The sequence below is a fragment of the Panthera tigris genome, chromosome C2 (genome assembly GCF_018350195.1).
Source record: "Panthera tigris isolate Pti1 chromosome C2, P.tigris_Pti1_mat1.1, whole genome shotgun sequence".
NCBI lineage: Eukaryota > Metazoa > Chordata > Mammalia > Carnivora > Felidae > Panthera > Panthera tigris.
Window position 1 is genome coordinate 58,298,697 of NC_056668.1, and position 125,326 is coordinate 58,424,022.

At 38.1% G+C, this 125,326-nt stretch overlaps 1 protein-coding gene and 2 long non-coding RNA genes across 7 annotated transcripts; 1 reads left to right on the forward strand and 2 right to left on the reverse strand.

Moving 5' to 3' along the window:
- The first annotated feature begins 12,528 nt into the window (after positions 1 to 12,528).
- On the forward strand, positions 12,529 to 20,554 carry LOC122230575. Its single transcript, XR_006207565.1, has 3 exons — positions 12,529 to 13,235; positions 20,144 to 20,275; positions 20,517 to 20,554. It is a non-coding gene; the product is annotated as an uncharacterized LOC122230575 (long non-coding RNA).
- A 5,918-nt stretch (positions 20,555 to 26,472) lies between these two features.
- On the reverse strand, positions 26,473 to 40,942 carry LOC122230502. 2 transcript variants are annotated; one of them, XR_006207490.1, is made up of 5 exons: positions 40,867 to 40,942; positions 39,426 to 39,477; positions 39,000 to 39,127; positions 38,232 to 38,328; positions 26,473 to 26,667 (listed from the first exon to the last, which is right to left on the reverse strand). It is a non-coding gene; the product is annotated as an uncharacterized LOC122230502 (long non-coding RNA). The 2 variants fall into 2 exon arrangements; XR_006207491.1 differs by having other exon boundaries at positions 39,000 to 39,173.
- A 42,235-nt stretch (positions 40,943 to 83,177) lies between these two features.
- BTLA (B and T lymphocyte associated) lies at positions 83,178 to 122,104 on the reverse strand. Of its 4 annotated transcripts, XM_042956223.1 has the most exons (9): positions 121,995 to 122,104; positions 120,997 to 121,069; positions 118,670 to 118,952; positions 115,068 to 115,250; positions 97,652 to 97,975; positions 90,869 to 90,904; positions 89,549 to 89,689; positions 88,035 to 88,081; positions 83,178 to 84,416 (listed from the first exon to the last, which is right to left on the reverse strand). In XM_042956223.1, exons 4-9 carry the CDS (start codon positions 115,153 to 115,155, stop codon positions 84,141 to 84,143), a joined length of 912 nt encoding a protein of 303 aa, XP_042812157.1. In that variant the 5' UTR covers positions 115,156 to 115,250; positions 118,670 to 118,952; positions 120,997 to 121,069; positions 121,995 to 122,104; the 3' UTR covers positions 83,178 to 84,140. The 4 variants fall into 4 exon arrangements, with proteins under 4 accessions (XP_042812157.1, XP_007098669.1, XP_042812158.1 ...); XM_007098607.3 differs by lacking the exon at positions 118,670 to 118,952; XM_042956224.1 differs by lacking the exons at positions 118,670 to 118,952; positions 120,997 to 121,069; positions 121,995 to 122,104 and having other exon boundaries at positions 88,035 to 88,078; positions 115,068 to 115,381.
- Between the last annotated feature and the right edge of the window lie 3,222 nt (positions 122,105 to 125,326).

The window sequence follows — 125,326 nt, forward strand, 5'->3', positions numbered from 1 at the left end:
AAGATGAGAATTTGGGGGAGGATGTAAAAATGTATTAATCACCAACGAGGTAACATTTATAAATACAGGTTCAAAGAATACAAAATCCATACAGTAACTAAGGATCATAAAGCTTTGGTTAAAACAGCTTCCTTGAGGGGTGCCTGGGTGGCTCAGTCGGTTAAGCGTCCGACTTTGGCTTGGGTCATGATCTCACGGTTTGTGAGTTCGAGCCCCGCATCGGGCTCTGTGCTGACAGCTTGGAATCTGCTTCAGATTCTGCGTCTCCCTCTCTCTCTGCCCTTGCCCCGCTTGTGCTCTCTCATTAAAAAAAATTAAATCAGAAAACCCCTTATGAGTTAAAAACAACAACAGTTTCCTTGAACAGACTTTCTTCTTTGGCTATCCTTAGCTTACCAAGAAAGAGATTTAGCTTTTGAAAAGTAAACGTCCCTAAATTAATTCCTCACAACTGTAATATCTCTTGGGTTTGGGTTTTTATAGTTGCTCCCAAGATATTTCAGATTTGACCACAGCCTCCCCACCTCAGTTGCTCAGGCTAATGAACTTGCATGAGGTCACACAGAACTGTGATTCATTTCTAAGAAAGTCTGCTTTTGCACAGATGTCACATACATTTGAGACTCCTGTGGTCAAGAAGGAGCTAAAGCCATTGTTCTAGAGGTGAAAAATGAGGCCCCAAGCTTTTCAGTGACTTTCCTCAGGTAACATTGTAAATGTGAGATGGACTGAAACTCAACTGAGAAGGCCAGGCATCTTGCCCAGTGCCCTCTCTCCCCTCCTCTCACCCCGTGATTCAGCCCACACTCTATTTATAAGCATATTCTGTTTATTCTACCAAGATATTCAGAGTCCAACTCCTACCATCTGGCCCCAAACCACCACTGTCTCCTAGACTGTTGTTGCAGCTTTCTTGTTAGTCTCCTTGCTCTGCTCTCTCCCCTGTTCAGTCTATTCTCAGAACTGTTTGAAAATAGGGGTCAATACAAATCATGTCATTCTGCACAAAATGTCCAAATACTTCCGGTGTTATTTAGAGTAGAAGCCAAGGTCTTTACGTGGGCTATAAGGCTGTCCATGATTGGTCCCCCTGATAACTCCCTGAAATCATCTACCCCTCTTTCTCCTGATAATGCCCTGCCAGCTACACTAGCCTCCTTACTATTTCACCACTGTTCAGGCATGCTTCTGCCACAGGACTCTGGCACCTACTCTTTTTTTCTGCCTGGAATGTTCTTCTCAAGATTGCCACAATCTGAAGATTTCCCCAACAAATGCTCTTTATCTCGTTCTCCTTTTTATTTGTCTCCATTGCACACACCACCATCTAGCACACGCTGGGCTTTATTTATTTCATTTATTATCCGTCTTCTCCCATTACATGGTAAGCTTCATGATGGTGAGCGGAGATTTTTATCTGCTTGCTTGCTTGCTCTTTTCTAGCACCTAGTACAGACAGGTGGTCGACAAATAGTTTTTGGACAAATTAACTTTATGCTAATATATTTTGGGAGGGAGGAGTAGTTCAAACGACTTTGCACTGGAACATCCCTCCTGCCCTATGGGAAAGCAGGATTGGCCAAGACAGCAGGAAAAGGCCTTTTAGAAATTGGCGGTCATGAAGCCTGGGGACAAGCATAATGGATTTAGAGCCGATAGACGCAGTAGATCTGAACGGTGTCTGATCTGCCTCACTGACAAACCCTGGCATTCCCAAGAGGCTTTCACTAGTTGGCTAAGTGCTGTGGGCCTCTTAATCTTAAATGTCACCACAGAACCATCCTGCCCCACAACCTTTAAATGAATACGATTCTTGTTCTCAGTCTTGGCTACTTCCTGGGCTTTTTGTTGGCCGTGCTGAGCACTGGAGTCTCCTCAGCTGCCACTGCACAAAAGAGGTACCAACCAGGTTCACACTGCATAAGCACACAAACGGGACCAGGAGCAGCAGAAGGAGGTGGCGGTGGTGGAGGAGGGAAGGGGTGTTGGCTTTCTGACTACAGTTTTTCCATCTTGCTCCAGGGTATTAACAGCCAGAACCCTCCATCAGAGATGGCAAAGAGCCCACCTAAACGCTTACAGAGGATGCCCAGATTGACATCCCTGAATTGCCCCCCTAGACTTAATGTTCCTTCACCAGATCTGCTACTGTGTCGTGACAGAAGGACCTTGCCAGCACTTGCAAGGTTCCAGAGAACTCACATAGCTTAAAAGAGATCCTAGAATTGTATTCCCTCTTTCCATTTGTCCCCATGGGTTTCTGAGAAGCCAAGCCGGTTCCACAGCGACCTAGACATGGTAGGAACCGCCTGGGGAGAGAAGATGCTTCTCTCTGCTTCATAAAGCTAGCTTTAATTTACAAAGGCAGAACGTAGTCCCCAAGGGAACTCCATGCCTGTCAAGTTGTGTTTGAATATTTTTGACTTGGCCAGGTTCTAGCGCCAAAGTATCATCAGAAGCCACCAAGTTGTATAAAAAATAACAGCAACAGTTTGAGACCTAACATCTCAGGAGTTGATTGGCATATGCTTCCGGGTGAGTTGAAACTTCCTGCCGTATACAAAGGGACACAGCATCCTGTGAGTCTCTGTACAAAAGACTGAGTAGGAATCACAAAAAGTCAGTATTAGAAGTGATTTCAGAGATGGGGAAACTGAGGCCTGGAGATTTCAAGTGGCTCACTGAAACTTCTTAAGACTCATTCCTTTATCAGGAGAGAGGAAAGAAAGAGGGAGTAGAAATTCCCAACATAGCTCAGGCAAGACTCTTCTGCGGCCTGATAGAAGCTGGTTAGGGGCACTGACTCAGCCAAGAAAAAACATTTCCTAAGTTTAAATATAGCTTCAGGAGGTCAGGGCTTACTGGAACCCAAAATTTTCCTGAACTGCCTCTTTCTGCATGTGGTTCAAAGCTGTTCCTATCACTGGTTTTTGATGTACTTCCAACTTCTCTCACAGTGAGCAGGTAAACATCTGGCTTGATAGATATTACACACAGTTCTGATTTTACACTTAAATTCTGGAGAATTCTTTCCCTTGGCTGACACAGTCTGAATTGCTTTCAGCAAACATATTTTTTGCCTTGGATCTAGACAATGGTGGGAGGGTGGCACATTCTTGGGTAGGGAGAGGAAAGTTTATATATATCAGGTTAAAAACAAACAAAGAGGGGCGCCTGAGTGGCTCAGTCGGCTAAGCGACCGACTTCAGCTCAGGTCATGATCTCACAATTCATGAGTTCGAGCCCCGTGTTGGGCTCTGTGCTGACAACTCAGAGCCCAGAGCCTGCTTTGGATTCTGTGTCTCCCTCTCTCTCTGCCCCTCCCTCGCTCATTCTGTGTCTCTCTCTGTCTCTCCAAAATGAATAAACGTTAAAACAAAGAAAACCAAGAGTCACTTATGAAGTGAACACTTACAAGCCAGACTTGAATTTACATTCACTTTCATCAAATTTCAAAAGGTAAATGTTTCAGAGAGAACATTTCAACAGCGGTGAAAGATGAATAGAAAAAAAAAAATGATTTCACATTCAAGCGCTTGGCTTGGCATTTTGAAGAAAGGGATGGAGGTAATGATGTCATCGGACGAAGTTCGTGATAATAGGTTTTTAGAACAATTAAGTGTAGAATACGTTCTCTCTTTTTTAAGTTTATTTTGAGAAAGAGAGAGAAAGCGCGTGGGCACGAGTGGGGGAGGGGCAGAGAGAGAAAGAGGATCCCAAGGGGGCTCAGCACTGTCAGTGTAAAGCCTACCTCAAGGCTGGATCTCACAACCTTGAGATCATGACCTGAGCTAAAATCAAGAGCCGGACACTTAACTGACTCAGCCACCCAGGCGCTCCAAGTATAGATTACTTTCTGACCATACAATTATTAGGAAGTGGCATTGCATTTCTTTTTATTATTTTACATACTTCCTTCTGCTAGTTGCGTTTCTGGTGATCAGCACGTATCTCAAAGCGGGTAGCATTTATCAAGTACTGTTCCAGCTGCTCTGCTGCACTGGGTCCCCAGAGATAGTTACAGAGGGAGGCACCAATAAAATCCTTTTTCTGGAGGAATTTAACCCTTAATGACAGGAAAATGAACCTATCTGTGTGTATTGAAAGCAACTTGTGAAATATGAAGTAATGTCACGAAGGGGAAAAATAAAATTTAGAAATGTGCTTATTATAATTCAGTTTATATTTTGAACATGTGTAATGGTAGGATGTCTTGGATACGGACGAGGGGGAACGAGACTGGCCGCATGTTGGTCAGTGTTGAAACTGAGGTTCGCTACATTCTTCTCTCTAGTTTTGTGTATTGTTTGAAAATCTCTTAATCCAAACTTTAAAACAAAGAACTGAGCTCTAACTTTGCGATTAACTGGCTGCTTGAGGGTGGCCTTTCATATAAGGGAGCACATTCTCTCTTCTATGTTCACAATCTAGTCATCTCCTGCCTCCTTTTCATGCGTCTTCCAAATAAAATCTTTCCAGTCAATAACCTTGAATTCCATTACCCTAGGCCTTTATCAACGAAAATATAATCCTAATACAGTATTATTACAAAACTTTAAACACATATTTTATTTATCATCCTCAGATAGTCAAAGCTGTTACAGCCAGCTCGGAGCACACTTCCAAACTCAGTGCTGATGAACCAGATCCAGGAATCATGCCTTTCTACTTGCTCATGGGCTCATTTCACAGCGATCTTTAGGAGTAATTGACTAAGGACACATAGTTCTTTTACTGGGCATGTCTTCTCAGACCACATAAACTTAGGCCATTACAATATCACTTACAGCTTCTGCTGTTTTTGAACAAGGCTACAAGAAGCATTTTCAGGTATTTGTGAGAAACGAGGGCATTGTATGACCTAGTGTTTTGAGTAAAAGCCAGTACTAGAAAAACTGTTACTTTCCCCGAAGGAATTGACCTACTACCTCCTCTCGGATTCTAATTATCTAAATGACTGATTTCCCCTTTTTACCTTGACTATCGAGAAGGCAAAGTCCAATTAAGAAGTCACTTTCCAATTATGAAAATAATAAATATTACATGCCCATGATAGAAAAGTTGTAAAATACCCAAGGAGCAAAAACAAGGAAAAGAGAGACATAAAAAAATTAACCCATGATCCCGTCATCCAGAAAAGCCACTGTTAATGTTTTTTGTAAGAGACAAATATGAGACTCAGTTAATGGAATTAAATTTACCATTAGGGTTGATATGAGTGCTTACCTTTTACTTGGTTCTGATTTTCTCAATTTCCTACCTTTTAAGTATGTGCATGTTGAAACTGTTTCAAGTCATTTGGGGGAAGAAGAGGTGCCAACAAAAATTTATCCTTAAACTAATATGGTGGCAATATGAGGCAACTATTGTCAAGTTTGGGTCTCCTGATACAATACCTGCTTACTATGAGATTATGAGGATTATATCAAGTGAGTCACCGGTTACACATTGAAAATTTCAAAGTACTATAAAATAATGATAATAAAACGAGCTAACACTATTTGAGTTCTTTGCTATGTTTCCCGGCACAACAACCCTACAAAATGGTACTGTTTTAGCATTTCAGTCTTTGGAGTTATTAAATAGTTCACTTCACTCTTTTGTAGAGTAATGAGGTATAAACCTTAATCCCTATAACCTCAGAATGTTATCTTCTCTGAAAATAAGTCTGTGCAGATGTAATTTAAAATAATGACATTGAGATGAAATCATCCTGGATTTCCACAGGATGCCCTAAGTCCAATGAAAAGTGTCTTTATAAGACACACCCCAGAGGAAAAGTAATGTGACCATGGAAGAAAAGATTTGAGTGCTGTGACATCAAGCCAAGGAAGGCCTGGAGCCACCAAAAACTAGACAAGGCAAATGACCAATTGCCCATAGAGCCTTCAGAGGGGGTAAGCCATGTGGACAACCTTGATTTTGGACTTCTATCTTCCAGAACTGGTAAAGAATATGTTTCTGTTGTTTAAAGCCATAAAATTTGTGGTAATTTGTTACGATGGCCCTAGGAAGATAATACAGAGATCCAGAAAGCAGAACCAGAATAAGTTGAAAGTTTAAAACAAAACAAAAAAAAAGAACTTTCTAATTATTGGAATTGTTCGAGATTGTGAGAGGCTAAGTTATGAAATCATGGGCCTCTGGGAATTGGAGTAGTGGTTTCGAGGTTGAATGGCCAGGAGGAAAGGGTTTAAGACTCCTTTACACTTTTCTTCCCTCAGATTTACATATTTCTGATTACAGTTTTCTGGAATCACTTCTCAGAAATCCCCAGATTTTACTCACATCATTGTCCAAAATCCCTGGTTGGGTTAAAAATAATACAGTTAGATCCAAACAGGAAGGTTAGTTTCCAGGGCAGGAAGAAGCCAATGTCGACCATGCCTGGCAAATAGATTGGGAATACCTGGCAGAGCTTCATAACTGTGCAACCATGTCCCTGAAGTGGATTCATCTGATACTTTCCTCATTTGCAGAGGAACAGACTTTCCCATAGACTCTAGCACAAAATGATGAATGATGCCTGCGGGCAGATTAGATCTCACCCTCTTAGAGTGTGCCTCTCCTGGCATATGCTACAGTATACTTCCAGAATGCTCTTTAATTTGTCATTTCTTTGGTCAAGTCTACTGTCTCCTGGGTTTCCATTTGGAGGATTGCTAGTGGGGCTACAATTAGGTAGCCAACAACAAGATAATTCCACATAAACAAAATATTTCTCCCACAATTCCAAGACTGGGAAAAGTGGTAAAGTGCTGTTTATGTAATCCCAAACCCTGTAATTTGGAACAACCATTTGGAACAGAATGTAAGTCTTCACGGTATATTTTCTTTGTCTAAACAAATCCTGCTTCCCCTTCAAGACACAGTTTAAGTGCTCCGCTCCTCTTGAAGAATGTTCTCAGATTTCCCAGACTAAGATCCCATAGCACTTTTATAGATTTATATTTTAGTTTTTAGTATAGTAATTAATATTTTTTCTTCACTGTCCTGTGGAACAAAATTTACATCTTATTTTTCTTATCTCCAGTGGCCATCAGAACTAGGCACATAGAAGGTGCTCAGTAAATGTGAAATACATTATAGTTGCTTCACATTTGGGATCATGAAATGGACTTAAGTTGTTTCTCTTTGAAACAATAGGGGCAAAAAAGGAAATTATTAGAATGTATCACATGTGATAAGGCTAAATGCTCATGGGTCTGAATTCTGGGTCAGGACATTAGATGTATTTCTTCTTGTGTGTTAATTGAAAATGTGAAAAACTTGAATTAAAGTATGACTGAGTTATTAATACCCACACAACTCAGCAGATATTTTTTAGCATCTATTTTGGTAATTTTTTGGTTAAAAATCCAAGTGTGCCTGTCATTTTTTGACCAACACACCTATCCTTCTCCCTAGGAAATTTCAGATAACTTGTTGAGATCCTCCTGTAACCAGGTGATTATATGGACACGATCAACTTCTGGGGGCTAATGAAGACAGACAAACACATGGAGGCTGAGATCAATGAGACAAAAGTCACTCCTCTTTCTTAGTAGCAGAGCTGGGATACAAACCCAGGTGAGCAGGCTCCAAAGCCCAAGCTCATTTTTCTCTGTCTTGCTATGGAAATGACTCCCTGAAGAAGCAGAAGCTTTCCTGAGAGCTGCCAGTCAGAGCCTTGTGAGCAATGATGCTGAATATCCATTCTCAGGGATCAAGAGGAAGTCCTAAACATTTATGTACTCCTCACAGGACCTCACGCCCCACATTTCTCAAGAACACGATCTTTGTCACCACTACCTAACTTGTCTTTATCCCTGTTTATGGCAGTCACTACAAGAAGCCCAGGAAAGCGCTCATTCCTCCAGGCACTGTGGTCCCTTTCCTGACTCTGTCTCCCACCAACCCCTAAATCCTGAAATCCTTCACCTCTATTCCCTGGAATTCAGGGCCAGTCATCAGCAAACTCCCTTGTGTTCACAACTTTTTCTTTCTATCTTTTTTTTTACATTATTGCTTGGAGTATAATTTATATACAATATTATATTAGTTTCAGGTGCACAACATATTGATTGAACAATTCTATACATTACTCAGTGCTCACCATGGTTAAGTGTGGTTACCATATAATGTTATTACAATGTTAATGACTATATTCTTTATGGTGTACTTTTCATCTGTGACTTACCTATTTTATAACTGCAGGTTTATATCTCTTAATTCCCTTTATCTATTTGAACATTTTTTCTAAATGTTTCCGTTCATCTTTTGCGATAACTGAGCCCATGCTCCCCTGAGGACAGAGTCCTGCAGCCCCTGCAGGGGTTTGGTTGTACCTAGTTATGGCATGAGGAGGCACTTTTTTTGCCCCTTTATGACACTTCTAGGCCATTTTCCTTTCTGACTCCATGAAAAGCCCTTTCTTTGAATCTCAAATCTTCAAATAATTTACTATCCCCTCCTCTTTCTTACAGTCACCCAGCTTCCCAGGTCATCTTTATTTCTTGACGATGTTAGTCCTGACTAACTGCTACCATCTCCAAAACTACTTCTGTCATAATTTTTGGTGATATGTGCATAGATGGTGTTTCAATTCCTTTGCCTCTTCCCCTCCACTAGCCTAATCCTAGTCCTCACCCTACCTCACGCACTTACTTCTATGCCCATGTTCTAATTGTTGTTCTCACAGAAACTTCTACTCATTCATGATCTCATTTCACACTTTTCACTGCTGTAAGGCAACCTCCCTATTTTTCCTGTTTATTTCCTCAAGTACTCCAACTCCAGCTAACCTTTATCTGTGGTTTTCTTTAGTCTCTACCTGTTGTTCTGGACCAAAGGCAATTTTGACCCTCAACCCCAACCCTAGGAGACACATGGAAATGTTTGAAGACATGTATGGTTGTCACAGCTGGATGCTAAATGCTATTAACATTTACCAGATAGAAGCCAGGATTTCTGCCAAACATTCTACAATGCACAAGACAGCCCTCCGCAGCCAAACATTATCCAGTCCCCACTGTCAATACTGCCAAGGTTGAGAAACTCTGTGTAACGTGACCAGGATCCTCAATATATTGATTCTTCCATGGCTTATGGTTTGAATTGTTTCTTTGTAAAAAGGCCATATTGAAATCCTAACCTCCGGTTCCTCAGAATGTGAACTTGTTTGGAGATAAAGTCATTGCAGGTATAATTAGTTAAGAGGGGGTCATGCCGGAGCAGGATGGGCCTCTAATCTAATGACTGGTATTCTTATAAAGAGAATGCCATGTGTGGATAGATACAGAAACACAGGGAGAATTCCACGTGAGGATGGAATGATACACTTACAAGTCATAGAATGCCAAAGATGGCCAGGAAACCAGCAGAAATTAGGAAGAGTCAAGGAAGGATCCTTCCCTAAAGGCGTCAGAGACAGCATGACTCTGCTGACACCTTGATTTTGGACTTTGAGCCTTCAGAACTGTGATACAAATAAGCAGCCCAGTTTGTGATACTTTGTTATGGCAGTCCTAGGAGGCTAATACTTATGCTTTCACTGAACTGTACTCCATTAATATCCTCACTTGCTGCCTTGCCCAGTTGAAATAATGGTGATTGCTAAAGCAATGGAATATACGATCTTGCACAACTATATTTATTTCAATCAGGAAGTAAAGAGATTGAAATCTGGGTATATGTTCCAGTATTTATCTATCCAAATTGAGTAATAAAATGTTGCAGGCAGGTATGATAAAAAGTTTGGGTAAGGATGAAACTGGAAAGAAGTCGAGGACTTATATGATTCACTAAATTGATATACCAGTGGGTTCTCCATTGACATAGCAGAACTCTTGAAAAGGGCCTTACCCTGTACACCTGAGCTGACTCTTCTTGGGGTATGCTTTGTACTGGGTCACATAATCCAGGTTTTAATTCCTTGAGCAATGACCAAGAACCTCAAATCCACAGCATTGGTGTCAAATCTCTGGCCAAGAACTCCAAGTGTATAATCTCAGCTATTGTGCTGGGTCTGAAATAGTGATTTTCTTTTACTTTGTTGATTAAATGATTTTGCAAACCTGAGACTGTACCAAAAAAAAACCCCAACAATAATATACACAGATATAATGAAAAAATAGATATGGGTTTTTGGTATGAATTTATTTTTATGCAAATATAACAATTTTAAAGATAATTTTACTGCTTTGTATATTCGTTATATTAAAGACATTTGAGAGAAACTAACATAGTAAACAAATTATTTTAACTGAAATACTTGGGGTGTTTATCCATTTATACACATTTCCAGTCAATTTTCAATACTTAATGTAATCTTATTTACTAAATTTATGAGTTTGAGGTTTAAAATATTTTTAACTTATTTTTTTGAGGTATAATTGACACACCATGTTGTATTACGTTTCAAGTGTACAATATATTGATTTGGCAAGTCTGTGCATTACTTAGTGCTCGCGATAAGTGTAGTCACCATCTGTCAGTATTATATTACAATAGTATGGACTACATTCCCTATGCTGTACTTTGCCATCTCTGTGACTTATTTTATGACTGAAGTTCGTACCTCCTAATGTCCTCTAGCTCTTTCATCCATCCCCCAACCCGCTTTCCCTCTGGCAACCACCAGTTCACTCTCTGTGTTTAAGAGTCTGTTTGCTTTTTGTGGTTCATTTGCTTTGGTTTTTAGATTGTACGGATAAGTGACATCATATGGTATTTGTCTTTCTCTGACTTGTTTCACTTAACGTAATACCCTCTAGGCCTCCATGTTGTTGCAAATGGCAAAATCTCATTATTTTTTAGTGGCTGAGTAATATTCTATTCTATATAGAATATTATATATATTATATATATACCACAACTTGCTTGTCCATTCATCTATCGATGGAAACTTAGGTTGCTTCTATATCGTGGCTGTTGTAAATTAATGCTGCAATTAACATAAGGGTGCATATATCTTTTCAGATGAGCATTTTTGCCTTTTTTGGGTAAATGCCCAATAATTTTTGAAGAATCTCCAACCCACAATGGCTGTACAAGTTTACATTCCTACCAACAATGCACAAGATTTTCTTTTTCTCCACATCCTCTCAACACTTGTTGTTTCTTGTCCTTTTGACACTAGTCATTCCGATTGACGTCAGGTAATATCTCACCGTGGTTTTGTCTTCATTTCCCTGATTAGCCTTGCTGAGCACCTTCTTGCATGTCTGTTGGCCATCTGTCTGTCTTTGGAAAAATGTTTGTTCAGGTCTTCTGCCCATTTTTGAGTCAAATTTTTTTTTTTGGTGTTGAGTTGTTTATACATATGTGTGTATATATATTCACTAGGTTGCCTTTCTGTTGTTGATGGTTTCCTTTGCTATGCAAAAGTTTTTTTTTTTAATTTTGTGTAGTCCCAATAATTTAATTTGCTTTGTTTCTCTTGCCAACATATCGATAAATATGTTGCGAAGGCTGACATCCAAGAGATCACTGCCTATGTTTTCTTTTAGGGGTTTTATGGTTTCAGGTCTCACATGTAGGTGTTTAATCTATTTTGAATTTAGTTTTGTGTATGGTATAAGAAAGTAGTCCAGTTTTATTCTTTTGCATGTAACTGTCTAGTTTTCCCAACATCATTTGTTAAAAAGACGTCTTTTCCCCATTGTATATTCTTTCCTCCTTTGTCATGGATTAACTGAACATACAAGCATGGGTTTATTTCTGGGTTTTCTATTCTGTTCTATTGATCTATGTGTCTATTTTTATGCTAGTATCATACTGTTTTGATTACTACAGCTTTTTGTATATCTTGAAATCTGGGATTGTTGATAGCTCCAGCTTTGTTCTTCTTTCTCAAGATTACGTTGGTGAGTTTAGCTTTTTTTTTTTAATTTTTAAAAATTTATATCCAAATTAGTTACCATATAGTGCAACAATGATTTCAGGAGTAGATTCCTTAGTGCCTTTGGTGAGTTTAGCTTTTAAGAAGCTAAAATACTTAAGAGAATTATATGTAAATATGAAAGTTTTGTATTTAGCTTTATTAAAGTTGTGTATATGCTTATGGAGGTTTGTTTATGGGGTTTGTATGTCTGTTTTCTTAAGTGCTTGAGATTCTTGAGGAAATACATTATACGAAATATGACTGCAGCTGGAAAATTCACAAGAATGTAAGTAACCAGGTCTGTAAAATGTGTTTAAATATATAAGAACATTCAAATTATCGGATTTACACGTTCATTTATTGAATTATATACATTTAAAGTATAAGATAATTTTATATATAGTATCTAAAGGATTATGCAAATTTTGTTAAAGTATAAGCTAACCTAACAATAAGTACAAACTGCATTTAATTTCAAACTAAAAATTCTTAGTTTACTATATTTTTGCAATTGTGTTCAAAAGCTCAGAAAAAATAAGTTTTTCAATTTATAACTGTAGGCGATTGAATGTCAGTGATAACACAGGCTACTGTAAGCATTGTTTTCTGTACACAAAAGCCTCTATGAGATTTAAAAAAAAAAAAAAAAAAAAAAGCCCAACTGATGTCAGCCTGGGACGGATCTGAGAAATCTTTCTGATGAAAGTGACTCTGAGGCTGGAAATAAGGAATCTGAAAAAGTTAGCCAGGAGAGAGGAATAACAATGTGTAGGGGAACACAGAATTTCAGTCTTACTGGAAATAAAGGATCAAAGAGGAATCCCTAGGGAGGCAGATGTCACAACTCCTTATTTGGAAAACTATCCAAGGGGAAGCTAAAAACAGTTCTGCAAAGTGCCTCCCACTTCTAAAGCACCATCCACATACTTGGTATGGTAATAATGAATCTCACTGCCTATTCCAGAACTCTCTGCTGTGAAGAGGCCGTGGTGGGCAATGCCAATTGGAAAACAAGGCTGTGGTTTGTGCCGCCTTCAGCAGAACCTGGTGCCAGCTCTGTGGCTCTGGAAACAGAGCTCAATTGTATCTTCCACTCCTCTCTCTTTTTAACCTAATAAACTTTTCTGACAGGCAATGGCACCACTCAGGCCTCACTGCCCGGTAGCCATATGATCTCCATCTGCACTGAGGTCAGCACATAGGCATAAATGGAAGGAAGCAGAAAGCGTATCAGGAGGAAACACATGAATGGAATAAAATGTAAACCAGACTTCTGTCCTGCCGTTGGCCCTCCCAGGCTACCAGAGACTCTTCCTCCTGGCTGACCTCTTCTACAGAGCCTTCTCCTACATTCGCTGGGGATCAACCACAGGTAGCTGACTACTTCCGTGCATCTGTGCATTCCCAACTCAGGGCCTTCATTCACATTAGCTGTTTCCTCTACCGGAATATGAACCTTTTCTGTCTTGTCTACTCCTATACTTCCAGTGCCCAGAACAACATCTTCACATAATAGCCTCTCAGAGAACATGTGTGGGTGCCTGAATGGAGAATAGGAAGTACGAGAACACTCTTTCAATGGCCTCTTTAGCATTTTCTGTTTCTGTTCACCTTCAGAGCAGAAAGGGCACCTCTGGGCAGCACTAGATTTGCTCTCTGTTCTCCTTTTGGAGACTTTTGGAAAGGCAGCCTTTTGGAAAACTAACAGAGCAAAGTCTTAAGGGCACAGATGGACTGTGTGTACTCAGTCTTTTTTCATATCGGCTATTCTAAGTCCTGCTCAACCCCTGGGAATAAGAGACCAAATAAAGTGTAACCAAACCCAAGTACATCTGCACTATGTGTATGTAGCAAAGCCAATCACTGAGACGTCAGGTTTGCAGCAAGGAAAGAGTTTATTGGAGAGGCAGGCAAAACAAGGAGAGGAGATGGGAGGACAAGCCTCAAATCTGCCTCCCTGAAGGGGGACAGAACAAGTTTTTTTATAATCATAGGGGTTGAGAATACAAACATATTGATGAAGAGGGCAGGGAAACTTATGACTATTCGTGAGGAGAGATGGAGAATACACATTTAACAAACACGTAAAACATACATCCTGTGTTAACTTTGGGGTACAGACTTAGCATCAGAATGAGGCAAAATTCAGCCCCTGACATCAGGAGGTTGCTTTAGGATGTCCTGAGAGCCAGTATAAACTGGATGGAGTCTTAGGCTCATTACCTCAGGTAAGGAAAGCAGGGTCTTGCTTGTTCATAGGTTAGAACCATTATCAGTTGACCTTGAGTCCTGGTTTTTGCAGAGACAGCTAGTGGATTTGTTAGTGGGGTCTGAAAAAACATAATAGCTGATTAGGGAGAAACAGTTCTCTGAGTAACAAGCTTTAAACAAGCTTTCAATCTTACTAACCTTATGGGGCATGGTTTCAAAAAAAGTGCAAGGTGCAGGAGTTTTGGGTTGACACTGTCTCTTCTATTTACTTGCTCTGTGACCTCGAGCAATTCATCAATTTTCTCTGTACATCTGCATAAAATGAGTTAAGACAATACTTGGCTCATATGGTTGCAGTGAGGAACAAAGAAGATAATTTTTGCAAAGATTTAGTAAAGTTCCTTAAGAGGTTTTAACTGCATTGCTAACATATGTATATATTATATACGTATTGTAATGTAATAAATGTACTGTGGTTTTTTTATTATGTTATTATTAGTTATAAAATGAAGGAAAGTATCATTTGGTGGGTTTCAAGCTATTTTAGATAACTGAAGATTTCTTACAGGCACTTCAGGTTCTGCAAATGTTTAATTCTATTTTTTAATAAACTTTTTACTTTATAGTTGTTTTTTTTTTTTTAATAGACTTTAGTTTGGAGCACCTATGTGTCTCAGTCAATTAAGCATCTGACTCTTGATTTCCACTCAGGTCGTGATCTCACAATTCATGAGATTGAGCCCTGAGTCTGGCTCTGTGCTGACAATGCAGAGCCTGCTTGGTATTCTCTCTCTGTCTCTACCCCTCCCACACTCATTCAAGCATTATGTCTCTCTCCCTCTCTATCTCTGTCAAAATAAATAAATGGTCTTCTGACTTTGTTCTTCTCCTTCAATATTGTGTTGGCTATTTTGAGTCTTTCACCAATGAATATAAACTTTAGAATCCATTTGTTGATACCCACAAAGTAAATTGTTGAAATTTTGATTGGAATTGCATTGCATCTATAGATAGAGTCAAGAATAATTAACATCTTGACAATGAGTTTCCCTATCCATGGTCATGGGATATCTCCCCATTTAGTTCTTTTTTGATTTCTTTCATAAGAGTTTTATAGGTTTCCTCATATAGACCTTATATATATTCTGTTATATTTATACCTAAGAATTTTATTTTGGAGGGTAATAACATAAATCTTATTCTGCTTTGAATTGCAAATTTCACTTGTTCATTGCTGGTATATAAAAAAGTGATTGACTTTCATATATTAATCTTGAATACTGTAATCTTGTTATAATCACTTCTTTAGTCAAGTTTTCTTGGCAATTGTATCTGATTTTCTACATAATTATGTTATCTGTGAGCAAAGACAGTTTTATTTCTTCCTTCTCAATCTACATACCTTCTGTTTCCTTACTTGTCTTATTGCATTAGCTAGGACTTCTAGTACAATGTTGAAAAGGAGTGGTGAGAGGGGACATTCTTGCTGTTTTCCTGATCTTAGCAGAAAAATCCTAGCTTTTCACCATTAAGTATCATGTTAGGTAAAATCCATTTTTAAAAGTACTTTTTAAGCTGTTATAAATTTGAATAGAAAATAACAGTCAAGTAAGTTTGCATGCCTAATTTTAAATAAGTGCAGACAATCAAGGTTCCAAGTGGGCTTGGAAAAAAGCCCACTCCTGCATCCCTGATATTCTAATAATACTGTCATTGATTAGGAACACTTGAGGTCTGGAGTGGTTTTCACTTCCTTGGAAGACAATGCTGAACTTTCTCAGGAGTGCCCCTGGTGAAGATGCCAGTAGATTAATGGACTATAGCTGACTTGATCAAATTTTGATCAAACTACAGAAAACTTTGACATGGAAATTCAGACCCAGTTCACTAATAGATAGTTTAAACATTGAGAGAGGATCATCTCCTTAGTGCAGACCCTGTGCTTCTCAGTACTGAATTCAATGGCAGATATAAACCAGGTTAAAGTGGCTCCATAACATCTTCTGTAGAGTCAAGTTAGTGTCATGGGTTTTACATGGCATTCTTTAAAAAAATGTGTTTAATCATATGTTCAGACTTTTTACAAAATTTCGTTATGGATAGAAAAACAGACAAATGAACTGATTAGTAAAACCCTCCCGAATGCCAGCAGAATGGACTCCATAATGTTCCTAGACCTTCTGCATAGGAGGCCTCATTCTCCTTCAACTTCAGCTTCAGCTATAATCTTTCCCTAACTCTAGAGATTGGCAGGGGACAAAGCAATGAGTTGTTTTTTTTTTTAATTCATCTTATTTTTACTTATTTTCAACTAATTTATTAAGAAAGGATTTATAAGGGAACTTCTGTGTGGCTCAGTCGGTTAAGCATCTGACTTTGGCTCAGGTCATGTCTCATGGTTCGTGAGTTTGAGCCCCGTGTCGGGCTCTGTGCTGAAACTCAGAGCCTGGAGCCTGCCTCAGATTCTGTGTCTCCCTTTTCCTCTGCCCCTCTTCTGCTTGCACTCTTTTTTTCTCTCTCTCTCTCAAAAATAAAAAATGTTAAATTTTTTTAAATACAAAAAATTTAAAAAGGATTTATAAGGAATAAAAGATGATAAAATAAGCATGTAATGTGACCCCACAAATTTGAAGAAATAGATCATTGTCAATTACGAACATTGTTTAAACTCAAAGGCGGGCAAGCTTAATATTTATTTCTTTTTTTAAATTATTGGAGCTTTGTTTTTTCTTAATTGTCTTTGAAAGTAATAAAATTATATGTGGGAAGCAGATGCCTGCTTATTGTGCCATCAAGAGCTATGTTGACTGCCAAACAAGGAGACTTGTCAGACGACTTTGATTCATTTACTCATTCACTCAATAAACATTTATTGAGCTTCTATTATATGGCAGGTGCTTGTGTTTTACTTAGCATCCTGTGATGGTGTTCTTAATTTGAATTGAGATGATTCCCATAGCTCATGCTGTGTCCCATACTGTCAGTCTTGGGGTTCTTTCAATTCCACCTCTGGGCAACACTCTTGCATCTTCGTCCCTCTCCGAGGTAAATGGATCCCCCTTGTTCTTGCTTATACCTATTTACTCGTTATAATTGCTAACCATCTTCCCCGGATTTTCAGGGGCATGTCAGTGTTCAAACTTTTGACTCATAAAATATGCTAATTACAGTTATATGTAAATAACTTCCTTGTTCTTGGCTTTGTTGAGAATATAACATGCATATTTGTCACATAAGGGAAGGCACTCTATAAGTACCTGTTGAGTAAATTGATAAATATGTCTTCATTGGCTGAATTTATTAAAAGAAAAAATGTATCACACTCAGTTTTCAGCTAGATTGGTGTACCTTTTTTAAAAAGAATGTTTATTTATTCATTTTGATTGACAGAGGGGGGGCACAAGTGGGGGAGGGGCAGAGAGAGAAGGAGAGAGAGAATCCTAAGCAGGCTCCGTGCTGTTAGCACAGAGCCCGATGAGGGGTAGGATCTCATGAACCCAGAGACTATGACCTGAGCTGAAATCAAAAGTCAGATCTTAACTAACTGAGCCACCCAGCTACCCCTAGTTTGGAGTACTTTTAAGGAGAAAATAAGATCCTTATCACCTCAAGCTTGTACTTCTGCCCATCTTTTCCTCAAAAGTCTCTGTTACAACCTTTTATATTGCTGTGTTTGTGCTCATATGTACACTTTTCTGACTAGGGTGAATTGTCCCTCCACTTCACTTCTGCTCCGCTTATGTAAATCTTTCCCACCCTTCAAAAGTGATTCCTCCACAAAATTTATCCAAGTTCAGTCTCTATGCTTCCATTGACCAGTCACTAGACATCTAAAGACCTAGGGATAAAAAGAGAAAAATTCAGATGATTTTTTCTAAGCTTTTGATTCCTATTATTTCCTAACTTCTAAAAAAATAAGAGATGAGAGTACGTAGATTCCTTTTCTCCATATTTTTTTTCAATAATACAAGTACATATCATATCTTAAATATAACAAACTAAATTGTTTACATCAGCAAAGTGTTACATAATAGATTTTCATGTCCCCAGACAATGTAAGTTTAGATTTGTTCAAGTCACAAAAGGCAAAGAGCTTTGTATACTTTCCCTTAAAAAAAAAAAATCATTTCTAGCCTCACTCTCCTAAGTTATAGCTTTTGATGCACATTTGAAAATTAATCATGTACTGCCTCATGACATGATCTATATCATATTAATGTCTGTAGAGTTGTTTAATAGTTCATTAATTAAGCAACATGGTAAGGGTGACAAGAACAAAGTAAGCTCCCCAGAAATCTTGGAAGGAGAGGAACTACTTTGGGACTGGTTAAAGTTTTGAGGCATTGGAATTGAGATTCCTGAGTGAAAAGAAAAGAAAAAAAAAAAAAAAGGAAAGGAATGGAGATAAAGTTTGTTTATGCCTCTAGAGTGGAAACTGCAATCTCAGATGCCTATACAAGTCAGGGGAGGTAAATTAAAATAAATGATTTAATAAGAATAGGGAGTTTTAGGCTCAGTGTCAAATATCAACTCAAGCACTGGGTAGAAATAAAATGGCTAGGAAGCTAGGGACCTGCTCTTGTAACATTGAAATATTAGTTCGTGACTCATGAAAATTAATATTTTTAGGTATAAATCTTGCTGGGATTGCTTATATGTCTTCGAATTCCCTTTGACTGAGCCCAGGATAATTTGCTGTTTCTCAGTGGAGTATCCAACTCGACTTGAGGTTCTTGAGACCTCATTCCCCTCCATCCCACTTGGAATTGAGTTTTTAAAATTTTATTTATTTATTTTATTATATAGAGAGAAAGAGAGCGAGAGTGGAAGAAGAGGGGTAGAAGGAGGGAGAGAGAAACAATCTTTTTTTTAAAATTAGTTTAAGGTGTATTTATTTTTGAGAAAGAGAGCACAAGTGGGGGTGGGGCAGAGAGAGGGAGACACAGGATCCTTAGCAGGCTCCAGGCTCTGAGCTATCAGTACAGAGCCCGATGCAGGGCTCAAATCATGAACCGTGAGATCATGACCTGAGCCGAAGTTGGGTGCTTAACTGACTGAGCCACCCAGGTGCCTCAAGAGAAAGAAATAATCTTAAGCAGGTCCCATGCTCAGCGTGGAGCCCAAAGTAGGGCTCAATCTCATGACCCTGGGATCATGACCTGAGCCGAAATCAAGAGTCAGATGTCCAGCCAACTAAGCCACCTAGGTGCCCCTGAAATTGATATTTTTAAGTGAAGAATAAAGAGATTAGAACAAAGTTGGTGCCCTTGGACTTCTAAAAAAGGGTTCTGTATCTCGGGTGCTTTAAAAAATTCTTCATGCTCCTTGTAGGCACTTCTAGGCTAGCCCTTGCCTTTCTCTTCACCTTGGTCCTGGTCTCTTGGCCTTAGAGTTGATTTTCTCCTATGGCTCATCCCTTTGCCCTTTAGAAAAATTTCTATATTTGTGCCACTTGACTCCCAACTTCACTTTCCCCAAGATTCTGGCCTCCAGTTTCCCCTTTGCTCTGCAATCTATTCCTCTGTGAAGTTTCATGTTATTATCAAACTCAGTGCAACTTTTCAGAACCTCAGCCAAGAGCAAAGCCCTCAGGTCCCTATCTGCCAAGGAAAGGAATTTGGACATGAATAATGTCTCAAGAAAATTAAGGTAATTAAGAGGAAATATTACCCAAGCCAAGGAAGAGCTTCCATTTGCGTGGATAAGTGAACAGAGAGCCTTCTCCCCTTGGCAGAGATGGCAGCCAGCAGTACTGGTTTTTGCCGTTAGGCTTTCCAGGTAGCAGCAAGGTTCCTGCATCCACAGTACAAACAGTCTGGTTGTGTTTGAACTTCTCATTACATATGGTCATAACAAGCAAGGGGAGAGGGGTAGCATATCTCCAAGATGAGAAAGCCCAAATACCTACCACGGTGAATATAAAACACTCCGTAGACTCTCAGTGGAGAGGAGGAAGGAAACAGAGGGAGGACAACTCTTGAAATTGTTAGTGTAAGGAAACCACTGTCAAAGATAACTGAGAAAGCATGTATACTCTTTGTTGCCCTTCTCCTGATGCTCTGCCCCCAGGAAGAAGAAGCTACAGATGTTTCCTCAACAAAGCACTCTGAACAGAGCAGAGTAATGCAGCTATTCTGGACTTGGAACCAGAAGACCCAGCTTCACATTCTGACAAAAGCACTGCCATGCCATGTCCCACAAGTCAGTCACCTCTCTAAATCTTGACTTCTCCATTTTTTAAAAAGAGATGATGTAAGAATATTCATCTTATACTGTTGAGAGAAATGTAAGGGGTAATGTATGTAAAAGAACTTTGAAATACTAAAGGATCCCACTAACTTGAGGTTGTATTATGACTTGCCATGTTTTAGTACTTAATAGTGTTCATACCAAGTATTTGTGATTTATTTTTTATTATTTTTTTAATGTTTATTTTTGAAAGAGAGAGAGAAAATGCACCCACAAGCAGGGGAGGGGCAGAGAGAGAGAGAGACACAGCAGCCAAAGCAGCCTCCAGGCTCTGAGTTGTCAGCAAGAGCCCGACGTGGAACTCGAACCCATGAACCGCGAGATCATGGCCTGAGCCGAAGCTGGATTGTCAACTTACTGAGCTACACAGGCGCCCTAAGTATTTGAGATTTAAATGATACAGGTTAAAAATAAAATTTGGATTTTTAATCCAAAAAAAAGTATGAGTATTAAAAGAGACTTCTAGCAGTAGTATAATAGCATGATGGGTTGTGGAGTCAAATTCCTGCAAATTCAAGATTTGGAACAGACTACATAATCATAGGTATCAACTTTTCATGCCACATGTCCTCATCTGTGAATAATTCTTTGCACTGTTTTCCAGGGTTAAATGAGAAGGCATAGCAGAGCATCATGTTTGTTTTCTTTCCTTTCCTTTCTTCTACTTTTTGACATGCTTTCTCTGTTTCCCAAGCTCATTAAAACCTGAAAAAGGAAAATTACCTTAGTGGATCCAAGCAAGAGATACTGGCATGGGAATATCATGGAGCCAGAAGGAGAATGAATTTTTCTTGTATGGCAGACAATGTTAAACTCTGCTTCTGCACCCACAGTCTGGGGTATCATTTGTACTCTCACAAATCCACAATGCTTAGTTTAAAGAAGTTTTGGGTGATGCAAGATTGACTTGACAGTATGCAGTTGCCATTATAAAGAGGGATGCAGGGCTACATAGGAAAACAATGTGTCCATGACTCACTGCGATTTTAAAGGTTTTTTTTTTTCCTGAGCTGACACTTACAAAGATGTGCCTCATGAGCTCATGCCCTACAATTTGAGGAATGTATTATTAAGTCAACTGGTTGTCTTGTTTATGCCTATTTATGGTTATGGTACCTTATTTATGAGTCTGTGGTATGAATAGTTAAGCTTCCATCAATGATAGTAGTTAGGCTGAGAGACTAAAGCAATGACACACTTGCCAAGCAAATATAAATGGGTACTACAAAATTTTTATACACATGTAGTGGGAGGATGTCTGGAAAGGCAGAATCTGGTATGTTTCTAACTCACACGTGTGTTGAAGGAACAAATTCCTTGAAACCCAGGCCTATTTTGCCATGTAAAAGTTATCATTGGATGTAACTCTCCCAGGAAAGAGTAAGTTATTATTATTTTTTCCTTTCAGTATATACCTTGAGAAACTACTACAGGACAAACAGGTTGGCAAGGAACAATGAATGCAACTGTCTGACTCTGTGGGAGCAGTAAGGTTGAGTGTTCCTCTTCTCCCTCAAGAAGTTCTTGGCATCAGGGCTAACAACTGGAAATGAATGGAAACAAAGTGCTTTAAGGGCCCCAGTGATAGCAATAGCCCAGTGTTCTTCAGAGTCATAGATGCTTTGTTTAAAGATTTCCCAGAGGAGCATCAGTGCCAGGAGGAAAACAGGATCAACCCAAAGAATCTTCTGTACATGGCCAGGGTTATTGCATAGCATGTGGGGCAACATCAGTGAGGGGAGAATTTCATTGAAAATAGCCTTCACTAGGGGCACCTGGGCAGCTCAGTCATTTAAGTGTCCAACTTTGACTCAGGTCATGATCTTGCAGTTCATGAGTTCAAACCCGACGTTGGGTTCTGTGCTGACAGCTCAGAGCCTGGAGCCTGTTTCGGGTTTTGTGTCTCCCTCTCTCTCTCTGCCCTTTCCCCACTCTCACTCTGTCTCTTTCTCTCTCTTTAAATAAGCACTAAAAAAAAAAAAGAAAAAAAAAGAAAAAGAAAACAAAAGAAAAGAGAAAAGAAAAGAAAAGAAAAGAAAAGAAAAGAAAAGAAAAGAAAAGAAAAGAGCCTTCACTTTCGGCCATAAAGCATGACCCAGCAGAGCGAATTTATGGAGGTAGTTTTGACAAACTCCAGTTTCAAGGTGAAGCTCTTCTTTACAGGATATGATGAATATGTGTAAGCTCTCTGGGCAATTAGGATTACCATAAAGAAGATGACTACAAGGGAGGAGAGAAGCTTATTGTCGTGAAGGGCAGGTCAGTATGAAGCCTTAATCTGGTTTTGATTTGAATAACATAGGACCTTACTTGTTCCCTTCTTTCAAGTGGGTTAAAGGGATTATCCTACTAGGTGTGATTAAGAATATAGTGAGATGAATCTTAAACTATTAGCTCAGTTGTGCAAGATACCATATTTCTTTTATTTAAGAAAAATCAACTTATCCTACTTTGTCCCTGGTTTCCAAATCAAAACTTATTTTGTTACACAGAAGAAAAAAGTCTGCTTTGGAGAGAGAATTGAACTTGGGTCACCTTGAACTCTAAGAAAATATGATCATAATTCTACAAAGAAATAAAACACCATACATATGCTAAATTGTAGTCACTCTTGTCACTCAACATATTAGCCCCTAATAATAATATTGAAGAATGCATACAAGGTAGGCTACTGATTTTTAAAAATAATCATACTGGGTGTCTTGGTTAAGCATTGACTTCGGCTCAGGTCATGATCTCGTGGTTCATGAGTTTGAGCCCTGTGTTGGGCTTTGTGCTGACAGCTCAGAGCCTGAAGCCTGCTTCGGATTCTGTGTCTCCCTCTCTCTCTCTGCACCTCCCTCCCACTCTGTCTCTCTCTCTTTCTCTGTTTCTCTCTCTCTCAAAAATAAATAAACATTTTAGCCTCTCTGACCTGTGTGAGGCTGTATCTCAGTGCAGCTTTTATTTGTATTTCCCTGATGATGAGTGATATTCAGCATCTTTTCATGTGTTTGTTGGCCATCTGAATGTCTTCCTTGGAAAAGTGTCTATTCATGTCTTCTGCTCATTTCTTCACTGGATTATTTATTGTACAGATGTTGAGTTTGGTAAATTCTTTATAGATTTTTGATACTAACCCTTTTTCTGATATGTCATTTGCAAATATCTTTTCAAATTCCGTCATTTGCCTTTTAGTTTTGTTGATTGTTTCCTTTGCAGTTTCCTCTGCAAGCTTTTAATCTTGAGGAAGTCCCAAGAGTTCATTTTTGCTTTTAGTTCCCTTGCCTTTGGAGATGTGTTGAGCAAGAAATTGCTGCAGCTGAGATCAAAGAGGTTGTTGCCTGCTTTCTCCTCTAAGGTTTTGATGGCTTCCATTTAGGTCTGTCATCCATTTTGAGTTTATTTTTGTGTATGGTGAGAGAAAGTGGTCTGGTTTCATTCTTCTGCCTGTTGCTGTCCAGTTCTCCCAGCACCATTGGCTAAAGAGACTGTCTTTTCCATTGGATTCTCTTTCCTGCTTTGTCAAAGATTAGTTGACCATATATTTGTGGGTCCAATTCTGGGTTCTCTATTCTATTCCATTGGTCTATGTACCTGTATTTGTGCCAGTACCATACTGTCTTCATGCTTACAGCTTTGTAGTAGAGGCTAAAGTCTAGATTGTGATGCCTCCCACTTTGGTTTTCTTCTTCAGTATTACTTTGGCTATTTGGGGTCTGTTGTGGCTCCATACAAATTTCCGGATTGTTTATTCTAGCTTTGAGAAGAATGCCAGTGCAATTTTGATTGGGATTGCATTGGATGTGTAGATTGCTTTGGGTAGTACTGAAATTTTAACAATATTTATTCTCCCAATCAATGAGCATGGAATGTTTTTTCCATTTCTTTGTGTCTTCTTCAATTTCCTTCATAAGCTTTCTATAATTTTCAGCTTATAGATCTTTTACATCTTTGGTTAGGTTTATTCCTAGCTATTTTATGGCTCTTGGTGCAATTGTAAATGGGATCAGATTTTTAATTATGTTTATGTTGCTTCATTATGGGTGTATAAAAATGCAACCGATTTCTGTACATTGATTTTGTACCCTGCGACTTTGCTGAATTCATGTATCAGTTCTAACAGTCTTTGGGTGGAGTCTTGCAGGTTTTCCACGTATAGTATCATGTCATCTGTGAAGAGGGTAAGTTTGACTTCTTCCTTGCTGATTTGGATATGTTTTATTTCATTTTGTTGTCTGATTGCTGAAGCTAGGACTTCCAACAGTCTGTTAAACGACAGTGGTGAGAGTGGACATCCCTGTTGTGTTCCTGATTTCAGGGGGAAAGCTGTCAGTTTTTCCCTATTAAGGGTGATATTAGCTATGGGATTTTCATATATGGCTTTTATGATGTTTAAATATGTTCCTTCTTTCCTGACTTTCTTGTGGGTTTTTATTAAGAAAGGATGCTGGTATTTTGTCAATTATTTTTCTGCATCTATTGACAGGATCATATGGTTCTTATCCTTTGTTTTATTTATGTGATGTATCCCATTGATTGATTTGTGAATATTGAACCAGCTCTGCAGTCCAGGAATGAATCTCACTTGATCATGGTGAATAATTCTTTTTCTATGCTGTTGAATTTGATTTGCTAGTATCTTGTTGAGAATTTTTGCATCCATGTTCATCAAGGATATTGGCCTGTAATTCTACTTTTTTGTGGGGTCTCTGTCTGGTTTGGGAATCAAGGTAATGCTGGCTTCATAGAATGAGTCTGGAAGTTTGCCTTCCATTTCTATTTTTTTGAAAAGCTTAAGAAGGATAGGTATTAACTCTGCTTTAAATGTCTGGTAAAATTCTCCAGGGAAGCCATCTGGTCTGGGACTCTTATTTGTTGGAAGATTTTTGATAACTGATTCCATTTCTTCATTAATTATGGGTCTGTTCAAATTTTCTATTTCTTCCTGTTTGAGTTTTGGTAGTGTATGGGTGTCCAGGAAATTTGTCCATTTCTTCCAGGTTGTCCAGTTTGTTGGCATATAATTTTTCATAGTATTCTCTGATACTTGCTTATATTTCTGAGGGATTGGTTGTGATAAATCCATTTTCATTCATGATTTTATCTATTTGGGTCCTCTCTATTTTCCCTTTGAGAAGTCTGGCTAGGGGTTTATCAATTTTGTTTATTTTTTCAGAAAACCAACTCTTCATTTCGTTGATCTGTTCTACTGTTGTTTTTTTTTTCGGATTCTATATTGTTCATTTCTGCTCTGATCTTTATTACCCATTTTCTCCTGCTGGGTTTGGGGTTTCTTTGTTTTCTGCTTCTAGTTCCTTTATGTGTGCTGTTAGATTTTGTATTTGGGATTTTTGATGCTGGCGAGGATGTGGAGAAACAGGAATGCTCTTGCACTGTTGGTGGGAATGCAAACTGGTGCAGCCACTCTGGAAAACGGTGTGGAGGCTCCTCAAAAAATTACAAATAGACCTACCCTATGACCCAGCAATAGCACTACTAGGAATTTACCCAAGGGATACAGGAGTGCTGATTTATAGGGGCACATGTGCCTCAATGTTTATAGCAGCACTGTCAACAATAGTCAAATTATGGAAGGAGCCTAAATGCCCATCAACTGATGAATAGATAAAAAAGATGTGGTTTATATATACAATGAAATACTACTTGGCAATAAGAAAGAATGAAAACATGCCATTTGCAGCAACATGGATGGAAATGGAAGGTATTATGCTGAGTGAAATAAGTCAATCAGAGAAGGACAGATATCATATGTTTTCACTCATATGTGGATTTTGAGAAACTTAACAGAAGACCATGGGGAAAGAAAAGGGGGAAAAATTACTAACAGGGAGGAAGTTACTAACAGGGAGGAAGGGAGGCAAACCATAAGAGACTCTTAAATACAGAGAACAAACTGAAGGTTGGTGGGGGTGGGGGAGAGGGGAAGGTGGATGATGGGCATTGAGGAGGGCACTTGCTGGGATGAGCACTGGGTGTTGTATGTAAGCCAATTTGACAATAAATTATATTAAATAAATAAATAAGCATTAAAAAATAATCATTATCATACTGATTAAGGCCACTGTTTGAGCAACTCGAAATGTAGCTTGAGTTGATTTGGGACTTTCCCCATTTTGAACTGCTGAAGCCCAGTAAATTGTAGATAGTCGTTTTCAATTACTATTTATTGGATGAATGAATAAATACAAAAAGTTTTTAGAACTTTCCACTTTGAGTGAACTTGTTACTCTTGAACTTTGACTTAGTAATTTCCTTTCTTCTTGTCAAGCACCACAGAAGAAGTAGTTCTTGTCTTTCAAATTTCTCCGGAAATCTACAAGGCCTGAATTTCTTTAAAGAAACTGTAGTAGAAAAGTAAATGAGTTTTAGCGTATTAGAAATAAGTTCTAATCCATGTTTTGACAGAGCTGTTCAACTTACTAAATTATAAAGTTTGTCAACGCAAGCTAAACTTTTAAATTCTGAAATTAACAACATAATACTGAACTACATTGTTTTGGTTTTATTATGAAAAATAAGAGGAAAACCCAACATGTGCAAATAAGTTTAAAATATATACATACTTAAAATCCAGTTTGTTAATTAGAAATGTATCTGTTATTGCTACGCATCTCATTATACTTGTCTTGCATTTGTTACTTTGGAAGGACTAAATGGGATTAAGGTAAGAGTTTCTTTAGAGGAAGAATTTTCGAAAGAGTGAGGAGGGCCTAGGCACAGATGAGAATCAGTCACTGAGCAGCTCTGACCAGCCAGGAATGAAGAAAGAGGAGCTGAGGAGACAGAAATCACGGTGTCAGGTATGACAATATTTTTGTGATGGAAAACAAAGAATAAATTTGGGCAAAGCCTGGAGGTAAATTCTCAGAACAATCTCTCCTAAAGGGCCAATCAATCAAATCTTAGCAGAAGATTGAGAGGACTCATTCAGGGAGGGAAAACAAACAAATAAAACTTGAGTTTTAGTGATAAAGATAGAAGAATTTCTCATTTTATATATGCTTTTCTAAACATCTCTGTAATAATAATTTGTTTTGCATAATTATATATGCATTAAGTTTTAATCAATAAATATCAGTAAATAAAGAAGCTTTATTTTGCTTACTTAAGGGAGAATGTCTACTTTTAAATTTTGCTCCTTTACCCTGACCGGTCATCCATACTCACCTGGTATATTAATAGAAAATTTTCATGAGATAACTCAACAGGTTGAATGTGAATAGCCTTTTCTGTGTCACAATATCTCAAAACTGGACATATAAGTAACAGTCACCTGTTAGAGGCATCTATCTGATGGTAAAGTCAGATGAGGAAGTCTTTTCAAGAGATTGGTAAAAAGCTGTTGGGAATTCTAGATAGGATTAGTAAATCTGGGTCTTGGTGGAGGCTATTGTAAGCAAATGCAGCAAGTGTGTTTTTACAGGAACCACTCTGTAAGTCTTGGTAAAAGGCCATTGGGAATTATAGACAGGATTAGTAAATTTGGGTGTGGGGGGGTGCTATTGTAAGCAAATGCAGTGTGTTTTGAAGGAACCACTGGATTTAGAATTCCATCTACTGCAGCTCACTTCCTCATTACCTCATGGTAACTCGGAGTGAGCATTAATTCTGAAATAATGTAAGACCCGGGAAGGCAATAGTGTTCTCTTACATGATTAATGGTGTCTTTACATCAAAGTGCTTTCATATATTTGATTACATTTATTGTCAATTTATACATTAGGAAACGGAGGGTCACAGATGACACTGAACTGACTCAGTGTCTCAAAACTAGTTAGTAGCAAAGCCAGGACGGTGCCCTTTCCAGTATGTCCTGCCTGAGAGACTATCAGATAGATGACAAAATTAAATTACATTTTCTGTCACATTAGTGTGGGGAGAGACATCCTGACTCACTGGCTGAATTGATAGAAAGGAGAGTGACTTTAATCCAGGGCCAGCACGCTGATGCGGGAACCCAAACAGAAAAGTCCTTCATCTTAGGCCTCTTCCTATTGCTTTGTCCTTGCTCACTTATTTGCCATCCTTTCCAAAGACTGACAAAAGGAAAGGAACTGCCAAAATAGGAAGTATATAAAGGGAACTATTTTTATAACATGTGCTCAAACTGATCAAGCAACATTAGACAATAGATCTGTCACTCACTTCACCTATTTAATGTCTACTCTCATGCCAAATCCACTTGACACTTAAAGAAATTGAAAGCCTGTCATTTATCTCATCTCTATATAGTTTATATGTTAGAAACTATGTTCTCAAATATGAACACAAGCTATATTTTAAACTCTGGGATCCCCAGAGCTTAGAACAGAGCCTGGCACACACTTGATACTTAATAAATGTTTGTTGAATGAATGAATGAATGAGTGAATTATGCCTTGGCGATGGAAGGCTGAGAGGAATAATGAAAGAAAGGAAGAAAAGTCAACTGTCACAGACATGACCTTCCTTCTGTTGTGTGCCTGGATGCTGGCAACAAAATATGCCCCAACGTTGGCAACAGTAGAAACTTCATTGGGAAATTTTCTGGTCTTTCAGAAATGGGATGCTTCTTTTCCAAGGAAGTCAAAGAACAAAGTTTACTGAATATAGTTTCCTTGTGCATTCAAGTGTTATTAACAATGGAACTCATAAAGACATTTCTATTGTATATCAAAAGCAAAAACTGTAAGGAAATGATCTACTTCCTACAAATATTTTTCTTGAGTTATTTGAATGCAGGGTTTCTCAATCTCTACTGTGCCTGTAAATCACCTGGTGAACTTACCAAAATATGGGGCTTACAGGTTATGATTCAATGAGTCCACAGCTGGGAACTGAGATTCTGCTTTGCTAACAGCTCCCAAATAAAGGCAACGCTGCAGATGTGTAGGTCACAAGTTGAGTAGCATGTGTTTTGTAACTTTTGGAAGGGATTCCATGTTTTCCTTTATCTTCACTCAAAACCTTACAATGTCAACATTGATATATACTCATAAAAGTCAGTAATATCCTGTAGGCGAATCCTTGGATTGATTCTTTATTCTTCCTGTATCACTGATTATATTTAGGTCACTGTGTCAGGCTGTTGATGTGACATATTATGATTAGTCAATCTTATTATCATGGTATTTTTAATTATTGAGAAGTCCAAATTAATTGCTTTAGGAAACTGCCTACATCACACCTGAGTATGACTAATTGCTTTGCAATAAACATAGCTTCATTAACAGGCTATCCAGTCATCAGAAAATTTTCTCTTTATTTCCAATTTTTACAGTTTCTTTCTTTCTTTTTTTAAACTTTATTTGAGATGGAGAGAGAGAGAATGGAGAGAATGCAAGTGGGGAAGGGACAGAGAGAGAGGGAGAGAGAATCCCAAACAGGTTCCCTGCTGTCAGCACAGAGCCCGAAGTGGGGCTCGAACCCACGAACTGTGAAATCATGACCTGAGCTGAAACCAAGAGTCGAATGCTTAACTGACTGAGCCACTCAGGTGCCCCTTTTCAGTTTATTTCTATTACCTGAGGCTATGAGCTGGATCATTCCTCTCTGCAAAGTAAAGCTGAGAAACTATTCTCAATCATGATCCCTTTAAGTTGTGAAGTATTTCAAAAATAATTATATGGTAGCACTGAATATAATAAAGCAGTGAAATTGGCAAACAATATTTAAAAATTATAGTCCATTCAAGGTTATCTCTCTACCAAGAGTTCTCAGACTTATGGATCACTAAGAATCATCTGGAAGACTTCTGAAACCACAAATGTTGCGGCTCTCTCTTGGTTTCTGTTTCATCAAGTCTGGATGATGTGCACCTGTAACAAATACCCAGGTAATATTCTATGCCACAGTTTCTCAACCTCACACTATTGACCTTTCAGGATGGATAATTCTTTGTTGTGAGGGCTGTCCTCAGCATCACAGGATGTTTAGCAGAATCTTTGGGCCCTTCTCACTAAACGTCAGTAATGCTCCCACTCCCTGCAGTTGTGATGATGAAAATGTTTTCAGGTATTGAGGGGCACCTGGATGGCTCAGTTGGTTAAGCGACCGACTTAGGCTCAGGTCATGATCTCGTGGTTTGTGGGTTTGAGCCCTGCATCAGGCTCTGTGCTGACAGCCTGGAGCCTGCTTCGGATTCTGTGTTTCCCTGTCTCTCTCTGCCCTTCTCCAACTTGTGCTCTCTCTCTCTCTCAAAATTAAACATAAAAGAAAATTTTTTTTTAATTTTAAAAATGTTTTCATGTATTGACAAATGTACCCGGAAAATGAATCTACCCTTGGCTGAGAACCACTGTTCTAAGCTATGTCATTCTCATCAATTTGTATTTTAATATGCTTTATTAAGTGGAAGACTAAGGATGTGCCAACTCTGGTATAACAGTAGGCCTGCGTGGTAAGTGTGCACAACATTTCCCATGACTGTTTCCATGGAGGAACTGGTTGAGGTCACTGCTATCCTAATCAACATTGTTCCAACATCTAAACAAAAGAACGCAAATGAACATTTGGAACACAATCCATTCTTCTGCCAGGGCAATCTCTAGGTATCAAGTAGGGTGTCTAGAAAATACATGTGATTACTGTAAGATCATATTCTGTCTCTCTGTCTTCCTGTCTTTTTTGCTATCTGTTTCTCTTTCACTGAACTGTGCTTTCTCCATGTTTGGACAGTATTTTTTGAATCTTCCTTCATATCTCACATTAAGATGTTATCTTTGTATCTGAGAAGCATTATGCAATCTTTGTGTCTTCATTGATTATGTAGTTCATTTAATTCACTGAATTACTTCTCAGGAGAAAAATTTTACAAAGACTCATGGATAACCCAATGAATAACGATGTTATTCATATTGATAAAGGGTAACTTTTTCCTGTTTCACTCTAGTTCTCATGTTGACCCAGAATTCTTACTGAGAGATTTCTCAAAACCTATTTTTGTTCATTTACTGAAAGACGTCCATTGACATTGGATTCGGATTTCCCCTGAAGCAGAAAAAAGAAACATTAATTTAGAAACTGTGATCCAAAGACACAAAACAAGTTCTGGAAGTTTCAAACAGTGAAAACTAATAGAAGGCTATAAAGAAAAGAAGAGGGTGGATTTTCTTCAGATAAATCTTCTATTCCCTTCTTCTTGCCCCCATCTCAAACATCCCTACAAGCCCTACCAGACCCTCTTGTACACAGTTCCAATATCCAATTACTCACTCCTCTCGTCTTCTTTTGCTCTCCCTACCACACCCCTACTAAAGAAAAAAGGTTGAGTAAGGACTAAGATGTTATCTAATATGGGAGAATCACTCCCCTAAAAGAGAAGTTTTAGATTATGAACAGGACGGTGCAGAAAAAAGGTAAGTAAAATTCCAGCAATTTAAGACCAGAGCGAAGAAGAGCTCTAGGAGTGAAGCACGAGACAATACTACTGGTACTCAAGGGAATCAGCTCTGTCAGAGGCAAACATCAGAAGATGCTGTGGGGCTAAAGGAATTGACTTTGAGGGAAGTGGAAGAGCTTTCAAAACTAATAATTTCCATTGGAATGATAAGGTATATTGAACACTTATAAGTTCACAATTTACTTGATGCTCTGTAATGTGTATATAAATTGTGGCATCTGAAGTATCTTATATATTTAGCTATTTGTGTTTAATTTTTTTAATGTTTACTTATTTTTGAGAGAGAGACACAGATAGAGTGTGAGCGGGGAGGGGCAGAGAGAGAGGCACAGAATCTGAAGCAGGTTCTAGGCTCTGAGCTGTCAGCACAGGGTCCAATGTGGGACTGGAACCCATGAGATGGGAGATCATGACCTGAGCCGAAGTTGAACGCTAAACCGACTGAGCCACCCAGGCACCCCGCTATATTTTTTGTTTTTTGTTTTTTATGAATTCTGATCAAGTGTTTAAATAAAATTGAAACTTATAAATACCGGAACAAACTCCTTAATACTGGCATTATAATTTTTCTCCAGTATTATGCTTACTTATTCAACATGTCTAAAACTGAAGTGATACTTGTCCCCCAAATACTTCCTCCCTATCAGAATCTTCAATAAAAAGAATTCCTTTTTAGACATTCAAACCCTGGGTGTAATCATTGATGCCTCCTTATTCAGTCCCCCTCTCCAAACTATTAACAAATCTCATAAGTTCTACCTTTTAAATATTTCTAGAATTCCATGGACGAAAGAGTTTGGAGAAATCGAGTCTTCCAAATGAAGCACACAGCACAACATTGGAAAGAAAGAAAAATATGACTTTGGACACATTGGAGAGACTGGGAGAAACTTTGCCAGTGCAGCCCGTCCCACTGAGACTACACAAGATAGTGCTGAAGTAGCTAGGGTGACTTCTTCATAAGGGAAAAAGATAGTGGAGTAGGTGCCTGGCTACTCAGTTGTGTGGGACATTGGAGAAACCTATTTTTCTCCAGAAGCACCCACAGTACTGAGGCAGGACCTCTGTGACTGGTGGGAGGGAGAAAATTGGGAAAGAAACATAGAAGACTCTCAAAGGGCATTCCAGAGACTTGGTTCCTGCTGACTGCTCTCAAGACTTCTGCAGGAAGTCTGCTCACAAGTCTTTGGGAGAACCTCATCCAAAGATCCTCCCAGCAGATTGCAGTCAACCCAACACTCCAAGTGTCAAATCCATACCTCTCCCCACTCTGTGACCAGCTCCTCTAACTCCCAAGTGTAGTGGTAAGTGAGCTCTACTAAACAGAATATCAAACTAGTCTTTGGACAAGGGGAACCACAAACTGGAACTGTAGCACCACCTGCTGGAAAACAAAAGAGAGGTTTTTAGCAGCCAGCCTGGTGAGTTGTAACAACCATAGAAGAAATAAAAGCTTAAGATTTTGTCATGAGAAAAATCGAGGAGTGTGGAGCAGGTCACAGAAAACTCCAGATATAACAGGACCAATGCATAATACATCCCAAATGAAGGCAGCTAGTTAAGATTTGAGAAGGAGTTTGCTACTTCAATTGTGAAAGCAACAATGCAAAATTGCAAAAACACATGAAGAATCAAGAAAACACTTTATTCCCCAAAGATACCAATATTCCTACAATACCTGAACTCAAAAGCATGGAAATTTGTGAGTTAGCTGATAATTAAAAATAGCTTTTCCTCTTTTGAGGAAACTCAACATGCTACAAGGAATACAAAATGACAATTCAACGAAATAAGGAAAACAATACATAAATAAAATGAGAAATTTAACAAAGAAATAGAAATCATAAAGAACCAAACAGAAACTCCGGAGTTAAAAAATTCAGTGAATGAAATGAAAAACACAGTAGCATCTATAGCAGAGTAGACCAAATGGAAGATAGAATCAATGATCTAGAGGATAAGAACTTTGAAATGACCTAATCAAGGAAGAAAAAGAAAAAAGAATGAAAAGGAGCAAAGAAAATCTATGAGGTGCATGAGACTCTATAAAATATTAGAATAATTGGGGTTTCAGAAGGACTCAGAGAGGGAGAAGGAGGCAGAAGGTTTATTTAAAGAAATAAAAGCTCAGAACTTCCCAAACCTGGGGAAAGTCATGAACATCCAAGTTCATGTACTTATGAGATCACCCTATTACCTTAGTGCAAAAAGAGCTTCTCTATGACACATTATAATGAAATTGTCAAAAATCAAAGACAAAGAGAAAATCCTGAAAGCAGCCAGAGGAAAAAACCTACAAAGGAACTCTCATTAAGCTATAAGCAGATTTCTCAACAGACACTCTCTGCTGGGTAGAGGGAGAAGAATTACATATTCAGAGTGTTGAAATCATAAAATTGCCAATCAAAAATAATTTATCTAGGAAAGTTTTCATTCAGATATGAAGGAGAAATAAAGGCTTCCCAGGCAAGCAAAAGCTGAGAGAGTTCATTCCACTATACCCGCCTTGTGGGAAATGCTGAAAGAAGATCTTTAAGCTAAAATGAAAAGATGCTAACTAATGATATGAAAACATGTAAAAGTATATGACACACTGGTAAAGATAAATAGATTTAGAAAACTGTAGAATGGTGTGTTAACCACTTTATATAGTATAAAAGTTAAAGGAAAAGTATTAAAATAACTATAACTATGGTTGTTATTAATAATTTGTTAATAAATACACAATATAAATAGAGGTAAATTCTGAGATAAAAAATAGAAACAGGACGGGAGTAAAAGGGTGGCACTCTCACATACCATAAAAGCTAAGTTGCTATAAGCTTAAAAATGGACTGCTTTATCTTTGTTTTATATGAACCTCATGGTAACTACAAAACAAAAATCTAGATTAGAGTAACAAAAAAAATTTAAAGGATAAACAAAGCATACCACTACAGAAAATCACCTATTTACAAAGGTAGGCAGAAAGAAAGGAAAAAAGAAACAATGGAACTACCAAACATACCGAAAGCAACAAGATGGCATTAGTAAATCATCACATGTCAATAATTACTCTAAATACAAGTGGATTTAATTCACTAATCAAAAGGCACAGAGCGTCTAAATGGATTAAAGACACAATACCCAATGATATGTTGTCTACAAGAACTCATTTTAGATTTAAGGATACACAAAGGGCCAAAGTGAAGAAACAAAAAAAGGTGTTTCAGACAAGTGGAAAGCAAAAGAAAGTAAGGGTAGCTATAATTATATCAAACAAAATAGCCTTTAAGCCAAAAACAGTAATAAGAGATGAAGAAGGCCGTTTTGTAATCATAAAGGGGTCAATTCTTCAAGAAGACATAATGAACATAAATATAGACACACTGGAGTTCCTAAATATATTAAGCACATAATAACAGATGTGAAGGGAGAAAGAGACAAGAATCCAATAATAGTAGGGGACTTCAAAACCTCTTTGAGCAATGGGTAGATCATCTAGAGTGAAAATCTGGACTTGGGGCACCTGGGTGGCTCAGTCAGTTAAGCATCCGACTTTGGCTCAGGTCATGATGTCGCAGCTCATGGGTTTGAGCCCTTCATCGGGCTCTGTGCTGACAGCTCAGAGCCTGGAGTCTGCTTAGGATTCTGTGTCTCCCTCCCTCTCTGCCCCTTTCCTGCTTGCACTCTGTCTCTCTCTCTCTCTCAAAGACAAATAAACATTAAAAAAATAAAAAATATGGACTTGAAACATACATTACACCAAATGAACTCAACAGATATTTATGAACACTTTATTTAATAGCAGAAGAATACACATTATTCTGAAGTGCACACGGAACATCCTCCAGGATGAATCATATGATATGCCACAAAATAACTTAGCAAATCTAATAAGACTGAAATAATGCCAAATATATTCTTGAAACATATAAAACTGGAAACACAATACGCAAACCTATGGGATGCTGCAAAAGCAATTGTGAGAGGAAGATTTCTAGTAATAAATGTATATATTAAAAAAATAGAATGATCTCAAATAAACAACCTAACTTTACACTTTAAGAAACTGGACAATTAACCAAAAAATGAAATAACAAAGAGTGGAAATAAATGAAAAATAAAGACTGCAGTACACAATAGAAATGATTAATAAAAAAGAGATGGTTTTTTGAAATGGTAAACATAATTGAAAAAGTCTTAATGTTATAATTAATAATAAATTAAAATTAATTAACTAGTTAAAAGTGCTCACCTAGACAAAGAGAGAGAGTGAAGACTCAAATAAACAATACCAGAAATGAAAGAAAAGACATTACAACTGATACTAGAGAATACATAGGTTCATAAGAAACTACTATGGACAATTATATGTCAGCAAATTGGACAACCTAGAAGAAATGGATAAAGTCCTAAAAACATAAAATCTACCAAGATGAATAATGAAGAAATGGAAAATCTGGACAGACGGATAATGACTAAGGAGATTAAAGCAGTCATTAAAACCCTCCCAATACAGAAAAGCCTAGAACCAGTTGGCTTCTCTGGTAAATTCTACCAAACATGTAAAGAAGAATTAATGCCAATCCTTCCAAAAAACGTGAGTTGTCAGACTCACTTTACAGGGTCCGTATTATCCTGATATCAAAACCAAATAAAGACATAACAGAAAAAGAAAACTATAGCACAATATTCCTGATTAATATAGATGCAAAAATTCTCAACAAATTGTTAGTAAACCAAGTTCAACAACACGTTTAAAGAATCATACACCATGACCAAATAGGATTTATCCCCGGAATGCAAGGATGATTCAACATATGTAAATCAATAAATGTGACACATCACATTAATAGAATGAAAGATAAAACTCTTATAATCATCTCAATAGATGCAGGAAAAGCATTTGACAAAATACAGCATTGTTTCATAGTGAAAACCCATAAGAAATTGGGTACAGAGGAATATACTTTAAATAGTCAATGCCATACACCACAAACCTATAGCTAACATCATACACAACAGGGAAATCAAAAAATTTTCCACTAAGATCAATAACAGGAAAAGGGTGCCTACTCTCATTTTATTCAACATAGTACTGGAAGTCCTAGTCAGAGCAACTAAGGAAGACAAATAAATAAAAGCTATCCAAATCAGAAAGAAAGAAATAGAACTGTTATTTGCAGATGATATAATCTTATATATAGAAAATTTTGAGGACAATGAAAATACTCCTGGAACTAATCAACGAATTCAGTAAAGTTGCAGAATATAAAAACAACATACAGAAATTAGTTGTGTTTCTATAAACTAACAACACAAATGTGAAGAAAAAAGCAATCCCATATTCACAATAGCATCAAAAACAATAAAATACTTAGAAATAAATTTTAGCAAAGGAAAGGAAAGATCTGTACAATGAACACTATAAGACTTTGATGAAAGAAATTGAAGAAGACATAAACAAATGGAAGTATAGCCTGTGTTCATGAATCATAAGAATTATTGTTGAGATGTCCATACTACCCAAAGCCATCTACAGATTAGATGCAATCCCTATCAAAATTCCACTGAAATGTTTGACAGAAATAGAAAAGCAATTCTAATATTTGTATGGAACCACAACAGACTCCAAATAGTCAAAGCAAACCTGAGAAAGAAGAACAAATAGGAAGCATCATACTTTCTGACTTCAAACTATACTACAAAGCCACAATAATTAAAATAATATGATACTGGCATTAAAAACGACCACATATACATATGGAAAGAATAATGAACCCATAAATAAACCCTCGCATCTATGGTCAACTAATATGTGACAAGGAAGCCAAGAACATTCAAGGAGAAATGATAGTCTCTTCAACAAATGGTGTAGGGAAAACTGGATAACCACATACAGAAAAATAAAATTGGACTTTTACCTTACACAACTCACAAAAATTAACTTGAAACAGATTAAAGTCTTAAACATAAGATCTGATACAATAAAACTCCCCAAAATAAAACATAAAAATATGGAAGATCCTTGACATGTGTCTTGGCAATGACTTTTTTGGATATAACACCAAAAGCAAAGATCAACAAGGAGGATTACATCAAGCCAAAAAGCTTCTGCACAGCAAAAGAAACAATCGACAAAAAGAAAAGGCAATCTACAGAATGGGTAAAAATATTTGCAAACCACATATTGCATAAGGGTTGAATAGCCAAAATAAATAAATAACTCATACAACCCAATAACAAGCAAACAAAAACAATCCAACTAAAAAATGGGAAGAGGAACATGAAAGAAATAGAGAATCAATTCTGGATGTCCAACAATAGACTAAAAGGCATTTTTTAAATAGTAAGTTTACAGAAATCATCACAGGAGGGAATTGTAAAGAGTACATATAAAGAGAAGATAATTCCCACACGTGAAGGGTAACACTGAAAGGTACCACTGAATGGCAAGGACAATAAATGAAATGAAAACCCACATATATCCATGGAGGTTCAGAAGACCAGAGAGAGGGGAAAAAACAAAACCAAATTACCTACCAATGAACAAGAATCAGAGGGCATCAGATTTCTTATGGATCTCCAGGATTCTTGAATTATAAGGCAGTGCTGGAGTTCAGAACATAAGCAGTTACATCTGAGGGAAATAAGAAAAAAAGTAAATTAAATACAGAAATAAGCCATATGAGATTTCCATGGAGTCAATGACAGTAATTCCTATTTTTTTAATATTAGGCTAAAATATGAATAACACACTTATTTTAAATTCCTTTTCTTAGATTTTCAGATGCTCCTGAGCTGGTCTCCTATGCCCCCTAACAAACCCTCCGTTATAAAAAACAAGTTAAGGTTACCTTTTTCACTAAACCCTCATAATTAAAAATTTTTTTAATGTTTATTTATTTTTGAGAAAGAGAGAGACAAAGTGCAAGTGGCGGAGGGGCAGAGAGAGAGGGAGACACAGAATCCAAAGCAGGCTCCAGGCTCCGAGCTGTCAGCACAGAGCCTAATGCGAGGCTTGAATTCACGAACCACGAGATCATGGCCAGAGCCAAAGGTGGACGCTTAACCAACTGAACCACCAAGGTGCCCCCCAATTTTTGTTTCTTAAATGTTCATATGTTTGAAACAGAATAGGTGTATTTCCCTACTGTCACTTTTTCATCCTTCTCCTCCTTTATATTTTCTCTTTTTTCCATTTCTTCTGCTACTTTGCAAAATCAGTCAGAGTCTCTTTATAATGCTTACCCATATTAATGCATTGCCTGCTGGGAAAGAAAAAGTAGTAAGGAAATGATACAGAAGTACCTGTTTCATGGTCACTGTGCCTCTTAACCCAGGCTGGTCTCAGCTCTCTTGTCCATAGCACGAAACTCATGGACTATTTAAGTCCAATTGGTCTTCCAGCTTTAATGTACCTTCTCTGAGTACAATCCCTGAAAGGTCAAGGCCCAGGATTTCTACCACAGCAATTTGCTCCCCCTGGAAAACAGATTCTGAGAATAGTAGATATGCCCATTCTCCATGGTTGCCATGTAGAAACACAGCAAGGGGACATTTGTAACAAGCTTAATCCTAAGAAATCACTTCTTACATGGCTCTGAAATGCTTTTGATGTTTTGCAATGCAATCAATCTCAATATGGTTGCAGAATTCCCCCCCCCACATTTATATTATAAATGTATCATTTTTATTTAAGAGTCTACTCTCTTGCCAGGACATTCATCTACTGACCTGGTCAAATTGCAGAAAAGGATCGCATTCACTCCCAGCACATAGGGAAAACCTAAAAATAAAACCTCTAATTTACAGGGAGCCACATATTTCTATCGCTCTCTGGACTTAGCCACGTTCTAACACTTACTCTTGTGCATCATAATTATCTTTGTCCAGGTCTCTCTTCTAGGGTTGTCAGATAAAAATAGAACTCTCAGTTAAATTTGAATTTTAGATCATCAACAAAGGTTTTTAGTCTGTTCCAAATACTCCATGAACATTCATACTAAACATTTAGTTGCTTATCTGAAATTCAAATTTAACTGGATGTCCTGCATTTTTATTTACTAAATCTGGCATCCCTACTCTCTTTCCACATAGACTACAAGATCCTTAAGGGAAGGGCCTCTATTTTCACTTCTGTGTCCACCGTCCATGCACAATATCTTCACAGAGTAGATACTCAATTTTTGCTGAATTAACAAGTAAAAATATAAATGAAACAACTATAAAATAGGTAGTGTTAGCAAATTTTATTTGTACCTTAGTAGCTCATAAGTTGAATGAATCATTCAACTAGGCTCAGCACAGTGTATGATTAGAGCAGAGCAGGTCATAGTATGACTGCATACAAATTTTGAGTATTTAAACAAATCTGAGAGGAATTACTGTGATGTCTCATTCAAACCCTTTCTGAACGCCTCGACTTCTCTTTTTTTACATTTTTTTAATGTTTTTATTTATCTTTGAGACAGAGAGAGACAGAACATGAGCAGAGGAGGGGCAGAGAGAGAGGGAGACACAGAATCTGAAGCAGGCTCCAGGCTCTGAGCTGGCAGCACAGAGCCCGACCCAGGGCTCGAACCCATGGACCAAGAGATCATGACCTGAGCCGAAGCCCCACGATTAACCGGCTGAGCCACCCAGGTGCCCCTGAGCCCCTCGACTTCTGACACAATGTTAAGACTAGGAGTAGCTCCAACATAGTGAGTACACCATTTCTAAGAGGGAAAATACTAAGTGAGATGGTCATGGAAACTCAACTGAACTGAGAAGACTTTTTACTTCCTTTAGTAATATTTTCCCTTGACACCTGGGACTAGTAATCAAGGACATAAATAAGTTAATATACTAGTAATCAAACCATTTTCCACAGGAAATTATAAATTAAAAAGAAAAAATTCCCAGTCAGTATCAAAGGAACGTTTTGGAGACATTATTCCATGAAAAACATGTAAATCAGATTTTTACATAAAAACAAAACAAAATAAATCTAAAATTGCTTCTATCACACTTGATTTTGTTCATTTTCATTTTTCTTATTTCTCCCCTTTTCTCTGACTCTCATTCTAAAGTTGAGGAAATTTGGCTTCTAATTTTTAACAAATTCCTGCTGACTATCTGCTACAGACTGGTATTCTAATAGTTTTTATAAAAAGTGGTACACTCAATTTGTCACCAAAGACTTATGTCCATCTGCCGCTTTGCAGAATATGCTCTTGTGCCAGTCCCTTCTGAGTTTCTGTTTACTCCACTGCAAGATGGAGACCGGGATTCCTGTCTCACATGGTAACCATGTTGTAACAATCCAATGAGAACATACGCATTGAAGCACCTCTGCTAGACACTACAGATATGTTGGTTTCCATGTATTATGAGTGTGGTCTGAGTGGGGGGAAGACAAAAGATAGACACCTGGACAGGAAAGAGAAAATTACTTGGATTGAACTTGGAAGCTGCCGCGAGAGCACTTCTCTCGTAAATGGCCTGGCGTTCCATGAAAAAGAATAACTGACCCACTCGATTATATATTTAATCCATATCTACAACCACTTTTTGAGAATATTCTGTGGTAGAAACTAGAAATACCAAGATAAAAGAGATATGGGTCTAGCCCAAAAGGAGCCCTGTGTGAATTTCCTTGGAACTTCGCTCATTCACTTGATTCATTCCTGCAACAAATGTTTGCTGGGTTTGTTGAGTTGACAGAGCCTGTGCTAAGTACTATCACTACAACAAAGACCAGGGCACTTTTCATCTTTGACAATCTTGTGGTGTATACCAAAACAAAATTCTCTCTCAGCCTCTTCATCTATTATGAAAAATAAATACTGATGGCCTAGACTCCACCAACTACTTGTCTCCAATTGTTTTCAATTAGTCTTATAGATCAACTACATATATAAAAAGATTATTAAATACACACACATACACACACGCACACGCACATGCACATCTTGAGATATTGTGTTTTCAGTTATAGACCAACATAGTAAAGGAAATATTGCAATAAAGTGTCTGAAATAAATTTTTTGGTTTCCCACCCAGTCCATATAAAAGTTATGTTTACACTATACTGTAGTGTATCAAATATGAGATAATGTTATGTTTAAAAACACAATGTACATACCTTGATTAAAAAATACTTTACTGCCGGGGGACCTGGGTGGATTAGTTGGTTAAGCGTCCAACTCTTGGCTTCAGCTCAGATCATGATCTCCTGATTTCATGAGTTTGAGCCCTGAGTAGGTCTCTCTGCACTGTCCGCACAGAGCCTGCTTGGGATTCTCTGTCTCCCTTCCTCTTTGCCCCTCTCCTGCTCACACTCTCTCTGTCTCTCTCAAACTAACAACTAACTAACTAACTAACTAACTATTTATTGCTTAGAAATCCTTGGGGCGCCTGGGTGGCTCATTTGGTTGAGTGCCCAACTTGCTCAGGTCATGATCTCACCCGACTTCACCTCAGGTCATAATCTCATGGTTAATGAGTTTGAACCCCACATCAGGCTTGCTGTTGTCAGCTCAGAGCCCGCTTTGGATCCTCTGTCTCTCTCTCTCTTTGCCCCTCCCCTATTTGTGCTCTCTCTCAAAAATAAACTTAAAAAAAAAAAAAGAAGAAGAAATGCTGCCCATTATCTGAGCTTTCAGCAAGTCATACTCTTTTTGCTGGTGGAGGGTCTTGCCTCAAAGTTGATGGCTGCTGGCTGATCACAGTGACAGTTGCTGAAGGTTGGGGCGGTAGTGGCAACATTTTAAAATAAGACAGCAATGAAATTTGCCATTTTGATCGACTCTTTCTTTCATGAATGATTTCTCTGGAGCATATGATACTGTTTGACAGCACTAAATCCTATGTCGTCATTTCAATAATCATCACAGCATCTTCACCAGGAGTAGCTTCCATCTCAAGAAACCATTTTCTTTGCTTATTTGAAATAAATAACTCCTCTCTCATTAAAGTTTTATGCGATTGCAGCAATTCAGTCCTATCTTCAGGTTCCACTTCTCATTCCAGTTCTCCTGCTATTTCCACCACATCTACAGTTACTGCCTCCACTCAAGTCTTGGACTCCTCAAAGTCATCCATGAGGATTGGAATGAACTTCCTTCAAACTCCTGTTAATGTTTTAGGCACTTCCAGCTAAATACTTTAATTTGCATGGAATGAACTAGATGTCAGTATTTAGAGTTTTTTCTTTTTATGTAAAATTTGTATGCAATTAAATGTACAAAGCTCACAGGTAAATTTGCTGAGTTTTGAAAAATGCATGCATCTGGCTAACTCAAATGCCTATCACAATATGAGCATTACTATCACCTCAGAAAATCCCTTCATGCCCTCTCCAAGTCCTAGATACAACTGCTGTTTTGATTTTTCCACCATAGATATTATTAAATAATATATACCTGGCTTTAAAAAGGGAGTTTCTATCTAAATGGAGTAATAGAACTTAATTGTTTTTGATGTGTTGATTTATTTGATTGAGCTATTCTTTACCTTACCTTATATTTCATATTTTTTATTTAGTCTACTTCAGTTGTTTTTTTTTTTCCCATTTTCCTGCCTTTTTTCTCCCCCTTTTCCCTCGACTTATTTGAATGTTTGATATTCTCATTCTATTCTATAAAGGTTGTTTTTTTTTGTCCCATGTAATTAATACATATTTTTCTAACAATCTAGGCTTAATGAGTGCCTATATTGTTCAACTGGACAAGAAAATTGGTACATTTAAGAGTTTCTCTGCTCACTTCCAAAGCCTCTCCATATCCTTATTCCATGTTTTATTACATGAAAGTTTCTGTTTAACAAATCAATACATGTTTACAATAAGCTTTAGTAATTTCTTTGATTATCATTGCTCCTTGAATTCCATGAATTCAATGGTTCATTGAATTCAATGATGTTTTCCTCACTAATTTACATCCTCAAGAAATATGTCATTTTTTTTTGAGAGAGAGAGAAAGAGAGTAAGTGGGGGAGAGGGGCAGAGGAAAAGAGGGAGGGAGAGAGAGAGAGAGAGAGAATCTTAAGCAGGCTTCACACTCAGAATGATCCTGAGGTCATGTCCCAAGCCAAAATCAAGAGATCAAGAGTTGGACACTCAACTGACAGAGCCACCCAGGTCCCTCATCCTCAAGAAATTCTTGTGGTAAGAGTTTTGTTGGTAAATATTTTCAGTTCTTCCATGTATAAAATATTTTTATTTTATCTACAAAATTTGGCTGAGATTGGAATTCTCGGCTCAAAATTGCTTTCTTTTGAAACTTTGAAGATAATAGTTCATGATCTTATCACTCCCACTGTTATTTATCAGAAGACTGATGTCAATTAATTTTTATTCATTTGTAGATAATTGTTGTTTTTGTCTTGTGGAAGCTTTAAGGGTTTTCTACCTAATCTTTAGTGTTCTGAAACTTACACTATAGGTGGCCTAGTCTTTTCTTTTTCTTTTTTTGGCTTTCAGTAAGATTTTTCATCTTGGGACTCATGTGTTTCTCAGTTTAGATTAAATATTCTCTGTCATTTGTTTAAATATCATCTCTCCTCCATTTGGTCTATTCTTACTCTTGGGGACTACTATGAAGTGGTTATTTAAAATCTGGATGTATTCAGCAGCTGTGTGTGCTTTACTTTTCAGACTATCTCTTGAAGCTTTCATTTCAACATCCAAATACTTAATTTTTGTGCTCTTTAATTGGTTATTTTTATGACTGTGATAGCTTTTTTTCATCTCTCCTGACCTTTATTATTTTTTCCAAAGATTTATTTAGCTCGTTCTATTAACTGTTTCTCCATTGTTGGTTCTTCCATTCATTGAGCTTGCTTTCTGTCTGATGTATTAGTTTTCTAAAATATCTCATTACTCTGGGTTGTTTGTTCTTCTTTGTAGCAGAGGTTTTCTTTTTGATTATCTGGTTATAAGTGTTTCTGCAGCCTGCCAGAACACTGTCACACTGAAAGTTTGGGGAAGGTCTACCATGCTGACAGGATGTTGATATTTTGGACTCTTCCCATGAATCACAAATGTTATTAATGGTATCTAGAATAGTGAATCCTTTCCAGAAGGTTTTCAATTTACTTTCCCCAGATCCATCAGAAGAATCACTTATGGCAGCAACATCCTTATGAAATGTATTTCTTAAATAATAAGACTTGAAAGTCAAAATGACTCCTTGATCCATGGGCCACAGAATGGATGTGGTGTTAGCAGGAAACCTGGAGAACACACTAAAAGCCACTTAATCATACACTTGCAAATGGTGAATTTTATGTTATGTGAATTATGTCCCAACAAAGTGACCAAAATGAATAAAATCTTTAAGATGCTAAGGGCAGAATCTAGGTAATGTGTACCTAGGTGCTAACTTTAAAATCGTTTTAATGTTTCTATATATTTGAAAATGCAAAGTGTTGTGAAAAAAATTATGGGCCTGACTTTCCTGATATTATTCCCCATTTCACGGTCTGGATTTTAATAGACCTTTCTTCCTTAACAAAACTTTGAATCTGATCACACCATGACTTACTCAACTCACTTTATTAAGCACTTGACAGGCAGGCATGAAGAGACACACAAACATGGCATGCAAACTGCTTTTAAGAAGCACATAGCAAGTTAAGATGGTGCACAGTGGAGCACAGAGTCTGAAGATTCAGAGTTTGATAGTTCCTGGTGGTGCTCTGGTGAGGAAACAGGGAGAATCCCCAGGAGCAAGCAGTGTGGTCTGAGAAGTCTGTGTGCCACATGGGGAGAAGCAATTCTCCTGGTGGAAGAGCATTTGGTAGAAGCCATATTGCTTCCCCATGGGGAAAGATCCCAGAGGACCCCAGAGGGCAGCCCATGGGCAAAGGTCCCAGAGGACCCCAGAGGGCAGCCACGTTTCCTGGATTGGGACGAAGACACCCGAGTGAAGTGAAACCTGGTGCCACCTGTGTGTTGTGATTTGCCATAATCTCTGAACCTCTGCTCTATGCTATTGCATGAACATTTTCTGGGCAAGCTGGCACCTAGCCACTGCTCAGTGAGACCCTCCCCCAGAGAGTTGGAGCAGGTCCTAGCTGCAGGGGTTTCTGAAGTGTGGGGTTTTGAAACACAACCCCTCTGACGTAAAACTCTGGAGGAAGGCACCACCTGGCAAGTGGGCAGCTTGGAGAAGGACAAAGTAGAGGTCGGGAGTTGACAGAGGCCTGAGACAAAGGAGGGGTGCTTGATTGTAGGTCGGTGAGAGTGCAAATCTCCTGCACCAGGGACTAGAGAGCTGGGTGAAACCATTTCACCTCTACCAAACACGTGCATGTGCCCATACCCACATTTCCATGCCAGGAAGCTAAGCAGCGCCGCCTAGTGGAGAATGGAGCCATTACACCAAGCTTCCCCCAACTGCACCCTCTAGTCACATCACTCAGAAGACCAACACAAATCCCTCCACCTGCTTAGTATGATTCAAAGTTTGGGTTCTAGGGGAAACTAGATGTAACTTCATTCAGGTTTCATTCTGTTTCTGGTTTGTTTATTTGTTCATTTCCTTTGCTTCTGTTTTTGCTTAAATTGTCCTCTTTTTTCTTTCTTTTCTTTCTCTTCCTTGGATACACAAAGAACAAATTCTTTTTTTTTTTTAATTTTTTTGTAAGATTGTTTATTCTTTTTTATTTTCCTTATTTTATTCTATTTTATTACTTTATTATTTTCATTTTTAAATATTTTCTTAACTTTTTTTTCTTTCCTTTCCATTTTTTTTCTCTATTCTATCAAGCTTCTTTCAATAAGCAGACTTAAACACACCTGGGATCTAGCTTCCTTTATTTGATTTTTTGTTTTGTTTCTGATTTTTTAATTTTAACTTTTTGCTTATTAATTCTTTTCCTTCCTCCAAAATGACAAGACAGAAGAATTCACCCTAAAATAAAGAACAGGAAGAAATGATGGCCAGGGATTTAATAAACACAGATATCAGTAAGATGTCTGAACTAGAATTTAAAAGCACAATTATAAAAATACTAGCCAGGATTGAAAAACTATAGAAGACACCAGAGAATCCTTTTCTATGGAGATAAAAGAACTAAAGTCTAATCAAGCCAAAGTTAAAAATTCTATAACTGAGATGCAATCTCAAATGGATGCCATGATGGCAATGATGGACAAAACAAAGCAGTGAATCAGCGATATAGAAGATAAAATTATGGAGAATAATGAAGCAGAAAAAAAGAGAAACAAAGGCAAAAGGTCATGACACAAGACTTAGAGAACTCAGTGACTTATTAAAAAGGAATAACATCTGAATCATAGGAGTCCCAGAAGATGAAGAGAGAGAAAAAGGGACAGAAGGTTTATGTGGGCAAATTGTAACAGAAAACTTTCCTAATCTGGGGTAGGATACTGATATCAAAATCCAAGAAGCACAGAGATCTCCCATTAGATTCAATAAAAACTGACCATCACCAAGGTATATCATAGTCAAATTCACAAAATACACAGACAAGGAAAGAATTATGAAAGCAGCAAGGGAAGAAAGGTCCTTAGCCTATAAGGGAAGACAGATCGAGTTCACAGCAGACCTATCCACAAAAACTTGGCAGGCCAGAAAGGAACGGCAGGATAGTCAATAGAATCAGAAAAATATGTAGCCAAGAATTCTTTATCCAGCAATGCTGTCATTCAAAATAGAAGGAGAGATAAAGAGTTTCCCAGACAAACAAAAACAAAAGGAGTTTCTGACCACTAAATCAGCCTTGCAAGAAATTTTAAGGAGGAGTGGAGAAAAGACAAAACGAAAAGACCAAAGACAACAAAGATAAGAAAGGACCAGTGAACATCACCAGAAACACCAATTCTACAGACAACACAATAGCACTAAATTTATATCTTTCAATAATCATTCTAAATGTAAATGGACTAAATGCTCCAATCAAAAGACATAGGGTATCAGAATGGATAAGAAAACAAGACCCATCTATATGCTACCTACAAGAGACTCATTTTAGACCCTAATGACACTTATAGGTGTGCAGGATGGTTTAGTGTTGATCTGGCTGATTTCATGGACACATGATGCAAAAAAAACTTCCATGCTGTTCTGCCATCTTGGCTCCTTTTCCTAAAGACACCTACAGATTAAAAATAAGGAGATGGAGAACCATCTATCATGCTAATGGACATCAAAAGGAAGCTGGAACAGCCATATTTATATCGACAAATCAGATTTTAAAACAGACTATAACAAGGTATGAAGAAGGGCATTATATCATAATTAAGGAGTCTATCCACCAAGAAAATCTAACAATTATAAATATTTATGCCCCTGATGTGAAAGCACCCAAATATATAAATCGATTAATCACAAACATAAAGAAACTCATCGATAATAATACCATACTATTAGGGGACTTCAACACCCACTTACAGCAATAAACAGATCATCTAAGCAGAAAATGAACAAGGAAACAATGGCTTTGAATGACACACTGGACTGGATAGACTTAACAGATATATTCAGAACATTTCATCCTAAAGCAGCAGAATATACATTCTTCTAGAGTGCGTATGGAATGTTTTCCAGAATAGATCATATACTTGGTCACAAATCAGACCTCAACAAGTACAGAAAAGATCAATATCATGTCATGCATATTTTCAGACCACAACACTATGAAACTTGAAATCAACCACAAGAAAACAATTGGAAAAGCCACGAATATTCAGAGATTAAAGAACATCCTATTAGGGGCGCCTGGGTGACTCAGTCAAGTAAGTGCCCAACTCTTGATTTCAACTCAGGTCGTGACCTCATGGTTTGTGAGTTTAATCCCCACATCAGGCTCTGCACTGATAGCCCAAAAACTGCTTAAGATTTTCTCTCTCCCTCTCTCCACCCCTCCACTGTGTTCCCTCTCTCTCCCAGAAAATAAATAACTAAAAAATAAAAAAGAACATCCTACTAACAAATGAATGAGTTAACCAAGAAATTAAAGAGGAATTTAAAAAGTACATGGAAGTCAATGAAAATGAAAGCACAACAGTCCAAAACCTCTGGGATACAGCAGAGCTGGTCTTCAGAGGGAAGTATATAGCGATCCAGGCCTTCCTAAAGAAGGAAGAAAGGTCTCAAATATACAACCTAACCTTACATCTAAAGGAGCTGGAAAAAGAACAGCAAATAAAGCCCAAAACCAGCAGAAGAAGGGAAATAATAAAGATTATAACAGAAATCAATGATAAAACAAACAAACAAACAAACAAACAGTAGAACAGATCACAGATCAAGGAAGCCAGGAGTTGATTCTTTGAAACAATTAGCAAAATTGATAAACCCTAGCCAGATTGATCGAAAAGAATAAATAAAATCACGAGTGAAAGAGGAGAGATCACAACCAACACTGAAGAAATACAAATAATAATAAGAGAATATTATGAGCCAACAAATATTATATGCCAACAAATTGAGCGATATGGAAGAAATGGACAAATTGCTATAAACATAAACTACTAAAACTGAAACAGGAAGAATGGAAAATTTGAGCACACCCATAGCCAGTGAAGAAATTGAATCAGTAGAGGTGCGTGGGTGGTATAATAATGTACCTTCCACTGCCCAGAAGAGGAGACTGCAGGAAATGGGAATGCAGTGAAGGGCTCTGAACCAGAAGGAGGCAAAACACAGTGAAGGAGGAATGAAAGTAGCTCCAAGGGTTATCGTCCACCCTTGAGACTTTGACACTGAGCCCAACTTGTGCCTCAGTCTAGGATTTTAAAATTGTTTCCTATGAAAATAGACCCTATTCTCCAAATGTGATTGCCTTAGGACCCAGAGAAAAGGGAGGCTCTCCAAATGGAAAGTGGGAGCCATGAGAGAAGGTATTCCTATGCCCATAAATTTTGTTCTCTCATAGAATAAAAACTCATAACGGCAAGAGTATCCTGTGTCTCCACCACGGTGTAAGTGTCTCAAGGGATGCAGACAACTTCACATGGTTAAGATACATTAATGTGGAATTCATGTATTTTGGAGCTTAGATATGATCCACTTCCTGAGTTCCTATGAAGACATGCCTAACCTCTGGAAGCTTACAACACCCAGAGTGGCATTCTTCCTGTGTGTTTAATCTATCAGATATAATTGGAATGTTAATTATTTCCTCAAACATTTTTCACTTCCATCTATGATGGCAGGTTCCTCTACATTTAGTGTTGAATGGATTCTGTTAATAGAAATTCCTAGAAAAGAGGGAAACATTAGAAAGAAGAAAATACTTGTACGAGCGATTGCAAAAGGTTTTGAAAATCTCCACTGGAAAGATATTTAATGGGTAGTGTCAGAACATGGGGCTACCCATAGATTACCCTCTTCCTTTCTCCATTGATTTGGGCAGTTAGACAATTAGAGTCATAGCTAGACTGATAAATATTAAAATATAATAAATTAGAACCAAAAGTTGGATTGGAGTATATAGCTTAAATATGCAGCCACAATGAGTTTCTTAGCACGTCACTACAGACTTAAACTGATCCTCTCACATGGTTGATCTTTCCCACAGAGTCCAGGCCTGCTCCACCAGCAGGCAGATCCAAAATTCAATTTCATCTCACGAATTCACTAGGTTGATACGTCACTCCTTTTCTTGTAGGAAGGTATGTAGAGAATTCGAAGTGTTTTGTACAGAACATTCCCTGTTGATTGGAGTGGAGTAAAAATTCTCCATTTTCGTAAATATAAGAATCAGAGATAGTGTTCCCCCACTGGATATCCGTCTGTCCAAAATGAATTCTTATAATAGTGTGCATTTTATGACATTTTGTCATTTACAATTGGCTTTCTCATGATTATCTCATTTGGCTCTTATAGGGTTCTTCTGGGAATTGGGGGGCTCAAAACAGGAATTCTGTAAGTAACTATGAGTCCTGCAATTCTAAGATCTACACATAGATTTCCATGATACTACTGTTCCAAGATTTGGGATTATAACCAATGTCACATTTATCATAATATTTCAGGACCATTTAACTTCAATTTAGGACAATATGGTCCAAAAATAAAAGAGGCATTAAAAGGAGAGGATGAGGGGTGTCTGGGTGCCTCAGTCAGTTGAACATCTGATTCTTGGTTTCCCCTCAGGTCATGATCCCAGGGTCATGGGATCAAGCCTCAAGTTGGGCTCTGTGTTGAGTGTGGAGCTTGCTCAAGATTCTCTCTCTTCCTTTCCCTTGGCCCTTCTCCTCCACTTGCTCTCTCTCTCTCTCTAAAATTAAATACATATTTTTGGAAAATAGTTAAGTGGAATTATGTAGGCACAAATAACCAAATGAATTATCATCCTTGATATTCTTCTTTTCCATTAGCACTGATAATCACTCCACAGAGCCTGGGAATCCTCTCTCTTTCTTCCTGATCCCTCTAACCAAGTTTTGACAAGTCTTCCTCCATTCTCTCCCTCACGTATTACCTCCCCTTCCATGCCTACCACCATATTTTCAGTCTCAGCCTTCACCCCCTACTCTGCAACAGCCTACCCACTGATTTCCCTGGCTCCAGAACCCTGCCTTATCTTACCCATCTTCTACTCTATAGAAACAATGACCTTCCAAATACATAAATCTGTTTACCACCTCTCCTCACTCTCAGTGAGAGATGCTGTTAATGGGGTAAATCTACACACAGTTCAACTCCCCTTTTCCTTCGCAATCCCAGCTCAAGTGGTGATTGAGTTCTCTCAACTGCCTTGAACCTAGTAAGAGCCATAGTGTTTATTCATGTCACCAGCTATAGGGAATTCAATTGAATGACTTCTGGGAAAGTTTCACAATTTTAATAAAGGGCATCTATGCAGTAAATCCTCCCAACACCAGCCAGTGCTAGCTCAGAGAGAGAGCTGAGAATATTATTCTCTTGCTCTGAAATGCTCTAACAGAAATAGTATGATTATACTCTTCTTTAATACTGTGATTCCTTTGCAAGTGCCCTCTCCTTTTATGATCTCTCACTGATTCCAATCATTACCTTTCTGACACACACACTGCCCTCTGTGGTTGAATTATTTGGCTCAGCAGATGTGCCATTTATCCATATAGCTGTTAAGAACAGCCGTAATGGTCATGGGTACTTAAAATTTTTCCTTCAGCTTAATTGAGGTATAATTGACCTATAACATCGTGTAAGGTAAATGTGTACAACGTAATGATTTGATATATGCATATATTGCAAAATGATTACCACAATAAGGTTAGTTAATATGTTTACCCCTTCACATAGTTACAATTTTTGTGTGTGCATGAGAGCTTTTAAGATATACTCTCCTACAAGTTTCAAATCTACAGTATTGTTACCTATAGTCACCATGCTATATTATTCCACATTATTCCTCTGGAACTTATTCATCTTGTAACCGGAAGTTTGTACCCTTTGACTACCTTCATCCATTTCCCTACCCTCCTCAAACCCCTGACTCCTGGCAACCATCAATCTGATCTTTATTTCTATGAGTTTGATTTTTTTAGATTCCACATATGTGTGAGATCATACAGTATTTGTCTTTCTCCGTCAGACTTGTTTCATTTAACATAATGCCTTCAACATAATGCTTTCAAGTTTTATCCATGTTGTTATGAATGGCAGGATTTACTTCTTTTTGGCTAAATAATATTTCATTGTGTGTATCTACCACATCTTCTTTATCCATTTATTTATCAGTGGACACTTAGGTTGTTTCCATATCTGGGATATTACAAATAATGCTGCAGTGAACAAGGAAGGGAGTGAGGATATCTCTGTAAGATAGTGATTTCAGTTCCTTTGGATATATACTCAGGAGTAGAATTTCTGGATCATATGGTAGCTCTACTTTTAATTTGTTGAGGAACCTCATGCTATTTTCCAAAATGACTGCACCAATTTACATTCCCACCAACAGTGCATGAGGGTTGCCTTTTCTCCACATTCTTACCAGCACTTGTTATGTCTTCTCTTTTGGTAATAGCAATTCTGATAGATGTGAGGGGATATCTCATTGTGGTTTTGTTTTTCATTTCCCTGATGATTAGTGATGCTGAGCACTTTTTGTGTACTGCTGGTCATTCATATATTTTCTTTGTAAAACGTCTTTTCAGGTTTTTTGTTGTTTTAAAAATATCTGATTTTTTTTTTTTTTTGGCTATTGAGTTGTATGAGTTGCTTATATATTTTAGATATCGAGGTCACTGTTTAAACTCCCTGGTTATGTGGGACCAGAGGTTACACTTAGCAGTTGGACAGTACTGCTGGCCTGGCTCCCTGCTTAAGCACACCTGTGGGATGAGCTCTACAGCTGCTCAGATTCCTTGGTCAGCTTTTCGGGTCAAATGGGCCTAGAGGCTATACTCAGCAATTGGGCAGGGCTGCAAATTTGCTCCCCTGACTGGTTGGGACTTTAGAGTGGGCTCATTGCTTGCATGGTTTGTTGACTGGAGACCAGAATTACGCAGAACTGCCCACCAAGCTCCCTTGAGCAGATGTGGCCACTGGCTTGACTCTGGGCAGAGCTGCTGGCTGGGATCTCTTCCCAGGGCACTGCTGTGAGGAAGAACGTGATTCTCCAAGATCTGAGTGCTGTTGCTGTAAACCTTGCCCCACATTCTCTCTATCTAATCCTCAGTGATCAAGTCTTAAAGATTCCCCCAGTGATCCCCATGAGGCGAGATCTGAGTGGGCCTCCCAAGAAGTGTCCCACAACTCTGAGGGAGCTATATGTCCACCTCGGGCTCTCTTTTATCCACTGGGTAAAATGTAGGCCCAAAGGGGCCCTCTTGGTGCAGCACAGAGCTGGTCTGGAGGAGGGGAGATGTGGTCAGTGTATAGCCAATCCTCTTGCCCTTCTAATGCAGTCCTTCAGGGTCTCTATGGTGGGGGGGAGGATGCTTCAGCCTCACCCTGGGTTCTGGGATTTCCTCAATGGAAATGTCTTGGAAATTGAATTTCTGGACTATGGATAGTTGTTAGTCTTGTTGTGAGAGAGACTGAAGTCTGTAATGATTTATGTCACTGTTATGCCCAGAATTCGTGATGCCCAAAGACCACCAGGGAGCCGAGTCTGATGCAAAAGCAAAGAGCCTTTATTCGAGCTAGCTTGAGCTCAATCCCCTACCTGCACCAATGCACCGGTGAGATACTGGAGAGAGAGAGCGGGTTTCAAAAGCACAAAGGTTTTATAGGGATCATGGCCTTAGCCGATTGGCTGGGGAAGGGTCATGGCCTCAGCCGATTGGCTGGGGAAGGATAGAACAATGGCTGCCCAGATCAGCAATTATCAGTGTCACCTGGAACTTGTTAAAAATGCAAATGTTGGGCCTGGTGGTCACAGATCCACTGAATCAGAAACTCTGGGGGTGGGGCTCAGCAATCTGTGTTTGAACAAGTCTTCCAGGAGATTCTGATGCACCTGAAGTTTAAGAACCACTATGCCTGAGGATCTCTAACATGTTTGGCCTCGGTGTATACAGAACGTTTCTCACTGGTCACCTATTAACCATTGGCTGTCAGCCTTGCTGTGCTATATAAATACCTAGCACCAAACACCATCCCCAGAGACTCTGATTTAATTGGTTTGGAGAGGGGTAAAATGCTCCCAGGTCATTCTAAGCCTGGACAGGGTTGAGGGCTCCTGCCTCTGGCCCCTACCTGAGGGAAGCTCTCCCTCTTCTACTCACACTTTCCACGCCTCTCACACTCCCCTTCCTCCCACCTTAGACTTCGGAAGAATGCATCAATCGGTAGCCTGCTTTCTTAGAAAACATAAGTTACTCAAGGGGAGGAGGTGTGGTCTGAGCTTTGAGCAGAAACTTCTTTCTGCGGCCATGTCGGGGACATAGTCACTAGTCGGCGGCCTAGGTCTGCTCTTTCAGTCACCAACTTCTTGACCTCCATTCCTAATGTCATATTTGAAAGGTAAAGAAACATAGGACTAGTTCTGCTGCTTGGAGATGGAATTATATTTATAGTTAGGCAAAATTTGGTTACATAAATTGAACTTATGATCTACTCATGAGTATCTTCAGGAATACGTACTGTCAAAGTTATATTGTGTCTTATTCATTTATATCACCTTTCTCGGGAACATATAAATTTAAATCCAGGTCTGGTATGCACGGAAAACTTCTGTGAGATGGGAAAGGTATAAGGTACTGCTTTACATTCTTTCTATCCATCATTTGCATCTCCAGATCCAGAAATAGATCCACTTGAGTCCTCATTTTACTTCCTGTCATATTCAATCATTTGAATAACAATCCAGCTCTTAAAATCTTTTTTTCAGCAGCTTTTGTGAAACAAGGGTTTCAGACGCCATGACAGGTTTGTAATGGAACCACTGCTCTAAGAGCGAAAAGAAGTGTGGTAGAGCCATGCAATGTTAATTTTCTTTGTTCATTTCTGTACATTGGTAGAAGAAAAACATGTACCAGAAAAAATATATTCAACTGAACCATATTGATGGATAATTTGCTCTTCCGAGCCTGAATTATATTTTCTGAGGGTACTTCTGGGTTACGGGATAAGCAAACCCATTATAGTACAGTCTCAATCCCAGTTAAAACCATTTGTAGCCCACTATGGGACTACCAGTAAAGGTAGAATGCAATCCACTAGCCAACTATGCACAGACTTTTGCCTTCAAGCAATCTTACCCAACCAGTTTCAAAGGATTTGTTCCTTGTAGACAAAGGTATAGTTTCTTTACCTTTACCTTTCATTTCTTTACCTTTTTTCATTAGTCAGCAGTTACTAAGGGAATGTGTCATCTGTAAGCCCAAAAATGCATGACCTGAGTCCCTCCATGCCTATTCATTTTGCCCAGGTAGCTTCAAGGTAGGGATATGACTAAAAAACAGTGGCCTGCTCTTCCAATTCCCTTCTGAGCCAGCAACTGGGGTTTTTGATGAGCAGCTACATGACTCACTTTAATTTTTCCTCTAAATTTCCACAGGGGATTCTAAATCTGAGTTCCACATACAGGGGTATTCCTTTTGTTCAGTCACCTAGGCCTCATTCGCCTGACCATATAGCAGGGCCACTGGCTGTAGCTATAGAGATTCTAAGCATCCAAACCACTACCAGAGGGTAGGAGCTTTACTCCCCTTTCAGTGTTAAATAGACAACTCTCAGCTCTCTGCCCATTGTACAGATTTGTGTTGCCTTCTTCCTTTAAGGCTAACCCTCTTTAGCATGCTGCTGATTTCCATACAGCAACGTGACCCTCCGTCCAAGAACTCCAATCAGTGAACAGTGAACAAAGCCAGCGACCCCAGGCCTTTCTTCAGCTGGGATAAAAATCATAAGGTTCAGACAGCAATAGGGCTAGGGAGTCCTCAGAGACCTCTATCAAATTCCCTACAGGCAATAAATCAGCTTGCTCCTATATGTGTGGGACACCCCTGGACATCTCCCTTTGGCATGCTCTTGAGTATATCACTTCCGCTTTAGGAGAGTCTTCTGTGCTTGTTCTTTTCGTGCATGTGTGTGATTTTTTTTTTTACATTTAACCAACATACAGTGTATACAGTGTGTCCTTGGTTTTGGGGGTAGATTCCATGATTCATTGCTTATATACAACACCCAGTGCTCATCCCAACAAGTGCCCTCCTGGACAGTCTCTTTGGCATTACCCAAGACATGGTTCACATTACTGGCCCCAAATCAATTGGTGCCTTTCTATGGTGAGGGTAGTTTTGACCAAGGCCAAGAAACAAGCTAGCAATTGTTTTTCACATGGGCAGTTTTTGAGAACAAAACTTGAGAGGTGTCCATTGAGTAATGTATTGCATTTCTGCCAAAAGCTCCAATCCTGTGTATGTTGTGGTTGTACTTATTTCTAATGTCATCTGAGGAGTTGGTTCATAGAACATAATAAGACTGCCTGTGCCACTGTCCTTTGTACATTTTTTAACCCTTGTTTCTGCTCAAAAACTCATTGAAATTCAAATTTCTTTGGAGGAATTAAGTCCAACAAGATTTCTAGGTGAGGAGTGTGACTTCTTCCCAAACCTGAGTAACCAGTCCTCCTGGTCCTGATATACTTGTTTATTGGCAGGATCTCCAAGAGATAATTCACTTCTCACAGTTTGAGGAATGTTTCTAGTTTTTCCAGCGCACATGATCCCCAGATTGGGCTGGGCCTTGAATTTTAGCAGCAGTTATTGGCCCCCATTTTTTTATCATAATATTCCAAAGGCCCTTAGGCCTCCTCCTGAGCATCCTTTCAGGAATGTCTGGAGTGTGGTACTTTCCCTTGTTCTTAATGGTGATCAGGCCTAATCTCATCTCATTAGATTGTGACATTATGTCATCACATTCAAATTTGCTGTGCCCAAACAGTAAATGCATACTGGGTTTCATTCCATGGGAATACCAATGTACTTACTTAGCTGGACTCAGAAATTGTTTCAGAAAAGAAATCACCAGGAAGACCTAAAATGGCCTCCTAATCTCCTTTAGCTTTTCTACATAGTCTTTACCATATCGGATATTGCTAAAGCTATCAGTGAAATCAGTTTCTTTTCATCCTCCACAGTCTACTGTTAACCTCTGGGAGACATCTGCCTTATGTACTGGGGCCAGACAGGACTCTTAAGGGAGCTAGTAGGAATCAAAACTCCCACTTCAATTATTTCCATCAGAGCAGTTATTTTTTGATGCTTCCTGGAATTCTGCATTTATGAATATTTACTAGAAAGGAGGGCTAATATAATTCCAAAGATTCTCATGTGGCATGGCCAATTAAAATTGGGCAAAGGTTGAGGACATCAGGCTTCATTCATGTATAATATCATCCCATTTACATATTCAGGTTAAGGTGATGACGACCAAATGACTCTCCAGCCACATTTTTTCAATGGGCAACATTCCCCCGTCTTAGTTCTCTTCATCTGTGGCATCTGCATGTCCTCCCAATTTTACCTTCAGGCCTTTGGGGTCACCTTCTTGGTCTCCCAGGTTTATCAGGGGATTTTCCCTGCCTATCTTCTTTCTTTCTTGGGAGTTCACCAGTAAAGCAATATGGGTTGCAGACCCACTGTTTAATCATTTCCTTCCCAAGCACCATTCATCACCTGCTCCCCTGCCTAGCTTACATCTCTCTAAGACAAATGAAGTACATAACCACCATTTATGAGATTAGTTGGATTAGATTAGATTTTCTAGGAGGGGAGCTTCAAAAATGGATTTTTATAGACAAGTTTTATTGAGGGAGTAGTCTTCAGAACGAATCTCTAAGACAGAATGTGAAGCAGAAGAGGGAAGTAGAGAGAGGTAATCAGGATGTGACTTCAGGTACAAAATAGCCTGGGTTGGTTCCTTGGGGGTGGGGGTGCGCTGGAGCATAAGTTGCACCATAGAGTTGTTCCCCTTTGAGATAAGGGGTTGATCTATCATACCTAGTATGAACTAGTCACTGATTGCTTATAGGCTATGGTGAGGGAGTTGGCAGTCTCCCAGAGAGGTGACAACCATCATCCAAGAAAGTGGGTGGATAGGTAGCTGTGAGTCATTGGCAGTCCACACTTCCAACAGTTTGGGAATTTGTATAACTGCCGGTAAATGCAATTGGGAAGACGTAACAATGCCATCAATACACATGCCCTATTCCACCTATTTGACTTGAGATAATTGACTTGAAAACTTTAAAAATGTATTAAAGAGGAAACAGAAAACAGTACGTATGAGGTAACAACGCCATCAATACACATGCCTTATTCCACCTATTTGACTTGAGATAATTGACTTGAAAACTCTAAAAATGTATTAAAGAGGAAACAGAAAACAGTTTAGAAATGTTGTTGATGAAGTGACAGATGTACATGTAACATTAGTGAAGTTGATAGTATGCTTTGTGAAATGAAATAGACTGCACTGGGGTTCCCTTCAGACATGTGGATACATACAGGTTCAGTAGGGGTAAGAATACTGATAAGTATGGGAGCTTACCAGTTAGGGCAGAATTTACAAAATTTTGATGGCAGGAAACTTGTCATTAAAAAATTGTATACAATTTGAAATTTTTAGTAGGCATTCCTTTTGAAAACCATTACCTGTGCCCAATCAGAGGTGATCTTTTTTTGTAATGTTTTTTTATTTGAGTATGGTTGCCACACAATGTTACATTAGTTTCGGGTGTACAACCTAGTGATTCAATTTCTCTTTACATTACACTATGCTCACCACGAGATGTGATTTTGGAATAAATTTATGGGTAGCATTTCTTTATTTCTTTATAAAGATGAGAAAACTGATCTTCAATCTATACATTTGTTATATATATTATATATATATTATTGTTATATATTATAAGCATATATATATGTATGTGTGTGTGTATATATATATATATATATATATATATATATATATATGGGGAGAGAGAGAGAGAGAGAGAGAGAGATTGATTGATTGATTGATTTTAAGGAATTAGCTTACATATGAAGGCTGGCAAGTCCAAAATCTACAGGTCTCCCTGGAGACCCAGGGAGGAGCTGATGTTGTAGTTCTAGTCCAAAGGCCATCTGGTATTGGAATCCTTCTTCTGGGAAGGTCAGTCTTTTTCTATCAAGGCCTTCAACTGATTGGATGAGGCCCACCCTCAAATTATGGAGGACAATGTGCTTAGCTCAAAATCTACTGATTTAAATATTGATCTTGGGGTGTCTGGGTGGCTTTGTCAGTTAAGCATCCAACTCTTGATTTTGGCTCAAGTCATGATCTCACACTTCGCGAGATAAAGTCCCACATGGGGCTCTTTGCTGACAGCACAGAGCCTACTTGGGATTCTTTTTCTCCCTCTCTTTCTCTGCCCCTCCTCCACTCATTCTTTCTCTCTTTCTCTCTCACTCTCAAAAGTAAATAAACATTTAAAAATATAAATATTGATCTCATTTAGAAAATACCTTCATGGAAACTTCTTTTTTTTTTTTTAATTTTTTTTTAACGTTTATTTATTTTTGAGACAGGGCATGAACAGGGGAGGGGTAGAGAGAAAGGGAGACATAGAATGTGAAACAGGCTCCAGGCTCCCAGCTGTCAGCACAGAGCCCAACGCGGGGCTCGAACTCACGGACCGTGAGATCATGACCTGAGCCGAAGTCGGACGCTTAACCAACCGAGCCACCCAGGCGCCCCCTTCATGGAAACTTCTAAAACAACATTTGACCAAATATTTTGGTACTTTGGCCTAGAGAAATTGACACATGAAATTAATCATCATATTGCCCAATCCTTTACAAACTTCTAGAGTATTCAGCTCCTTTTCTTCTCTTATATTTCATAGTATAACTTCTCCTATGCTGAGCCTTGTGCATTTATTCACCAAGCTATTCTTAAATTTTCTATTCTTAAATTTTCCTGGTTCAATGTATTTCACACATCAATCATATCCTCCCCTGAATTAGTTGGAAAGTATAATGTTCTATATATTTTTTTAAGTTTATTTTGAAAGAGACGGAGATAGTTTAAATTTAGCTTTTTAAGTGTATTCATTTTGAGAGAGATGAATGGGGGGAAGGGCAGAGAGACAGAGTGAGAGAAAATCCCAAGCAGGCTCTGCACTGTCAGCACAGGGTCCAATGCAGAGCTTGAACCCACAAAGCCATGAGATCATTACCTGAGCCAAAATCAAGAGTTGAATGCTTAATCGACGGAGCCACTGAGGCGCCCCAGCATGTTTTGTACTTTTGCCCCCTCTGCAATAACTATTTGGGGCGTTGTGTTTTAAGAATGCTGAGGTTAAGGTCATAGCAAGGAAAAGCAAAATCAACTCATCTGACATTGCCAATACATGAGTCACAAGATAAAGCTCACAGTACAGGTAACACAAGGGAAGTAGTCAGAAAAAATTTTTGGTGTATAATTTCAATGTTTTTCCCATCCCAAGAGTTCATTTTGAGCAGGCAGCATTGGTTTAAGGGTTTGGAGTTCTTTTAAAATATATAAAGAAAATAAATGATTTAGGAAAATGAGCATTTCTATTACACTAAACTGTCCACCAAAACAACGTAAATAATGAACTGTGAACATTCTCTGAGCTCTCTTGCTTCACATCTTTGGTTATTCTTCCCCTTAACCTGAACTTCCACCAGACAAATTCCAACTCCCTCCATCAAGACATTAAAAAGAGGAAGAAGAAGAAGAAGAAGAAGAAGAAGAAGAAGAAGAAGAAGAAGAAGAAGAAGAAAGAAAGAAAGAAAGAGAAAAGAAGAAAGGAAAGAAAAAAAGGAAAGAAAGAAAGGAAAGAAAGAAAAAGCCTCACTTCCAGGTTCTGAGATTTTCACAAAAGTATTCTTGTCTGTGGATAGTTGCTATTTGATTTTCTGGGGGGGAGCGGATTTCATTTTATTTTATTTTTGTTTGTTTGTTTTTGTGAAGGGAAAAATAGTGTCAAGAACCTCTCTTTCTGCCATATTTATTGATATCACTGTCAGAATTCTATTATTGTTTTTGTAAGAACACTTAACTAAGCAGAATCCTGTAAGATTTATTATATTAAGTCTACTCCTGGAAGACAGTCTATGTTTCATCAAGCTAAAATTTTATATGGACCATGGGAGTCAATTAAAGAACAGTTAATGATTCAGAATAGGGACAACTTAAGATTTTGGTCACTGTTAGCTCTTAGAGTTACTATTTTAGTCACTATTATCTCTGGAAGAGCAACCATAGTTTTTCATATTATTGGCTATGGTTAAAATCCAAGACTATCTCATATTTTTATTAAATGTTATTCTTGTTATTAGGGGTTTTTTCTTCAAACTCCTGCTTTATGGTATTCTGTGTTAATTAGGAGTGATAAACTTGGATGAGATACTGTAATAAATTTGGGGATTTGTTTCAAGTTAAGAGCTATGCATGTATACTCATGTACAATGCTTGGATTGCTTAGTTATATTCCTTTATGGCTACTGAAGAGTTTCCAAATGCTTTATGGCTGAAGCAGAGCTATTTGGAGAACTGTGTTTTTAAGTTTAATTTTAGAGATTTCTTATTTAAGTAATTCAATCATTATGAGAGATTAAAACCATACTGTAGCATGATTTAGAGGATTTAGAAACTTGGGTAGTTTTTGATGGTGAAGAAATCTGCTTCATTTGGTGATTATGCTGTTCGGTTTCTAATGCTTGGGTGTGGTGATTAATTACCAGTATTTTCAAGTCAAGTGGTTTGTCAGTGTTTGGTATTTTTTTACATTACTATGATCACCGAGAATCCAAAAGACCAGAATTGGGAAAATGCGGGAATAAAATTCATTAAGTACTTTCAAGTGAATCATTTGTAATTACGTAACTGGATTGATTAGGGCAAGGTGCATAAGCTAGATTTTCCGTTTTTTGTTTTTTTGGTTTTTTTTTTTACAATATAATTTATTCTCAAATTGGCTAACATGCAGTGTGTGTAAAGTGTGCTCTTGGTTTTTGGGGTAGATTCCCTTAGTTCATTGCTTACATACCACACCATGTGCTTATCCCAACAAGTACCTTCCTCAATGCCCATCACCCATTTTCCCCTCTCCCCCAGTCCCCAACAACCCTTAGTTTTTTGTCTGTATTTAAGAGTCTCCTATGGTTTGCCTTCCTCCCTCTCTGTAACTTTTATCCCCTTCCCTTCCCCCATGGTCTTCTGTTAATTTTCTCAAGATCCACATATGAGTGAAAACATATGATATTTGTCTTTCTCTGACTGACTTATTTCACTCAGCATAATACCTTCCAGTTCCATCCATGTTGCTGCAAATGGCAAGATTTCATTCTTTCTTATTGCCAAGTAGTATTCCATTGTATATACAAACCACATCTTCGTTACCCATTCATCAGTTGATGGACTTTTAGGCTCTTTCCATAATTTGGCTATTGTTGATAGTGCTGCTATAAACATTGGGGTACATGTGCCCCTATGAATCAGCACTCCTATATCCCTTGGATAAATTCCTAGTAGTGCTAGTACTGTGTCATGGAGTAGTTCTATTTGTAATTTTTTGAGGAAACTCCACACTGTTTTCCAGAGTGGCTGCACCAGTTTGCATTCCCACCAACAGTGCAAGAGGGTTCCCATTTCTCCACATCCTCGTCAACATCTGTAGTTTCCTCATTTGTTCATTTAGCCACTCTGACCAGTGTGAGGTGGTCTCTCAGTGTGGTTTTGATGTGTATTTCCCTAATGATGGGTGACATTGAGCATCTTTTCATGTGTCTATTGGCCATCTGGATGTCTTCTTTGGAAGAAGACATGTCTTCTGTCTCATGTCTTCTGTCCATTTCTTCGCTGGATTATTCATTTTTTGGGTGTGGAGTTTGGTAAGTTCTTTACAGATTTGGACACTAACCCTTTTTCTGGTATGTCATTTGCAAGTATCTTTTCCCACTTCATCAGTTGCCTTTTAGTTTTGTCGATTGTTTCCTTTGCAGTGCAAAAGATTTTTATCTTGATGAGGTCCAATAGTTCATTTTTGCTTTAATTTTCTTGCCTTTGGAAATGTGTTGAGTAAGAAATTGCTGCAACTGAGGTCAAAGATGTTGTTTCCTGATTTCTACTCTAGGGTATTGATGGCTTCCTATCTCACATTTAGGTCTTTCATCCATTTCGAGTTTATTTTTGTGAATGGTGTAAGAAAGTGGTCTGGTTTCATTCTTCTGCACATCACTGTCCAGTTCTCCCAGCACCTTTGCTGAAGAGACTTTTTTCCATTGGATACTCTTTCCTGCTTTGTCAAAGATTAGTTGGCCATACATTTGGAGGTCCTTTTCTGGGTTCTCTATTTGGTTCCATTGATCTAAATGTTCTTGTGCCAGTACCATACTGTCTTGATGATTATAGCTTTGTAGTACAGCTTGAAGTCCAGGATTGTGATGCTTCCTGCTTTGGTTTTCTTTTTCAAGATTGCTTTGGCTATTTGGGGTCTATTGTGGTTCCATACAAATTTTAGGATTGTTTGTTCTAGTTTTGAGAAAAATGCCAGTGCAATTTTGATTGGGATTGCATTGGATGTGTAGATTGCTTTGGGTAGTATTGACATTTTGACAATATTTATTCTTCCAATCCAAGAGCATGGAATGTTTTTCCATTTCTTTGTGTCTTCTTCAATTTCCTTCATAACCTTTCTATAAATTTTCAGTATACAGATCTTTTACATCTTTGGTTAGGTTTATTCCTAGCAATTTTATGGTTCTTGATGCATTTGTAAATGGGATCAGTTTCTTGATTTCTCTTTCTGTTGCTTCATTATTGTGTATAGAAATGCAACCGATTTCTGTACATTGGTTTTTTACCCTGTGACTTTGCTAAATTCATGTATCAGTTCCAGCAGTCTTTTGATGGAGGCTTTTGGGTTTTACATGAGGAGTATCATGTTGTCTGAGAAAAGGGAAAGTTTGGCTTATTCTTTGCCTGGGTGGCTCACTCGGTTAAGGGGCCAACTTCAGCTCAGGTCATGATGTCCCGGTCTATGAGTTTGAGCCCTGTGAGCCCTGTGTTAGGCTCTGTGCGGACAGCTCAGAGTCTGGAGCCTGCCTCTGATTCTGTGTCTCCCTCTCTCTCTGCCCGTTTTCTTGCTTGCTCTCTGTCTCTGTCTCACTCAAAAATAATAAACATTAAAAAAAAAAATTAAACCCTGATGTCTTAAACAGTCCCACCCCATGTGCCCCAGTTTTGAGGAAGTGCTACCAGTTTCAGGGAAGTGACACTCTGCACTGCCAGATATATTGTCTCTGGCTGGCAGGCGCAGGCAGTCTTTGTCCTTTGAAAGGTTATATACCTTCTTCCCACAGCACTCCAGGGAGGGGATTGTTTTCTCCTACTGCAGACTGTGCCTCTGAACTAGTCACCAAGCCCAGGGCTGGCTCCCCTCCTCCCCTGGTGCGGGAACAGGGCAGCCAGCCCCAGACCGAAGAAAGCCCTGCAGTTAGAGATTGTATCTTTCTCTAACCTGGTCTGTGATTTCTCTCTTGTCCAGATACAATACTATACTTCCCCTAACCTCTCTTTCTCTTCCCTTTATCTTTCCGCAGAAGGGGATCCTTCCCTTCCATTCCTCCACCACCCATTTTATCTCTCCCAGTTCACAATCACACACCTATGGCCTGCCAGGTCATCTCAGTAGGTCCCTGGAGGTGTCTCTGTCACTTTGTCACCCAGACTCTTGGAGTTCAAAGTCCTTTGGCCTCAATACTATTGTGTTTGAGGGATGAGGGCACTTTGGATCCCCCTACTTCTCTGTCATGTTGGATCTCTCTCCTAGATTTTCCAGTTTTCAAAAATTGGAATTGTAATAACAATTCTTTGATGTGCTAGTTCAATTTTCAGTAGCAAATGTGTATGTAGAGGATCTTATTAAAACTGAGACTTATTTGAATACCTTAAACCATTTTTTGTGTGTGATCAATTTTTAACTGTTTTGCACTAAGTATGAAAGTTGGTGTATAATCATTGGAAGATATCCAAGTAGGTAAGAGAATCTATTTTGGAGCTCTGAATGTGAAACCAAGAATGTTCAAAGCAGGGGATGTTTAAGTAATCTCAGATGGTTGTGGATGTGGATTGGCCAATGTTAGAATAATATTTTGAATAAGAACACTGCAAAAATGCTTCTGCTATATGATTTGGTTTATAAAGTAATGCGTGGTTCTAATAAAAGTAACATTGGAAATTGTGACTGACTTGCACAGTTTCTCTAATGCTGTCAAAAAGGTTATTTTTAAATAGTTTGCCAAGTTTTTTCTAATTCTTCTCAGTAGGAGTGTGTTAGCCTGATTTACCCAGATCTCCTTTAATAGAAACAGAACATACAGTTCACTTTTCAACAATGCCAAGTATTTGTGTTATTTCTAGAATCAATTATCTAGTCTAAAATTTTAACTTACTAACTTGCATGATTTGTCAAGGAAGAGAATACTGTTGAAATTTTTTTTTCTTAATTTCCAAATTTTATAATTTTGGGTCCAGTGTAAATAGACTATTTACACGGAGTGGGTCCACTCTATAAACAGAATGCGGTAAACAGGTATGGCAATTAAAGTCAGTAATTGGGTACAGATGTTAATATGTGCTTGTGGCTTCCAGGTTAAATATTTAGAATACAAATGTGCAAGGAATAGTGTTCTTATTAACACTAAACTTCCAATTAATAATGACTTGGTAAGTAACTCATCTGAAAGCCCTCTTTTTTTTTTTTTATGTTTTTATTTACTTTTGATACAGAGAGAGACACAGTATGAGCAGGGAAGGGGCAGAGAGAGAGGGAGACACAGCATGTGAAGCAGGCTCCAGGCTCTGAGCTGTCAGCACAGAGCCCGACGCGGGTCTCGAACTCACGAACTGTGAGATCGTGACCTGAGCCGAAGTCGGACGCCTAACCGACCGAGCCACCCAGGCGCCCCTGAAAGCCCTCTTTTTAATGAGATATCTTGTTCATAATTTAAGTTGTGAATAACGAATCCTGAATATACGAGTAACAGTCATGAAGAGTGCTTTAATGCAGATATATAAAAACGCTAAATGTCAGTGGTTAATTCTTATTGTACTATCACTAGTCCCAAATGACTGGAAGTTGAGAAAGTCATAATTTTTATGCCAATTTATGATAAAGCATAGACAGCAGGAAATTGTATTGCTATGGGAGTGAGAATGATGTCATGGCTTGGACAATAGCTTTGTTTTGCAGTGTAGGGTAAAAATCCAACTAGTAGGAAAGCTCTTACTATTATGCTTAGTTGAGAATAATGCTCTAACAGGAATTAGATCATCTATGAAGAAAGGAAATCATGAATGGAGGCCAACTTCAGCTGGTTTTATTGATGTTATTATAATTAATCGTAATAAAGTTAAATTGCTAGAAGAATTTAATATAAAATGAGTTTATGGCTATGTTGGTTATGATGAAAAATATCTGTAATATAAATAGCATTGAGATAAAAGTTTTTGTTTTCAAGTTTTTAATAGACTAGATTAACTATTGAGAAGGAGATTGGAGATAAAACTTAAAATCTATGAGAAATAGAGACTTATTTCAAATAATTTTTATTTTTATTTTTTTCAAATAATTTTTAAATAAAGGCTATTTAAGCTAACTATGAGGCTATATAAATTATAGTTAATATAAAACTTAAGTTTTTTGACAGATCATTTATTGTTAGTAATATGAGTGTGGGCATAAAAATAATTAACATTGAAGTAGAATAGTATATTGGGCATATGAGACTGTATGTATTTGACACTATTACTAAGAATGCCAAACCTACATTGGAATCTCAAGCTACAAATGCTAATAAAATGAGTGGTATTAAAACCAATGATGTTAAATATTTGTTTAGGGTAAGCAAAGTTATATAGAGATAATGCTATGCACTCTAAATTTAATAGTGAAGATATTATTTGGGACTGGTAAATGAAACGTCACAGTACAGCCACAATGAAACTAGTGAGAAGTTCATTTAAATGGTGTGGGGGGTGCATTGGCATGAAGGAATGAATGAGTCATAATCTAATGAGTCAGTATTATTTGCATATTGTTACACTACTTTATTCATTTGAGTTTTTTGAGGAACAAGCTCTTAATATTATAAGAACAAATGGCAGGGCAAGCACAATTTGTAGATCATATATTCAGTATACTCAAGATAGTGATAATAAAGAGGCAGCTCTGGGTTAAAGGGCTGGAGGGTGATAGCTACTGGGAAAAATTTTGTTGGAAATAAATGTGTAGACTCTCAACAAGTCTATATTCAGACTGGTTTTTCTGTATATGCATTTAATTGTCATATCATAATACAATAATTAATATGAAAGTTAATATTTCATGAGTAGTAGTGATGCCATTTGTAAGTTTATTCTTCCACATTAGACTGAAAATAACTAATTGGAAGCTTGCTATTAGTCAGGGTTCTCCAGAGCAATAGAACCAGTAGGATATTACATATATGTATAATATATATAATATATACTATCTTATAAGATATATATACTACATATATCTATATATCTGTATAAGATATCTATTTAGATATAATCTAGATTTAATATTTATTTATGTTATTTACTTATTATTTAGCGTAAGGAATAAGCTCACATAAGTACAGAGACTGGTAAGTCACAGAGTCAACTAAAATAGATCCAGGAGTCCAGATGAGTCCAGTCTGGGTCTGAAGGCCTAAGAAATGGGAGAGCCAAAGCCATAGTTCTAGTATGAAGGTGGCAACTTCGAGACCCAGGAAGAGTCAGTATTTCAGTTTGAATCTGAAGGGAGGAAAAAAGCCAATGTCTCAGTCTGAAGGCCTTCAGAAAGAATTCCCTCCTACCTAAGGGAGAATCAGGCCTTCAACTGATTGGATGAGGCCCACCCTCACCGAGGAGGGCAAACTGCTTTACTCAGTCTACAAGTCTTTACTCAGTCTAAGTGTTAACCTCATTCAAAACCACCCTCACAAAAACACCCAGAGTAATGTTTCACCAAATATCTAAGAGCCCTGTGGCCCAGTCAAATTGACACATAAAATTAACCATGACAACATCATAGCTCTACTAAACAAGACAAATATAATCTTACCAATAAATTAACGTGAATGAAATCCTCAAAATGTCAATATTAAATGGCAACTTCTAGTCTAAAATGGTACATATAATAGATATATTCACATATATACGTAAATGTTAATTGTAGTATATGAATTTAATTATTTTTAATTATTTAAGGAATAACTGGAAATGTTCCTATTACATATAAATCACAAAATTCCATCTCTCAAAAAATGTTGCGTCATATCCACTATTGGAAGGTGAAATAGTGTCTTGAGTATTCATATATTTGTACCAGCATTAAACCTCTAGGAGAGCGATGGAAATAATTAATGTCTTTTCATTATTCAGACATTGTAAATATATTGCTTGATAGTCCTACTATTAGTAAACCTGATATATTAATTTAATTTTATCAAAGTCTAGCCCAGAATTTACCACCACAGTACGCCATGGGGGTGTGGTTGAGCTAGGTGTGGTAAACCACTTCAGTGAGGGTATGAGGCCAGCTCCATCTGATCTTTTGTAAACCCAAAGGTATTTTTAAAGGCGATGGGCATTGAAAAGTCATAAGGTTACTAATAAAAGGGCCAAGACCAGGCTCTGTGTTTATGGGATAAAACAGCATTTTCAGCACTTACATTCAGATTAAACTATATAACTCATTTTTTTAAATTGTGAAAAATCCTTCTTATGAGGGCTTTCAGGAGTGCTATGGCAACACTGATAAAATAAAAAACTTAATCTATATGCATTCAAAAATGTTTTGGAAAAGAAGTCCAAGCTATCGAAATAGAAAAAAAAATTTAATGATGAAATTTGAATAACTGTCATGGAAAAGAAGTATTATATTACTTATATAACTCCCTAAGATTATCAAGTGCTAGTAAGTAATAGTCATATTTGGGATGTAAATTGTAATATTGAAGTGTCAGGAAAACATGTCTTATTATGCCTTTCATTTTTAATTTGTGAATGCTATCTTAAAGATTTGACAGCCTGGAAAAATCCGGTTGGTAGTTAAATTTATAAATATAAATGTATTTTTAAAGTATACTAATAATTAAATTTATAATTATCTACTTGTTTATTATTATATGTGCATGTATATATATTTATAAGGGCATATGTGTATTAACTTGTGTATGTGAGTGTATACATGTGTAAATGTGTACATGTAAGTGTAACATTATATCTAAGATTATTATTACATGTGTATTTTCATGTGTTTGTATTATATACGAACGGGAATAATGATATGTGTGCATGTGTATTATTGGATAAAATTTATACACAAAATTCTTGTGTTCACTAGGCATTAAATAATATCTTACAGCAAATGCTGCTAATAGCAAAAGTTTAATTAAAGTCTAGCAATAGCTGTTTAACTGTTAAGGCCTTTGACAGCCATAGCTGCGATTGCCCACCCTAAGTTTAAACATATCAAATGAAAGCCATTACAGTTAAATGTGATCATATGCTGATTGTCATTAGTCTAGGATTATGTCATAGTTAAGAGAAAAAAGTAGGGAACTTTAAATGAGAAGTTTCTGAAGGACAAACCAGATACCACTTTTTGTTATAGGATCGTGGAGAAGGGTCAAGGAGTTGCTGGTTTCTTGATGCTTAGTTAGTGAACAATTACATTGGAGATAATATGCATAATGGTGAGGATTTTATGGTATAGTGATATGTATAATTAAAGGTTTAATCCTATGTAATTAAAAAATGACTGCTTTGAAAGCTGAACCAGACCACATGTGACTTCAGGTCCCTGAGACCTCACAGCTTAATCCTCCTATTCCTCTGGGGCCTGAAAATCCAGTGGGCCCTCTGATGCTCTAGGACCTGTGTCTCAGGCTGTGTAGCACAGCAGAGCCAATTTACTTCTAGAATTTAGAAACCATTTTATTTATTTAAAAAAAAATTTTTTTTTAATGTTTATTTATTTTTGAGAGAGACAGAGACAGAATGCGAGTGGGTTGGGACAGAGAGAGAGGGAGACGAATCTGAAACAGGCTCCAGGCTCTGAGCTGTCAGCACAGAGCCCGACGCGGGGCTCAAACTGACGAGCTGCGAGATCATGACCTGAGCTGAAGTCGGACACTCAACCGACTGAGCCACCCAGGCGCCCCTAGAACCCATTTTAAATAGCAAAGAATATCAGAAACAAAGTTACAAAGATTAAATCAAAATTATAAAACAAGAAATGAAATTGTAACAATGTCAGCCCTCTTAAATTAATCTATGAATGCAATTAATTAACTAATAAAAATAGTAATAGGTTTGGGAGTGGTGATATTTGTGTTTTTATAAATTCTTTGTGTGTTATTTTTAAAGCTGATCAAAATTTGTTGAAGTATATATTAATCTAATCAAAACATAATAGATAGAAATAGTTAATTCTAGCAGATGCAATGAAAAGGAAACATATTCATGAGGATTATATTTAAATTAACTACATTCAAAAACAGTATTTTATAAAATGTAATTCTGTCACAATTCAATAAGAGCAGCTGTAGAATCAATTAAGTAACTACAGCTAAATTTTGTTTCTGTTTAGAGAATGAGTGGGGGAGAGGGGCAAAGGGAGATGGAGAGAGAGAATCTTAAGCAGGCTCCATGCTCAGTGTGAAGATTGACAAGGGGTTTGATCCCATGACCCTGGGATCATGACCTGAGCCAAAATCAAGACTCTGATGCTCAACCAACTGAGCCTTTTACATTTTTACAAAATAAAAATCAAACTTTTAAACTTGCAATTGTCCTGCTGCGGTTTGGGGTTTTGGGGTTTGACTGCTTTGAAAGCTGAACCAGACCACATGTGACTTCAGGTCCCTGCGACCTCACAGCTTAATCCTCCTATTCCTCTGGGGACTGAAAATCCAGTGGGCCCTCTGATGCTCTAGGACCTGTGTCTCAGGCTGTGTAGCACAGCAGAGCCAAAAAGACCACTCGGGAAAAAGTAGAATTTAAATTCACTTCAGTCATTTTTGTTTGTTGTGACCATTTTTTTAGTGCATTGAACTTTTTCTCAGTCAACAGAGCTGTCAAAAGGAAACTTTCTAAAGCTTTTTCTCTCATGGGAGATAGTCTAGCTTTGATAAAAAGGAGTAGATTTTTCTAATTCTTTCTCAAGGTCCTTTATTCCAGGATATTTGTATAGCAAACAGCCTTGGAAGAAAGAGATAATGTCTGCCTCCAGTTCAAATGGCAGGCATGCTTACTAACCAGTTAAAAGATCAGGTTACTTAAGTTTGAAGTTCCTGTCCTGCAACCCACTGTTTGTGCAGGCATCCATCTGAGCATATCTGCATCATCCTTGTGGGACTTGAGGGGCAAGGGCAATGGACACAAATAGGCTGATGCTCATGTTGTTTGCTGTGCCATGAATGAAAACATCCTTTTCTCTGGTCCAAGGATCTCATGTCTTCTCCCAGAACCCATGAAATTGTGGCAGGTTAACTTGTCAGCTTGCAAGTAAGGTAAAATCTCAGACCTTTTACAGTTCTTGCCGTTAAACTTAAATTTATATACTGTGTGATTCTATTTATGTCAAGTTCAAAAGCATTAAAGCTAATATATGGTGTTAGAAGTCAGGATAGTTTCATTGGAGAGCAGAGGCATGGCTTGGAGAAAGCATTAGTGGAGCTTCTGCTGTGCTGGCCATGTTCTGTCTCTTGCTCTGAAAATGTGCTGATTGCATAAACTTATTCAATTCAAATTCAACAATCTTTGTACTTATCATTTTTGCTTTCCTCCCCTTTATGAATGTTTTACTTCTATAAAAGTTCAACTTAAAATTTAAGAAAAATAAAAAAAATAAAAAGCAAAGACAGTGACCAGGATAGCCACATCAATGAAGTAAAAAAAAAAAAAAGTGGAACTGGGGTACCTGGGTGGCTCAGTTGGTTAAGCATCCAACTCTTGATCTCACTATCAAGTCCCAAATTGAGCTCAGCACTGGCTGTGGAGCCTGTTTAAGATGCTCTCCCTCTCCCACTGCCCTTTGCCTACTCATTCTCTCTCTCCCTTTCTCTTTCTCTCTCTCCTTTCTCTTAAAAAAAAAAAAAGGTGGAACTAATTATCCATAGCTCAAAGAAAGATAAAAAGAACTAAACATTATTAGCTAAAAGGTAAAGAAAATGGAGGAGAGATCCAAGAAGAAAAATACACTTTAGTTGAGATTTCAGAAGTAGAGACGAATCAAGGAAGACACACATTTGGATATATGCTATTTGATATTCAGAATTTCAAGGATAGAAAAATAATCTCTGTAACTGTCTAGTCAGAAAAAAGAAAGACAAGCAAGTTACCTAACATGGAAAAAATTATATTTACAACAGACTTTGTTTCCATAATATTCAATGTCAGAACCAAATAAAACAGTACCTGCATCATTCTGGGGTTGGGAGGGGTGGTGGGGAAGTTATCCAAGAATGCCACATTACCATATATATATGTGGCAAGAGAAATATACTCTCAGATGTAGATGGAATAAAAAACTACACCATTTATTTACCTTACTGGAAAAAAAATATTGGAAGAAATATTTCAGCTGCCAGAGAAACAAATCTAAATCGACATCCAAAAACCAGGAAGACAGAGTGCAGAAGAGAAAACTACCACTAAAAGAGCATTGAATTCTTTTAATTGGCTTATAAATTACCCAGAGATGGTTACATTACCCATGGGACAACATAATAGTCTTCCTGCCTCTCAGGCCCCCAAATAGCCCTACAGTAGCATACAGCTGTGGAGATTATGCCCATTCTGGGTGAGGAATCTACAAAGATGGAGAAGGAATCTGCTGTTGTTGGAGCTGTAAGCCAGGAGTAGGCCAAAGACCCTCCTGCTACCCTCTCCTGTCTGACTTCTCTGAGGTCTCCAGCTTATCCCCCTACGCACTCACCATATATAAACAATTTGGGATATAAAGCAACCCCAAGACATTTCCATCAGGCGGAACCAAGACCAATTTCTGAGACTCCTCCTTTAGGTTCAGACATTAAGTTTTGTCTGAAGTCCAATCCTTCACTTAAACATCACTCTGACATATTTAGCTATCAGATTCAGATGAAACCAACCATTCCCTTCCCCCATGTGCCCAGCAGGAACACTAAAGGTACAGATGGATGGCAGTTTATATCCACGAAGCCACCTTCTTCTACCATCCCACAGCTGAATATTGGGATAGATATTAATGTGAAAGCCCAGTAGAAGGCTCTGGCGAGGCTCCTAGAGCAGCCTAAATCAAATACATCAATCAGAGTGAGTTTATTTCCTATTCAGGCTTACAAAACACAACTCTTTTAACTGATCATTTTCACTTCCCTGTTTAAATGGTTTAATGAGACAGAGGGTCATCTGTCACTTCCTGTTGTTGAATATGTACATTTTAATGGGGCTAGGAGTTTTATCTTATATGAAATGTCCTTGTTTTGGTGTAGTCAAGCTGCTATAACAAAATCCCATAAACTGGGTGGTTTATAAGCAATGAACATTTATTTCTCACAGTTCTGGAAGCTGGAAGAAAGATCAGGGTGCCAGCATAGTCAGGTGAAGACTTTTTTCAGGGTGCAGACTACCCATTGTATCCTCGTATGGTGGGAAAGGCTGTAGATTTCTCTGAGGTCTCTCTTGTAAGTTATTACTGTCATTCATGAAGCCTCCACCCTCATGATATAATCACTTTCCCAAAGCCCCACCTATTAATATTAGCTTTGCAGTGAGGGTTTTAACTTATGATTTTGGAGGGACAGAAATATTCAGACCATAGCAATTCTCAGAAGATTGAAGTAAATGTCATGTTCACAAACCATTCAATGGCTCTCCCGATGTCTATTAAATATATTCCAAATCTGACAACCTAGCAGACCCACAATGCCTTTCCTAGTGCTAGGGATACAGAAAGGCCAATGATATCTTAGTCTTTATTTTCATGCATAAGGACTTCATTTATTTTCTACCTATGTGCTTTCTCTTCTATTCCATTGATCTGTGGGCTCTTCCAGGGGTTCTCAACTGATATTTAAGGTTGCAGATTTTTCAACTACTGCCCTAAATCTGTCAGGTTTTGTTTCATGTGTTTTGAAGCTCTACTAATAAGTTCAAACACATTTAGTATTGTTCTTTTCCTTGAGGGGTTGACACTGTGAAGTGTCCTTTATCTCTGACAAACTCTTTGTCTTCAGTTGTACATTCAACAATCATACAGCCTTTTCAGCTTTATTATGATTGATGTTTGTGTGATATCTTCTTCTACCCTTTTACTTTTAGCTTATGTATTTTTACTTAAAGTATATCTGATATAACAGCATATAGTACAGTCTTGTTTTTCAATTTGAAAGTTTCTATTAATTGGAATCCATAGTTCATTTATATTTAATACAATTATACAGTTAGGTTTAAGTGTGTAACCTTAGTATTTGTTTTTATTTGCCCCATATGTTTTCTGTCCATTTCCCTTCTTTCCTGATTTCTATTGAGTATTTATACTATATTTGTATCTCCTTAATTGGTTCTTTAGCTAGAATTTTTTTTAAAAAATTTAGTGATTGCTCTATGGATTTCAATTTGCATCCTTAACTTATCACACTCTATCATGATGTATTATTATACTTCCATTTACCACTTTCCCATTCTTTGGGCTGCTACTACCCCATATTTTACTCCTACATATTCTATACAATTTACATTACATTATTATTTTTCTTTAAACTATTATCTTTTAAAGAAATTAAAAATAGGATTTCAAATGTGTTTTACATTTACTACTTATTTCTTATGTCATTTCAATAGTCAAATTTAGAGACAGTTTTTAAGAGAAAAAAATATCATGAATGTATGCTTAGACTTTCAACTGGAAACTTGGATTTCAGGATTCTGAACATCTTTAAGTTTGATATTTTGTTATATTTTGTTGTACAAGAAAGCTTTATTTCTAAATATATTAACATAGTTATGTATTTGCTTTATCCTATATTATCTACATGTTTATTTTTAAAATAATAACATCAGGGTAACTGTGAAAAATGCCAAATGCAGATTAAAATATATGTTTTTTTTGTTCCTATAATATAATCTCTGCAGGATGTATAGTTAAAACACTGATTAAGGTCATTTAACATAATTATTCTGTATACATGGTTATTGACCTGAGATACAGTTAAGCTTGATTCAGTTTGGCTTATTTATTTATTTTTAAAAGTAATTTTCCGGGATTTTTTTTAAGTTCATTTATTTTTGAAAAAGGGAGCATGTGAGCACATGAGTGGAGGAGGGGCAGAGAGAGAGAGAGGGAGAGGGAGAATCCCAAGCAGGCTCTGCGCTGACGGCAGGGATCAATCCCATTACCATGAGATCATGACCTGGGCAGAAATCAAGAGTTGGATGCTTAACCAACTGAGCCATCCAGGTGCCCCAGTTGAGTTTGTTTTCAGTTTGGGGGGATTACTTTTTTCTTTATGTATTGTTATTATTTAACTATGCAACTAATTTTCATGACTCCAAAGTTAAAACTCTATACCAAGATACATGTACTGAAAGTCTCATTTCCATCCTTGACTATTCCACACTGCTCTTTTCTTCCACCAAGGGGTAGTCATACAAATTAAATTAATAAATGATAAAATTAATTTTTGTTTTAATTTTTTAAGTAAAATTACATATGCATATATATTTATATGCCTGTGTATAGGTATATGTATATGTGTGTGTGAGGATATGTGTAGATATGTTACCTCCACTACCCATACCATTTTTCTGATGTTTCTGGGATGTGGTAAGGCACTGGGGATACTTGTAATGCAGAATAGGGCAGTGCATTTTACAGACAAAAGAATCCTAACATTGTTCTGGCCACTTGGAGAATCATATACCACAAGGTCAGCATAATTTGAAAAGAGTTGCCAGTTAAAAGAGGTTAAAACTAGGACATTTTGTGATATGTGGGTTTTAGCAAATGGGACACTTGATTTTCCCCAAGACCACTAGGGTGCTTTTATAACTCAGGAGCAGTGAGACTTACCTTCACCGAAATTTTGGTCCAATGATTTTACTCCTGAGACTCTGGGCCTTATTTTTCTCTTGGCTTCATCACTGTTTGTCTAATTGTTTTTTCCAACACATTGATACTTCTCACGGGGAGGAGAGATGGAGCGATGATGAGAAATGTCAAGTCTGCCCAAGCCCCATATCTCTCATCACTGATGCTAGCATCCTTAAGATTCACTAATCCCTCAGTTTCACACAGGTCTGCATACTTGTCTTTATCTTCAGTTTTAAGTGCATCACACTGTGACATCAGGCTTGAGTAAGACCAATGTTAGAGACTCCTGCATTCAAGTGCAATTGGTTCAGATCCAGTTGCATTCATGCTGCTGAGCCCTGTGCGAGTCTCCTACCCCATGCTTAATCTCATTACAGTATCTTCATTATACCCTGACCATTTTTGTATCCTCCTATACATACTTACCCTGATGGCCATTTTATGATCTGTCCTTGACATCAGCATATGTATTATTCTCTCCAGTGTAATTTCAGGTCCTTGCCTGGTACAATTCCTTTCTTCTCTCAATGGCCCAGAACTGGGAACTGGGAACCAAAAGCATCACTGGGTTACATAGTGTTATACATGGATTGCAGGGATGAGTCCAACATTTTTGGGTCAGCATCAGCAGATAGATCTAAGGCATTATAGAATGAGTCCAGAACAGCTCAAATCCTTCTCCATTGCTCCTTAAGCTGATGTTGCAGTAAGAACATGGGTTCTGGAATCAGATAACTAGGTTATAATTCAGATTCTACCACTTATTAGCTCTGTAAAATTGGACATGTTAGTTGACCATTATGTGCCTCAGTTTCCTGATCAGTAGAATGAACACGACAGCTACCTACTTCATAAGGTGATTGTATGAATTGAGCAAGTCATACACTTAAAAGCTTAGAACAATGCTTTACACATAGACAAGCACTCAATGAATAGTATATATCTGTTATGATAAACAATTAGAGGTGGGGCGCCTGCGTGGCTCAGTCAGTTAAGCGTCCAACTTCAGCTCAGGTCATGATCTCAAGGTTCCTGACTTTCAGCCCCGCATTGGGCTCTGTGCTCACTGCTCAGAACCTGGAGCCTGCTTTGGATTCTGTATCTCCCTCTCTCTCTGCACCCCCCCTCAAAAATAAATAAACATTAAACTTTTTAAAAAAAAATCATAAGAGGTAAAATATTGTCTAGTGATTATTATGCTTGGTTATGGACCATAGAAAGCCCCAGGCACAAGACTCAATTTAATATAGCAGTCAACCTATGGGCTATAGCTCCACTATGGATCCAATTCTACTCAGGTTACTTCCTTGGAAGAGATTCATTATATTATTTAATTTGCACTTCTTAACTTGAGAGACATACTAAATATTAATATCACTCAAATAAAAGTTGAGATTGAGATCCTATATTATTCAATCTCTACATAGAGTATCACTCAAAGAAAACACAAATTCCTAGAAGTCTGAAAAACAATTCAATCTGTCGTTATCCGGTGTGGAGTTATCATCGTTTTTAGCCATTGTAAGGTAGTTGAAGAGAGTTGAAAGTTTCTAACCTGATGAAATTCTAGCCAGTCTTGACCCTCCTTTTATTTTAAAAAAAAACCCAAATAAAAATTGTTTATCAATTGTTAAGCTTTAAGACTTGGATAAGTTTATAATGATATTGTCTAAACTCAAAATAAAATGTATGGCTATATCAGGATTTTAGTTACATATCAAGAAGTGTAAAGAAGCATAAAGAGAAAACAGTTGCAATAGAGCTCTCTGTTTGGCATAAACTGTTTGGTATAATATACAGGAAAGCACTTTGTAACTACCTATATGCTATTTAGATGACAATTACAACTAAAATTTGGCTCGTATCTTGTCACTTCCTCTAGTAATTTAACACCCACTAAGTACTAACCAAAATTTAAAAAAAAAATCATTCTTTTGCTTTCCTCACATTCTTACTTCAACTTCTGAAATCGGTGTTTCACCGATCTACCTTCTTGCAGACTTCCCGCACGGAAAGACGATTGATTTCACTGACTGGAGAGATGGGCAGAGCCCCTGGCTCTGTTAACCACATTAACCTTGGGAAGAAGTCCTTGCATTAAAGGCGAAGGAGGCTGTTATCACATCCCTGACTCTCATTCATTTGCATTTAGGGAGGTTTGAGGCAGACTGACATCTCCCACTTGGCTGGTTGGGTATCTCTATTCAGATCTAACTTTTCCTATAAATAAGTCCCAAAGTCAAGCAGGATTTAGGGGTAGAATTGGTAGGAAACTTATGTTGTCTTTGGACCCAAGCCATGCTCACCAATTTACCATTCCTATTAATATTAGTCTTATCCCCCAGTCTGACTTCTTTATGTTTCAGGCAGTCAAGGACCTGTAGACACAGAGCGCTGAGAACAATTCAACTATTAGAATATCTTTTTTGTTTGGTTTCTATCTCTTCATCTATGCTATAAACAGTGATGAGCAGTAATGGAATCTTTCTCAACCAAGTCACCTAACAAACTAGGTGCCTAGTCTGTGATCATAGATTGTTTGCAGATAAAGCGATTCCCATGGAACGTTTACCCTGACTAACTTCAGAATAGAGTTTGATTTTAAAGATCAATCCCCAGAACTTGCTTTTGAACTTGTAATTTGATTTCTAACATAGGATTTTCAGTTCCTGTCTTCTCAAATTTAGCGCAAACATTCTATAAAGTAGTAATGTTTTCTTTCTCACTTGCCATTTTTACTTTCTGGGCTGGGTGGTGAGGCCCTTCCTGTTTCTGCCTAAAATAGAACTTTCCAAATGAGTCTATCATGAATGTGACTTGGCTTCCTGCCACACCTGACTCCTGGTGGGGACATGTGGGTTCATAAAGGCTAAGCTTCACAAGGCTAAGCTTCATAAAGGCTGAGTGATCTTGTGAAAAATGCAGATTCTTATTTAGTAGGTGAAAACTGAAATTCTACATTTTTAACAGTTCCCAGAGGATGTCCATGCTACCGACTTGAAGACCATCCTTTGAGTAGCAAGGAATTAGACGACTCACTTCACAAACAATATCATCCATTCCTTAAACACTATTTAATTCTACTGTGTGCCAAACCCTGGGATAAGAAACTAAAAAGAAATGTAACCTAATCTCACCCATAAGAAGCCCAGAGTCTAATATGGCAACAAATTTAACAAATAAATGTTCTGGGGTGCCTGGGTGGCTCAGTTGTTGAGTGTTTGACCCTTTATTTCAGCTCAGGTCATGATCTGGTCATGACTCAGGTCAGGGGATCCACCCCCAAGTTGGGCTGTGTGTTGAGTATAGAGCCTGTTTAAGATTCTCTCTCTTACCCCCTGTCCCTCTCCCTTACTTGCTATGTCTCTTTAAGTTAAAAAATATTTTAAAAAAGCAAATAAATGATATGACCATTAATAGAATGAGAAGACAATCCACAACCTGGCAGAAAACAGTTGCAAAAGCTGTATTTCATAAAACATTGTTCTCCAAACTATGCAAATAACTCTTAAAACTCAACAATAAGCAGACAAGCAACCCAATTTAAAACATGTGTAAAAGATTTGAATAGATACCTTGCCAAGAAGATACACGGATAGCAAATAAGACTATAAAAAGATGATCAACATCATATGTTGTTAATAGGAAATTGCAAATTAGGACAAAGAGATATTATGACACATCTATTAAAATGGATAAAATCCAGAACAGTGATAACACCAGATGCCAGTGATGATGTAGAGCAACAGGAACTCTCCTTCATTGCTAGTGGGAACGCAGAATGGTACAGCCACTTTGGAAGGCATTTTGACAGTTTCTTACAAAACTAAACATACTCTTACCATCCTGCAATCATACGGTATTTGCTCAAATGAGTTAAAAACTGATGTCTATCTATGCAAAAACCTGCATAGGAATGACTGTAGCAGCTTTATTCATAATTGCCAACGTTTGGAAACAACCAAAATGTAAGTGATTGGATAAATAAACTGTACTACCTCCAGACAATAGAATACTATTCAGTGCTAAAAAAAAAACAAATGAGCTATCAATGGGGCACCCGGGTGGCTCAGTCGGTTAAGCAACTGATTTCAGCTCAGGTCATGATCTCATCATTCCTCAGACTGAGCCCAGCATCTGGCTCTACTGTCAGTGTAGAGCCCGCTTGGGATTCTCTCTCTCCCTCTCTCTCTGCCCCTCTCCCACTTGTGCAATCTCTCTCTCTCCCTCTCTCTCTTACTCTTTCTCTCTCTCTCAAAATAAATAAACATTAAAAAATAAAAAATAGAAATAAATGTGGTATCAATACACAAATAGACATGGAAGAATCTTAAGTGCATATTATTAAGTGAAAGAAGTCAATGATTACATATGGTTCCAACTGTATGACATTCTGGAAAGAGCAAAACTGTGGAGACGGTAAAAGGATCAGTGGTTGTCAGGAGATTGGGGGAGGGAAGGATAAATAGATAGGGCACAGAAGATTTTTAGGGAAGTGAGACTATTATGTACATTACTATAATAAAGGATACACGTCACCATACATTTGTAAAAACCAATAGAGTTAAAACACCAAGAATGAATCCTAATGTAAACAATGGAGTTTGGTTGATAATGATGTGTCAATGTTTGTTCACTGATTGTAACAGATGTACCATGTACCACTCTGGTGCAAGATGTTGATGATGAAGGAGGCTGTGCATGCACAGGGGCAGGGAATACATGGGAATTCCCTGTACTTTCCACTCAACTTTACTGAACCTAAAATAAATTGAGAGACAGAGAGAAGAGGAGGGAAACAAGAGAAGAGGAGGGGAGGGGAGAGGAGGGGCAAGGAGGGGAGAGGAGGGGAGATAATCTGGCCAGAGAATCAATTCTGGGGCCTAGAAAGTCTTCACTGGTAGGCAAAACTGATCAAATAAACCACATATACCAAACTAGCCTCTACACTGGGAAACCTGCATTAAATTATCTGGGATGCCTTTCATTGTGAAAATTGTAGAACCGTATTCTGGATCTCCTGAACTTCTTAGTGCTAGCAGTTGGTAGTTTACAGTTTATCAAGCTTTTCAGGCTGTTTTTTGTACCATAAAGTTTGAGAATCACTTTCTACTTCATGTCCACACATGTCTTTAGTACAAAAGCCAATACCAAATTGATTCTAAATAAATTTTAATAACTTTACTTTCTTATAGGTAACGATCAACAAGCTTAAAATTCATGAAAAATCTGTTTTCACTCTTATGTGGATCCTGAGAAACTTAACAGAAACCCATGGGGGAGGGGAAGGAAAAAAAAAAAGAGGTTAGAGTGGGAGAGAGCCAAAGCATAAGAGACTCTTAAAAACAGAACAAACTGAGGGTTGATGGGGGGTGGGAGGGAGGGAGGGTGGGTGATGGGTATTGAAGAGGGCACCTTTTGGGATGAGCACTGGGTGTTGTATGGAAACCAATCTGACAATAAATTTCATATATTGAAAAAAATAAAAAGAAAAGAAAATCTGCATAAGAAATTAAAAAAAAGAAATAAAACGCTTGTATCTATTAATAATAAATACTCCTGAATTGTCAAAAAAAATTCATGAAAAATCATTAAATTATATACATATTCTTTTTCTCATATTTCCTTAATTAAATACACCATGTAAATAATACTGAGTAGATTTGTTGGGGGAAATACGTGTATAACTCTGATAGCTTTTATTAAGAAGGAATAAAAACATGAATGATTTGGAATTTTGGCAGCATGGTACAAATGTAAGAATAAATCATTTATAGAAGTGAAATCTTTACCAACATTATTTTTACTATAAGACATGCTAAGAATATCCTCAATAATACACAGACATATTTTGTTTAAATTTTAAAAAAATTATGAAGGAACTGTTCAGCATTGTGTGTTTATCTGATAAGGACAGCTAAATGTATCCTCCCCATACTTCCTGTTTCTATATTTAAGAATACCACAAACAGTTATTCTAATATATCTTTTGTACGTAATTGCCCATAAATGCAGCTTGGCTGAAAGAGCCTACCTGGAACTGATTGCTCAAAATTTCGGGTATAGCCATATCATACTGGCTAGATAATAGTGACTCACAATCTCAATCTAATGGGCAAAATCTTAATGCCAGTGTTACATGAGGAAAGCTCCACCACAGAATCCCAGTTTTATCTTCATGGCATAAAAAATTGTATGGGATGTCATACTCCTGTCCCCGCAACTTCATACATTTCTTTCATACATTTTCTTTAATGATCCATTTGCTGTAGTATTTTAAACTTTTTAGGAAACTGAAATGGAATGTCAGTTTTGTCAGTTTGTCTTTTTTACCACTTCTGTAAGTCATCTATCCTCCCTTACACACACACACACATCCCGCATTCATTTGTGCAGCAGCTCACATATTTGTGCAAATGGATCCCAACCTTTGCTGTCCACTTTGTAAGAGGTCTACTGCATTCTTCAGTAGCAGCACCTGAGAAGTCTAATAGACTCATGCTGTTGAATGAAGTTGTAGGCTATATTTGACATGATTAGACTCAAGTACTCTGGAAATTCAGAAAGTTTGAACCCATCTCTTTTTGCTCTACTCAAGTGGCTGCAACTACAAAATTTTTAATGAATTGTTATGAAGCTATACCACTTCACTCTGGATGATTTGCCCTGACTTCCCTAGAAAGGAGTAAGAAGAACAGCAAGATACAGATGTGCTTAGTGAAAGTATGGTGACCTGGGGTGGCCAACTAAATATTCAAGACTTTTCTCCATTCCATTTTTTTTTTAACATTTATTTATTTTTGAGAGACAGAGAGAGGCAGAGCATGAGCAGGGGAGGGGGAGAGAGACACACACACACAGAATCCGAAGGAGGCTCCAGGCTCTGAGCTGTTTGTTAGCACAGAGCCTGACATGGGGCCCGAACTCATGAACCGCAAGACCATGACCTGAGCTGCAGTTGGGCGCTCAACCGACTGAGCCACCCAGGCACCCCTCTCCATTCCATTAATAGTTCTTTTCATTTGCTATCAGATCAACTATGAAGCAGTTTAAGTCATTAATCTGCATTTGCTCGATGATGCTTATTTTTATGTTTATTTAAACACCCACGAGTATATTAATTCAGCAGCATTATATCACATTCATATACATTAGTCCATGTGACCTAACCACTGAGTCACAACTTTGTTTATAAATGCACCACACATTAATTGCTCCATTACTACCTATATTTGCTCAACAATGTAAAACCATTTGCGTGTCAGGTATGGGGAGCATCTGCTCTACAGTAGTCGGTGTAGCCCACAACTTTACTGAACCATTTATGCTTTCCATTCTTTTCTTATATCAAGTCTAAAGTTACCTCTTTACATTAAAAAAAAAAACAGTATTAGAGGGACAGAGGAATATTTCTCATCATGGAAGAATGACCAGAAATAAACATACTATCATGACTGTGTTGATGGTTAGTTAGTCAAATTGGGACATCCTTTCTTTGTCAAGAGAGTGTAGTGAACTGATCCAGATAACACAAACCTCTCTTACTTACATGTGTCTCCTATCCTCCAAAAAATATATTAGCTTTGTACATTGGGTAAAATGTAGCTACGTTTAAATATTCTGCCACTCTGCTACTCATAATATCACTTAGTCTTGGAGGGAAAGGTTTTTGTGTTGTTGTTCAAGGGTGTCATATAAAAAGTTCCCTCAGAATTTGGGGGGAGAAATTTTAGTCATTTGTCCTATGAACCCTTAAGACCCGAGCACCAACATGAACCTCCTTAAAGTGAAGCTTCTCAGGTCAAGGAATGTTATTTAACCTTTTGTTGGGCTTGGTAATGGTGTTGACATGCATATCTTTCAGTGATCACCAGTTGGAGATCAAGATCGAATTTAACTCCTCACACATATGGCCGCATATTCTGTAGGTGTTTCTTTCACATTCCTTGATTGTCTTGGGTTTATTCCAATGACAGAATGGTTCAAAGAAGCGTAAACAATGCCCTGCTTGTTTTCCTCCAGACATGGGTTAGAATAAACTTCAGACTCTTCCTGGACCCTGAACCAGGGGTCATTATCATAAGTACCAGTTTCTGATAGCAGTGTTTGGGGATTTTGCCCGGTTCCCACTTCAGTTTCCTCACTCCGAAAGGGCTGGGGAATATCAACCTATAAGAGAAAAAAGATTGTTTTAACTACCATTTAAGGATGTGGTAGTGCATACAATTAGCAAACTATTAGTATATGCTAAATGGAGTCAACACATCACCAGAAATAATTTATTCTTCCTCACATTTGCTGCTGACATCCACATTTTTAGCATATTCTTATTTGTTAAAAGATGAAAGTCTTAGGAACATCACAGAACACTTTTCTTTAAGTTTTATTTATTTATTTAGAGAGAGACAGAGCATGAGCTGGGGACGGGTAGAGAGAGGGAGAGAGAACCCCAAGCAGGCTTAGCACTGTCAGCACAGAGCCCAAAATGGGGCTCCATCCCATGAACCATGAGATCATGACCTGAGCCAAAATCAAGAGCTACATGTTTAACCAAATGAGCCACCCAAGTGCCCCAACAGAATACTTTTCAATCTCTCAGCCCAAATTAATAAGAAAGCATAAATATCCCACAAGAAACTTCAGACAGCTTATAAGATAATGGATAGCATTAACACAGCTTAGAAGTAAATGATTAAAAATAAAATAGAACAGATGCCCTCTAAGGGGTCAGAAAGAATAAATATGATGAGTTATCCAAGATACATTATTATGATTTAAAACCTGGAATTAGAAATTGCTTTCAATTTTGGAAAAGGAGGGCCCAACTGCAGGAAAAATTTTATAATATTTGGATTATCACAAGAAAATTATTATACCTCCAAATAATTCAAATATCTTAAAGCTTCTGAGAAAGAGGTGAACTTAAAAAAAAAAAAAAGAGGGACACCTGGGTGGCTCAATCGGTTAAGCATCCAACTTGGGCTCATGATCTCACTGTTTGTGAGTTCGAGCCCCACATCAGGCTTTCTGCTGTCAGCGTAGAGCCTGCTTCGGATCCTCTGTTCCCCCTCTCTCTGCCCCTCCCCTACTCGTGCTTTCTCTCTCTCAAAAATAAATAAATATTTTTAAAAATTAAGAAAAAAATGGTAAAAGAGGTGAACTTACAAAAACTAAAATAAAATGTGTCCTGATGCTTCTCACTCTTTGCAGTTATTTGTTACCCACTCCTAACTATTCAAGGACATTACCAGGTAAAAATGAAGATATTATTTTAACTCTAAGAGTTGTTAATTCAATTTTTAATCACAATTTTGCCAGTCAATTTACATACATGAAGTTTGGTCTAACTCCGTGAAGGTATCAGATCCACAGTCTTTGACAGTCTACATGCCTGTCTGGTCCTTTATCGTCCTTATTTTGTATGTGAAGTAACCCATATCCTACCCCTTCCTGGCAGAATTCTACCACATGTGCACGTCTGGCCCTATCCTGAGAAACTAAGCATTAGATGCTGAGTACATCGCTACCCTTCAATGAGGTGGCTGCCCAGGAAATAGCTCTAAGACAGGATGATTGAATGAGGCAGGAATAGCTTTACCCCCCTCAGTCTCTTAGCTCAGCTGAAAAGTGTCCCAACCCCCATTCGAAGGAACCTGGGTAATTTCTCCAAAGAAGCTTTGAAGAAGAAAACAGTCATGTGACCTAATAAATAGCCATAAGTCCTCAATATAGTAACAAGATCCCTGTTGTACTTTTACAATTGTATAAAAGTCTGTCAACTCAGTTACCTGGCTCCCTTCCCAAAAGATGGCTGGTTTCTGTGGAAAACTTGGTTAGAATGAATGAGATAAAATAAAACACGGTGTCCTGTGGCTGAGCCTATCCTGTAGGACCTCAGGAAAGTGGGTGGAGGCCACAAGGCTCTGTCTGTGGATAGAGATGACAAACGCCAAAGCCACTATCCTACTCTATATTTGTAATGCCACTTCACAGTTTACAAAGCACTTTAAAAAAACACACAGTTCCGGGTTTTCAGTATTTTAACTATTTTTATATACTCCAGGGACCATTGTGGAATAAGATGAGAATTTCGGCTTTTATATGTACCTGCCATAATTTTACCAGTTCCTTTCTCTCCGTTGGATTTCTATTCCACTGATTTCAATACAAGTCCCTTCCTAAGAAATCTTTAATCTCAAAGATCTAATATGGCATCACTATATTTTCTGAAATGTTGGCCAACTGAAATGGGCCAAAGCTGTGAGTTCCTGCAAAAGACACAGGCATCTTAAAACAAAATTCCTAAATAATTGCACACATAGAGAAGCCCGTTCAATTCAACTTCAGATCATAAATAATTTGTTCAGCCTACACAGGAAGACATATGACTACATTTTAACCAAGCTGGGCTTTATCTAAGCAAGAAACTATTTAGATTATTGTTTTAGATAGTTTCATAGATCTCAGTCCTGATTGTAACAGAATGTAGTTCGTTGTTGTTCACTATAGGAAGAAAGAAAACAACATTTAAGAAAATTTTCCTACTTGAAAAAACAAAACTTCAGCACCCAACATAGTGATGCCTACTGCTGCTTACTAAAAACTTAATACGAGTTTACAAAGTTGAATGTATTTGGTTTGATTTAAAATTGGGCAACCTGGTGAGGAATGCTGAGTGTCATTTAATATTATACATAAAATTATTGGCTGTATCTGCCTTTGGTATTTCTGGAACTTTTGAGAAGGTTACTACAACTTTATCTCTACCCTTCCACAGTGAAACATGCACACACACACACACACACACACACACACACACACTACACACACACACACACACAGACACGTTCCTTTGCAGTACCTCATTTACAATTATTTGTTTTTAACTGAAGACCCTCATAAAAATTTTTTCAGAAATGTATTGCCTCATCTTCCATTTTTTTTGAGTTCCAATATTTACACAACATTGAGCCCCAAATAAAAAGCCTATGTTTAGATTCCAAGAACTTGTAGGGAAACGACACTGCTTCCAAAATGCCCTTGGCTTTGTCTGAGAGGTCTCTTCCTTGATGAGCCCACACACATTATGAAAGTTTTTGCATAATAACTAGACTTAGGGTCATGTTTCTTTAGCTGCTGGGAGTCTGTGAAGAAATCACCTGTCATTTATGAGATTATTTATGGTTCATTCTTTCATTAACTCTCAATTCTCTACCAAAAGACTGTAAGGTGTTTTTGTGAGAATATTTAAATAGCCTGAAGTCACATAACAGGCCAACAGCAAGCCAAGGCTGTACAAGCTACTCTCTGACTTTTCTGCTTCAGGTCTACCCTGCCACTAATGCCCTTCCAAAAGGCCACTTATTGTGAGACTTGTGAATTCTGAAGAATCTTTGCTGCAGATGGAGATTAATGTAAAATAAACACATTTTTAGGGATGCCTGGGTGGCTCAGTCGGTTAAGTGTCCGACTTCGGCTCAAGTCATGATCTCACAGTTTGTTGAGTTCGAGCCCCGTGTCGGGCTCTGTGCTGACAGCTCAGAGCCTGGAGCCTGCTTCGGATTCTGTGTCTCCCTCTCTCTCTGCCCCTCCTCTGCTCTCTCTCTCTCCAATAAATAAACATTAAAAAAATAAACACATTTTTAGAAGTAAGTCTATATATAGCATTTAGAACAGTTCCTGGGACAGGGTAAATGTTACATAGACTTATTAAATTTAAAATATTATATCAAGATTAAGATGGTATAACATAGATTGCATTTGTTTTAACAGATGCATGGAACATACCAGGTTAATTTCCCTTGCTGCTGTGTCAGAAGGCTCCTTTTTTTCTGCTGGAATTCAAAAAGACAAATAAGAAACCAAGAAGAGTAAAGAACAACACCAAATTGTTTCCCAATTCCCTGTAAGTTAAGGTTGTGGTAAGAATATGTGTTCTGGAATCAGATTGCTAGGTTGAAATTCTGGGGCAGAGGTGGGATGCCTCCCAGGCCAGTGGCAGCGTTGTTATTTGTTTTGGCCTGTTTATTTGCTGGAACCAACAGGGCACATACACTTCGGTTTGTGTACATTCACTGGCTCTTCCCTTCTGACTCCGGAGAGTCCTATGGCATATCCAAGAGGAAGGGGCAGGATGTACTGTATCACTTTAAACAGGCTGGAAATCCTGTTCTGGGGACATTCTATACCTGATGCCAGACACACTGCTGTCCCCTCACCCACAAAGGCCAGGATCTCCTATGGCCCAGTTCACTTCAGATATAGTAGATCAAAGCATTTATTCCTGCCTCTTTTTCTAAAGTTTTCTAAAGCAGCCTCAAGAAAGATGGTGAAAGCTAGGGAGGGACTATCGAGACTTGGAGTTGCACATGTGAAGTGGGGGTTACAGAGGATTCCTTCAGTATTCTGAGAATGTTCTGGGCTCCGGAAGTCCTTACCACAAAACACCGAAAGTACTTTTGCCCAGACAAAGCTTTCTCTTGTGGCAGAGAAAAGGGTTGCTCTGTCTAGCTCTGTTTCTGTAGCTACCCTGAGGCTGCCCATGTGGGAGCTGGGATGGGAGGAGATGGCAGAGCAGGAAAAGTAAAGAGAGAGAGAACAGGGATGTTTTGGAACAGAGCTGCATCAGAATTCTCTACACATCTCTTTCTTACTATGTTTAAGTGTTTGCTCCCGACACCAAAGGAATTCTTAAACAAGCAGAAGGGAATTGTTTCCAAGATTTCACACCTCTCTTGTCCTAGCCAAACCCACATTTTTTCAAATGCATTACTTTTGGGTGAGAGTTCAGTTCAGGCCTGTGTTTGTGGTGGCAAAAGAAAGTACAGACATAGGAATTTCCTTCTGGGAAACACAGTCTTCATTTAGGCAAGGGCGTGTATGGGTGGTATGATGTGGTGTGGCTCTGAAAAAGAGGATGAGACAAACTAACTCAAAGCAGACTTGTTGGCCTGAGAGATTATGTCAACCTCCCTTTCACTACCCTTAAAGTTTAGAAGAGCTGCTTGTCACATAAACTTCAGACACAAGTGGAATGGGTCAGTCCCAGCCACATGCCCTCTTTAGCACAGGCCCTGCCTGGAGCACTGTGCTGTGGAGAACATGCCTCTCTATGACTGAAGGGGACCTGAATTAATCCATTTGTCTTTTTGGTGGAAGGATGTTGTCCCTGAGGAAATCATTATCCATGGCTCCTTGCAGAATATGGGAAAGAAAACAAGAACCAACTAAAAATCAATCAGCCCTAGTAACTGACCCCCAAATGTGTAGCATATAAGCAGCAGATGGAAGGTAGAACCCACCTTGGTGCCTTCTAAGGCAGAAGAACAGGCACAAACAGGTAATGAGCAGAGGCAATGCCCCCAAAGGAAGCAAACTATAAAGCATCCATCGTTTGTCCGCCGTCACTTCCTGAGAGGGTGGTCCTGAGGCACCAGTTGTATCTGAAATGTGAGTCAATGCTAAAGACAGTTAGGAAATTTCAGATATAATAGGATCAGTAATACCTCCTGCATCATCAGAACTTGAATGAAGGAGATTTCCAGCTGATGCCTCTATTTCCCTTCCGGGATGCATTCCCACAGAACCCCTGGCCTCAGTGTTCTCATTCACCTCTTGCTTTATTGATGAGCATATGTGGGTGGCTCTGGGTTAAAATTCATCTTTTGTAAGAATTTGTAATTCTGCTAGGATTGATCCCCTCTAAAAGAATACCCATAACAGCTCTCAGAAAGCACTTCACCAAGCCCTTTCATTGACATTGTCTTACTTAACTCTTATATTCATCACTAAAGAAAAGTAAGGAAACTGTTATTTTTATCTAGTTCCATGCCTTGATAAAAGGGTTATTGTTCCAAGACTCTTACCCAAGGTCAGATAGCTAGTGAGTTGTAGTTGGGACCCAAGCCAACATGTTTTTGATACTAAATTCCAGTTTCTTTAACACAAAGGTCTTTTTGTTGTCTCGTAACTCTTTGGTATCTCCATATACTATATAATTTTGTTATCTACAGATAGCCTTGTTATCTCCAAATATGCTCTGCTGGGCATACAGCTTATACTCATTGCTATGATCAATGTTAACATGCGTTAATGTTCTGTTTGTCCATGATAGGTTGCAACTAATCGACGGATCGCGAAACAATTTAATAGACCACAAAAAACATTAAAAATAAGAATCACAACAGGATATAAAAAAATCAGAATGCATCACACAGCACTAATTTTGTATATATGTTAAGTATTTTATGCAGCAAATTTTTATTTCTAAATATATTAACATAGTTATCTACCTCCTTCCTCATATGCTTGGTTCAAGGTAAAGGTGGTCAGGAGCTACTGAAGCTGGGCAAATAGTGCTTAGATAACAACAGAGTGGTAACAAAGTCTTCATTATCCATGCTGCAGCTGCTGCTTAGGTTAGGACAGCAGCCAAGTCATTACCAACAACAGACACAGCTGTCTGGGGGGAGGGTATGAATAGAAATAGGGACAAGGGTTCCCACATAGAAAACCTAATACAAAAAAAAATTCACTCCATTAGGAAAATCCAACTTTTATCCTTTCTTCAACCATGAAACAATCTTATTTCCTTATTTTTATTTGACTAGTTTGATACTTACTTATTAGAGGGTATTCTGAATTATTTTGAGTCTGTTCTGAAATAGAAAAGCAAGATAAAGAATTGAAACTGGTTGCAAAAACAATACTTGTGTGTGTCTAGAGTCAGAGTTAGTCTGAGAGGACTCCTGCATTTGCACACTAACCGAACCCAGTAACCCAGCTCAAAGGAGTTTGCATGATGTGCAAATCACCACCTCAAAGATCACGGACACAAAGTTAAGTCCCTAGATTTATTTTGAGGCTTGAAAAATTACCCTAAATACAACACAAACGTCAACTGTCTGCGTTGATTCCCTTTTCCCTATTACTTAAGTATAAGGACAGAATACAGCCTGTATGACATCTTCCGGCACTTGGAAAAACAGGATGCTCATTCAGCAGGTGCTCCAAGTGAGTGTGGAGGGCCACAAGGAAAGGATGCTTTGGAGGCCATGCTGACTACTCACTCTGAAACAGCGATTGTGCCTTTCACTTCCTGCCTACTCATACCACTCTCACTTTTCTGCTAAGAGAATGACCACTTGACTTTGTGAAGTTCCTAATCACGGACTGACCAAGGGAGGTTGGGGAGGATGTACAGGCCCATGTGCATTCCAGGGATTGTTCCCCAGCTCTGTCACCTTTTCTTCTGGGGCTTTGCTTTGCAAAGCACTTTTCCTCATTCTGGGAGAATACTGCTTTCCCAGCAGCGTCCAAGCCCTGACTCTGCCACAGCCCTGTTCTTACATGGACCAATTCTTAACTTGGACAAAGAAAGAGAGTCAGATGCAAAACAGGAAAATTCCCAATAGCGCCAAAGAAAGATATTTGAAAGATATTTGAAGGGGAGAAATATTTTTTGTGTCACACCTCCACATCATTTTTATGCAAAGCATTGTTTTTAAATATAATTTCATAGTATATTTTTCTCCTTCGGTACTCAGCTCACTGAGTACTCCCACATACAGAAGGAAAAGGAATTTTTCTTGAACTCTTTCCCTATTATGTTTGCTTTCATCACCTCATAAAAGGCAAATTCACACCCATTTCAAAGCCAATTCTGAAATAATTCATTTGACTTTTGTGAAGGAAGCAAGGATGACCCAGAAAAATATGACACTGTTTCTGCTTTCCAGACATTATAATTCTTCATGGGATAAAGAACATTTCCATACATTACTACAGTGCAAGGAAATGTCTGATAAATGAGAGGCACAGACCTTAAATGGCATAAAATTTGCTAGAAACGAGAAATCACTTCCCCTAGGGTGAACATGGAAAGCTTCCTTAAGAATGTGGGAAATGGGCTGGGCTTGACAGGAAGGCCAGAATTGTGGTAAGTGGAGGCAGATGAGTGGTTGCCCTATGAGTGGAGAGAGCAGCATAGGGTGAAGACATGTGATGGCAGGTAAGGCTGTGGGGCTGGAGTAGAGGTTCATGGTGGAGTCCAGAAGCAATCAAGGAAGGTAGGTGTGGGTGGACTGTGGAAGGCCTTGAATGTTGGTTAAATGTGAGCCCAACATGGGAAGCACCACAGATGCTCTGCGGGGACTCAGTAAAGGAGCGGCATTATGGAAGATATTTATTAGGCAAGTGAAGTGTATTAGGAAGATGTTTGGCTGAAATGGACTAAAACAGGAAACGCTAAAGACAAAGAGTCCATACGGCTGATTGGAAGATTTGGAAGGAAGATAATGAAAGTTTGAGATGCTCATGAAGCTACAGGAAGGAAGCAATTCCAGAGTGAAGGTTGCTGCCAGACAAGAGTAGACGGCCAAAGCAAAGTCCTGGGGACCTCCCCTTAGGGCAGGAGCACTGATTCAAAAGTGATAAGAAAGTCTGGAGAGTACAAATTAGAATAGGAATCTCCAAAGGGAAATTTAAAAAGCCCTTCCTGTCTTCTAGGTAACTTTTCCTTCTCACATCTCCATCTTTCTTGCTCATCCCCAGTGTGATCCTAATAAGCACATCACCCCCCGCCACCCCCACACCCCCCCCCCCCGCCCCACAGGCACAGGGTTCAAGAGAGAAGCTGCCTTTCTTCCCTTTGGCCCCTTCCTCCCCAAGGGAGACAGATTGTTGATCCTAATTTCAGCTCCGACTTTTTCCTAGAACAGGAATCTTTATGCACTTTACAAAATGAGCAACCATCTGTAGTGGCTGTGGAATGACCCCAAAATGGGACAGAGGAGACACAGTAATACCCCTGGGACACTTCCATGTCATAAGTCATTTTTGGGTCGCCTCTGACCTTGGCTGAATTCCTCCTTCTTGCACAGAAGGGGGTTAATTCCCACAAAAGAAGACAGAATTACACAAGACAGTCCCTCTTCCAAGGAGGGTGGACTCAATGCCACTGCATTTAATTTTATTATACATTATATTAATATACATTATATAAATAATCTAATAGCACTGAATTACTATTTCATAGTATCATTAATATCCTGGAAGTAATGTTTTGCAAGTTTTGCTTATTTTTATCATTTATTTTGCCAGTTAAAAAAGTATTACTTCTTAAAAAATTCAATATTTTACCTCATTATGTGAATGTGCAATTTTCTTCAGAAAGGATTCATTCCATAATCTATAGTATAAGCTTCTCCAGGTTGTTAAAGGCAATTGTTTCACTTTGCATAGATGATGTTATTTAATTCATTTAAGAATTATAAAGAAATATTTATTGAACACCTACTATGTGCTACACACTGTGCCATCTATTTGTAGAGAAGCAAAGATGTTTAAGACATAGCTTCCATTCCAAAGAGGTTTATAAGCCAATGCACGTATAGTCACAGGCAATTAGCACTGAGTTTGATAACAAATTTGCAAAAGCAGGGTCTCCAACTCTGCCTTAAATCCCTTCTACACTTCTGTGCTTGATGATAGAGGTTGTAACCAGCACTAGATTGTTGTGCATTCCTTTACCAGGCTGCTTTCAGAGGTCTTAAAATAACTTAAAAGATTTTTAAGGAATTTAAGTGGATTCCTTCATTGGGTTACTTTAAGGGAGTTAAAAGATGGACTCCAAAGTGTGCATATATAGTAATAAATTAATTTTTACAAACACAAAGTGTATGCATTCAAATGAATGGTGTCCATAGAGGAAGTGACTGCATACGTCTGCATCTAGATTTCAGACATTACTATTGCACCAGAACTCTTTGAAATTTCTCTTTGCAGTAATCTTCATGGTCAATTTAACATAAATATTATTATTTTAATATTTTAAAGCATACAACTTAGTGTAATGTTGTACAACTCTCTAGTGTTGTGCACTATCTAGTTTCAGAACATTTTCATCATCCCCAAAGGAAATTCCATACACATTAAGTAGTTACTCCCATTAACCCTTTCTGCCAGCCTCTGGCAGCCATTAGTCACTTTCTATCTCCACAGATTTTTCTGTTCTTCGTATTTCATGCAAACAGAATCAAGATTATAATATGTAATCTTTTTTATCTGGCTTCTTTTACTTAGCACAATGTTTTTGAAGTTCAACTGTTTTGTAACATATCAGTACTTCATTCCTTTTTTGCCTGAATAATATTCCACTGTATGAATATAACACATTTCCTTTATCAGTTTGACGAACATTTGGATTGTTTCGACTTTTTGACTTTTGTGAATAGTATGGCTATAAGCATTCATGTACAAGTTTTAATGTGGACATATACTTTCATTTCACTTGGATATTGCTGGGTCTTGTGGAAACTATGTTTAACCTTTTGAAGAAAGGTTGCCAGACCTTTTCCAAAGCAACTGCAACATTTTACATTCCCACCAGCACAGTACAAGGAGTTCAATTTGTCCACATCTTTGCTATCACTTGTTATTTTCCATTAAAAAAAAATTCTAGTAATCCTAGTGTCTGTGAGTGGTGTCTCATCGTGATTTTGATTTGCGTTCCTCTAATAACTAATGACATTGAGCATTTCTTCATGTGCTTATTGGCCATTTATATATTTTCTTTGAAGGAATGTCTATTCAGTCTTTTGCCCATTTTAATTGAGTTGCTTATCTGTTGTTGAGTTGTAAGACTTCTTTATATATTCTGGGTTCTAGTCCCTTATCAGATATATGATTTGCAAATATTTTCTCACATTCCATATGTTGTCTTTTCATTCTCTTTATAGTGTCCTTTGATGTACAAAAGTTTTTAATTTTTATGAAGTATAATTTATTTATTTATGTATTTATGTATATATGCTTTTGATGCTGTAGCAAAATAATATTGACAAATCCAAGATCATGAAGATCTACTCTTGTGTTTTCCTCTAAGGAAAAATAGTATTAAAATTTTATACAAACATAGATTCTATTGTTTTAGTTCTTATATTAAATATCTGATCCATTTTTACTTATTTTTACATGTTGTATGAGGTAGAGGTCCAAATTCATTTTTCTGTGTATGTATATCCAATTGCCTCAGCACTATTTACTGAAGAAACTATCATTTTTCCATTGAATGGGTTTGGAAGTCTTGTTAAAAGTCAATTGGCCAAAAGAAGACATCCAAATGGCTAAGAGACCCATGAAAAGATGCTCACTATCATTCATAATCAGGGAAATACAAATCAAAACTACAATGAGATACCACCTCAGATTGGTCAGAGTGGCTAAAATTAAAAACTCATGGAACAACAGATGTTGGTGAAGATGTGGAGAAAGGGCAACACTCTTGCACTGTTGGGGAATGCAAACTGGTGCAGCCACTCTGGAAAACAGTGTGGAGGTTCCTCAAAAAATTAAAGATTGATTACCCTATGACCCAGAAATAGCACTACTAGGAGTTTATCCAAAGGATACAGGAGTGCTGATTCATAGGGGCACATATACCCCAATGTTTATAGCAGCACTTTCAACAATAGCCCAATTATGGAAAGAGCCTAAGTGTCCATTGACTGATGAATGGATAAAGAAGATGTGTTTTATATACACAATGGAATACTACTTGGCAATGAAAAAGAATGAAATCTTGCCATTTGCAACAACTTGGATGGAACTGGAGGGTATTATGCTAAGTAAAATAAGTCAGTCAGAGAAAGACAGATATCATGGTTTCACTCATATGTGGAAGTTGAGAAACTTAACAGAAGACCATATGGGAAGGGAAAGAAACAAAAATATATAGTTACAAACAGAGAGGAAGGCAAACCATAAGAGACTTTTAAATACAGAGAACAAACTGAGGGTAGAAAGGGGTGGGGGGCAGGGAAAATGGGTGATGGGCATTGAGGAGGGCACTTGGGATGAGCACTGGGTGTTTTGTATAAGTGATGAATCACAGGAATCTACTCCTGAAGCCAAGAGTACACTGTATACACTCTATGTTAGCTAACTTGATGATAAATTATCAAAAACAAAAAAAGTCAATTGACCAAAGATGTGTGGATTTATTATGGACTCTCAACTCTATTCTATTGATCTTTATATCTATACTATGTCAGCACCACACTGTTTTGATTATTGTAGTTTTGTAGTACATTTTAAAATAAAGGAGTGTGAGTCCTCTAACTTTGCCCTTCTTTTTCAAGATTTTTTTCAGCTATTTTGTATTTGTTGCAACTTTATGTGAATTTTAGGATCAGCTTTTTCATCTATGCAGAAAAAGAAAAAAACGTTTGTTGGGATTTTGATGGGAATTGTATTGAATCCATAGATCACTTTGGGAAATATTGCCACATTAACAATTTTAAGTCTTTTAGCCATATTTTGTTCAGTGTACAAGTGTTGAGTCTCCCAGGTTAATTTGTATTTTATTCTTTTTGATGCTATTATAAATAGAATTGTTTTTGTTTTTAATTTCCTTCTCAGATTGTTCATTGGTAACATATAGAAATACCACTGACTTTTTTAGTTGATCATACAACCTTGTTGAATTCATCTATTCACTCTAGTAGCTTTTGTGGATTTTTAATGATTTTCTATATATATAATCATATCATCTGTGAATAGAGATAGTTTCACTTCTTCTTGTTCAATTTGGATGCCTTTTATTTCTTTTTTCTTGTCTAAGTGCTCTGGCTGGAACTTCCAGTTCAGTGTTGAATAGAAGTGACAAAAGCAGACATTCTTGTCTTCTTCCTGTTCTTAGAGGAAAAGCTTTCAATCTTTTACCATTGAGTGTGATGTGAGATTTTCGTAAATCAAACTTTTAAAAAAAATTTTTCCTCTACTTCTCTCTTTGCTTTCCATTTTTTATTCTAGGTTTTTAACTTCAACCTGTTCTCCTGATATTTGAGCCTACTTGAGGACCTCTGGGAGGGACTGGGGAGGCAGCTAAAACTATGAACGTCCTCAAAGCACATCAGGGAGTCAGGTTTATTTGTGTGCTGTTTGCTTTCTGTGCAAACTGTGAATTATTAACAAGCTTATAATTGTCTGAGCACCACAAATGTAACTTCAAGGATTTGTTATCAACAAAAGCCAAGGACTGGTAAGTGGACGAAAAAATAGAAGGAAAAGAGGACAAAGAATAGACAGCTATCTACTACTATTGGTATTCACTTTGTAATTTTTTCCATATTTCAGTGATCTACTTTTGGATTTATCAGATAAATGCTATACCCCCTAAAGGCAAGAACAAGAACTTTTATTGTATTTTTTTCTCTATTCTTTTTTATCTCACTCACCTCAAAATTACATACACACGTGCTCACACAGATCACCATCTGAGGAGTGTGGCAACCTTTTCATTTACATGAGTTCAGTGTCTAACATAATCACTTGAGAATCTGGGTCCTCCTTTTCCTTGAAACATGTTGAAAAAATATCAGATATCCCTGGAGTGCAGAACTCACCTGTCACATTAATGGTTACTGAATGGCTTTCAATAACTCCAGATGTAAAATTCGCAGAACAGCGGTATGAACCAGAATCACTAGCCAACGGGTGATTAAAATGAAGACTAAAAACTGAAATATTCTCCCCTTCTTTCCAAGTTGTGTATCCCAGAAGTTTATATGCGAGAGGTAAACAGTTTTTTCCTTTGAGCTTGCACCAGGTCACAATAGGCCTCTTAGTACAGTATTTCACAGGGCACTCCAGATTAAATGGATGCCCTGCTGACACAGTGTATGTGGAATATCTCTTTACATACAGTTGTTCATTACATGATCTTTGCCCTGAAAGATGAAAACAAAATTAAAATCAAATATGCTCCGGAAGGACCAGATATTTGCGACTCAACAGTTTCTGCCAAAGATTTCTCAAATACGATCTTACAATTTTCCCAGATAACATTCTCAGTATATTAACCCCTCGTAACAAAGTGTCTGGTACATGGTAGACACATAATAAGTATTTGTCGAAAAAAATTTTCCTCAATTGTTCAATAACTTCCTCAATTTCTTAACTATCACTGATATTTTTAGGGGTGCCTGGGTGGCTCAGTTGGTTAAGTGTCTGACTTTGGCTCAGGTCATGATCTCACGATCCGTGAGTTCGAGCCCCGCGTCAGGTTCTATGCTGACAGCTCACAGCCTGGAGACTGCTTCGGATTCTGTGTCTCCCTCCCTCTCTGCCCTTCCCCTGTTCGCAATCTGTCTCTCTCTCTCAAAAATAAATAAACATTAAAAAATTTTTTTAACTATTACTGATATTTTTATTATTATATTTTGTACTTACCATATTCTTTTTTATTTTTGTATTTTATTAAATATAATTTATTGTCAAGTTGGCTATTATAAAATATTTTATTTTATTATCTGGTAGCTACTTCAATAGTAGCAAATAATAACAATTTCTGTTCAATTATTTTATTATATTCCAAGGGCTGTTCAAAACACATCAAATATCTTAACTCATTTCATCTTCACAATAAAATATATATTATTATGAAAACTATTTTAAAGATAAGGAAATTGATGTGGTGAAATTTGCCTAGTGTTATATGCTAATAATTAGGGGAATCACGACTCAAACTCATACTAGAGTCCATTATTCTATAATTCATTAACCATTACTCTGTTATTGTGTCTTGAGGAGTAACCACACTTTCTATTACTAGCTCTGATATATTCTAATAAGTGGGAGAGAGGAACTTTTGTTAACAACTATTTCCCTATAGTACCTGGCATTCGAAATTTTCTTTACTTGTTTCTCAAAGGCTTTAGTACTGCCTTGTAATTTTTTCCATGCCTTTTTCTTTGTAGGACACATGCAGCTCAAGATAATTGTTGAAAGATAGGATGTTCTGACATAACCTGAATGTTTTGTCTTCCAAAGTGGGAGGAGGAACACGATGTACCTCTTTTGGTCTGCAGGAAATTGCCTCCCTTTGTTTTGGTGGGAGAGTTTTTTCTTGGAAACAGGCTTTCTGTTATCTTCTACAAACCTTCTGTTAGTAATTGTCAATTATACATAAAATCTAAAGCCAAGAGAAATAATTTATTTTTATTATTTTTTAAAGTTTATTTTTTGAGAGAGATAGAGAGTGAGAGGGGAGGGGCAGAGGGAGAGAAGGAGACAGAGAATCCCAAGCAGGACTTGAATAGAGGGCTTGAATTCCCAAACCATGAGTCATGACCTGAGCTAAAAACAAGAGTTGAACGTTTAACCCACTGAGCTACCCAGGTGCCCCAAGAAAAATAATTTCTTAAATTATCAACATTATTGAGCAAGTTCTACTACCTTTAACCTGTCATGAAAGCATTTTACCTTGTAACCTCAATATCTAGGATGCAACTTAGAGCCAAGATACATGATGAAGAAATGTTCTCTAAACAAGCGAAATAAATATGGCAAGATCCCAAACGCCTCTCACTTGATACATAATCCTCATAACTTCATGATCATTTCCTAATTAGCCAGAGGGAATGATTGTGTTATATAACAGAGTAATAACTATGCTCATAATGAGAAGATTGAATCCACAGCAAAACTTTCAATTAGGTTTAATATATCCATTTTTTTGAAGCAAAGAATTCAACCCATTTTATTAAAAAGAATTTCATCAGAAATAGTCACTTCAAAAAATGTTTTGGCCTCCAAAGGGACAAATGTCAGTTACTTAGAACATATATATTCATTCTCTGATAATTGTTGGATTATATTGTCCCTCTGAAGACTCATGCACGTGAGCAAGAGAAATGGCACCAGTTTACGACAACCACTTAATATTTTTAGCATCAGTTACATGATGAGTGTATATAAATCATAGAATATTCCACTACTGAACTGACTCTCTGTGTTGGCAAATCAAAATAACTAAAATAGGCCAGACTCCTTTTAGTTAAGAACTCTGTAGAGGTCCATACCTTTCTATTTTTCCATTAGAGCTAAGGTCTTGAGAGTGTTTTCTCTTTAAGTTCCTTTTCCTACATCCTGATAGTTTTTATCTTGAGTGTCCTTCCCTGTTTTGAACTATTCTCTCAGCAATACATACATCTGCCTAATTTATTTCACTCATCTTCAAGCACCATTCTGAATAGATGTACTGTCTCACAAGTTAAAATGACATAAGCATAACCAAGATGATAGCCTAAACTCTCTTAAAAAAAATTTTTTTTACATTTATTTATTTTTGAGAGACAGAGAGAGACAGAGCACAAGTGGGGGAGGGGCAGAGAGAGAATGAGACACAGAATCTGAAGCAGGCTCCAGGCTCAGAACTGTCAGCACAGAGCCCAACGCGGGGCTTGAACTCACAAACTGTGAGGTTGTGACCTGAGCTGAAGTCTAACGCTTCACTGACTGAGCCACCCAGGGGCCCCAACCTAAATTCTCTTTTAAAGACAAAGCAGGCTAAGGGCTACTCCAATGTTGAAGTGGGAGACAGCTTTTGGCCCTGCATTGCACATGCTGCTTTACTTATCTTACTGCTCCACTTTATTTCGACACCTTTGCCAGCATAAATATTCTCATTTTTAGTTATTTCCTAACCTCCAAAAAAACCTCTCACTGTAATTTCTGCTCACATCTTGTCAACCTCTGTTCAGAGACTTGGTTGAGTTTCCAGGAACCAGATTGAGAGAAGGGCCCTGCAGAGAACATTTAGAAACTTGTAGTATTTATTATATATTTATAAATGTATTGACACCTCAAACAAGTTCACTTTAAGACTTACTAATTCAGTTGCTTCCAAAAATTCAAAATAAAAATGAAAGCAAACTAAAAGCCAAGTTATGAGCATGAAGTTTTCAAAAACTTGAAGAGAAAGGGTAAGATAATCTACCAAAAGGAAGTGCCTAACAATATAACACCTGGATGTGGTTAGACTTACGACAAAAAAGCAAAGAGGCCAGAATCTGAAAAGCCAAGTGAAACTCACATTTCCAGAACTCCATCCCCGCTAAAGTTAATAGATTATCTCAACCTCCTCACTTCCCTTTTCATGCACTTGGATAAATCAGTCATAGCGTATGGAGCCTAGGACTTGGTGCCAACATTGTGGAAAACAATAAGGTAGTTTTAGACAAAGACCCTCCTGCCCTCAAGAAGCTTAGCATTTAATTGATGAGACAAGGTTAACTAACAATGCCATTTTCCCAGAATAAATTTACTATCTTCCATTTTTTTAATCTTCAAATTGATCTGAGTTGAAAGAAGGGCTCAGAGAGAGCTTGTGTGTCCTTGTACGTTAGTTGTTAGGGGGGAGACAAATAAATAAGGCAAGGTGTCTTCCTTCAAGGGGCTTGCCTTCTAATGGGAAATAAAGATGTTTGACAAACGAGAGAATGAAATAACACTATAAAGAGGTGTAACTTCGCTTGTGTGTACAGAAGCTTAACTTCAGCTGGGACTATTGGGATAAGGCTTGATGGAAAGGTTACATACTTTGAGCTGAACCTTAGTGAATGAATAGCCCTTTGATAATCAGCAGTGAATGGGACAGGGGAGGTATTTTAAGACTGAGCACACGGAAGGGCAAAGGCAGAGAAGCCAGGAATCTCATGGCAAATTCAAGGAATCGAAACTCACTTCGATCGTGCTTTTCTCAAATAGTGACATGGAAACCACTGGTTGTTTCAGAATAAATGCAATAGCGTTAGGAAGAACACACTAAAAGTTTGCTTATTCACCATGAGAAAATACAGAGCCTGATTCTTTTGGGATATTTATAAAAGTCATGTAAATAGCTAAAAATTGGAATATTTATTCAAACATGGTTGTTCAAATACTAACACATTGTGTGATGGTGAGATAGCCACCCAGTCTTTCTGGTCCTCAATCTCTGTAAAACAGGATGAAAATAGGAAAATTCTTACCCACCATCCTCTCCTACACAAACACATACGCAACTTCATCTCCCTCAGTGTGTGACCGATGTGATAAAACCAGCTCTAAGTCTCTCTTTTTACTACAGTACGTTATCTTTCCATTTAGCCATCAGCTCTCACCCAATGCTAGTAGCACAAGTGAATATCCCTTCTAGTCCCAACCTATGTGGTTATGTGGTTGGGGGGAGTGCACAGAGCAGGGTAGGCAAGGAGAGCCAGCTGATGGTCCCAACCACGTCACTGACTCTCCCACTGGGATTACAGAAACATCACAGTGGTTCCTGCATACTCTTATCAGCAGACAAGGATCACTGACTGTCACATTGACTGGCACAGGGATTTTTCTTGAATGGAGGAATGAATAGACAAATGAAGACTTGCCAACAGGCACTAAAAGTCATCAAGAATATTCACTTTTTTTTTTTTAATTTTTTTTCAACGTTTTTTATTTATTTTTGGGACAGAGAGAGACAGAGCATGAACGGGGGAGGGGCAGAGAGAGAGGGAGACACAGAATCGGAAACAGGCTCCAGGCTCCGAGCCATCAGCCCAGAGCCTGACGCGGGGCTCGAACTCACAGACCGCGAGATCGTGACCTGGCTGAAGTCGGACGCTTAACCGACTGCGCCACCCAGGCGCCCCAAGAATATTCACTTTTTGTACAAAGAAAGTATTAACACTTCCCATCTCCCTGAGACTCAAGCGGATGTTTGTAGCACAGCAATACTGCACAGAGCTAAATGGCACCATTGCAAGTCTCCATCGGACAGGCACGTGGACACTTTGCTGCTTGTCCTGAATTATGAATAGCTATTTCACGGCATTTAGGAAATCAAAAGCTGTACCCAAGGGGCTTGTCTTGTGAAACAATTATTTTCTAAAGAGAGGTGAAGATTGCAGTTGTTTTTGTTTGGGATGTATCAGCTAACATTAATTGTTCCTGCTGTTATTCTCAAACATTCATACTAATGCATAGGGAATTTTCAACGCTAAAAATAATTCAAATAAACATAGGCAGTTAAAGAATGAAATTTCTACCATCCTCAGTGTTTCCTGTGATGAAGTATCCCTTTTTAAGTAACTGTAGGTTTAGGAAGACTTACATTTAAAAAATCCTTATGAAAACCATGACTGTTTAGCACAGCATGCATATTCCATGACTAGGGTATACCTAGCATATTTGATGCCCAGAGTGCATCATTTAAAAATTTTTTTTAGGGGCGCCTGGGTGGCGCAGTCGGTTAAGCGTCCGACTTCAGCCAGGTCACGATCTCACGGTCCGTGAGTTCGAGCCCCGCGTCAGGCTCTGGGCTGATGGCTCAGAGCCTGGAGCCTGTTTCCGATTCTGTGTCTCCCTCTCTCTCTGTCCCTCCCCCGTTCATGCTCTGTCTCTCTCTGTCCCAAAAATCAATAAACGTTGAAAAAAAAAATTTTTTTTTTTAATGTTTTAATTTATTTTTGAAGGAGAGAGAGAGAGAGAGAGAGAGCGAGAGCATGAGCAGGCGAGGGGCGAGGGGGGAGGGAGACACAGAATCTGAGCAGGCTCCAGGTTCTGAGCTGCCAGCACAGTGTCCAATGAGGGGCTCGAACTCACAAACTGTGAGATCATGACCTGAGCCAAAGTCGGACACTTAGCTGACTGAGCCACCCAGGTGCCCCTGAGAGTGCATTATTTTTAACAACCTCTTCCTCTATATAGAAAAATGTTTTCAGAAATCATGAAATGAAACAAACCATAAAATGGCCAAAAAATAAATATTCATTCAACTTCATATATAAAATCATGCAAATTAAAAAATACTTTTAAAATATTAGAATACAAAAAAAGAAAAAATGCACAGCTATTTATTTAATAATTTTATTTAAATAAATTAAATTTAAAATAATTAAATTTATTTAATAAACAGTGTGAACTTTGATACAGTCTGATATAGTTTATATAAGTAATTTTCCAGTGACTAACAAATGAATTTTATTAAAACTAAAATTCTACAAAAGATACAATTTAACCAATTACTCAATTGTACCCTGAATGTGAAGTTTTATTTTGATTCATTCTTTAAGTTTAAAACAACACTTGAAGGGGGCGTCTGGGGGGCTCAGTCAGTTAAGAAACCAACTTTGGTTCAGGTCATGGTCTCCTGGTTCATGGGTTTGAGCCCCATGTCAGGCTCTGTGCTGACAGCTTGGAGCCTGGAGCCTGGAGCCTGGAGCCTGGAGCCTGCTTTGGATTCTGTGTCTCCCTCTTTGCCTTTTCCCCACTGGTGCTCTGTTTCTCTATGTGTCTCAAAAATAAACACTTAAAAAAACTTTTTTAAAATAAGTACAACAACACTTGGAGGACAAGAATACATTGAAGTTGTATAGATAATAATCAATAAAACATGAAGTCTTAAACTTTGAAACTAAAGTTCATACCTGGAAACAAATTACACTGCACAGTTGGAACTCATTGTTTTAGATTTAATTAATTAATTAATTTTAAGAAAGAAAGAGAACATGAGTGGGGCAGGGGAAGAGAAAGAAGGAAAAAGAGAAGCCCCACCCGGGGCTCAATCCCATGACCTGAGCCAAAATCAGATCCCAGACTGGGATCATGACCTGAGCCAAAATCAAGAGTGAGACATTCAACCGACTGAGCCATCCAGGCTCCCCTCACTGTTCTAGATTTTAAATAAATAAATATTCAAAGTGGTTGGATAGGATGAAAGCAATGAAATGGCTCACATTCTGTTTCTTTGGTTTCATAATCACAGTGGTATTGTTGTTTATTTAAAATCTACTCTGGAAATGAAGGAATATGTAGTGTCACAGGGATCAGAGACACAAGCTGCCTAGAGCAAGCTCCAGCAATTCTGAATGTTATAAATTTACTCATGAAATGAACACACGAATTTGTATGTGTCCAGAGCCAACTCCACCATGAGGAAGTTCTCTGAGTTAGCTTTCATGTAGAATGCAATGTTTATCAAAAGGGAAGTCCTAAAAATGTGCTAATTTGAAATTTACATACATATTATTTAGAGTAATTATTCAGAATTTAGACCAAAGATATTATAAGGGGGAAGAATATTTTATCACTCATATTGTTCACAATTGCTGGTATATGGTGATAATTAAAAGTACCTTTATTTGTTTTTAAATTCTGTACGGATAATGTCCCCTTACTGCCCACACCCAGGGGTGTGGGCAAACCCCTGTCTACGACTACTTAGTAATGTGACAGTTTCTAGTGCAAAAGTAATGCAAAAAGAGACTTCCGTTGCTCTTCAATTTTCCCTTCAGATTTTTTTTTTTTTTTTTTTTGGTTATCCTACACAAGATACAATCCCTCAGAGCTTTCAAATTTCCAAGGAGGGAGACTTCTGGCTGGGTCAGTCATGAAAGGCTTCAAGGAGGAGGTTGAATCCCCTCCGGCCTCAAACTCACCCTGGGGCAAAGCTAGCCCACCTTCTATTATCACAGTATGATACCTTCACCTACCTATGACATGGTCTGAACCTGGGAGCCCTCTTGGTTCTTTCCTCCTTCCTGCCCCATTCCATCAGTCATAAGGTTAAGTTGATTCAGCATCTGAAATATCTTTCAAATTTGTTTCCATGACACTGTCTTAATTTGGGTTTTATTTTGTTTCATGTGGATTTATTGTCATAGCCCACCAACTAGTCTCCTACAGTCCAAACTTGGCCTTGTTCCCCTCCCCCACCCCATTTATTTTCCACATCATTGTCATAGTTTGCATTCTTTTTTTTTTTTTTTAAGTTTATTTATTTACTTAAGATGGGTGGGGGAGAGCAGAGAGAGGGAGTGAGAGAGAAGTCCAAGCAGGTCTGCAGTGTGAGCACAGAGCCTGATGCTGGGTTCAAACCCACAAACTGTGATCATGAAACCAAGAATCGGTCGCTTAACCGACTGAACCACCCAGGTGCCCCACAGTTTGTATTCTTGAAAGTAAAATCCAGTTGTAAGATTTGTGTCTAAAACCCTCCAGAGACTCTTCAACGCCTGTAAGAAATGTCCAGACTTCATCAAATGAAATTTGGCCCCTGCTTCCTTATGCGAACTCACTGCACCCCCATCCTCCAGCCACCCAAGCCCACTTGACATCCCCCTACTCCACGAACGTCTCAGGCTGTTCTGTGTGACAGGCAGCATTCTTTTATAATTAAATGTGTGTGTGCATCTGTCTTCCTATCAGGGCCACAACTTTCTTGATGAGCTACTACCTGTCTCTGCAGGAGGAGGTGGCCTTAGAAAACGTATGAAAGGAAGAAGGCATGATGTAGCCCAAGACTGAACAAAGAGAGCTCAGGAAGAGAAAAATTTCCTGTTCACAACTCTGACTAATGCTTTCTATGCACTAAGGGTGCAGAGCAGACACCTCTGAGTTGTTACAAAGGTGGCCTACAAGGCACTGAGGTGAAGAATATATGCATCTCAATATACCCTAAAGTGGTTAAGTTATAACCACTAAAGAAAAATTAGACCTTACAAGTATACAGTGTGGGAAGGCCTGATTTATGTCCACTCAGGGGTGATATTCAAAGTACTTAGCAAGTGATACTCTGTGGTCATTTAGATACCTGGATCCAGCCAATCAGAAAGGCGTGCCAGCCACAAACAACTACACGGGCCAGTACCTTCCAGCTGAGCAAGTGTATTTGCAGGTATGAATATCATCAGGAGCCAGGGAGGGTAGATAAATCTGTTAGCTCTTAAAAAAAAAAAAAAGAGTTTTGTGATTATGAATTTTACGTGAAGTAATTATTTCCTATTTTTAAAGACCACGTACCTTGATTATAAGTATCACCTGAGGAAAATCCCAACTAAGATTCACTCTTTCTCCATGGAAAAATTCTTACATATGGGAAGTTCAAAATGGTTACATGTACTGAAAGAAATGAATGACTGTAACAAATGCAGGCTGCCTTAATTTGAGATAAGACAGAGTTAAGCATAAAAGTGCAAATAATTTTTGAAAACTACAATGGTTATGAAAGGTATAATACGTCAATAATTTTCTGTGTCATGAAGCAGGATTTTAGTTTCTGTCAGAAGATATTGTGATAGACAAACACGAAAAAACAAAAACTTCGGACACAGGGCGGGGGTGGGAGCTACAAAAGGAGAAAAGTCTTCAGATTTAAGATGAAAACAAGCCTTCAGAGGGTCATGGTGGTACAATTTGCCTTACTTTTGAGGGCCTGTGTGATGGATGGCAGGGGAGGTCTGATGACCACAGGGAAGGGAAACAAGTGCTTCTTCCCTTATAAATTGGTATGGGCTTAGGGGCCCCCTGAGGCAGCGGAATGAACAAAGTCAAGGCCAATTCATGCACAGCAACAGCAGCCATGTGATCACACATCAAATAATTCTGAAGGACATCCACCTGGACACCTTAAGAAATCCCATGAACAGCACCAGAAAGCCCACATGGCATAGTTCTCATCATAAGCTAGCTGGCTGGCATAGCCTCGGAAAATCACAAATGTGGTGACATGAGATGAAGTTCCACCTCATACAGATGCCACTATTTTAATGTTGTATCACGTAGTGTTGATTATACTTATTACTTTAACTCTCTGGTAAACACACCCACTACATATGTCAGGTATCCCCAGAAGTTCTAGGAATACCTGGGAAATTTATTGTATGCGTGCAATGTTAAAACAGAGCTCCTATTGTAAAGAGAACATCGGTAATCTAAGCAAAACCTTGTGACATGATCTCAGGGGTACAATGAAAACTGACCGAGCCTCAGTCCCTACCACAAGATGAAAGCTACTCACTCACATATATCTACCTGACAAACAACAATGTAATAGAGATCAAAGACATAGAAGTAGTATGAAATAGTAGTTCAGATTTTTCTTCTTCTCTGTGATTATTGTGTGATACTGGTCTTCAGATGGGGATAGGCATCTCTTCCCTGTCCAAACACACACATGCAAACATGCACACATACAGAGAGAGAGAGAGAGAGAGAGAGAGAGGAAGAAACTCATATAATATAAAGTTTCTATAGCAAAAAGGGAATTGGAAAGAATTAAGGAATTAACTTCACAACAAGAGTATGCATAGCACAAATCCATATTTATTCCCTTTGCTTAAAAAAACAAAAGAAATGAGAAAATTGAATTTTCACAATCATCTCCATTATTGTTTCCTCTTTATTTTTATTCTTTTTTCATTTTTTAACATTTATTCATTTTTGAGAGACAGAGAGAGACAGAGCATGAGTGGGGGAGGGGCCAAGAGAGAGGGAGACACAGAATCTGAAACAGGCTCCATGCTCTGAGCTATTAGCACAGAGCCCAAAGCAGGGCTTGAACTCACAGACTGCGAGATCATGACCTGAGCTGAAGTTGGACGCTTACCCAATTGAGCCACCCAGATGCCCCTACTATTTCCTCTTGAAAATTTTTGTTATACTGGTATGTGAAAACATTCTTTAAGTTTGCTTTCATGTGGTATTTATTCAGCACACTTTGAGGCAATTTCTTCTAGGCCTAGAATTTCTCATTGTGTGATATGACTATTTGAAGGAAAATTTGAAGTCTATCTCTTCAATCTAGTTTTATTGAGCAATTTGAGACTTTATGCCATATATCTCTTGGTTTTATCCAGTCTGGGATAATTCTAAAATTGTTTCGTCTTAAAATAGTCATTTTAGTATTTGCCATAGCTTTGTAAGTTAGCAAAACTTACAAAGCACCTGTGTCATTCCCTCTCCCTGAGAGGACAGGACCCACAGAGAGCTTTAGTGATCATCAGGTCAGACAGCACCCGGATAGTGGAAGCCACCTCCAGAATCACTGCTTCACATTCATTGCTGCTTGTGCACAAGCACATGGCACTTTGCGTTATCAAAGTGCTGCAGACTCATCCTCCAGATGGGAGGAAGATAGGGATATAGCTAATGTTTTTGAATTCTTATTATGTGCTATTCACTTTTAGGTACCATGCAGATATCGTTTCATTTGATCCTTAAAATTAGTATCTTTATATTTAAGTTGGAGAAACCAAGTATTAGAGAAGCTAAGCCACTTTCTCAAGACAACCAGCTGGTGGGAGGCAGAGCCAGGACCAGGATTGAGTCTAGGCCCGGCTAACTCCACAGCACGAGCCCTTACCTGCCAGGATAGTTGTGGAAGGAAATGAGAACACACAGAAAGAGTTCTTAGCACTGTGCTTGGTTTCTAATAAACAACGATAAGTACCAGGTATTATTATTTGTTTAGGGAAGGGACACAGCAGTTGAGCAAAGCCTATGGGTGGCAGAGACAAGATAGAAACCAGAAGGCCTGCCCTAAGCGCCTCTGCTCTGAGCAGTTATTCCCAACTGTGTTCAAGGATCAGCAGTAATGCATAATGACTGGTATATACATTGGGCAGACAGATATAATAGACACAGAAAAGGCAGTGTATCCCATAGGAAAATGTCCTTTTGTGTGAGATATGTACTCCTACTGGATTATACTAACCAGCAAAGCCAGCCTTGGCCAAAAGTGGGAAGTAAAACTACCTTTGACTTTGGATATTTTTCCAAGATTTCTCTCAGTACTTCCCCATTACGTCTCTACCAAGTGATAAATGTCTCTTTGTCACGGGCTGTCTCTCCAGCCAAAGGATTCATGTGTGTTCCATTTCTGCAGAGTCCTGCCCACCCTATTTGACAAGAATGAGTATCTAGTGCAGTGTTCGTTGGCCAATTCTGCAATCTTCTCAATGGAGTAGCAAATGTTTTTAGCCAGTTTAATGGGCTGTAAAGAACAATGACTCATACTGACAATTTAAAGAATAGTTCTGGAAGACTTTGACTGCCTGCTATATAGATGGGCCCTTTCCTTCAGAAATGCTAGGCCCTCCACCTTGATCACAGTGCCTTCTGGAAGAAAATCAGTGCAGAAAAAGCCTAGAGCATACCTTAGAAGCCATGTCCAGTAGTATCAAAGAGAGCTTTGTCATTGTATCAGAAACCAACAAAAGTATTTCTATATATTGCCTTCAGTGATAATGTAGTTACTTGTGAGCTCAGAGTAAGTGTGGGTTATGTGTTACTCCAAAGACCCAGGGAACGTCCATCTTGACTTCTTTGCCAGGTACTTCCTCACCTTCCTAATGCACCCTACCACAGAGATCACAATGAGATTCACTGGCTTTTTCAAAACCCAAGAAGATACTTAACAATATCCATGTGAGCAGAAACTGCCAATTGTCCCCCAACATTAATTATCCTCCTTTAATATGGTTGAAGAAAATGAAATAGGGCCATGACCACTCAGCTAGAACCAAAATACCCCAGCCTGCCTTATAGCCACTTCTGGACAATGAGCTGTTTGTGCCATATGTGAGTTCCAGGTTGATCTCACAACATAAATATGGCTAACAGGAAGGAGAAAAGGAGAAGTTAGCTACACCAGCTAAACCTGAGGTTTCCCTATGACTGACCCAGATGACCCCTCCAACATTCTCATGGACTCTGTTCAAAGTGAACCTCAAATTATACATGTTTAGATTCTGAGCATATGAAAATGATAGCCCTGCATGTGTACAAAAAGACACATGCACACAATAATTTCTTCCACAGAGATAAGCATGTAAATCAGAGCCTATAACCATGAGAGGATAGGTGGATAACATTGAGCTTATTTGGAAGTAAGGGAGTGAGGAATATTACAAAAGTGAAGCAAATTACATATGACAGAACAGCTTGCTGACACAATGTAACTCAAGTCACATGACTACCAAACTCTTATTGTTATTTATTGGTAACTGTGGATGATCTTAGACGATGATATGGAATTTATAGGCAACTTTTCTCAAGCCCAAATGAGAGATGGTCTCCCAATACTACTTTAAGGGAATTATCAAGCTAATTAAATTTTGAACTAAAGGAAAAAAAAAAAAAAAACAACATTATTAGCTGAATTTACACAACACTTAGTGATGCATCAAGTAAGTCATGGGAAATCCTCAAGATATAAAGGTTAAAATTAATATGTTCTAAGTGTTTTACAGAATTAATTCACTTAATACTCACAAAATTCCTATATTGGATCAGTGTCAATATTGTCTCATCACTTAGATGGGGAAACAGAACCAGAAAGATTATAGTTACAGGACAAGGAAATGGCAGAGATGGGACAGTAATCCAGATGGTCTGGCTCTAAAGTCCCTGATCCTAACCATTCTGCCACTGCCTTTCCAAGAAACATAGGAAAAGACTGACTTAAGTCTTGGGCCTGATTATGAATGCCTGTGAACATTTTGCGTTCAATAATTTTGAACTCTTTTTTTTTTTAATTTACTTTTGAGAGAGAGTGTGTGAATGGCAGTGGGTGGGGGGCGGGGGCACAGAGAGAGAGGGGGACAGAGGATCCCAAGTGGACTCTGAACTCACAGCAGCAAGGCTTATGCAGGGCTCTAACTCATGAACCTCGAGCTCATGACCTCAGCTGAAGTTGGATTCTCAACCAACTGATCCACCCAGGAGCTCCAACAATTCTGAACTCTTAAGATAAAACTTACAAATAAGGAAAATTAAGTAGGAAAGCCCCAGTGAAGCAAGATAACCAGCATTTGTCTTCAGTATGACAATAGAGAAAATTTTGATAGTGCAACAGATAAAGGAACTATTAATTAAAGAATTATCAGTGTTAGGAAAGTCTACTCAAGGCTCTTATCAGCACAGGAGTTCATCTTTTCACGCCTTAATCCACAAAGTCCTTTAGCTGCAGAATATATTCCTAGACATTTACGTAAAAGGTAATCATATTTTGTGGCAGACATTTTGATAATAACAAAGCACGGGCACTTGGCAGAAGACAGAGTTCTATCTCTAGCATACCATGTACACATTTCAATAGGAACAGATAGCTAGAGCCATAGAAATAAGTCTGAAAAAGACGCCGTGTTACAAAACAGAAACTTAAAAAATGATAGACAGGCACGGGACACCTTCTTCCCTGTTTCTGCCCAGACACAAGGACATGGCCAGTTTGTGGTGGAGCGGTATACCCTGTGTGGGATGTGGGGTACGGATCCATGGGCCGTACTGAACTATCACAATGAAGGAGAAAGGACACAGGCAAGAGCCAAGTGGAGAGTGGCCCTAACTACTGCGTTCTCAAGGGAACTAGAAGTGTCCACTGGTACTAGACTAGAAGTTTTTTTTTTTTAATCACAGTAAGCAGCAATCAAAGATTTACTACTATCTTCATTTCAGACCATATATAGTGCTAAGAAATACCCACATATTAATTGCACTACTCCTGCCTGCTTGAAGACAGAATCCTTGGTCCAAAGCCTTGTAGCTGGACCTGCTCCATGGTGATGCATCTTCACCTGCAGCCTAGTTCTTTTTGGTATAATCTGCCCATCTGTGCATGAAGGGAAGGTGCTGACACCTTTATTACTTTCATCAGGACAGAAGTCATACCCAGATACCAAGAGGCAGAGTTCCCTCTGACTTTTTTGAGAAACACAAAAAGCAAGCAAGCATAATTTTAAGGAACAATTTTAAACAAGAAGTTTGTAGAGACCATAACATTTTTCCAACCTTATTACAGACACAGAGTCATTCCTAGGAAGAGGCACACAGATCTCACATTGCTTTTAAGTGGATGGAAAGAAATCTATAAAAATTATTTTTAAGCCTTTTGAAACTCTGCCAGTGTAAAGAATGCAGTAGTTAAGTGTAACATAGGAAACCCCCAAGATATATAGGTTAACATGAATGTGGTTTTAAGGAACAGAGCCTTCAGCTCTGTCTGGAGGAACAAATTTCACCAAACATTTATCTCAACCTGTATCTTTAATGTAATGCAAGTCATGTTGCAATCTATCAACTGCTTTATAATATACCTGGCTGGCACTTCATCTGAGGCTTTCTGTTTAATTTTCCAAATAATTTGATCCACTATAGTTGGGACTAAACATATCGTGCAACATATTTCATTTCTTCATTTTGTTTAGCTTTAAAAGCTCAACTATTTTAAATGATAATGTTAATGCTTATTTCCCATTTAACTGAATTTTGGGGAGGTTTGCTTGGTTTTGCTTAGCAAAAACACCGTTAACATTTGTCAGCTTTTATTATGTGCACTTTTTATACCAGGCACTTCACCCATATTATTGCATTTATAGTCTTCACAATAGGCCCATAATTTAGGTACAATTGTTATCTCTATCTTACAAATGAGGAAATGAAGAATAAGAGAGAAGAAGAAACTTAACCAAGGTCACATAGCAATGGGCAGAGCCAGTAAACAAACTCGGGCCTAACACCCATGTATGGTTTTATAAGCATATTGGGAAAGGAATAAAAGTTGTACCCCACCTCCAGGGTGAAATAGCACTGAAAATTCTTTTACTCCATTTCACACAGGATAGTTTATGTATTCTTCAAATTGGTATGAATTCTGTTTTTTAATGTTTATTTATTTTTGAGAGAGAGAGAGAGAGAGAGAGAGAGAGAGAGAGAGAGAGAGAGAGAAACAGAGCATGAGTAGGGGAAGGTCAGAGAGAGAGGGAGACAGAATCCAAGGCAGGCTCCAGGCTCTGAGCTGTCAGCACAGAGCCCGATGCAGGGCTCGAACCCACGAAATGTGAGATGATGACCTGAGCCAAAGTCAGATGCTTAACTGACTGAGCCACCCAGGCACCCCAGAATTCTGTTTAATATTTGACTCCAGTTGTAACTGGGATTTTAGGCATCTGATGGAAAGTGAAAAACCCAGCCAGCCATCTAAGCACCCCATCAATGTAATACCAAATATTTGCACACATGAAAATGTTTAGGTGACTGGGAATTTTTACTTTGCACCTGGTTGTGAGCCATCCCTGCATCATGAAGACAAATTCCAAACCACACTGTTCCAGAATTTAAGATGACGTTCTATAGGATTTCAGTGACCATATTTTCTGATTTAAAACCACAGCACACAAACTAATGTGAGTATGTGTATTTGCAGGAATAACAAGGCAGGATATTTGCAATCAGACCTGCGAACATCAGAAACACCCGCTAGCTATTCATAGCCTTTCCAATATATGGGCTCCTATATATATCAGTGTAAGGGAGCAAAGGAACTCACCAGAGGAAGAAATTGCTTTTTTGCCTGCATAAAATCTTTGCAGAAGAACACCATCTATGCAGAACCCAAGCTGTTTTCTATATCATATGACACCCAAGTAGGAACCATCCTCTTTCAGCCTAATAGAAGCAATGACAGAATGCTCCAATCCTAGATTTCTGAGCATTTTCTCTTTCAGTATCCTCCAGGTGCACACCCCACTGAAGCAAATGATACTTTATTTAGTGACACTATTCAAGAGTAACCAGAGTCAGATATAACCTCAGCTATCAAACACCTACCCAACGGAACACTATAGCACTCTGCTTGCTTCAGTTTGGAAAAGACCAGCTATTTAGTCACCATCAAGATGGCATCCAGAGCATTTTTGCCAGAAATAGTGATAAATTTGTACTTTATTTAAACATCCGCCCAATTCTCTGTCCTTACTATCAGAACATGTTTTTTTTTTTTTAGTTTTATTTATTTTGAGAGAGAGAGAGAGAGAGAGAGAGAAAGAGAGGGTGTGTGAGTGGAGGAAGGGCAGAGAGAGGGAGAGAGAGAGAATCCCAAGCAGGCTCCACACTGTCAGCACAGATCCCAATGCAGGATTCAATCCCATGAACTGTGAGATCATGACCTGAGCCGAAATTAAGAGTCGGACACTCAACCAACTGACCTGCCCAAGTGCCTCCCATCAGAACATGTTTTTAAGAAAATCAGCCATGCCATGACTTGAAAACGATGTTACTGAGTTTATGTTCTAAAATGTGCTCACTGAGCAAACCTCACTCTACGGTTTCATCTACCATTATCCACTTGACATAAATAATACATCCTGCTAACATCGGCAAGCAAAATTATTCCCTCCAACACCCCCTGGGAAATAAAACAAGACATTATTTAAGTAAGTGTCTTACCGTTGATACTCCAGATGCCCAGATGTGGGATTAGGAAGAGCACCCAGGACATTTTCTCAATTCCAAGCATGCCAGGTGATCTCTTCATTTCCTGTGCATATCAGGGATGGAAAAAGTCCAGTAGACTTCTCTTCTTTCCTTGAATTCCTCAGGCTTGGACCACGTTACCTACCTCAGTGACATCTGTGAAATACAGAAGAGCAAGGAGGCAGCAGAAGATAGTAGGAAGAGCTTGAATAAATTTGTAAAACAAAGTGAGCAGAAAGATTACGTGGTACTCTATTGTGTGGTTTTTGCTTCTTGTCAAATCGGCTTCTCACTTTCAAACACTATGATCTGCAAAGCAGCTCAGTCCTTAACTTCTCCTTCCGCTTACCACCCTTTTTGCCCCACACTGAGGTTTTCTCATGTTCAGTGGCATGAAAAATCAAACTTTAAAGAAGTCTATAGTGTTGCAATCTTTAGGTTGAGATTTCAATCACATTAAGTTCAGGGAATTCATGGTAAAAAGTACCTATGGTAAGTATGCCTTTTCCCATTTCATAGCTTTAGATTATGAAACTTCTTTTATGTAAAAGGTCTTAGATTTTTCTTCCCAAACATCATGTCATGGCAAGATGAGAATGCTTATTGTCATTACACCAGTGATTTATCTGAGGTTATGGAGAATATGAGTGACAGGAAGCACTTCCTCAACAGATGAGGGAAGGGCAAGTGTCTTTAATCTGTAGTTAGATATCAATGGAACAAGACCATCGTTAATATTAGCTACATGTTCTCTCTAAATAATAAAGTTCCGAGCTAAATGACATCTTGAATACCAATTAAAGGAAACTTCCATTTTCAACATTCTTCATGTGGTTATTGTCTGGATGAAACAGAATAGAAATAAGAGGAAGAAATGGAAAAGTTTAAGATCAGATAGCTCAGGGTGGAGGTAGGACTGTTTTCTCTAAGTTAGCTGTGCTTCTAATTGTAGAAGCTAATTAAATTCACCCATTTGAGATTCCAAATGAGAAACTGAGACTTGTGACATCTCTGGTCATTGGCAGAAGTTGACCTTGTAAGTCTTTCTCCCAGAGGCTGGTGATTTTCTAACAAGACCAAACTTCAATGGTTTTAAACAAGTTAAAAAAAATAGCTATATTAATTTGAACAGATATTGTGTGATGGTTGGAGAAACCAAGATGAATGAGCCACTGTTCCTCATTTTAAAGAGCTCAGTGAATGAGTACTGTAATCTCCTCATATCTGTCTTTAGTGTCGGAACTGAAACATTCATGCATTTCAACCACCACAGTTTAACATACAGCAACTGTACCTGTCGTCTTAGAGCATCCATTACTTACTAAGTAAACATCCTGTGAAATATTTATGCAGCATTTATAAACTTTTTTTCCGGTGCTCAAGGTGGAATGCAAACTTTCGGTGACAGCTGAGGCAAGGCTCATTATATCTTTGAAATGGTCCCCGAAGTGAAAAGCCATAAACCATAAGCCAAAGATCTCAGAATATTGTCCCAAATCAGAGAGGTCATATATGCTTTGTTTATCTCAGCATAAATCCTTTATGATCTACTATTTTAAAAACGTTTTTCCATATTAAAAAAGCCCAAGTTGACTAGATAAAATTTGGAAAAGATGTTATGCAACATCTAGTGTATTTTTTAAGATATCTATTTTGTTACTTCCATCAGCATGACTTGCCCTTTACCCCTCCACTGCTGCGGTCCTGATAGACCCGCTGTAGACAGAACTCTCCCTCAAAATCTCACTCCTGTCTTCCTTCTAGTGAAGAAGAATGGAAAGAAGCCTAGCTTCAAAGTTTGTTAGCTCAGCTACAAGTCAATTTTGCTTTACATCTCTACCTCATCTAGTAATTACGTTTCTATCCTGACCCTCCCTTCATTATAACCATGTAATTTTTTATTTAAAACAACCCAGGTGCCCTAACTTGGAGGTGCTTGGGTCATTCAGTCAGTTAAATGTTCGACCCTTGGTTTCAGCTCAGATCATGATCTTATGGTTCGTGAGTTCAAGCTCTGCATCGGGCTCTGCACTGACAGTGCAAAGACTGCTTGGGATTCTCTCTGCCTCTACCTCACATACTCTCTCTCTCTTCAAATAAATAAATACATAAAAAAAAACCTTTTTACTTAAATGTGCAAATTTAAAGAATTTAGTACATTTTAAAAAGGAATTGTATTGTATTTTAGAAACAATTTAAAAAATATGCGTCTATCTCCAATTTTATTGTGAAAGACAAAAATCAAAGTAGAATTTGGTTTCTTAAAATTCATTTTGCAAACAGTGGCACTTGGGTGGCTCAGTCAGTTGAGCATCTGATTCTTGATTTCAGCTCAGGTCATGATCCCGGGGTCATAGGATTGGATCCCGCATTGGGCTCTGCACTGAACATGGAGCCTGCTTAAGATTCTCTCTCTCTTTCCTTCTGTCCCTCTCCCATGCTCTCTCTCTCTAAAATAAAATACTAAATAAAATTCATTTTGCAAACTTCTTAGGAGGTACATAGAGGGCAAATTCTTCAGTTCACTTACAGATTCAGTTGCTTTCTTGAATCATGAAGCAGCTGTACTTTCTCCAAGATTTTTACCCCAGGGGTGGGGTCAGAAAAACAGGAATCACAAAACAGATGCCAGACCCTAGAGAGGTCTTAGCACTGACATCGTATTCTGTGTCTCCCTCTCTCTCTCTGCCCCTCTCCTGCTCACATTCTGTCTCTCTCAAAAATAAATAAACATTAAAAAAAAATTAAAAATTTTAGCACCCTGAAAAACACTGCATAGCTTCTACTGTTACGGAACCAGGCTGGAACGCTGGCAGAAAAACCAAGTGACACTCGGAGATTTTGGTGGATTGGAGATTTATTTAACACCAGCGGGCTCAGAGGAGATAATTTCTCCAAAGATCTGAGCACCAAATGCAAGTGGGAATGGTAATTTGTAGTTATCAGCTTCCATATCTGTGGGGGTTTTCACGTGCGGCAAACAGGGCAAGGAGAACCCGGAAGAGGGGTCTCTAAGCTAGAGACCAGAGCTTGTTTTAGTCCTGTGTAAAACCTTATTCATTTTTCCAACACTACCACAAAAGTAGTACAGCATTTAAAACTTTTTCCATTCTTCTGCTTGTTGTCCTCTCCTCATCAATATTCTTGATAGCATTGGTTTCCAAATGTGCCTGTACTTTAGAATCAGTCTGGGCATTTTTTATATAGCAGGTGGGATTCCCAGATCCCATCTACATCCATTGGATGAGAATCTCACAGGATTGAGGCCACATACCCCTATTTTAAAGAAATCTCCCAAAGTGATTCTGTTAGCTGATCTGAATGGATACTTGGAAACCAAGTATGAATTTGTGGGATACATGGACTTTTGAGTCACAAAAGACTTGGTACCAAATCTTTGCCACTTATTAGCTATAGAACCTTTCATAAATTTCCTAGATTCTTAGAGTCTATAGTAGACACAGATGTACCACGTGGGTACCCCTTCAAAGACATTTTTCTTAGCTGTGGGGAATGCAGTCAGTAGACAGCTTCCAGGTATAAACTTCTTTAGGGACTGCCCGGTTGAGACTCACCTTGTCCAAGGTCATGATTTTCCAGGACAGCCTACATCTAGTGATGGAGCAGGGAAAATGTGTAAAAGGCTGGCCATTTCAGCCTCCCATGCGATGTTGATGGGCCATACTTGATCCAGAGGTGCTGGTTGTCAGCCAAGGTTATGGCAGGCCTATATCAGTTTAACTTCTTCCTCTGCCCAGTCTTGCTTCTGCCCTCTTATTTTCACAGGTGCTAATCCCTAATTTATCTCAGTGTCTGCTTCCAGAAAATCAAATTTGTTCCACATCTTGATTTTATGTTCTGTAGAACACAGATGGTAATAACATCAATCTGTCATGTTGGTGAACTGCGATAATGTATGCAAAGTGATCATTAAATTGTATCTATAATTATTCCTGAGTCAACGATGGGCTTAATTTGGACAAGATGGATACCAGGAAACCCCGTGTTAATAAGCCAAAATACAATGGTGGCAGAACAATTTGAATATGTTTATTTGCTAATGGGAGTCACTGTTGCATGGAGATTGAGACTGTGAATAAGCATCGTAACAAAGCTTTGATTAGCAAATAAATGCAGCAGATTAAAGATGGTCTGAATTCCCCCCCAAATTTACAAGGATGGATCAGTCATGCCAGGAGGCCTCAGAAGTAAAGGGCAGAAAGAATTAGAAGCCTGAGGACAGGAGATCTAAAGAAGGGCCTATATTGAGAAAACTCTCCAACCATATATAAGACTGGAAGGAGTCAAAGCAGGGGTGCTATCACAGTAGAACTAGAGGGCTGGGATACAAAAAAAGGATCCACACCCCAAGACGGGCAAAGAGGCCAATTTGATATTGAGCCCTTCTCCTTTGCTCCTTAAAGTATCCCTTGGGTGAAAGGATTGGTCCCACACTATGAGGTGGAGAAGGTTGACCCAAAACATGGTATAAAATACCCTCAGCTGCAAAACTTAGAAGACTGAAGATGCTTTGGGCAGGCAGATGTATACACAGAGAATGCCCAAGAATGCCCTTCTCCCCTTACTTCCCTACTGGCAGACTTGAAGTGTATTCTGGTTCTATCATTTACTAGATGTGTGGCCTTAGACAATTACTTAACTTTGAATCTATTACCTCAGGAATAATAACACCTACTGAAAGGTTGCTATAAGTGTTCAATAAGGGGCTTAAATAGTACTATATATTTTAAGTTACTATACATGAAACCACCTACCACAGTGCCTTACTCAAAACTAGGATCCTGACAAATGCATTTTCCTTTCTTTCTTCCCATTCAGATACGGACATAAAGTTGACTTCTCTTATATCCTATGCACCTGTGTGTACCAAATTTGTATGTGTTTATAGTACTTACTTGTACTATACTTTTGTGCTATTGTGTATGTTTATCGCATTGCTTTCCTCATGAAACCAACTATGTTTGCATCCATAGCTTTGGATGTATCATAGCTTTACAAATTGTTTTTTATCTTTTACTTTTGTGGATGTGTACATGCTTTGATGTATTTGCAGCTTCAGGTCTCCGCAAAATGTTAGAGTCTGACGCCATGAACTTGTTCTTTCAGGAGGAATTATGGGGGCTACATGGAAAAGAAGGGTGGCATACCTTATAGATTTCCAGTTACAAGCAGTATAAAGGACCAGGAGCCCCATGTTCTGTGCCCCCAAATCCATCATCCACTTTGTTAAAGAGGCCATGCTTTTTAGCTAGTGACTAAAGAAAATGCAGATACCAAGGCAGGTCCATTTCTGAGACACAGGACTCCTCTAATGACAGACTTTGGCTTAAGAACTCCGTTATAGCCTTGCCAAACCTTCATTAGAGTTCATATTAGTTTAGGATACTTCCCCCTAACCTACTTCCTGCTCCCCATCACTATGGATCAGGGTTGCTTTGTGGTCTTTCTCCCATCTCCCCATTTTTCTCTCATACCTCCCCACTTTTTCTCACAGGCATTTCTCCTAATCTAATCCTTGCACAGTTTGGAGCCTGCATTTGGAGAACCCAGTCTAACACGTTAATTTTTCAGAGTTACAACAACATAGACTATACAATTTCTTATCTTGCTTCCCCTTTCCTCTTGTTCAGTGGGTAGTAATCTTCATAGGGGGAAATTTTTTTTTAGAGGGTAGGAAGGCATGACAGCTAGTTAGTAAAAATACCAGGATTAAATTAGTCAATTTGGGAGAAACTGTAAAGATCAGCCAAATCATGGAGAAAATAGTGAAAACACAGGCAGAGAAAAGAGAAACATGGAAAAGTCACAGTATTTTAACTGTGGGAATTTGACCAAAAAAGTGAAAGGCTTTTTCAGAGCTTCACCGCTCATGCTCACTCACATTTGTCTTCACGGCAGAGTCCTCTTCTTGTTTATATGGCTTTATGAGGAGAAAAAAATGCAGATGAAGTGAACTGTAATTTGAAACAAAACACAATGGAGTTAGCTTGGTTTGGAGTAAGGTTAAAGAAATAATTTGGAAGAAGTTGTCCTGAAATGAAATATATACACATTTAATAACCAGTATGGTACCAGTCAGATCACATGCTGGCCACAGAGCTAGAAAAGCTTTCTGAAGGCCCTAAATGTGCCAGTGATCTTACTTGGTCAATAATTAGGAGATCCAAATTGAGAGACCCCAAGGAAGGGTCCCAGGAAGTCAGGTAAGCAGGGACTACTTGAGGGCTCAGGATAGCAACTAGTTGCCATTCACCAACTGGTCTGGAAGTGCAGCATTCATATTTTAAAGTCTGGTAGAGCTGTGCCAATGGTAACTGACTACCTTTCAGTTGCTTATCCCTTTAATATTGATTAGTCAGTGTTAATAAATCCAAATTACACAGCTGACCCTTGAACAACATGAGGGTTAGAGGCCCTGACTCCCCCACACAGTCAAAATCTGAACATAACTTTTGACGCTCTCAAAACTTAAGTATTAATAGTGAGAGCCAGGAGAGATCACTTTTTACTGTGATCTACAATTTGCTGGAGAAAGGAACTGCTCACACAAGAGATGATTAATCTCACAGGGCATTTTAAGTGGATACTGGCGACACTCAAGGTCACTGCAGTAGCAATAGCAGGTGGCTATGAAATTACTACAACACTACAGTATATACTATGGTACATTTTATGAAGTTACAATTTAATACTAGATCTATGTTTGTTTACATTTCTCTCAACTGTGCATGCCACCATATATAGTCCATTAAGTGTTTGTGTTTGTGAGATTTGATAAATTTTAACTTTCTATATTTTGTGTGTATTTTATGTATATAAGTGTACATTTTATGGTAGTAAATAATAAACTAGACTAGTATCTATGCATTTATGACATACCTTTTTCCTAATTTTTTCTATACTTCTAGGCTATGGGGTTCATCTGAGAAGTTCTTCAAATTGTTGCAAATCTCCAAAACATTTTCCAAGATATTTATTGAAAAAAAAAAAAAAACAAAAAAAAACAACATGTGTAAGTGAACCTGCTCAATTCAAACCCATGTTGTCCAAGGGTCAATTGTGATTCTCAATTGTCCAACATAGTAGCATCTAGTGGGTAGAGGCCAGACATGTGGCTCAACATCCTACAATGCACAGGACAGAACTCATAACAAAGAATTATCCAGCTCAAAATGTCAATGGTGCTAAGATTGAGAAATTCTGGTGTAGAATGAACCAATATGCAGTATCTGCCTCAAACTTCTCTAGATTCACATTCCCTGGTGGCAGTGGAGGCCCTAGAAGTCATTTCTGGAGACTCAGAAAGCAGAGTCTTATACTAAGTACTAAGGAACCACACAATGATCATGTCCAAAAAGGAAAAAAAAAAAAAAAAAAGAAAGAAAAAAAAAAGCTTTGTAACAAATATAGGGACTATGTTTTGTGACCACTTGAGTTTCAGGCTTCCACCCCACTTTGCAAGGCCTCTGCATTACTGCATCTTGGAACTGATGAAAATTTATGATAAATATAGAACTCTCTACTCCTTCAATTCAAACTTGAAGAATTTGAAGAAGTACCTATATCAGTCTTTTACCAAAGCCATCTCAAGTTCCATTTTAGATGGGTTCCCCCTAAAGCAAACCCCAATTCAAGGACTCGAGTGCAAGCAGTTTATTTTGAGATGTTCCCAATACAGTAGGGGAGTGAAGAACACAGGAAGGAGAAGAAGGCTAATAGGTAGTGTGCTTTCTAGCAAGTTATTGCTGTGAATAACATACTTAATCCTCACCTCAGGAATGCTGAAAGCCAACAATGAATGGATGCCTCAGTCATCCCACTCAAGGACTGAGGAAGTTGGGGCATTTAACCATTTTATTAGTTTCCTATTGCTACTATAACAAACATGGTGGCTTAAAATAATACAAATTTATTATTTTACAGTTCTGAAGGTCAAAAGTAAAAAACAGATCAGACTAGGCTAAAATCATGGAGACAGCTGGGCTGCATCTGGAGGTTCTAGAGGAGAGTTTGTTTCCTTGCCTTTTCATCTTCTAAACATGACCTGTATCCCTTGGCTAGTGTCCCTTTCCTCCATCTTTAAAGCCAGCAGCATAGGATCTACAAATTGCTCTCTGTGACTTCCTTCTTTCGGTTGTAAGGATTATGTGGTAAAACTGGCCACACCATATGAAATTATTAAAGGAAAGAGAATAAAAACAGAATAGCTTCCCTACAAACAATGAAAGCATTGCATAAAAGAAAGACATGTTTGCAGAAGAGATTCAAAAAAGATCTAAAAGAAATTAATTACCACAAAATGAAAGAACAATATAATTTAGATCAGAGAAATTCAAAATGAAGTGATAATTCAAAAAAGAATTAGAAATAAAATAACAAAACTTATTTCAAAACAAAGACTAAATTAGAAGGAACACAGGAGTGAATTAGCACAACAGAATGCCTTAATGAAATACAAAGTGAACATGAAACAAATTTTTAAATTCTAAAGAAATGAGTAAGTAAAAAGGATTTGTAAACAAGAATTGAAAGTAGGCAAAGAAAATCCAATATGCAACACAGAAGAACTACAAATACAACCACAAAACAAGTAACAAAATGGCAATAAGTACATACCTATAAATAATTACTTTGAATGTTATGGAGTAAATGCTTCAATCAAAGGACATAGGATGATGCAATGGATAAAAACACAAGACTCATCTATATGTTGCCTACAAGAGACTCAATTCAGACCTAAAGACACATGCAGACTGAAAGTGAAGGGATAAAGAAACATTTAGCATGCAAATAAATGTAAAAAGAAAGCCAGAAGTGGCAATACTTACATCAGACAAGATAGACTTTAAAACAAAGACTGCAACAAGAGACAAATAAGGACATTATATAATCATAAAGGGAACAATCCAACAAGAAGACATAAGAATAAATATTTATGCACCCAACATGGAAGAACCCAAATACAAAGACAGTTAATAACAAACATAAAGGAAGTAATCAACAGTAATACAATAATAATAGGTGGCTATAATACACCACTTACATCAATGGACAGATAATCCAAGCAGAAAATCAACAAGGAAACGGTTGCTTTGAATGACACATTGGACCAGATGGGCCTTAACAGATATATTCAGAATATTTCATCCTAAAATAGAATGCATATTCTTTTAAGTGTACATGGAACTTTCTCCAGAATAGATCACATATTAGGCCACAAAACAAGTCTCAACAAACTCAAAAAGATTGAAATATGCATCTTTTCTGACCACATATTATGAACCTAGAAATCAACCACAAGAAAAAATCTAGAAAGAACAGAAACATATGGAGGTTAAATAATACACTGCCAAACAATGAATGGGTTAACCAATAAATCAAAGAGGAAAAAAAAATATATGGAGACAAATGAAAATGAAAACACAATGGTCCAAAATCTTTGGGATACAGCAAAAGTGTTTCTAAGAGGAAAGTTTATAGCAATGCATCCTATCTCAAGAAGCAAGAAAAATCTCAAACGACTTAACCTTACATTTAAGGAGCTAAAAAAAAGAACAAACAAAACCCCAAACCAGTAGAAGGAAGAAAATAATAAAGATTAGAGCAGAAATAAACAAAATAGATACTAAAAAAAGAATAGAATAGATTAATGAAACTAGGAGCTGATTCTTTGAAAAGATCAACAGAATTGATAAACCTTAGGCCAGACTTGTAAAAAAAAATCAAAAACAAAAACATTGAGAAGACTCAAATAAACCAAATCAGGAATGAAAAAGGAGAAATAACAACTGACACCACAGAAATACAAAGGATTGTAACAGAATATTGTGAAAAATTATATGCCACAAAGATTGGACAACTAGAAGAAATGGATAAATTCCTAGAAACATATAACTTCCAAAAACTCAATCAGAAATAAATAGAAATTTGAACAGACCAATTACCAGCAGTAATTGAATTGAATCAGTAATACTAACAAACAAAACTCCAGGACCAGACAGCTTCACAGGTGAATTCAACCAACCATTTAAAGAAGAGTTAATACCTATTCTTCTCAAATTATTCCAAAAACTCAAAGAGGACAGAAAGCTTCCAAATTTATTCTATGAGACCAGCATTACTCTGATACCAAAACCAGAAAAGACACTACAAAAAAGAGAACTAGAGGCCAATATTTCTGACGAACTAAGATGCAAAAATCCTCAACAAAA

Coding starts and splice junctions, on each gene's coding strand:
- BTLA (XM_007098607.3), bottom strand. CDS start 115,155: ATGAAGAGATCACCTGGCATGCTTGGAATTGAGAAAATGTCCTGGGTG. Junction 90,905..97,651: donor AGTAACCATTAATGTGACAG/GTGAGTTCTGCA, acceptor TTTCTATTTCAG/AACAGACTCAAAATAATTCA. Junction 89,690..90,868: donor TTCAGAATACCCTCTAATAA/GTAAGTATCAAA, acceptor CTCACATTTCAG/ATACAACTGGTGCCTCAGGA.